At 48.1% G+C, this 134728-nt stretch overlaps 1 pseudogene; it reads left to right on the top strand.

The window, feature by feature from the left end:
* Window positions 1–63684: 63684 nt before the first annotated feature.
* On the top strand, window positions 63685–105139 carry LOC144123829 (stomatin-like; annotated as a pseudogene).
* The last annotated feature ends 29589 nt before the right edge of the window (window positions 105140–134728 follow it).

The following is a 134728-nucleotide window of genomic DNA, read 5'->3' as shown; positions in this document are numbered from 1 at the left end:
GCATCGCATATCGGTTTTTCCGCGCATGTTTGAGCTGGGTACTTTGGCGTCGTACATATGGCTAACTTCTATCTGTGACTGATGGCGCACTTCGCATAAAGTACCTGCCTAATTGCGTATGTGTCCTCACTCTTGAGCGTCTTCAATGACAAAATAAAAAAAGTCCACTGTGTAGGTTCAGCAATAGTCATAGGCCACAATACGAAAACGCATAAAAAAGGAAACTTGTCGCAGGTGTAAGGCAATGGTGGTATACCTAATTGTTTCCTTAATAGGACCATATTTGGCAAAAACTTTCAAATTCATTGCGTTTTTTGCGCCGAGACAGCTTTTTACGAACGCATCGCGCTCGAATGCCCTATATTGAATGCATGTATTCCTGGTTTAATTGCTGGTGTAATTTTTTCCTTACTTCTTTTTAGATCTTTGATATCGGTATACACAAGTTATTTGAAGAATCATATCTACAATAATGAACAGCACAGTTGTCATATCCACCAGTGCACTTTTATTTACGCAGCATATGCTCACTGCATGTCATAGTTAACCATTGTTCAACAGATTCAATACACTTTTATAGTCGGCTTAGTTTTAAATGTTGGTGAAACTTCCTGCGTGGTGCATCCCGGGCCTTATTTAAGCCTTTGATATAAAAGTGCATTCGTGTAACTACATAAAATCCAATCATATTTGCTGTTAGCTTTTTTTTGTGTTCATCGCATTCGATAGCTGCCATATCTTTGGTATGTATGACAGCCAGTATATCCATGATGCTGTCTTGGTGGAGCTTGTTAGAGCTAAAACACACTGTAAATATGTCCTCAAGGTCAGTAACAAACTTGAAAAGTTTCACGGAGGGATACAATAGGCCACCGAAGTCACAGTCACTTGTGAACTGTGCTGCATCCAATTTCCTCCCTTCTGAAGCAGGGAGTAGAAGTTCGTTCGTGCAGTCAAGGCACTTCGACTTTAAAACGAACTTCCTTGCCACATAACCAGCCACATAATAGATGAGTCTTGAGTCACCTGTTTGTAGGTTATAATCGTGGCTTTGTACATGCATATCATTGATTGCAGATTCTGCTCCTGCCAGGTCTCCATTGCTGAGTAGCACATCAACCAACTGCTGTTTATGGAAACCTTCTCGTTGGTCCTGTACCGTCAAGACGGAATTCAATACTTCACTAGCTACATTTGCACCAGGAATGCTCCTGGTCAGATTATAATAGCTCAAGCAGCTAACTGTGGTCAGGAACTGCTGAGGGGTTGGATGCACATTGCAACCTGATGATTGCCTGACGATGCCGAACAAGTTTTAAATTTTGTTTTGTCTAAGACGAGATGTCATGATATAAGTGTATCTTACTTCGGAACTAAGATATTTCAGAAGCTCTAAAGTGCTGTTGATCGAAACCCTCAGGCCTTCCGCTGTTGAGGACCTTAAAAAGTGTTTTGTGTCTGCATGTTTCTCCCGTTGGTTTAAGAAATCTAAAAAAATACTCAAGTTCTCATAATTTCGGTGAATATGGCTTCAGGGCTTAGGCACGGAAGCGTGACGTCATGATTTCGATCACTGACTGCATTCTCTTCCACAAGAAAACAAACAGAAAACATAAATAAAATCAAGAAGAAAACAGTTTCAAGTGAAAATACCATTACAATGAAAACTTAAGGATGGAAATCATAACAATAAATTTAAGTTTCAAAGACACCTTCGAAGCATCAGTTCATATATAGGTATATTTTATAAAAATTCAAAGTACAAACCTGAAAAATTTTTGTATTGCATCAATTTTTCCACAGTTGGTTTCTGCCTTGAAGAGCTGAAGTCCTCTCAATGACTCGGAACTGAATAAATGAAAAGCATAGGCGTGTCTCATTTTTTCTAAGTTGTTTGGCTCAAGGTGTGCCCTAGTTAGCCGAGGCATTGCCTTCATGGTGACATTATTGGAGTCAAGCTTGAAAGCCTTCCGAAGTGGCTCCAGCGATACCTGAAGTAAAAGCATATACTTAGTAGTTATTAAAAAACTTCATATAATATGCAACCGATAAAAATGCACAATGTACTTTTCTCTAATGCAGAAGTATGCATACCATTCCATCTCGTGTGTTGAAGCTTGTTTGTAGCAGTCTATTGCAAATATTTTTCACCAAATGAGGAAAATCGGAGAAAAAATGTAGGAATCTTGTATCGTCCACTGGGTGCGTCCTTTTTCCCGAGATTTGCTGTGAATTTCCTTTTATCCCCATTCTTTTCCACATCTTACGGTTCCAGACGGCCGCGTCACAAGTTATGTAATCAACAAATATTCCTGCTTTGTCTGCTAGCATGACAGCTTCGAGAATGATTTTTGGCAATAAATGTCCTTTCACGTTGATGTCCTTTCACATCCAGGTCCACCTTCCAGTTAGAGGCACAAAAATTACCACGAGGCCATGATCGGAAAGGACATGATTTTCTCCTTTTGGTGTGTAGGGCCCGAGATCGTCGAAACCAGCACCTTTACCCGCTGTGTCAGCAGAGAGATGCTTCGAGAGTTTCATCTCGTCAATTACTAAGCCTCCATGGCACTTGAAGGGGTCCATCCCTGATGTCTTTCGTTTTCATGTTTCAAGCATCTTTTCATTAAATCCAAAGCTACCCATGTAGTTTGACATGTACTCCTGTATTGTCGTCTCTCCTGGAAGTACTCAAATGTTTTGTCTCCGAATGTAATCGTAGAGCTTGGGACTACGCATTTTTAGCAGAATACACTCGAGCATCCATTCCTTGTTGAAATTCATTCCTCGTGTGTTCTTTCGTTTCGCTGCCTCAGAACATTGCCTTACAGCTAGTTGCTGCTTTGGAGACAAGTGTTTTAACCTGTCTTGCAGAATTTTGTTGCTTGTGGCTGCTGTTTCATTTGTCATTCTTGAAATGCTTTCGCTCAAGGTCTCAACTTTGGATTCTAGCCTCTTGATCTTCATATTTGCAGCTCGGAGTCTGCGGGATGTCTTGCAACTAGGCTTGGGAACCTTTTTCTGCAGGCGACATTTTCTTGTTTGCAGAGATTTACGTAGATATTTGCAACGTAAGCAAGGTTGCCCTGGAAAAAGGCAATGCAATTTTTTAGGTAGGAATCAAAACACTTCACAGACATAAATGGCATGTATTACAAGAGCCTAATCGAACACTTTCGGGTCCTGCTCACAATCAACGCACGTGCGCGCGCACACACACACACACACACACACACACACACACACACACACACACACACACACACACACACACACACACACACACACACACACACACACACACACACACACACACACACACACACACACACACACACACACACACACACACACACACACACACACACACACACACACACACACACACACACACACACACACACACACACACACACACGCACGCACGCGCGCACACACACGCACGCACGCACGCACGCGCACACGCGCACACACACACACGCGCGCTCTCTCTCTCTTCTGAAATGGAATACAATAGATGGTGAGTGCTGCCAGCGAGACAGATTTTTTAAAGCTATTCAAGTTAGACGCAACGCGTAATTCTTGTTTGCAATTAGATACCTGACGCATGCACTATAAAAGACGAATTGCCTTAAAATTTCACTGAACCTGTTAAAGGTGCTAATTTGACGGCAAGCTAATTCGTTCATGTTTGAGGGTGGAAAATTTCTAGCGCAATAGAGAACACAATGCCTTCTGTATACAGGTCGAGACAAGCGCTGTATTGCGCTAAAAATAATTTCTCTCCTTCAAATTAAACTTTAGCAGAACAATTGTGTTCAGCTTGTGCTCACCTTCTTTTTGTGCTTTCCCTATGCAATTCAGGCTGAAGTAGATGCCTCCATTAGTTTCCGTTTGTGTAAAAAGAACTTTCGTCAATTTGCCCGATACCGACGACACTTCTGCTCTGCAACAAATCACAATGCTAGCTGCCCTCCTTAGGACATCTTCAGCTTGTTGAAATTACACAATATTACTCTCTTCTACTAGCTTGCCCAACAGATGCACCTTGCAAGTCACGGTGCTTTCGGCCTCAGTGTCAAAAAACACTGACCTTGCGACAGTAATTTCATTCGTCGCAGCATTTAGTGCACAGCACACGTAGCTAGCACACTCCGGTAAATCCAGGGAACTCATGCAGCGCCCAAGATTTCGAAGGAGGTGTGAGTTCACGCAGGTCGGCGACATTAACAACTTTGTCCGTTGCGGCAACACCTTCGCATTCTTCGTTGCCCACTGCAACGTCCGCACCATGATCTCTCTCTTGATCGCGGTCCGAGCGGCGAACTTTACATCTGATATCGCATGGCTCCTCTTGCTGCCGTCTTTTTCTTCGGAGCCTTGGAGTCGGAGTGGTCTTGCTCAAGTAGGCGGGCAAGTTCGGGAGAAGGGTTGGAACTGCATTAGAACGAGCTTTGCGATGCCCCTCGTGTATCTGACTTCCTTTCCATCTATAACGTGGACATAATCCCTCAAAATGAGGTGCGATTCAAAGTGGAGTTCGCAAACTGCACAATCGGGGCCAAGCGGCCTGTGAAGCCTGCGCAGATTTCGCTGCCAAACAAGCCTTTGGGCTTCATCTTCGGGAGCGTTGAAAAGAGATAACTTCCGCTCTTGGACAATTCTTGCGTAGCCAGTTGTGCAGCCTGGCGCGTAACAGTGGTTTAACCGCCGCTTGGGCGGCATCATCAAGACACTGACGCAGAATTAGGCACGAAAGAGGCGAGGTGCCGCGACGAAAGCAATGCGAAGTGATGCGCAGTAGCAAACGAAGAGCGCGCTCGCTTCAAGTACGGGCGACGACAGCGCCGCCGCTACTTTCTCCCGAAGGAGGCACGCAACGGCGAGCCGGGCCTCCGCTCGAGCCACTGTATATGTTCTAGTTCACTGTGGTCGAACCGAAGTATATGAGGGCGAGAAACGAGAGCGGCTGTAAAGTTCCGTATTGACAGCCGCGAACGCCTGTGAACGTCCGTGATGCATTCACTTGCGAACTTTCCAACCGCCAAAGCGCGTCGTGTTCGTACGGCTCTAGATTCACAGATAATGCGACCGTTGTTTTTTTATCGCGCTTGTTGAAATTTTTCCCGCTCTGTGGGAGATACACAGGGACGACTACACTGACAATGCTCTTCGTGCCGCGCTGTGACTCAACATTGCTAAAGAAATGCAGCTGAAGTTCCCGGAATGCGGCCCATTTACTCCAGGTATGTCTTAAAAAGTCCCAAGTTATTTCCTCTCGTTTTCCTTCACGTTGCAGTTTGTTCATGAGTTTGTTGCAAACAGCGGCGCGCTTAAAGGGGCCCCGAAACACATTGTCAGTGCATTGTTTTGCCCGTTGGTTGCATAGAAGGAGTTATAGTGATGCTAGTAGCATCGGTCGTACCCCGTATACTCCTGTTTTAATATTTTAATTAGCTCGCCAACACAAATTCATGGCGCTGACGGTGTCACCATACAGTGCCGGTTTTTAGCATCGGATGTGACATCATGGAGGGCGAGCTTTATGAATGGACAAATAGTAAATATACTGCAAATTGTGTTAATAACTAGAAATGCGCTTTGTTAAGTTTCTGTGTTCTATATTACATTAACAAAACCAACTTGTTTGCCCTAGATAAAAGCACTGTAAAGCAAGTAAAACAAAAATACACCACTACAGGCTCTGGCTACTTTTTGCATCGACGGACTTTGCGCCTCTCTGTAAACATCCTACGACCTAGCACTAACACTTATGGGTACTCTCTATGTAACTGAGAGCGGCTTTGCGGAGTTGATACGATCGAGCCATTGCACTCTACAAGCGTTCGTTTCGGTCCAAAAGAATGATGCGTTCAGTTCACATTTAGCAGACAGTGCGCATCGTCAGCTTGTGGAGGATCACCGGGCGGCGGCGCCGCCACGTTCCCGTGAACAGCGCGCGCTCCTTGCTGGCCGTGACCAAGCAGCACGCTAGGGGCGATGGATGGCGGTAAGCAGTAGCGGTACGCGCTATGCTAAATGTGTCTGATATCTTGCGCAGGCTGTCACACCGTCGCAGTATCTCGCGCTCGAGATGGGATCCATAATTAAGGCAACGTTACTGATCAGTGTTCCCTTCTGCACCGTCGTGGTGACGATGAAGCATCGGTGGGTCAGCTGGGCGTTCACATGGTTGTTGTAACCATGCAAACGGCGCCGCCAGGCTTGGCATGAACGAGTTACAGAGAACAGGCAACCATGGAGTGTAAACTTCCGCCACGTGCTAAGATAGGCTGTTTTGATTGGTCGCACAGTGTGTCGTCATTGGGAGAGTGAAATGAGAATGGGAAGCTGCGCGAAAATAGAGTTGAGGGCAGCATTTTTTTGCTTGTATTGTGAAATTTCTTCATTGAATAACTCCCGTTCCTATGCATCGATTCTCGTAATTCTTTTTGATTTAGCATCTGTGCGACATAAAGAATTCATCTGAAGTGTAACCTGCATCCGTTCAAGCGGTGTTTCGCAGCCCCTTTAATTCGAGCACGTTGTCCTGGGTGTATGTTTCCCGTTACTAGCATTCGCAGAGACGTTGACAGGCTTGTCTTCGCTGCAGCAGTGTGCTGCATGTGAAACGATGCAAAATCTAGGCGCAAGTGCTTTGTTGCAAGCCCTGTGCTTGTTCGTTACTTGCGCGTGCGACTGGGCGGCAGCGCCTGAGCGCGCAAGCCTTACCCGCCGAAATCACTAATGATCTTTAAAATTTCGCTTGCTGCGCCTCGCAAAATACCGCTCGTGGCTCCTACAAGCCTTTTCACGTCTCTGCTTTACAGCATGGTGTATCCACGTGCGTACAGCAAATGCAAGTGAATGTATTGCTTCGAATATATGCTGTCTTGAGAGCGGTCATAAATCAAAATGTTGCGCATTGTTGGAGATCTTGTGCGCACCTCCTTCAACAAAAAAAGGAGGAAGTACAGGCCCGAGAAAAGAAGATAACAAGCACGAAAAGTCAGCAGTCATCCAGCGAGGTGTACACCGGGAAATGAAAATTCTTCCATGCTGTGGCGTTTGTGGACTCAACACAGCCAACTTCATCGTCTAGAACATGCACCGAAGCTTTCGGCGGGGAATCTGAAACAGTAAGATTACTTCTACCTCATGCACTATCCACATATCACAACATATCAGGCTGTGTCGCGCATTAAACAAATTAACCTTTTTGCACCAACTGTCTTCGAAAAAGCCAGCTGCCTGTTTTATTGACCTTGCTCATTGATGTTAAATAAGCTACAAAAGCTGTATTTTTCTTCTGCTAATGCGTACAACTACATATCAAGCCTTGTGGTGCTAGCTCGTTGTCTTGTTTTAAATACTGCGCAATCGATACAGCATACTTACACTGGGTTAAGAACATGCTCCTATCTTTTATTTCATGGTGCTCAGCGTACAAAAACATTGCAGAATTAACACATAATTATTTATGCTGTCATGGCTAGCTAGTGAGAGCATTCTGTGTTTTTCATGTCAGCCTGACGATGGAGATACCTCACTCTCTGACATCGAGAGAGCTGTTGAGCCACCTCCTGCTGCCAGGAATGGACAGCCTGACGCTCCAGCATTCGCACGTAGCAGTAGCCTCAATGCCGGCAAATCGTTCACCATTGCTGGCTGACACGATGCTGAAAAGAACTGCAGCCATTGAGAAAATTGCAGCTGCCATTCAAGAACAAGACGACGCTGCTCTACACTTTACAAAGGGCATAGCAGCAAGATGCGCTCTTTGTCTCCTATTGACCTCATCAGGTGCCAGAAAGGCCTGCTCTCAGTTCTAGAAAAGTATATTCCAAGTAATGACTGACTGCTTTATTTTACCGGCCAGCAGGCATCCTCTGCTTTACGACCCAGTCAAATAAGACTGGAACTGTCTTGGTACAAAGAACCCCGCTCGCTCTTTTTGATCTCCATTTGTCTCCAGTGGCCTTTTTACCGGGCTTTATTGCGATACTAGAGGAACCAAAGTGCAATACCTTATCAAGTGTTGGCTGCAATTGTGTTTAGGCCAGATCTAAGTAATCTTTTTAGCTTGCTTTAATGCGATACTAGAGGAACCAAACTGCAATTCCTAATCAAGTGTTCGTGGCAATATTGTTTTGGCCAGTTCTAAGTAATATTTTCAGAATTGGCTTTAATGTGGTACCAGAGGAACCAAAGTGCTATGATCAAATAACTGTCACAATGTCAGGTTTGCCCACTGATTAAACCTAACTTAGTTTGAACTGACACTTTGGTCCCATCAGATGAAAGGTATTAGAAAGACGCACACTAACTCCACATTGTTAGGTTTTATGGTGTTTAACATCCCAAAGTGACTCACTGTGATATTTCACAGTACACTCGTCTATGCAATTGGAGCAATTTTTATTTCATATAATCCAAACACAGTAAAAAAATAGGTAGTAAGAAAACAGCGGCTAACTCTACATTATTATGAGAAATTGTTGGACCCCTTGAGTTCGAATCACCGAGGGTTGTAATGTGCTGTAGTTGTAATAAGCCATTTCGAACTGGTAGCTTTGTTTTTATCCGTACATAATAAGCAATGCCTTAATTTTGCGGTCACAAGTTAGCCTCGTGTGTACAAGTTAATTTTATTTTTAGTTTTACTTGTATCTTGTTTAACATCCCAAAGTGACTCACTGTGATATTTCACAGTACACTCGTCTATGCAATTGGAGCAATTTTTATTTCATATAACCCAAACACAGTAAAAAAATAGGTAGTAAGAAAACAGCGGCTAACTCTACATTATTATGAGAAATTGTTGGACCCCTTGAGTTCGAATCACCGAGGGTTGTAATGTGCTGTAGTTGTAATAAGCCATTTCGAACTGGTAGCTTTGTTTTTATCCGTACATAATAAGCAATGCCTTAATTTTGCGGTCACAAGTTAGCCTCGTGTGTACAAGTTAATTTTATTTTTAGTTTTACTTGTATCTTGTTTTACATATCAAGTGATAGAGATGCTGTGTCTGTGATGAGTGCTATGGCATGAAAAGTTTCTGGTAATGGTCATGTTAATGCAAAGTGCCCATTGTTATAAAACTATTTTTTAATACTCAAGAACTGCGAAACTATTTACATTTTACTTATGATGCTCAATGTATATTATTTTAATATTCACTTTGTACTCATATTTATTGCACGGATGTGGACTGAGTTCTGATGCAACTTAGTTGACAGCTTTTAAACGATTTATGTGCTCGAAGTGTGCAATTTTTGCAAATGAATAAATATTCTGCAATATTGAGATAATTCATGTTTCAATGGGTGGGCAGCTGGTTACAAATAATGCAGCTGTAACCGGATACAACTTTAGTCTGCAGTGAAGCTCCGCCCACATTCACGACTGGCGCACAGATTTCCTCCACGATAAAAAAGTAGACCGTTGTTGAAAATTTTCTGTTACCTAAAAAAACTAATCAGAAGAAAAAATTATAATGGCTTGAATTTCGATACCTGGATTGTTTAACATAGTCAAACATTGAAAAGTTTATTTCGTTTACTATTGCGATTGGCCAGCCGAGTAATACAGTGCGCCGCAGATTGTGGCCCACTGTTAGCATCTGCTGTTTTTTTAAGTTGTATCCTACAATAGTTGCAACATTAAGATAACATACAAACACAGCACAAGCAGTCACATCGACTACAGTGGCTCTCTTGAGGGTCATATCAGCAGTTTTGCTGACAAGGTGCACAGAGCAAGAGCTAATGTGCTCCTCTGCAAAGTCACTTCAGAGGATGCCTGTGCCTGCTGACCTCTACAAGCACCATATCGTCCTTCCAAGGCACTGCGCCCTGCGCAGTGAAGTAGTCACACAGAGCATCGCGCACTGCACAGGCAGCTGCTCTTGGGCGGCTACCATGAGCAAGCTAATATTTCCTGCGGCACTGAGACAATGGCTTCCGCACCACACAGCATGTCAGTGCCCAAGAAATTGTGCAGGGTACATGCAGCCCAAACATACACACTGACGCGGTCAGGCTTGGCTTCAATAGTTGTGTGAAGGAACCTGAACAGGTTCGAAAGAATCCCAAAGGCATTCTCTGCCACCCGGCATGCTCTTGATAGCCTGCACAAAAAAATTCATCATAGCTTAGTTGTAGTGCATACAGTTCACAGTTTCAAATATATCCCAATAGGAGTAAAAACAAGCCCTAAAATGCAATGCCAAGCAAAAAAGTGGTATGCAGACCAATTCATTACGCAACAAGCTGATTTTGATTACCTGTAGTTGGATTCTGTTCTCTAACGGCAGGTTGTGCCCGGCGTATGGCTTCATCACGTGCTCTGAAAGCGGGAAAGCGTCATCACCAACGATGACTGAAGGCATGTTCAGTATGGGGGAGTTCCCCACTTCTACTGACGGTAGCAGTCCCGCTGTCTTCGTCTCAATCGCTTTCCGCAACGGGGTTGTTTGCCATATCCCCCCAACCCCTTGTGAGCCTGGTGTCACATTCCTGGATTTTTCCAAGGAATTAGACCTTGTTAACCATCGCCTACGTTGTTGCAGCCTTAGCAAATTAAACTTTGATATGAACTAATTAAACACTGAGCATAGTTATTACAAATCACACTCGCTGGACGGGGCCAAGGACCTCCAGATTGAGTTGCAGGAGGACATCTCGTGCAGATCTGTGTTGGCGGAATCCGAACGTGGTGTTCGCAAAGAGATGTTCATGTTCAAGATATGCAGATAACCGGCCCTTCACCATCGTATACATTAGTTTGCCGCCACAGGAGGTGAGAGAGATGAGGCGGAAATTATCTGCGTCACTTGAGTTTTCTGCTTTAGGAATAACGGTCACCAGGGCAGTTTTCCAGTTGATTGCCTGGGGATGTCCCTGCGCCAAATCGCATTTATGTATTCGGGGAGGGACTGGTATGCCAAGTGAGGAGAGGTCGTCTAAAGCTTGAATGTGACCTTATCCGCTGCCGGCGCAGTGCCCCGTTTCATTTTGGCGAGAGCCGCCCGCAGATCAAGGAGCTGGATATGTTGATCCAGTTTCGTGTTCTCCCTGGCCGAATATGAGTGTGCAGATCCACGGGGCTCTTCGGCTGTGCACAGATACTGGTCCTGAAGTTTCTGTGCCAGCTGAGTCGTGCTGCCAGGGGATGCGCGCATGGGTCGCTGCAAATGTTTCTGTATTTCAGTTCATGTTTAGGTTGGGTCGATTAGGGATCGAAAGAGGTGCCATGTGTTGGGGCTAGACATTTGTCGCGCGGCCATGTTGCATCTATACACCTAGGTGGAGTCGGGGAGTTGGGCCGTGCACTCGGCCGCTTTCTGGGTGAGCTTAGCAAATCGAGATTTATGCTTTCTATTGTGTTTCTAAAGTCGCCAACAGCGGACGAGGATGCGACGGGCATGCCAGAGGTGTAGGAGGTGGTCATCAACGTCCGTGACCACCTCTGGCAGCTGGCTTTGAATTTCATGCGAGTGAAGGTGTGCCAGGAGCTGCTGGAATCATGCTGAGTAGCCTTGCTCGTCTTGCACAAAAGGTGCCGTAGTGGAGAGCTCCGAAATAATTTCGGTCACCTGGTGATCTTTAACGTGCACTGACACCGCACAGCACAAGGGTGCCTTTTGCGTTTCGCATCCATCGAAACGCGGCCTCCGCTGTTGGGTTCCAACCCAGGTATCGCCGCGGGCATGTGTCAGACATTTCATGGGTTATTTCTATTCCTCAAAATTATTCACCAACACTGCTTCAGTGTCTACTTAAGAGAGTTAGCTGCAGGAGGTTAAGCTCAAAGTGTTTACATGAGTGTGGTCAGAAAAAATGGATAAAACCAAGTAAAATATCCACGGATGCTTCCTTTCCTGAACTGTTCATTTTAAGACACGAGCCGCGTCATCTACCTTATGAATTTTGCCCTTCTATATCGATCTACAGCCACCTTCGCTATATTCGGTACATTTCCTCGTTGTATCAGTTAATAAATTTTATAAACGTATGCATCACAACAGGACGAATCGTTTGACACTATTCGGAACCCCCTGCAACAAAATTACGAGCTCCGTGTGTACGTAGTTGGGTCGGCAGAGACACCTGCAATGTGCAGGCGTGTGGTCAGCAGCATCACCACAGCTTCGAGCACAAGTGGATCACAAGACCCACGCAATGTCTGTAGACAGTGCTGCCATGCGTTGCGATTATGATAGACTGTTCCAACTTGAAGTTATTGCGACATCCATCATTGCTCAAATGGAATTCTGTTGCACCACCCAAAAAGAATATTATATGATCGCATTAATTGGCGAAAGCTGATTGGTGTTAGCGGCTGAGAGGTCTCGAGTTGCAGGTTCATAGCGACGTTTCACAGGCACCTACACTGTCGGTGTCTCACTGGCCCGTTTTGGCGCCTGTACACTCACGCTCACTCTCGGCCTTTGTCCACTGGTGCTCTTTTGTTCTATGGGGTTCGCGGCGCACTTCAGGGACTCCAGGGCCTGCTTACATTAGGATAGTCTAGCTCCCACTGGTGGCTCTGCCCTCGGTTGGTTTTGAGAAAAGAAAAGGCGCATAACTGGCGCCCTGGGTCAGTGGACACCTTAAAAGCGTTTGTAGCAATGGGGCGGTAGTGTCCACCAATAACAACGGGTCTAAGGTGCAACGACGCGTTACGGTTGCCAATGTTCCTTCATAATTGCATCAGATAAAGTACTTGTAAAAGCTGTTAGGGCTTTCGCTTAAAAAAATATCTGGACTGGAGCCGTCTTTTGATGGAGATGAAAACCTCAATGCGCTTGTGTCCTGTGCAGTCGGTGTGAACTTCGAGGGGCGGCCGAAATAATTCTGGAGGCCTCTACTTCGGTGGTGGTGGTGAAAACATTTATTCAGAACGGACAGGAGGTGTTTGGATCAGCCCGTAAGGGACCGATCCTTACAAACACTAGGTGGAGGTCCCTAGTTTTGGACCCCAGTGGCGGTAGCAGCCGCCCGGGCGCGCCCGACTAAGGCTTGTTGGGCCTGTAAGTCATGGCGGCCGAGCAGGGTCGCCTCCCACTCCTCCCGGGTTGGGTTGGGGATGGGGGAATGGCCGGGTTGGAGGGGCAGGCCCACACCATGTGAGAGGTGTCCGAAGACACCGTGCTACAGTGCGGGCAGTTGCCGCTAAAGGAGGGGTCGAAATTTTTTACGGCTGCCGGGCACAGCAATGTATTGGTGAAGATTCGGAGGAGCCGCTCATCCGCCTTCTTGAGGCCTTTACATGGGCTAGGGTAAAGGCGATGGCTATCTTGATAGTAGGTTGCGATATTTTTGAACGTATAGACCGGATTAACATCGGGTTCCTGATCAGGTGGGGAGGAGAAAACAGCCCGGTGAGAGAGCGCGCGGGCGGCTGCGTCTGCTGCCTCGTTTCCTGCCAATCCCTGATGAGCAGGGGCCCATATGAGGTGACGGTGTGCGGGGTCCGTATCTCGTATGCAATTTTGGTATATTCGATAGGCTAGGAAGGGAGTGCAGCCTTGTTCGACGTTCCGACAGGCCCCTCGCGAGTCGGGATTATGTATTTTGAATTGGAATGTGAGGCCGCGAGAGCAATCGCGACCTCTTCTGCTTGTGTTGCACTGCGGGCTCTGAAAGTGAGGCCGTTAACTGTGTTGCTGTTGTGAACTACCGCGGCCATGTACCATCCCCCGTGGTGAGGGCCGGAGGCGTCCACGTAGTATACACCTGTTTTGTTGCGATAATATCGGGCTAGCGCTTCCGCTCGTGCCAGGCGCCGACCATTAAGGTCTTCATGTGACATATTTGCTGGAAAAGGCCGCACGTGGAGGGCACGTCTCCATAGTTCCGGGATGTGAAACCTGTCTTCCATTGGAGGGGTGTGTTGGATATGGAGTCGAGCAAGAACGCGGCGACCCGACTCCGTTAGCGATAAGTGCTTGTACTGGTTTGTAAGGTGCGCCTCCCGGAGCTGCCGGTAAGTATTCACCACCCCAAGGGCCATAAGCCGGCTGTTTGAAGTAGTGATGGGGAGGTCAAGGGCACGTTTAACAATTTTGCGAAGGATTACCTCAAGGGCGTCCTCCTCTTGTTTCCGTAGGTGGAGATAAGGAGTCGAATAGAGAATTCGACTAGTTACGAAGGCGTTTGCCAGCCGCAAGGCATCTTTACTTCGTAACCCTCCGCGTTTGTTGGAAACCCGGCGGACCATGCGGCCCACCTGGTCCCCCACCTTATGGAGTTTGGCCAATATAGTGTCTGGCCGCCTGTGTTTGTGGATGTAGAGTCCGAGTACCCGTATCTCATCACTTTCACGAATGGGACCACTCTCGAGAGAAAGATATATTTTAGTTGTGCACTTCTGTGAGGGGCGGAGGTGCACAAATTCCGATTTTTGAGGGGAACATTGAAGACCGCAGCGGCGGGCGTAGCGGTCTACTGTCGTCACCGCTGTTTGCAGGCTGGTTTCAATGTCCCCTGTGCTGCCCTCTGTGGCCCACAGAGTGATGTCATCGGCGTACAGGGCGTGCTGCACGCCGGCGACACCACCCAGCTGGGCCGGCAGGTGCATCAGGGCCAGATTGAAGAGCAGCGGGGAATGTACCGCGCCTTGAGGGGTTCCCCGCGTGCCGAGTAGGTAAGGACTATGCTCTATATCTTGAATTCGAATGTAGGAATGACGATCCATTAAAAATTGGCTTATGTATCGGAATGTGTTGAGGCCACAGTCGGTGTGACTTAGGCTAGTGAGTATGATGTCATGTGTTACATTGTCAAATGCCCCTTTAAGATCCAAGGCGAGTACTACCCGGTCATTATGGGGGCATTCGAGGGGGTTCAGGACTTCCGGATTGAGTTGCAGGAGGACATCCTGTGCGGATCTGTGTGGGCGGAATCCGAACATGGTGCTCGCAAAGACATGTTTGTGTTCAAGATATGTAGATAACCGATCCCGCACCATCGTCTCCATTAGTTTGCCCACACATGAGGTGAGAGAGATGGGGCGGAGGTTATCTGTGTCAATTGGTTTGCCAGCTTTAGGAATAAAAGTAACCAAAGCCGTTTTCCATTCGATTGGCAGGGGGGTGTCCCCGCGCCAAATCGCATTGACGTATTCCAGGAGGGACTGGTATGCCAAGTCGGGCAGGTTCGTCAAAAGCTTGACGGTGACCTTATCCCGTCCTGGCGCAGTGCCCCGTTTCATTTTGGCGAGAGCCGCCCGCAGATCATGGAGCTGGAAAGGTTGACCCAGCTCCGTGTTTTCTCTGCCCGCATAAGAGTACGCAGATCCACGGGGGTCTTGGGCTGTACACAGATTCTGGTCTCGTTGTTTCTGTGCCAGTTGAGTCGTGTTGCCGGAAAAAGCGTGCATGGCTCGCTGCAAATGTTTTTGTGTTTCGGTTCGTGTTTGGGTTGGGTCGATTAGGGCTCGAAAGAGACGCCACGTGTTTCGGCTGGACATTTGTCGCGCGGCCGTGTTGCATCTATCTACCCAGTTGGAGTCGGCGAGTTGGGCCGCGTACTCTGCCGCTTTCTGGGTAAGCTCGGCAATTCGAGCTTTAAGCTTTCTATTGTGTTTTTGGCGTCGCCAACGGCGGACGAGGCTGCGATGGGCTTCCCAGAGGTGTAGAAGGTGGTTATCCACGTCCGTGACCGCCTCTGAGAGCTGGATGTGTGTTTCATGCGAGGAAAGGTGTGCCAGCAGCTGTTGGGACCATGCTGTGTAGCCTTGCGCGGAAATGGGTGTATTATCAAGTGAGTTAAAATTTTTCCTGAAGTTCGTCCAATCTGGGATACGGGCTTGTGTTCTGGGACGCTTGAGGGGGCGTGTGCGTAGTGTAGTGTTAACGATGCAGTGGTCGCTACCGTGGGTCTCCTCGGTGTTGAGCCAGTCTGCGTGTCGTATGTTGCGAGTGAAGGTTAAGTCTGGGCACGTATTCCGTGTCACGGAGTTTCCTAGCCGTGTTGGGTGGACGGAGTCCGTGTGGAGGGTGAGGCCCAATGTGGACGCAAGCTCCGCCAGCCTACGTCCGCGCGACTCCTCCTTGCGATACCCCCACAGCTGACTGGGAGCCTTAAAGTCGCCCACAATCAGCAGGGGATCGCGGCCCGCTACTCTTAGCGCGCGGCTAAAGAGGTCCGCAAAAGTCACTCGCTTGAGTTTGGGAGCGCAGTACACGTTAAGTATATGCAACGGGGGGTCCCTGCGGCGGAGTGGTAGGATAGTCACCATTACATAGGAATACCCGAGCTTGAGGTCGAGATCCACTAAGTTGGCTGTGTAGGCTTTGTGAACGAGAAGACATGACGCGAAATCCTGTTGGAACGTCGTGTAATTTGAAAGTGTGGCGCCCAGGCCTGGCTCCTGGAGGGCAACCACGGCTGGTAGGGACTCGAAGGTTTCAAGGTAGAGGCGGAAAGTGGCCCGCTTAGTGCGGTTTTTAAAGCCTCTACAGTTCCATTGTGTTATGGAAGTTGATATGGCCGAATTGGAGATGGCGGAACTCCTTTGATTAAGATGTCTCGCCATGATTTAAAATTCTTGAGGGGGAGGAGGAGGAATTGGCTGCCCCAGAGCCAGCTACTTGCGCCATCAAGGGGGTGATGATGGAAGGAGCGGGGCAGCTGTCCTCATTGTCTGAATCAATAATCAGACGGTTGAATTTTGAAGAACGGGATACGTCCCTAATGGGCCCCGTCCGACGGAGGAGGCGGAGTGCCTCCTTCGGTGCCTTTTTTTTATTCGAGAAGTGTGCCATGAGGCTTAAGTTGAAAAAGGAAAGGGGGAAGGAATGCACGGGATTGAAAGTTAACAACCTCTGCGACTACCTCAGCGCGACAGTTCTTCGGTGCCTCCTTCTCTCTTCCGCCTATCATTCCCTGCGTCGCTTCCCTCAGGGTGCGGTTCAGGCGCCCACTTAAAAGAGTCACGGTTACTATCTTTCCTTACTCCAAAAGGAATTTTTAGAGCGTTAGTTCTACTGGTTATACTCATTTCATTGTAGAACCCAAGATCGCGGCCTCCATAGCAACGACGTTGTATCAGAGCGTTAGGCTTTACTTCTCGCGTTTCGGGTCTCAACGTTATGGGTTTTAAGTCGTAACCCAGTGGCTGCCATGGTGCCGAGGTGGTTACACCAACTCGGAACCCGGGAACTCCGGATCAGTAGCAGAGCGCCCTAACCACTGAGCCACCGCCGCGGTGGGGGTCGTGTACGATTTCCCGTTTTGTGCACCGTAAACTGCCTAGGTAAGTTAGAGTCTAGCTCGCGGCAGGGATTTCTGACCGGCGCGCTAACATAGCTGTGTTAACTCTCTACATTCCATCGCTGCCTCAACGTCGGCTCATTTTTTCGAACTCAATAAATTATTTCAGACTCTAATCCAATCATGAGTTAGGCATTAGTGTACATGGATCATTACGCAGCACTCCCCTAAACGACCGCTAACTAAAATATAGTTGATTTGTTTTTTCATCTCTCATGCTACGTGGTTTCCATACAACCAAACGATGGCTGGACGCACAGGAGGATAGAGATCAGGCATGCAAAATACTGCAATACAATGCTGCTAAAATGTTTAGGGGAAGCGCACCCATACACGGCTACAGAGGAAATGTGCACAGAAACTCTGTAGTTCAAGAAAAAATCCTTGACCAACAGCTGGAAATGAGAAGTGTGTTGTTCCAATGTGACAATGGAGAATGTGACCACATCGCATGAAACCAGAAAATGCAAAGCCTCGAGTGACCGCAAATACGTATCTAGGCGACTACCTGGCTGGTTAGAAAAAAAAGTTGTTTACATATGTAAAGAGGCCAAGATTACCGGATACACTGGTATCCACAAGTAGACATGACACCTGCGGAAAGGATTGCTACAGGGGAATGAAATAACCCTTGCGCGCTGCTAGCACATCTTTGAAGAGAACACCTGCAGCTGCGCTGATTTTGTTGCACGTAAAGACAACACCTTTCCGTTCCTCGTGGCTTCCGCAAAGGTAGGCTTGTGACAGCACATATCACACGGACGCGTTGCGCGAATCCTTTAATTTTTGAAATTAGAGGGGACATAAATACACATTAACGGCGGTGCATCTCGGACGTGGATCGCGCAAGCGGTCGTAATAATAATTGGTTTTTGGGGGAAAGGAAAACGGCGCAGTATCTGTCTCGTATATCGTTGGACACCTGAACCGCGCCGTAAGGGAAGGGATAAGGGAGGGAGCGAAAGAAGAAAGGAAGAAGGAGGTGCCGTAGTGGAGGGCTCCGGAATAATTTCGACCACCTGGGGATCTTTAACGTGCACTGACATCGCACAGCACACGGGCACCTTAGCGTTTTTTCTCCATAAAAACGCAGCCGCCGCGGTCGGGTTCGAACCCAGGAACTCCGGATCAGTAGTCGAGCGCCCTAACCACTCAGCCACCGCGGCGGGTCGTAGCCGTACGAAGTGAGAGGAATCTGCGCGTCGGCATTGACATTGGTTTGGAGGAAAGGTGACTGTCGGTAGACACCTACACTGCGCAGTCTGAAGAAAAGATAATGGAGGGACCGGAGGAAGGAAAATTGGTCATGAGGAAAGTAGAAGCTGAATAGCTGACTTAGCTGCCCTTTATTATTGTGGCTGCAGTTGAGCGGAATGTGCTCACCCCGCCGATGGTGGTGGTAGCGGTTGTTTATTAAAATAATAGTAAAAAGGAAGAAAAAGATTTTTGCTAGCCGCGGCATCTGCCATCGGATGGCAAAAGCACTTTTTTGTGTGTAGCACTTCTGCTTGCAATCACGAATTTCGCCGACGGTAGTGCGAAGCCTGGGCTAGGAAGTCTAAAACCTCCCTGGGTTTTGAAAAAATGAAAGGCGCATAGTTAATTTAGTTTGTCGGTGAACACCTCAAACGCAACACGAGCGCCGTATAAAAGGTTTGTAGCTCAGTGCGTCCACCGACAATGTGAACTAGCTTTGAAAAGCCTTTCCTTTTCTCAAAACCGAGAGAGATTTTACTCCGCTAATAATATTAGACTGGGAATTAGAAACGGGTGACGTAGTGGAGAGCTCCGGTATAATTTCGATGAGCTCGGGATCTTTAACGTGCGAAGTCAGTGCTAACTAAAGATCCTCAGGTGGACGAAATTATTCAGGAGCCCTCCATCACGGCACCTCTTTCTTGCTTTCTTTTTTCACTCCCTCCTTTATCCCTTTCCTTACGGCGCGGTGCAGGTGTCCACCGATATGTGAGACAGATACTGCGCCATTTCCTTTCCCCAAAAACGAATTTCATATTCACTGGGAATAAACTGAAAATGAAAATTGGTTTTTGAGAAAGTCCCGCCGCGGTGGCTCAGTGGTTAGGGCGCTCGACTACTGATCCGGAGTTCCCGGGTTCGAATCCGACCGCGGCGGCTGCGTTTTTATGGAGGAAAAACGCTAAGGCGCCCGTGTGCTGTGCGATGTCAGTGCACGTTAAAGATCCCCAGGTGGTCGAAATTATTCCGGAGCCCTCCACTACGGACCTATTTGTTCCTCTCTTTTTTCACTCCCTCCTTTATCCCTTCCCTTACGGCGCGGTTCAGGTGTCCAACGATATATGAGACATACTGCGCCATTTCCTTTCCACCAAAAACCAATTATTATTATTATTATTGAGAAAGCCCCGCCGCGGTGGCTCAGTGGTTAGGGCGCTCGACTACTGATCCGGAGTTCCCGGGTTCGAACCCGACCGCGGCGGCTGCGTTTTTATGGAGGAAAAATGCTAAGGCGCCCGTGTGCTGTGCGATGTCAGTGCACGTTAAAGATCCCCAGGTGGTCAAAATTATTCCGGAGCCCTCCACTACGGCCTCTCTTCTTCCTTTCTTCTTTCACTCCCTCCTTTATCCCTTCCCTTACGGCGCGGTTCAGGTGTCCAACGATATATGAGACAGATACTGCGCCATTTCCTTTCCCCAAAAACCAATTAATATTATTATTATTATTATTGAGAAAGGAAACTCTCTCACGTCTCGGTGGACACCCGAATCGAGCGGTAAGGGAATGGACAAATGAGGGAGTGAAAAGAGAGAGAGAGAAAAAAAACTTTATTGTTTTAGAGGAAGTCGAGCACGCCCCTGGGTCTCCGCACGACCCCACTGCACTCAATTGTTTATGTCCCTAAGGTCTATAACACTGGCAGCCTGGCCGGTGGCGATTGTCTGCACGGCCGGGTCCTTCGAGCGCAGCAGGGTTTAACAGTCCTCCCAGGTCTTGAGGTCCTCTAGGCCGCGCGGGGAGGGTCCGCCGGGCAGAGGGAGAGGATGTGGAGGGAAGCGGCGAATGGTTCTGGGCACAAGGTGCAGGCAGGAGTGGGGAAGGAGGGGTGATAGTGGGCTGCGGTCAGGGGTGAGGGGAGTGTGTGTGTGTAGTTTGCGCCAGAGTGTTGCGTGTTTGTTATCTAGGGAGGGGTGAGGCGGGGGGTAGAGCTGGTGCGAGGCTCTGTATTCCTGCGTCATCTCGCTGAACGAGTGCATTCGCTCCCTCGCGAATCCCCGATCCGAGGCCACCTGAACCCGGTTTAAAGAACCTATTTCGACCACCTGGAGATCTTTGCACAGCACTTTCCTCGCCTTCCTCGAAACGCGGCCGCCGAGGTTGCTTTGCGATGCTCTGCCACTCTGTATCTCTCCGTGAGCGTATCTCTCCGTGACTTTAGCTCTAGCTAAATTCATGCTGCCAGTTGTATGCCGCAATCTCTTCCCTCTTGCATTATCACATGCATCAAGCCCGAAAGACGCAGGTCGTTTCCCGGCCATTGCGGCTGAATTTCGACGGAGGCAAAATTCTAGAGGCACGTGTACTGTGTGATGTCAGTCCTCGTTAAGGAACATCAGGTGGTCGAAATTTCTGGAGCCCTTCACTACGGCGTTACTCATAGCACAAGTCGGGTTGGGGTGATATAACCCCATAAACCATAAACCAAACATGCATCCAACAGAGATAAGCAGTGCTAAGTGTGATCCCTGAAAGTGTGAAGGGCTGTACGGAGAAAGCAAATGGACCTATACCCCGCCACAGTATCTCAGTGGTTAGGGCGCTCGCCTACTGAGCCGGAGTGCCCGAGTTCGAACCCGATCGGGGCGGCCGCTTTCCGGTGGAGGCGAAACGCTAATGCATCCATGTGCTGTGCGATGTTAGTGCACGTTAAAGATCCCCAGGTGGTCAAAATTATTCCGGAGTCCTTCATTACGGCACCTCTTCTCTTACTGCGTCCTTTACAGTTCTCTTGCGGCGCGGTTCAGCTGCCCGCCGAGATAAGAAACAGATACTGGGGCATTTCCTTTCGAAAAAACTAAACAATAAAAGTTGGGCTGAGGCTTGGATAAAGCGTTAAGCCTGGATATCTCAAAGCGAAAAGCTTCCTGGTGATGCTCGTGGTTTAGCTTCAGGTTTCATACATAAATTGGTTGGTTCTGTGGGGAAAGGAAATGGCGCAGTATCTGTCTCATATATCGTTGGACACCTGAACCGCACCGTAAGGGAAGGGATAAAGGAGGGAGTGAAAGAAGAAAGGATGAAGAGGTGCCGTAGTGGAGGGCTCCGGAATAATTTCGACCACCTGTGGATCTTTAACGTGCACTGACATCGCACAGCACACGGGCGCCTTAGCGTTTTTCCTCCATAAAAACGCAGTCGCCATACATAGGGTTACAATTTGAGTATACCTTTCTAGCTTTTCCAAAACGTGTTGTCTTAGGTATACAAAGCTTGTACAATTGTCTAAGATCCCACAAATGCCATAGTCTTTCACAAACGTCACACAGTCACACACATGGCCGAACTTGTGTTCCACAAAGTCTGTCGTAAAGACCTTGGTCGCGCTGGAACTTTCACCGAGTTTCAACGTGTAGTCTGTGAAGCTGTGAGTCTTTCTCTCTTCTTCCATAGCGTCGTCGTCATCGTCTTCATCTGTTGGCTGCTAACACTGGTAGCAGCGCGGCTAAGAGCCGCTTTTGAGCGTTTTGTCATCGTAGTTGAGCGAGACGCTCCTCTCTTTGCTCGGGTGTTTCGCTTGCTCTTTAGCTCTGGCCTTTTCATTCTTTCTTCGAAACCACTCGAAGTCTCCCAAAGTACAGTCTTCGCTCACCTGGTCACATTCAATTGTCTCAGCCAAACGGCGCAGTTCAGCGTCCTTTTGCCGCCGATTAGCAATGCGTGCTTGTCGTGATTCTGGCGTTTCAGCTGCTAGTCTAGCCTTGCACTTTTCATATCTTCGCTGCTTTTGACCCAACTCCCACGCTACCACTTCTCGGTCTTCTTCTCCTCCTTCCATGGCAAAAGGTCAGGCGACGGAGTCAGCGCGCGGTGGCTACGACAGCTGCGGCAGCAGCGACCACCTGCGCTCCGCGTGACGTCACTCGGTTTCGCGCACGCGCAGCTGTTGCAAATCTGTAGTGTGGCTCACGCGAAGCCGGTGTTGAAAAGCCTGGTGAAGCTTTTCGCTTCAATAGGAATATTTTGAGACTGAGAATGACCGGAGCAGGCTTTATTGCCACCCGCAGCAATTGTGTTCTCAAGAAAGACGACAGGGGAGACCATATAGACAAATGAAAAGTGGGCCGTGCACGATGCTTAGACTAATTGCTCCCTGGACAAAACTCTCAGTTTCATCAGAGCTTGAGGCGTGACACCTTGACGATATCAATGCCACGACAGCGACAATCAGTAACAGGTGTAGCGGGTGCGACTCGATAGTTAACGGGGGACTCTTGTTGAAGTACTGCATAGGGACCTGTATAGCGGCTCTGTATAGCGGCTCAGGAGTTTTTCACATAACATCCGGGGTCAGCCCGGGGCCTATGGGTCTATTAGCGCGTGGCGTCTTTTCTTTCTATCTTTCCTCTCCTATCCTTTAACTCTCCTACTTTCAGTACGCCGCAGCGAGCTTGGCTTGGCTTGAGCCAGTAAACATGCCCGTGCACTTTCCTTTTCCTTCTTCCTCTCAACATCAAGCAGCCAATCACATAACCCTGGTGTGCGCACGGCGTTCCACAGTAAAACCTCATCACCTCAGGAATAAGGAACTGCACGGCGGACAAGATTATACTTTTGTTTCCGGGGGGCCTGACAAGCGCCCATGTTCATTCGCGCAAGTTCGCGGTAGTAGGCAATGCGGGAAGTAAATTGTTCGTAGGAGAGTGCTTAAGAGGGGACGGGGACAGAAAAAAAAGTGCTTTTTAGACGAAAGTACGTGATTGGCCGTAGGCAAAGAAAAATGAAGAGTAACGGGCTCGTCGCCATGAAGGCCAGTGAAAATGGGGGGCGTCGCGCTGGTGCGCGCTGACTGTCCAGCCTGTTGTACGTCAGTGGTGCAGGCAGGGTCTTATTTATTTTTCAATCTGTTTAGGTTGCCCAAACCTAATATTTGTCCAACAGGGGCAGGGACACTTTATTTTATGTTTTTTATTGTCCCACAATAATTTTTGTCCGAGCGGGCTAACCCCGTTATACATCGTGTCACGTGTAGCTGGGTAGGTAGGTAGGCCTCAAACAATGGTGGCACATACCCACTGCGGTGGAGTGGTCAAGGCACAGACGGTTAATTCCTGGATACAGGAGAGTTTTTACGGGAAAAGGAGTGGCAATAGCATGTGGGCTGATAGATTGGAAGACGAAAGGACAGGGGTACTGTTAACTTGCAAATCGAAGACGGGACAATGGCTTAATGTTCATAATAGTATACAATGCCTGTTATGTTTCAATGTCGTACTGACTGAGAGCAGGAAAAAGAAACTAGAATGGGAGTCGGTGCGTTTCATGAAGGACTTTTTGCGCAGCAGAGCGCACTCTACTGTCGCTTCGTCCAATCAAAAAAGCGCCAATGAAAAGAACAACCGCAGAGGACATAGGCAAACCCTGTTGATGAAATGGAATTTGCAATAAACGCTTCCTCAACTGAGAGAAGCGGTGGCACAACAGCAGGAAGTGATCTATTGTCTCAAGTTGGCACAAAAAGGGCACAATGGGGAAACCGCAAGGCCAGATCTGTGAAGTTAGAAATTTAGAAGGGAAACCCGGCAACGCAAACTCGTGAAAGATATGTCTAGTCTACACGAGCACCAGGCATTGCTACTCTAAGGGCACAGAAGTTTTTGATATTCGGGAGATGATAAGAGCCGAGGCAGCAAATTCCTAAAATATTTTGTAGCTGCGAAACTTAACCGCAGCTGTACATGCACAGGTTGGCAGGACAGCAATAATTGGGCCGCAGAAAGAGGCCCTTGCTAAGGAATCTGCAACCTCATTTAGGTGAAAGCCAATGTGACCTGGTACTCCAAGCAACCTTACCGAATTTAGATGGAGCGGAATCAGTGAAAAAAGAAAGGAAGAAAGAGGTGCCGTGATGGAGGGCTCCTGAATAATTTCGTCCACCTGAGGATCTTTAGTTAGCACTGACATCGCACGTTAAAGATCCCCACCTCGTCGAAATTATACCGGAGCTCTCCACTACGTCACCTGTTTCTAATTCCCAGTCTAATCTTATTAGGGGAGTAAAATCTCTCTCGGTTTTGAGAAAAGGAAAGGCTCTTCAAAGCTAGTTCACATTGTCGTTGGACGCACTGAGCTACAAACCTTTTATACGGCGCTCGTGTTGCGTTTGAGGTGTTCACCGACAAACTAAACTATGCGCCTTTCATTTTTTCAAAACTAAGGGAGGTTTTAGACTTCCTGGCCCAGGCTTCGCACTACCGTCGGTGAAATCCGTGATTGCAACCAGAAGTGCTACACACAAAAAAGTGCTTTTGCCATCCCATGGCAGATGCCGCGGCTAGCAAAAATCTTTCCCTTCCTTTTTACTATAATTTTAATAAACAGCCACTACCACCACCATCGGCGGGGTGAGCACCTTCCGCTCAACTGCAGCCACAATAATAAAGGACAGCTAATTCAGCTATTCAGCTCCTACTTTCCTCATGACCAATTTTCCTTCCTCCGGTCCCTCCATTATCTATTCTTCGGACTGCGCAGTGTAGGTGTCTACTGACAGTGACCTTTCCTCCAAACCAATTTCAATGCCGACGCGCAGATTCCTCTCACTTCGTACGGCTACGACCCGCCGCGGTGGCTGAGTGGTTAGGGCGCTCGACTACTGATCCGGAGTTCCCGGGTTCGAACCCGACCACGGCAGCTGCGTTTTTATGGAGGAAAAACGCTAAGGCGCCCGTGAGCTGTGCGATGTCAGTGCACGTTAAAGATCCCCAGGTGGTCGAAATTATTCCGGAGCCCTCCACTACGGCACCTCTTCTTCCTTTCTTCTTTCACTCCCTCCTTTATCCCTTCCCTTACTGCGCGGTTCAGGTTTTCCAACGATATATGAGACAGATACTGCTCCATTCCCGTTCCCCCAAAAACCAATTATTATTACGACCGCTTGCGCGATCCACGTCCGAGATGCACTGCCATTAATGTGTATTTATGTTCCCTCTAATTTCAAAAATAAAGGATTCGCGCAACGCGTCCGTGTGATATGTGCTGTCACAAGCCTACCTTTGCGCAAGCCGCGAGGAACGGAAAGGTGTTGTCTTTACGTGCAACAAAATCAGCGCGGCTGCAGGTGTTCTCTTCAAAGATGTGCTAGCAGCGCGCAAGGGTTATTTCATTCTCTTGTAGCAATTCTTTCTGCAGGTATCATGTCTACTTGTGAATACCAGTGTATCCGGTAATCTTGTCATCTTTACATATGTAAACAACTTTTTTTTCTAACCAGCCAGGTAGTCGCCTAGATACGTATTTGCGGTCACTCGAGGCTTTGCATTTTCTGGTTTCATGCGATGTGGTCACATTCTCCACTGTCACATTGGAACAACGCTCTTCTCACTTCCATCTGTTGGTCAACGATTTTTTCTTGAACTACAGAGTTTCTGTGCACTTTTCCTTTGTAGCCGTGTATGGGTGCGCTTCCCCTAAACATTTTAACAGCATTGTATTGCAGTATTTTGCATGCCTGATCTCTATCCTCCTGTGCGTCCAGCTATCGTTCGGTTGTATGGAAACCACATTTATTGAGCTCGAAAAAATGAGCCGACGCTGAGGCAGCGATAGATTGTAGAGCGTTAACACAGCTAGGTTAGCGCGCCGGTCAGAATTCCCTGCCGGGAGCTTGACTCTAACTTAACTAGGCAGTTTACGGTGCACAAAACGGGAAATCGTACACGACCCCCACCGGCTGCGGTGGCTCAGTGGTTAGGGCGCTCTCCTACTGATCCGGAGTTCCCGGGTTCCGAGGTGGTGTAACCACCTCGGCACCATGGCAGCCACTGCGTTACGACTTAAAACTCATAACGTTGAGACCCGAAACGCGGGAAGTAGAGCCTAACGCCCTGATACAACGTCGTTGCAATGGAGGCCGCGATCTTGGGTTCTACTATGAAATGAGTATAACCAGTAGAACTAACGCTCTAAAAATTTCTTTTGGAGTAAGGAAAGAAGTAACCGTGACTCTTTTAAGTGGTCGCCTGAACCGCACCCTGAGGGAAGCGAAGCAGGCAGTGATAGGTGGAAGACAGAAGGAGGCACCGAATAGAGGCCTCCAGAATTATTTCGGCCGCCCCTCGAAGTTCACACCGACTGCACAGGACACAAGCGCATTGAGGTTTTCATCTCCATCAAAAGACGGCTCCAGTCCAGATATTTTTTAAGCGAAAGCCCTAACAGCTTTTTACAAGTAATTTATCTGATGCAGTTATGGAGGTACATTGGCAACCGTAACGCGTCGTTGCACCTTAGACCCGTTGTTATTGGTGGACACCCGCGCCCCATTGCTGCAAACGCTTTTAAGGTGTCCACTGACCCAGGGCGCCAGTTATGCGCCTTTCCTTTTCTCAAAACCAACCGAGGGCATAGCCACCAGTGGGAGCTAGACTATCCTAATGTAAGCAGGCCCTGGAGTCCCTGAAGTGCGCCGCGAACCCCATAGAACAAAAGAGCACCAGTGGACAAAGGCCGAGAGTGAGCGTGAGTGTACAGGCGCCAAAACGGGCCAGTGAGACACCCAACAGTGTAGGTGCCTGTGAAACGTCGCTATGAACCTGCCACTCGAGACCTCTCAGCCGCTAACTCCAATCAGCTTTCTCCAATTAATGCGATCATATAATATTCTTTTTGGGTGGTGCAACAGAATTCCATTTGAGCAATGATGGATGTCGCAGTAACTTCAAGTTGGAACAGTCTATCATAATCTCAACGCTTGGCAGCACTGTCTACAGACATTACGTGAGTCTTGTGATCGTCTTGTGCTCGAAGTTGTGGTGATGCTGCTGACCATACGCCTGCACATTGCATGTGTCTCTGCCGACCCAACCACATACACACGGAGCTCGTAATTTTGTTGCAGGGGGTTCCGAATAGCGTCAAACGATTCGTCCTGTTGTGATGCATACGTTTATAAAATTTATTAACTGATACAACGAGGAAATGTACCGAATGTAGCGAAGGTGGCTGTAGATCGATATAGTAGGGCAAAATTCATAAGGTAGATGACGCGGCTCGTGTCTTAGAATGAACAGTTCAGGAAAGGAAGGAGAGCGGACGCCGGCGTCGAGGAGAGTGGACATATCCTATGTGCGCTCCGCAAATTTTCGATGTTTTCGTCGGTTTTGTCGTTTGTGCTCGCAAACTACTGAGCTATTTCAACGCCGTAAGTCTTCGCGACCACTGGGATACCACTCTTTCGGCAAGTGCAGCCCTCTTTTGCAATTTCTACAGACTTTTGGACTCACGCCACCCGGCCAGGCTGCTAAGCCCAACCTGGTGAGCGGCTCTTCGAGCCGCCCGCCGAGCGGACGCACAGGCTGGCTTGTCGCGGTGTAACTCAGCTGCGCCATGTCTCGCATGGAAGTAACTGTGGAAGGAGAGAATATCCAGCCTGAAGAGCTCCACTCTCAAGTAGGTTGGTTTAAGGTTAATTATTCCAAAGTCAAGGCCCTCTCGAAGACAGGGGAGGGAGAGCAAGCTGGCGACCCGACCCGAGATGGGAGGCAAGACAAAGCTTCAGCGCACATCATGACGATAAAGAGAGAGGGAAGGAAGCTGGCCAGGCATTCTGTTGGCACGCAGCAGACGCGCCTCTCCCCCGAGCTTCATAAAATAGTGCTCAGACCGAAAGGGGGTCTCAAACTGCTCATGGAACGCACTGACGCAACAGTGGCGGACGCGGTGAAGATAGCGGCAGGTTTTAAACCGGCGGAAGTTAAGGAAGATATCGTGCTCGTCAACCACAAGCAAAACTCGATTCTCATAGGCACTGACAGCCAGGAGAGGATGCAAAAGTACCTGAAAATCGGCTCCATTCCAACGCCAAAGGGACGCGTTGACGCGCTCGTCTACCTGGCTACTCCGGACGGCTGTGGGAAAGGAGTTATACATGGAATTCCGGTCTCGCACACCGTGGAATTCATTCAAGATATGTTGAAGTGCTCGCGTAACCCGGAGGTGATGGGAGTCAGGAGACTTGGGCGTGAGTCTCGCAGCGTGTTGTTACTCTTTGAAGATGAGACAGTGCCGCACTGGATTTATTATGGAGGTATGCCGCTACGCTGCCATCTCTACAAGAAAAAATATGAGGTCTGTGTGACATGTGGCCAACTCGGACATCGAGCCGACGTATGCCCGAACCCAGACAACATTAAGTGCCGAGGATGTGGTATGAGCAACCCCCTCGGGAACATACTTGTGACCCAAAGTGTGCCCTATGTGGGAAAGGGCACATACTCGGAGACAGGTAGTGCCGGGAACAGTACAGAACCCCGAACATAATTAAGAAGCGACAGTGGAAGGAACGAACGCAAGAGAATGAGAGCAAGACAACAGACAGCGAGAACAACGCATCTGGACGACAGAGCAGACAAAGAACCAGGGCAGAAGGGGGATTTCACATGCGACAGGACTCCTTCCCGCGCCTGGTGTCGGGGACAGGCTCTGGTGGTCACGGCCAGTCCACGGGACGCTCAAACTCCCGAGGTCGCTCGGGCTCCCGGGACCGCCTCAGCTGCAAGGGCCCTTCCAGCTCCCAGGGTCGTTCCAGTTCCCGGGGTCGTTCCGGCTCCCGGGGTCGTTCCAGCTCCAGGGGCCACTCCAGCTCTCGCAAGCGCTCCGCTTCCAGGGGGCGGGACAACACTGGCAACAAATGGAACATCGGAGCCCGGCCCAAAATCGAGGGACGCTCTGAGTGTCATCACCAAGGGTCAACGCCGCCCACGGACAAGACCAACGTGCCGGATCACCACAAGAGGGTGAGCTTTGTAGATAAGGTCTGCCATACTCATCCACCCGGTGGGTCTGAGGACATCTTACAACTTAAACGCATGGTGGAAAAATTATCCGGGGCGGTTACGGCCCTTCAAAATGAAAACGCGGAACTTAGGAAGCAGCTGCCGCTTAAGATCCAGATAGATAGGAAACGACAGGTAGCCGAAAAACCTCCACATAATACCCAGGAGAGTACGATGGTGGTGGAGAAATCCCTACCATCACCCAGAAAGAGAAAATCGTTGGAGGGCGCACAACCCGAACTTACGCTGGAGGAAGTCTGCCATAAACTGGAGACCAACATTCAGACCCAGATTCTGGCCCTGGATACCAAAATACAAGCGCAATTTCAGGCATTGGAAACTAACATGCAAAACCAAATTCAGTCGATTCTCTCCGCAATACAGGGACTCACAGACGTAACACAAGGACACAGGAATGAGCTCTTAGCCATCAATATATGGCAGCAAACTGTGGAACATACCATTCAGCAAATTCAACATGACCATAAACACAAAGAATAACAACTACTTGCTGTGGCAATGGAACTGCCGGGGGTATCGGCGGAAAAGGCCGATCCTCCAGCAGCTCCTTGCGTCTCTGAAGGTCCACCCAGAGGTTATCGCCCTCCAGGAGACTGGAGGCGCGTCAAAATTAATTGGTTATCAAGCTTTTAACGCCACAGGCGACAAACCTAATGTTACCACATTCGTTAGAAGGAACATTACGGCCATTGAACATGACACGAGCATCCGCCACATAGAGCACGTCCTCGTCGAACTTATTCCGGCCACAAAGATTCAACGCAGTCTTTTCATTCTGAATATTTTTAGCACTCCAAGTCAAAAGAAAGTTAAATTCGACTCCCTCTTCAGGAAAGTGATGCGTATCGGCAACAAGCACGCACTGGTTATTCTAGGTGACTTCAATGCCCACCACCCTGCGTGGGGCTACCCGCGGCCCTGTACGAAGGGGAGAGAGCTATGGCTAGACATACAGCAAATGGGCTTCACCCTGCTCATGGATTCTCTTACCCCCACAAGAATGGGTAACAGCGTGTGCGCTGACACGTCCCCAGACCTCACCCTGGTGAAGAATGCGGGTACAGCTAATTGGTCCAACTCCTTGCTAAACCTAGGCAGTGACCATTACATACTTGTCACGGAAACTGACGTTGGCCCTGCCAAGCGCCAAACGCGCTCCCCGCATATTATCGAATGGGACGCTTCCCGCGACGCTCGTAACCAGGACGGGAGAAAGGCAGAAATCACAAACATAGAACAATGGGCGGAGGAACTCCGCAGGGACGCCAAGAATGCGACTAAAACGCTCGACGACAACGCGGAACTTGAAGTACTAGACAGCCGCCTTCTTCATATGTGGGAGGCCAAAGCTAGTATGGAAAAGCGATTAAAGAGACAAAAGTGGAATCGCAATCTCAGAAGACGCCTAGCGCGCCACAACAAAGAGATTGAGGCATATGCACTTAGACTCTGCGATCAGAACTGGGAAACAATGTGCGACCAGCTCGAGGGCAATATCGGCCTCGCTAAAACATGGAACCTCCTTCGGCACTTCCTCGATCCAGAAGGTAGCAAATTAACACAGCGACAAAATTTACAGAAATTAGGTTATAAATTTGAAGGTTCGGAGCAGGAACTCCTCGATGCAATTCGTTGTCGATATATAGGCTCCGCCACCAAAACTACCTTACCGCGCTATGAGGGTAAATCCAACAGCGAACTAGACGCCCCTATTCACGAATTCGAGGTTCGAGCAGAAATACTAAAACTGAAAACCAAATCAGCCCCCGGACCCGATGGTGTAACCAACAAAATGCTTAGAAACCTAGATGACAAATCTATAACGGCGCTGACCAATTTCATGCAAGAATGCTGGGAGAAGGGTGAGATTCCCCAACAATGGAAAACCGCTAAGGTAATTTTCATAGCTAAGCCAGGGAAACCGCTCAATCTAGAAAATCTAAAGCCTATATCCCTCACCTCCTGCGTTTGAAAACTGATGGAAGATGTCATACAAACGCGACTAACCAATTTCATGGAAGACAACGACTTATACCCCCATTCGATGATAGGTTTTAGATCGCATTTGTCCACGCAAGATATCATGATACAGCTCACACATGACATATTAGACACTAAGTCGCTGGATGCGAAAGTAATAGTGGGACTTGATCTCACTAAAGCTTTCGATAATGTAAAACACGAGGCGATACTAGAAAATCTGGCTCTTTTAAACGTCGGGGAGCGCACATACAACTACATTGCCAATTTTCTTTCGGACAGGATAGCGTGCATCCACTTTGGTGAAAGTCAGTCTCAGGACATACACTTGGGCAGCATAGGCACCCCTTAGGGTTCGGTACTTTCCCCTATTCTCTTCAACGTGGCCATGATACGGCTCCCGAAGAGACTGGAGGGGATAGATGGCTTGAATTTCTGCATGTATGCGGACGATATCACCATGTGGATGACCCGTGGCCACGACGCGCACATCGAAAGTACGCTACAGAAGGCCATAAATGAGGTCAAAAACTATGTTAGCCGTAGGGGCTTGCAATGCTCGCCGCAGAAGTCTGAACTTCTTTTTTATAGACCTCTGCATCAAAGACAAACTAGAACCATCCCTAACATCAAATTACAAACTCAAGGGGCGGAGATTCCTCATGTTGAAAAAATCAAAATTTTAGGAATGATTATACAAAGCAACGGGTATAACGGTGATGCAATAACTAAGATGGAAAACTGCGCGCAACAAACTATGCGGCTCATACAGCGGATTGCCAACAGAAGACACGGCATGAAAGAGCATAATCTCTTACGGCTGGTACAGGCGTTCGTAGTAAGCCGTATCTCGTATGCTGCCCCCTTCCTTGATCTTAAAGTTTCGGAAAAGAAAAAGATAAATGGAATTATCAGGCGATGCACGAAACAAGCTCTAGGATTGCCCATCCGTACATCCACTCACCGCCTCCTAGAGCTGGGAATGCATAATACCCTGGAAGAAATTACGGAAGCAGTGAGAACGTCCCAAATCGAACGCTTAGCCGGGACCACAACCGGCAGGGCCATTCTAGAAAAACTCAATCTTAGCCGAGATAACAGAACAACCGCCAAAGTTGACATGCTCGGAAAAATTCGAGACAATATAGTTGTACCCCCATTACCCAGGAATATGCATCCTATTCATCACTCAGTGCGCCGGGCCAAGCGGGCAGAGGCGCTAGAAAAACGCTTCCGATCCTACAAAGACGAGGACGTGGTCTACGTGGATGCCGCTGAGTATGGTAAGAACACGATGACCGTCGCGGTCGTCAATAATAAACAACTCCTCAAAATAAGTGCCTCCATACTCTCGGGTAACCCAGAGACTGCAGAGGAAGCTGCCATAGCACTGGCTTGTGTAGGCACAAAAGCGAGATACATCATGAGTGACTCCAAAGTTGCCATACTAAATTTCAGCAGGGGCCGGGTCTCCCCTCTAACGAATACAATTCTAAGCCGTCATGTAATAGACCGGAAAATTACGCTAGTCTGGACACCAGCACATGCATCCCTGCCTGGTAATGAGACGGCCCACGAGTTCGCCCGAGGCTTTTCTTTCCGGGCGGACCCGAGCGAGGTGGTCTTTACAGACAGGGATCGCATGGTGACCTACAGAGAAATTACACAACACTATCGTTTGCAACGAGCTAGACTTCCTCCAGCGGATAGATCCTTGTCCAGATACCAAGCCATACACTGGCGCCGGTTACAAACTTACACATTTCCAAACCCGGCCCTCTGGAGTCTTATGTACCCAGGGCAATTTTCAGAAAAATGCGCGAACTGCGAACTTAGGGCCACCTTGGACCACATACTATGGGAATGTCCTCATGCTCCCCGGGAGGGACGAGGTATTAACACAAAAGATCAATGGGAGACCTTACTACTGAGCTCTGACCCGGCGACTCAGTTACAACTCGTCCGACTGGCCGAAGCCGCCGCCGAGAGTCAAGACCTTTCGGCCGTCGTCTAGAAGGGTAGCCCTCTGGCTACCCTCTTTCTGTTGGATATTAAAAGTTTTCCTATCCTATCCTATCAGGAAAGGAAGCATCCGTGGATATTTTACTTGGTTTTATCCATTTTTTGTGACCACACTCATGTAAACACTTTGAGCTTAACTTCCTGTAGGTAATGCTCTAAGTAGACATTGAAGCAGTTCCAATACACTGTAGCGCAGCAAAATACGAGGACACAAGAGACGAGAGACGAACACCACGAGCGCTAACTTCCAACAAATTTTATTCTCCTGAAGCATCACATTTATACACCAGAAAACAGTAATCACTCGTGCGAACAGTATCGATTTCTTAGAAAAACGAGCTCTTTATCTGAGAGGAGAATGGAACGTGTGCTTACGCACGAGCATCCTGACCTATTTATCTTTTCGGCTTCAATGATTTCGCGCGTTAACCTTTCTCTACTTTTTCCTATTACAAGACTTTTATCAAAGAAAGGCTTACAGGGTTTTGACTTGCATGCGAGAATGTGGTCAACCAGCGATCCGCCTTGCCCGTTTCTGACGTTGCGAGCGTGTTCCATTAGGCGCTCGTTCAGACATCTCCCCGTCTGGCCGATATAGTGTTTCCCGCATGACAAGGGAATTTGATATACAACACCTTCATCGCACGTGACGTAGGGCTTCTGGTGCCTAGTTGCGCATCCGCGCGCTTTGTTGGTGTTGGTTTTTCCCAGTTTGCACAACGTTGCAAGTTTTTTCGGCGCCGAGAACACGACGGTCGCATTCGCTCGTCTACCAATTCTTTTTAAATTGTGGGAAATCTTGTGTAGATAAGGTAATACAACAAGGTTTTGCCGTTCACGAGGAACTGGGTTTGGATTACATTGATTTTTTGGTTTCATTCTCTTAACAAGTTTTTCTGCAACAGAAACTTGAACATGGGAGGGGTATCCGGCATTAGTAAGCCTCTTGGACTGCTCTTGAAAAGAATTGGTCAACGAGCGAATGCGCCCGTCGTGTTCTCGGCGCCGAAAAAACTTGCAACGTTGTGCAAACTGGGAAAAACCAACACCAACAAAGCGCGCGGATGCGCAACTAGGCACCAGAAGCCCTACGTCACGTGCGATGAAGGTGTTGTATATCAAATTCCCTTGTCATGCGGGAAACACTATATCGGCCAGACGGGGAGATGTCTGAACGAGCGCCTAATGGAACACGCTCGCAACGTCAGAAACGGGCAAGGCGGATCGCTGGTTGACCACATTCTCGCATGCAAGTCAAAACCCTGTAAGCCTTTCTTTGATAAAAGTCTTGTAATAGGAAAACGTAGAGAAAGGTTAACGCGCGAAATCATTGAAGCCGGAAAGATAAATAGGTCAGGATGCTCGTGTGTAAGCACACCTTCCATTCTCCTCTCAGATAAAGAGCTCGTTTTTCTAAGAAATGGATACTGTTCGCACGTGTGATTACTGTTTTCTGGTGTATAAATGTGATGCTTCAGGAGAATAAAATTTGTTGGAAGTTAGCGCTCGTGGTGTTCCTCTCTCGTCTCTTGTGTCCTCGTCTTTTGCTGCGCTACAGTGTATTGGAACTATGTACGAACAAGCCCAAAAAGCCACGCTACTGAAGCAGTGTTGGTGAAGAATTTTCAGGAAAGGAAATAACCCATGAAATGTCTGACACATGCCCGCGGCGATACCTGGTTTGGAACCCAACCGCGGCGGCCGCGTTTCGATGGATGCGAAACGCAAAAGGCACCCTTGTACTGTGCGGTGTCGGTGCACGTTAAAGATCACCAGGTGACCGAAATTATTTCGGAGCTCTCTACAACGGCACGAGCAAGGCTACTCAGCATGATTCCAGCAGCTCCTGGCACATCTGCACTGGCATGAAACTCAAAGCCAGCTGCCAGAGGTGGTCACGGACGTTGATGACCACCTACTACACCTCTGGCATGCCTGTCGCATCCTCGTCCGCAGTTGGCGACGTTAGAAACACAATAGAAAGCATAAACCTCGATTTGCTAAGCTCACCCAGAAAGCGGCCGAGTGCACGGCCCAACTCCCCGACTCCATCTAGGTGTATAGATGCAACATGGCCGCGCGACAAATGTCTAGCCCCAACAATTGGCGCCTCTTTCGATCTCTAATCGACCCAACCTAAACATGAACTGAAACACAAAAACATTTGCAGCGACCCATGCGCGCATCCCCTGGCAGCACGACTCAGCTGGCACAGAAACTTCAGGACCAGTATCCGTGCACAGCCGAAGAGACCCGTGGATCTGCACACTCATATTCGGCCAGAGAGAACACGAAACTGGATCAACATATCCAGCTCTTTGATCTGCGGGCGGCTCTCGCCAAAATGAAACGGGGCACTGCGCCGGCAGCGGATAAGGCCACATTAAAGCTTTTGACGACCTCTCCTCACTTGGCATACTAGTCCCTCCCCGAATACATAAATGCGATTTGGCGCAGGGACATCCCCAGGCAATCAACTGGAAAACTGGCCTGGTGACCGTTATTCCTAAAGCAGGAAAATCAAGCGACGCAGATAATTTCCGCCTCATCTCTCTCACCTCCTGTGGCGGCAAACTAATGTATACGATGGTGAGGGGCCGGTTATCTGCATATCTTGAACATGAGCATCTCTTTGCGAACACCACGTTCGGATTCCGCCAACACAGATCTGCACGAGATGTCCTCCTGCAACTCAATCTGGAGGTCCTTGGCCCCGTCCAACGAGTGTGATTTGTATGAACTATGCTCAGTGTTTAATTAGACAATATCAATGTTTAATTTGCTAAGGTTGCAACAAAGTAGGCGATGGTTAACAAGGTCTAATTCCTTGGAAAAATCTAGGAATGTGCGGTGGATGTTGGATCTCGCGTCTATAGCTTCAAAGCGACCATTAGTTACAGAGATCAACTGTGTCCGAAAACCATTCTGATGTATTGTAAAAAATGAGTTCTTTTCGAGAAAATTAACAAGATTAAAATAAACGCTCATAAATTTTGCATGAAAAGCTAGTTAAAGGAATTGGTCTATAATTATCAGGAGAAACTGCGTCACCGTACTTACACACCGGCCCCACCTTGCCCACCTTCCAATCGTTTGGTAGCACTGAAGAATGTAAGGTCTGTGAAAATAGTTTTGATGGAATTATAGAAGAATACACACTGGTACTTTTTAAAAACTTTGAATCATTATTATGGCAGTCGGAAAAAGATGCTTACATGCTTTGCTAAAAACGCCATTACATTATTGTCAAGAAATAACAATGCCATTCGCATGAAATAAGGTTATCACGTTGAATTTAGAGACACTGACAAAGTTCCAGAACATTTTGTATTAGTAATCAGTAATTACGGAAGAATTTCGTGAAAAATAAACGTGTCTGGCACTCTTCAATGCACTTTTGTACATAAAATTTGCTACCTGAAAAACCAATTATTATTATTATTATTATTAAGACACTCAGTGATCGATCCTACCGGTAAGCTTTACTTTACGAAACAGCCACTTCCCTGTTATTCCTGAGTCTTTTCGTTGCATAAGCGCACGGGTAAAAAAGCCCACGCACCTTCACACTCTGTTTTGATTGAACGTCTCGAGCGGCATCTACTCGCGCATGGAGTTTCGTTGCAACTTGACATCGCAGTCCATGAATCAAAACGAATAAATGCGCGCTCCGCAGCGATGTACCCTGCTTTGCTTTCAAAACTGAACGCTCCCTGCATTAAGAGCGTAATAAATACAAATAAGAGAAGGCCGATAGCAAAAGAATGCAAAACATAAGAGAAAGCTTGCTTACACAAAGCGATGGGGACCAGATAAGCAACATATGATCGCATCACTTTATGTTGTCGGACCCCTATTCCTAGTAATCCCTACGTCCGACTCAGTGACAAAGCACATCAGTCTTGCCTTACTCGCTTCACATTTGTTTCGTGTTATGAAATAAAAAATTGTTATTCTTGAGACCCTGCGCACTCGCTTCGGAGACTAGACGCTATCAGCCGGGCCATGGTGCTTCCAAAAACAGCGATGGATGGGAAGAATCAAAATTCAAAGTCACCAAATATATTTCCAGTGACGCTCGAACGGTGTAACTTCGCAGCTATGTTAGCAACGTGCCCTGAGTAGCGGATGTTACGTAATTTATTTTAAGAGAAAACTTAAACAGGGGCCTATATTTCCCAACCTAAGGCGGGAAGACGATGTGTCTCGGCTCTGTATAGCTTTGGCTGTTTGTAGAATAACTGATGATTAGAATCTTATGACTTTATGAAGATTGAAGCGACATTGAGCACAAGAAGACTTTTTTATTTAAAAATAAGCCAGAGAAGCTATTATACTCTCGAGGATTGAGTTACGCAAAGAGTAGTTAGACAAATTGCACTACACAAGCATCCTTATTTGCTGTCTGTACGTGGGGAGGAGACCCGGCCGTTTCTCGCGGACTCTACGAAACTTAGCCTGCTGGCGCCGCTGACGAACCCCAATCTCGGGTTAGCCCCAGTGCGCAGAGCGGCAAGTCTCTTCGCACTGTTCCGCTCCCTCTATAAAACATTCACACACAGATAATCACACAGCGGGGCGCAAAAGCGACGAGAGGACGAAGAAATGAGTAGTGCTCACGCAAGTATGAGCTGTTCGACGAAGACGCACTTTTGCAGCACGCGTGGTGATTGATTCAGATTATGAGCGCTAGCTATAAGACACAATCACGTTTCAGTTCTATTATTAATCACCGATGCCACTTATGCAGGCTGCTCCGGTCTTCCAAATTTCACGTCCACGAAGCGTCCTAGTTCCGCGAAATCTAGCGGGAGGGGCGGAAGAGTGGTAGATGATGCGATATTTTACTTTCAACCCCCCCCCCCCCCCCTAGTAGCCCCCGCACAAATACCTGGCCACGTGTGCTGCTACACGTCCACACGGTCAAAGGTAATACGCATGGACACCCACTAGAAGTCGCAAGGCGGCGGCTGATTCGAAGAGCAGAACGTGTCAAAGTCACGCGGCTCGCTGCTGGGTCGGTGGTCATTGGGAGGGTCGTCTATTCTAAGGCTTCGTTCACCAAGTGCGCCGACTGTTTTATGGCATTCGGTGCTGCTTCTTCGCCGTTTCTTGCGTTTTTCCTTTCCTTTCGAAGCCTAGTTGTGGCTGTTCGTGCGCGAGACCTTTTTTGTTTTATTTTAACATGGGCGCGGCGGCGGAGAAGGCGTGCGGCTCCCCGCTTTTCGTGTTCCGTGTACCTCACTGCGGAAACCACGTCTTCCCCGGAAACCGTCGTCCTAAGAACTAGCGGGAATTCATAGCGGGCTGCACAGACAGGAAACCTTAGCCCAGAGTACTGTTCGCCCCCCTCGCCCTCAGAACGTGCCTCTTGCCCTCCCTCGCCCTCACGTCATCATGTCTTCCTTCCCTCGCCCTCGTCCACACAAATTTTCATTCGCCGATCCTCCCGCATCTCACCGCTCGCCCTTGTAAGGATGCTCAGGTATGGTCCTGACTCTATTAGCGATTTCTTTAGTAAACATCTTATAGGCAACCTACAGCAATCAGATCGGCCTGTAATTTTTCAAGTTCTTGAGGTCTCCTTTCTCATGGATTAAGATCATTTTTGTGTTCTTCTAAGCTTCTGCTACGCTCGAGGTCATATGGCACTGCGTATACAGGGGGCTAGTTTTTCTGGCACAACCCTCCACCCTCCATCTTTCAACAGATATTGTGTTCTCTGATCCTCACGAGCTGCTTTCCCCCTTCAGAATGGTCCTAAGGCGTTCTTTACTTCCTCTTTCTTTACTGCCGGTATGTCGCATTGCCATGTGATACTGCTTATCTGATTTACGTCCCGATTATATTGGCTGCTGTGTAGATTTGTGCAGAAATGGGCTAATTTAACTATATTATCCATATTGCTAAAGAAATTGCCCTCTTTCTCTTTTAACGCATACATCTGATGTCTGCCTATGCCTTCTTCCCACTTTAGAGGTTTTAGGCTACCTCTGTTATTTAATGCATGCTCTATCCTGTCCATAACAAAATTCCCAATGTCAATTCAACTGCGCTTATTGATTACTTTTACAGCGCTTCCAATTTTATTCTATCTCAGGGGTTTGATGCTGCCACGCTTCGGAGTTTTTCAATAAGATCTTTCGTCTCCTGCGAGCGCTTGCCGGTACAATGTCGAACCACCCTACTGGCTACCTGTGGTGCACACTCCGTAATGATAGCTGTGAAAATATCTTTCATAGCTCGAAGATTAAGGTCGCCGTTCTTAGCTAAAGCCAAATTATCTGTAATGAAGTGATACCTTGAATTCATTTCCTTTTCCTATCACGGCTAACTCATTAATAAGCTTTCCCTTCAGTATTCTTAAGGTCAGGCTAATTAGGGTCAGCTCTTTTTCTGTGGTCGCTACAGAGAGTCTTTCCCACGACACATCCTGCCCGATGCCACGGTGGACGCATAATATGAAGTATGTTTCGTTTTTAGTCTCATATTTGGGTCTCCTTCAAGTACACTTTCGGTTCCGTTGTTTACCCAAGAAGGCTTTTATGATCCTTAAATTAATTCTTTCTGCGAGGTGTACTTATAACTCCCCCTGCTATTCCTAGAGCGCATTACATAGCCACCTACTTCCCGATCTTCAGCTTGCTTGGCATTGAGGTAACCGATCAGTACATTGTACTGTGATATTACTTAGCTCATTGCCGGTGATTCCACGTCTTAAATGAAGCTTTTCATGATCTGGTCTTCATGGCGGGGTGTAGACGCGCAAGTCTATACCATATTCAGTTTGTCCTTTTTATTAAACCTAATTACCATTACTGCCACCTTGTCGTTCCGACTATGTAATTCCTGTATGCTGCAAAGTATGTCACGACTGATGAAGAATTTCACATTTACTTCTTGTGCGTCCGCTAATCCGCTAATTGCTTTAATAGCGACAGTCAGGCCCAAGATTTTGGCCCGTGGCGCTTCCTGGACTCTTGTTCCGTCAAGGCTCACTTCGATGGGGTTGATTTGGGTCCCTTTCCTGAATATTAGGAAATATCCCTTACAAAGATTTAACCCAACAAGATGCACTGCATAGAGAGCTTCAAACTCATACCCCTCACCTCGTGCTTAGGCAAACTTATGAAGCACGTGATCCTGAGCAGAATGAAAGGCTGTTATCAGAATAAGTATTAATGCCAGGTACGGTTCTCGGCTTTAGGAGGCAACTATCAACTCAAGACGTGATGCTTCAGTTCCGTGAGGACGTCATAGAACCCCCGGATAAAATCAGCACCAAAGCCATTTTTGGACTAGACGTCGAAAATGCCTTCGACTACGCCGCGCACGGGGTAATCCTAGGGAACATTTCAAGCATAAATGTAGGTGCCAGAATATACAAGTACGTCTGCTCTTTCATATCGGGTGGAGCAGCAGAGCCCTTGATTGGAGGAATCAAGCCTTACAGGATCCAAGAAGATAGAGACGCCCCGCATGTCTTGTTCTGTCACCCTTTCTCTTCAACCTGTTAGCAATAGCGCTGCCTGCAAGCTGAAGGCTATAGAGGACTTACAATATACACTCTACGCGAACTATGTTACCCTACGGGTGCCTAAAGGATCCGACGCTCAAAAGAAGAAACACATCAGAAAACGGCAGTAGTAGTCCAAACGCACGCGAGCACCGGAGGACTCGAGTGTTCTGAACCCAGGCCTGAACTCCTACTAGTTAGACAGAAGAAAGAGAGAGAAAACACCTTACAGGTGAAACTCCAAAACCGCCGATACAGGAGGTCGAATAATTGGGGCACTAAGCCTGTTTATTTAAAATAATCTTTATACCAAGGTTAGCTTAAGACCAACGGTTAATCAGATAGCCAGGATTATACGAAGAATCACTCCGAAAATAGAGGCATGAAGGAGGACGACGCGTGTCTGCTTATATATGCATTGTTCCTTAGCAGATTCACCTACTCTTCTTGATACCTCAAACCATTTAATGTGGGCACCGAGAACCTTATAAACCGTGTATTGGGCTTCCCAAAAATACTCCGACGGACATATTTTAACCTTGGACATACACAACACTCTAGAAGAACTCACCACCGTGCACAAGGCGATGCAAATCGAAAGATTCGTCAACACTAAGACGAGAAGAGAGATTTTATACCGCATAGGCATAAACACGACACCCATGTATACCCGACGAGGCACCGTACCACGTGCAGAGCGCGAAAGTAGTAATCAAACTCCCTCCCAAAATTATGGAAACCGGCTTCCACGAAGGCAGAAGGAAAGCCACAGCACGGCCCCTGTATAAAAAGTACATCAATCATCCTGGAATAGTGGATGCCGAAGCAAAGGATTATAATTTCAACGCAGGGGCCTTGGCCCTCTGCGCATACACATTGATTGGAGGAAGGAGCGAGTGCATCTCAGCGGCCTCCGTTGAGGTCAAATACTCAGATCAAGCCGAAGAAGCGGCGATAGCCTTAGGTATAGCGAATAACGACGTTTACACCATCGTCAGTGTTTTAAAGTCTGCCATACCAAATTTCTTGCGAGCTACAAATATGTCACCGAAGAATGGTTGCCGTACGCAGGGCTGGTTTACTTATACGCCCAAGGCTCTGTTGGAACGCGTTAGGCAGCAGGCAGCTCGAGAGATGAAGGCGATTAAATATCTAGCCCCGAGATGGCTCAAGGCTTGCCAACTGCAAGGTAACACAGTTTCGCCGCGATACGGCGCCACTAAAGACTTAGTAGTGTGGAATTACTCCCCCTCTCTGAAGGACACCGACTCGGTGCGGCAGCAATGGGAGGCAGGACAACAAAGGTAGCCGCGTGTGTCTGGCGTACAGTGTAGCCACGCGCGAGAGACTAGCGAGCGCGGTACGGCTTCATCCGGGCGAAGCGAACAACTTCGGAGGTCGGCCGTCTAAAAGAGCGAACGGTTCCCTGTGGAAGAACTTCGTAGTTGACTTCACTGAGCTGGCGGTGCACCTCGTAGGGGCCAAAGTATCGGCGTAGAAGCTTCTCAGAGCGCCCTCGCATGCGGCTTGGGCTCCACACCCAGACTTGTTCGCCGGGCTGGTAAAGCACCTCTCGGTGGCGGAGGTTATAGCGCCGAGCGTCGAAAACTTGCTAGTGCCGGATGCGCTCTTGAGCGAGTTGCGGGGACCTCAGCGTAACGAACGAATTGGGCAGCACCCATAACAGAGGAGGTAGTGCCAGCTGGAAGCAGCATTGCATCGATCATGGTTGTGGCTTCGCGACCATGTACTAAACGAAATGGAGTGAAGCGTGTCGTTTCCTGGACTGCAGTATTATAAGCAAAGGTAACGTAAGGGAGTATGGCGTCCCAGTTCCGATGGTCCGCGTCGACATACATAAAAATCATGCCGGCGATCGTCTTGTTCAGCCGTTAGGTGAGGCCGTTCGTTTGAGGGTGGTAAGCGGTTGTCTTGCGGTGACTGGTGCCGCTCAGGCGCATAACCTCCTGCATAAGTGCCGAGGTTAACGCTGCTCTCCTGTCAGTTAAAACGGTGGTGGGTGCACCGTGACGAAGCACAATGTTTTGAATGAAAAAGTTCGCAATTTCGTCAACTGTACCACGGGGAAGAGGTTTAGTCTCACAGTATCGGCTGAGGTAGTCGGTGGCGACCACAACGTAGCGGTTACCCAGCGAGGACACCGGAAATGGGCCGAGTATGTCCATGCCAACTTGGTGTAAAGGGACCTGAGGCGGATCAATAGGCTGGAGTAGGCTGGCTGGCTTAGTCGGCGGCGTCATGCGACGCTGGCACTCGCGGCAAGTTCTTACGTAACGCTTCACAACTGCAGCAACCCTGGGCCAGTAGTGTTTTACTGGTATTCGTGCCAAAGTTCGACAATAATCCACGTGACCAGAAGATGGGTCATCATGGCACGCTTGCAGGTCTTCGTCGCGAAGAGCCGTAGGCACGACTAGTAGAAAACAGCTTCCGTCGGGCTGTAGTTTTTATTATACAGGATGCCGTCACGGAAACAGAACGACGACAGCCCGCGCGAAAAGATTCGCGGAGGAGACTGAGCGCTCCCTTCTAAATACTCAATGAGGGGCCGTAGTTCGCTCTCGTCTCTTTGATGTTGAATGAGAATGGACGTAAAGATAGACGCCAAGAAAGACAGAATCGTCGTCGGGGTCAGCTCGGTTGTCCTCGATAGGAGCACGAGACAAAAAGTCGGTATCACTGTGCTTCCTACCAGACTTATAGACAATGGTGGCATCGAAGTCCTGAAGTCGAAGGCTCCAGCGTGCAAGCCGTCCCGAGTGATCTTTGAGGTTCGGCAGCCAATAAAGCGAGTGGTGGTCACTGACGACCCTGAAAGGGCGGCCATATAAGTACGGGTGAAATTTGGTCACTGCCCACACAATGGTCAGGCATTCTTTTTTGGTGGTGGAATAGTTTGCCTCAGATCGTGACGAGGTGCGGCTTGCGTATGCGATTACGCGTTCGAGACCATCGTGCCACTGCACAAGGACCGAACCGAGGCCGATGCTGCTGGCGTCTGTGTGCAGTTCAGTGGCGGCTGACTCGTCGAAGTGTCCAAGGATGGGCGTACTATGAAGACGAGTTCGGAGTTCTTCAAAGGCCTTCTATTGCTCCAGGCCACAGAAGAACGGTTCGAAATCTTTCGTGAGGCGGGTGAGGGGCTCAGCGATCTGGGAGTTCTGCCCAAAACGCCGATAATAGGCCCAGATACCCAGAAAGCGGCGCACGCTTTGCTTATCGCAGCCGTGGCGGCAGTCTTATCGGGGTCGGGGCTAACCCCTTTAGCACTCACGATGTGGCCCAGAAACTTCAACTCTTCGAAAGCGAAGTGACACTTTTCGGTCTTAAGGGAAAGACCGGCCGACCGAATTGCTTCGAACACAGCGCGCAGGTGTCTCAGTTGCTCTTCGAACGTGTCAGAGAAGATGACAACGTCATCCGAGTACACGAGACAGGACTGCCATGTCAGATCGGCAAGAACGGTGTCCATCATCCGTTGGAAGGTTGCAGAAGCCGAGCACAAGCCGAAAGGAAGCACCCGGAATTTTTACAGACCGTCCGGTGTAATAAAAGCAGTCTTTTCCCGGTCGCGTTCGTCCACCTGGATTTGCCAATAGCCGCTGCGTAAATCTAGCGATGAGAATTACTTGGCGTGGCGCAGCCGATCCAGGGAGTCCTCAATGCGCGGCAGAGGATAAACATCCTTTTTTTTGTCAATTTGTTTAAACGTCTGTAATCAACGCAGAACCGCAGGGTTCCATCTTTCTTTGCTACTAGAACAACAGGCGACGCCCACGGGCTCGTCGACGGCTGTATGACGTCGTCCCGGAGCATTTCTTGAACTTGGCGGCGAATGGCATTACGCGACTTCGAAGAGATTCGTTAAGGTGGCTGACATAACGGCCGTTCGTTGGCGTCGACTAAAATTCGGTGCTTTGTGAGCGGTGTCTGCCTAAGCATAGAGGTCGAAGCAAAACAGTTACAGAAAGACTGGATAACGCTTTCGAAGCAGCATTTCTGATTAGACGGGAGGTTCGGGTTCACGTCACATTTTGTGAGAGTAGTCGGTGGCTGCACTAATGCCGAGGCTTCGAACAAAGCGTGCTGGCGCGCGAATTAGCTGAGTTCTTCGAAATACGCAATACCTGTTCTGCCAGGCAAACACTGAGGTTCACAGCCACAATTAGTCACCAAGAGTTCAGTTCGGCCATTGTTCAGCTCAACAATTTCGCGAGCAACACAGACTTGCCAACCAAGGAGCAGCGACATGTGGGTTTCAACTATGCCACGAGTTCCGGTGATGTTGCAATCTACGGCAACAAATACGCTAGCTCTTGACGGGATCAATACGTGGTCGTCGAAGACGCGTAACTTAGTCCAGCGTGGCTCGGAATCGCCTCCAACAAGGGGTTGAGTGGAAAATCACACGGCCAGCCCGTCACAACCTTTCAAGAAACTTGTTCCTGCTCTTATTGTAGCATTGAGCAAGCATCAAATCGCTAAATCAGATACACTTTGATCTAGCCAAAAGGCTTAGAAGCGTAGACAGAGAGATAGAACTGTTGTAGACTCCCGCCAATTCGGGAAACCCAGATGTCAAAGCAGCCACCAACATCCACAAGTGCGGTCACATCATGATTATTAGCGATTACTGGGTTTCGGCAGACACCACTCGGTCACAGCACGTCGTTGTCGTTGAGGTCGTCGGGTGAGGTCGTCGTCAGTCGGATCGTAGCCGCGGATCGTCGGGTGGAGGCTCTTGACTTGATCCAATAGCGGCGGCCCTACCCCCGAATGACGCCGTATTCAGTTTTCCAGATGCGGGGACGCGCCTCTGAACTGGATAGAAGACGGGCGGCTTGGCGAAGTAAACCGCCTTGGGGATGGCGACTGGGACTGGCGTCGCTGCGAGGTCGTTGGCTGCACGTTACCGAACAGATACTTCTCGCTGTCCCGCGGCCGTTCTTCGTAGCGTGGTCGAGGTGCGTCAGGTGAAAACCCCCTTAAGCCCATTCTGGGTAGGGGCAGTGGCGGATGATGTGGCCGGGCTCCCCACGGTCGTAGAAGAGCGGCCTAGTGTATGGCGTACGCCAAACGGGCGCTTTGCTCATGGTGGACCAGGGCTCCTGCGGTACGACGGGTACAGCTGCAGTTGGGTACCGCAGTGAAAGCATTGGAGTGATGGAGAAAATGCTTGTCTCACTAACTCGGGACGGCTTTTTAGTGCTTGACTGTATGTCATCACATAGGGCGCCGGCTGCGGAGCTGGTGGCGACTGAACAGCTCGCCGGACTTCATCTCGGACCACGTGCGGTATGGCAGCGACGCTGGCCTGTAGAGCTTCGAAGCGAAGTTTCTCGATTTCTTCGCGCACCAGGCTCCTCACAAGCTCTCGAATCTCCTCAGTGGGTAGCGACGTGGGCGCACAGTGGTGATCGGCGGCTATACTAGCCTGACGGACGTAGTGCGCGCCCCCTTCTTGCAGAGAGCGCTCCATGCTTGTTGCCTCCTTGGCAAAGTCGGTCACCGTTCTTGGTGTGCCACGTACCAGTCCAAGAAAGAATTGCTCTTTTACGCCGCGCATTAAGTGGCGTACCTTCTTGGCCTCGGCCATAGCAGGATCGGCGCGATTGAAGAGTCGCGTCATGTTCTCGATGAACATGGCGACGCTGTCGTTCGGCTGCTGCGACCTAGATTTCAAGGCAATTTCAGCCTTCTTTCGTTCGCTGGTGTTGGACGTGGCCAAAAGCTCTAGGCGAATTATCTCCCGGTTAGTGAATGAAGCTTCGTGGTTCTCATACCACGTCTTGGCCGAGCCCTGTAGTGCGAAGTACAGGTTCCGTAACCTGCGCTCGCCGTCCCACTCGTTGAAGCTCGCCACACGGTCAAAGCTGGCCAACCAGTCTTCGACGTCCTCCAATCTCTCACCGTGGAATGATGGGGGCGACCGAGGAGTGTGAAGGACGAACGGCGAGGCATTCTCGGAATGCTGACTTGTCTGGCTAGCCGCAGCGGACATCATGGCCCTTACTGATCTTGTGAGCTGGCCGAACTCTGGTTGTAGGCCTCGCAGGCGGCTGCTCGCCTTGTTGACTGGTGTTGTAGCCACGTGTTGAGAACTGACGTGAAGAGTGTCCTCGACGTCAGCATACATGAACCATTACCCAGGGGTTCCACCAAACATGTCACCGAGGAACGGTCGACGTACGCAGGGCTGGTTTACTTATACACCCAAGACTTTTTGGAAGGCGCAAGGCAGCAGTCAGCTCGAGAGATGAAGACGAGGAAACATCTAGCCCCGAGATGGCTCAAGTCTTGCCAATTGCGAACTGCAACTGCCGTTTTAGTCGCGATACGGCGCCACTATAGATGTTAGTATCTAGAAAGAAGCTCCTAGAAACTATCTAAAAATATTCGAGTAGACATTAAGTTGATATGAACAGATGGTTTTTCATGAAATGTTTTGGGAGATTCGGGGTGTAAAGGGGCGGCCGAAAAAATGTGGAGGTGAACTGCCTATAGTTGGCAGCCCACATTTTAGAACCACCGTGTGCCCGGGCGGTTCGCTTTGCAGCAGCATGATCCAACACACGGCCGTCCCCCGCACAGCGCCTACGGTCCGAAGCATCACGCCAGCCGCTGCATTTTTTGCATAGCTAGGAGAACTGATGTGTCCAGGCGGATCGCTGTGCGGAGCGCGCCTATTCCTAGGGTCGAGACGCCGCAGAGTGCGTGCACCCCGGGACGTGCCAGTGGCTCGAGGAATGGAGTGTTAAGGCGTGGCGAACGGCAAGGGAACGTCTAGCGTGCAGACACCGGCCACTCAGGCAAACATCGCGCTCTCAGCCGCTCCCAGTATTCCTAAACAGATAGCAGAAGTCCATCAGGGGACCTCCTGCAGAGGGCAGACCGCAAGGATCTACCTTCTTACCCGATAAACGGGTAACATGGCCCGTCCCAACCTTTCAAGAAACTTGTTCCTGCTCTTATTGTAGCATTGAGCAAGCATCAAAGCGCAGAGTCAAATACACTTTGATCTTAGCGTAAAGGCTGAGAAGCGTAGACAGAGAGATAGAACTGATATGAACTCCCGCCAATTTGGGGAACCAAGGGAACGAAGCAGTCCATCAACATGCCCGAGGTTTTGTCGGCCGAGCGGTGGGCTCTTGTCTAGGGAACCCGAGATGCAGCTAATGATTTTGTACAATGAATTTACAGTATCATAAGACTCTAGAAGAATCTATCCTCCCCCGCAGAAGTCAGTCTCCAAACCCCGAGAGGTGTCTTGAAAAAGATTCCAAACCCATCCTTACCTGAGGCCGCACATTTACGCCCACATCTGCTCCGACCTCATTGATCTCACGTGCATTGACTTCAGTGGCACTGCCATTCTCGATAATCAGCTATGGGATGGCCGGCAGGGTGCCCGGAGGATCCTTCTCCGGAAGCTCTCGCAGACGCTCTCCCGCCAGAAGCATGGGAGAGAGAGAGAGAGAAGTTTTATTTGGGTGCTTTCAAGGGCTTGGCGTCTCGAGGCCTCCATCGTCTGCACTGCGCTGGCGATTTGAGGTCTCTTCTTAAGCAAGGTTGGGCCCCTATTCCAGGGCTCCACTGAGCCTAGCTACCTCACTTGCGTGTGGCACTAAAGCCCTTTGGGCCGTGAGCTCGCAGCTGGTGAGCCGACTCTCCCATTGCTCCGCCCTCGGGTTATTGTGTTGGTGCAATGTTTGGTTGCGTTTACATTCCAATGTGATGTGGTAGAGTGTGGGTGTGGCCCCGCACCAGGGGCAGGTATCTCTGTACTGCGTCGGGTAAATTTTGTTTGGAAGCATGGAAAGAAGTGCTGCGCCCCACCGTCCAGATGGGAGCAATCGAAACTGCCCAAGAAGTCGCCGCCGGCAATCGGCTAACGGCCGCCTGGCCCTTCTGATAAGAAGAGCCCCGAAACCCCTTGCTGACGATAGTTTTCTTTCGCTCACTAATTCTGATTTGATCAGGGCGAACGTTAGTCCGTATTCTTCTGCATACGCTTATACTGTGATTCAAGCTTCCTGCAGTCTCTGTTTTATTTCTCATTCATTGCTGTGGTTCCTACATATTCGCTGTCATCGTCGTAGATGGCATGCTTGATGCCCTCTGTGGCATGGAGTTTCTGTGAGAGCCACAGCATGGCTATGTTAAATTGCAGTGCGGATAATAGTACGTTAAGACAGGAAGTCTAGTATCTCTGCACGTCATTTGACCCCAGTTCGCGTTTTTTACGTTTTGTACGGTCCTGCGGATAACATTGACAAATGTGCCCTTGAGGTATAATTCTAGTGTAGCTTCGGTTTTGCTGCTTCAGGTCTTATAACTTTAATTTCCAGCTGTAGGAGTAAGTCAGAGTTTAGCAAGTTTGTTCTAAAAACAGGCACGATGTTTGGGATTCTGTCTTCTTTTTCTTGATTTTGTAAAGGCTTTTAGAGTTATTTCCTTCAAAAGTTCCCCAGACGCGATGCGAGCGACATCGTTCTTAGGTTCCCTGTGTTGGGTTCTTTTCCTGTATTGGCATGAAGTCTACCTTTGCACTCTTCTAACCCTATAATATTTTTCTTCCGCCCAGCAGTTGCTGAAGGATTCTATTTAATCTTGTAAGGCTTGTTACTGCGGTTTCATTGAGATTGGCCGGCATATTGATATCGCCCGCACTCGCATTTCTTCGCATTTTCAGCATGGCAGCTTTGTTCAATGTCTGGAACTTCAGTTAGAATTGGGAAATGTAAAGATTCATAAGTAACTCACTTTGCTGATGGACACCTTAACCACGCCGTTTGAGAGAAGCATGAACGTCGGCTATAATCTGGTTTCCGTCTAGCGTTCGTGTTTTTCGCTCCCAGAGAAGTGTTTATACCATGGATAAAATTCCCAGTCTAGACTTGTTCGATTTCTGGACATTCGCTAGATTTAAGGAAAGAGCCATAAGTAACTCAATTTTCGGATGGAAACCTTCACCACGCAATTTGAAACACGTACGACGGCTAAAAGATTGTTTCCAGCTAGCGTTCGTGTTTTTTCTTTCCAGAGAATGTTTATACCGCGAATAAGACTCCCAGTTTAGCCTTCTTCAATGTCTGGAACCCCCGCTGGAGTTGAGAAAAGGAAAGATCCACAAGTAACTATATTTGCCGATATACACATCGACCACGCCATTTGAGAGAAACACGAATGTCGTCTAAAAGCTTGTTTCCAGCTAGCGTTCGTGCTTTCCTCACACGACGCAGTTGAGGTGTCCACCGGCGAAGTGAATCAGTTATGCGCCTTTCCCGTCCTAAAATCCGGTGGCGAGTCCAACCACTTCTTGCAACGTGGTGAAAACTGCGAATAAGGCTGGGCTGGGAACAAGATTGTGTAATCTGCTTGAAGCAAGCGGGCTCTGAGCAATGCCGGGAAGGCTTGTAAGTGGTATACCATGATGCAGAACAATGCTCTTTATCGTTCATGTGTCTGTGGTCGTGCCGAGCACTTTCTAGTCTCGTCCTGTACTCCAACCTCAAGCATTGCTATTTCAGTCTCGGCCGCGGCAGCTGCGTTTCAAGCTTCTCGTAATTCTTAGTCACTGCGGATCAGGTGTCCACCGACAAAATGAGGAAAGTATGCGCCTTTACACAACTCCAGCGAAGGGTCTCAATTCCGAATAAGGTTAGTCTGGCAAGTGGACAGTGTTCTTTGCTTCTTGCAATCCGGATCTCGAGACCTTGAAGTACGCAAGCATGTATGCAGGAAATGCGATCGAACCGAGACCGCACGCGGAAGAAGGCCGAATATTCACGTGAGCTTAGCGACGCCCAACCGGGCAGTAACCTCAGAAACGTCAAAATCGGCCTGCAGCTCCAGACAGCTCTGCCGCTAATGCCAGTCAGCTTTCGCTCATTAATGCGCTAAACCGGTAAGCATTGGTCCGCAAATTTTTGTTCAAGTTATCTGTTCTCTGATGTGACAGCATCGGATGTCTCTCAGGATATTATGTTACTTTCCAATCTTCTTCCTAGCTTAGAAGCTACCCCGACAAATGCAAAGAAATAGCCACGACCCACCTGCTGGGGTATCGAACCTGAGTGCGCGCAAGCCGTTTGCTGAGATGGAACCTAACATTTTCTTTATTACAAGCCTCGCGATTCAAAATCAGATGTTACATATAGACACGTTAATTATGCCGCCGCAACAAAAGTAATGAAGAGTGGGGCTTCAGTGGTCGTCCAAGCTTTGTGCCTGTCGTTGGTAACTCTAAAAAATCGTGTTCAGTTTTTGAGCTAGAGCGGCCAACCTCAACCAAATGATAGGGTGTCGCGTGACAACGATTGCCACATTCGCAAAAGCACCCAGTCTCTCTGGCACATATAGCGCATATAGCACAGGCTGCAAGGAGAACATTATCGCAAGATAGCTGAAAAATGTGCTGGTGGGCATTGTGAACCGGTGTAGGTGAGTACCGGTAAAATGCAGGTGTTCCAAACTTTTCTCTTCAGGGATATTAGTAAAATGCCATTCATGATTTTAGAGAACCTCCCATATGCGCTCCACCCCATTCTTATTCTTGTAGTTGTTTCCATCTCATGATCCAGATCAGCAGTCTCTGCCTGCCTTAAGTAGACATATTCATTACCAACTTCCAGCACCTCGCTAACAATTGTGAACTCCAGTTCCCTTGCTAGACTGTTGAACATTACTTTGGTTTTCTGCATGTTAATTTTAAGACCCACCATTCTGCTCTGTATGTCTAACTCATTGATCATACATTGCAATTCATCTCCCTAGTGAATCATCACCGTGAGTGACTCTTATCACCACGTAATCGGAGATTATTTAGGAATTCGCCATTAACTTTTATCCCTAAGTATTCCAAAATCAGGCTTCGCAATACCTCCTGTAAACAGGTGGTCAATACCATTGGCGAGATCGTGTCTCCCTGCCTGACACCTTTCCTTATTGGAACTTTTTTGTTAACTTCACGGAGGACTATGATAGCTGTGCAGTTGCTAGTGACATCTTCCAGTACATTCACAGGCACGAAATGCCTAACACATAAGAGCAGATTGGAGTATTTCAGTGCGAAGTGCCTGCAGGGCTTCCTGCCTTACTGTATGCGTCGCCAAAAAAGCAAACATTTTGCATAAATTTTACGTAAAGACACAAGTACAGCATATTTTAACGCATGCGCTAGCAGTACGTTGCAAGCGAGTTTTATTTTTTCTTTGCCCACTTCCATGCCTACCATCACAGGTTTGACGTCTCGAAAACACAAACCTTGGCTTCGAGACTACTGCCACTGACCAGAATGGTGCCCATAGCTCGAGCGCTGAAACGTACCAGGGAATAGGTTAGAGCCAAGCTAAAGCCAGGGCATAGGTTTCACCAACCCGATGGCATATTGAGCTAAGTTGCAGTGTGTAATTGTGGCTGGGAGTGAAGCTTCACACGAACGTGTAGCTGTCGCCGAATGTCGCAAAGTGTGTGGAACCAGTATCAAGTTCTCTTGCCAAGGCTCAAAGGTCAGCACATTGACACAGCTGCACTTCACCTCCACTCATGACTTCTACGCGCGGCAGGTGTGTTGCGCCTGCCGAGCTGTGGCTTGGGAGAGCTGCACTTAATTTCGTAAGTACTTAACATTTGTGAACAAAAGCATTTTTGAACGTTAAATATTTTATGAACGCAACGTTTTTCTCCTATATTGTATGATTTCACTATTAGAATCAATATGTCCACAGAGCTGCCGTCGTCAGGCCCGCATTTTTTTCCTATTTGCTATTAACGTTTTTGCTATCAACAGCGTTCCCCATTGGTTTTCATTGGCAGTCTGAACTGCTCAATGCGGGCGATAAAAAACGCTAAAAGAAAACTTTTCCTACACATCCTAAGAATAGACCATCACATTCAATATTTTCCTAACAGTACCATAGTATTTTTCAGTACGCTAATTTTTTCCCAAGATTGTTGCACACGACCTCGGCTGTAGCACAATACGGAATCACGCATGAATCGTCGTGGGATTTCTCTGACTGAAGAAGTTTGAAGCGCTACGCCTAATTTCTGGCCCAAAACCGCTCTGGCGGCCATGGTGAAGGGGTTTAAACGAGACGAAAAGCGTGTTTGTGCAATGAGTCCATTAAGCATGTTACATATTTTTTTTTATGGTGGTGGAAAGTAGTCACCCATCGCACATACAGGCGGGAGCACTCAAGAGACACCCGCGTACGTTTTGTTCCCCAGACATCAGATCCATGAAAATGATTGTCGAATAGAAACACGCGACCGTTGCGCTCATACCCAAGCTAGGCAGGCCGCTGTCCATCAACGATCTACGACCAATTCCACTATCATTGTGAGTCGGCTGCACTTGTAACGAGTAATTGAGAAACTCATGACGCAAGTCCTGCGCTAGCATTACAAGACACAGTACGAATTAAGGCAGCTCTCGGTCTATGACATCCTGCTACACATTAAACACCAGAAGCTGCACAACCATAGCCGAGTGTAGTCACGTGCCACTATCGCCCTAAACCTAGAAGGCGAATTTTACAACGTAGGTGACGAAGCGAGCCTCGACGACCTCGCGGTGACATGCGGCGGGGAGTGAGTATGGGGTACGCAAGATCCTTCCTGTGTGACGCATTCCTACGATTTAGTTTGCCATCGCTCGCGCAGACTTGATTGAACTACATGGTAGTGGCACGCCTGAGCGAGTGGTTCTCTCGTCCTTGCTCTTTATCGTGCTTTATTTTGGCAGCCCTCGCGCAGACGTGGTCGAATTACATGACAGTGGCACGCTTGAGCAAGCGGATCTCTCGTCCTTGCTCTTTATCGTGCCTCTTCGGCGTCCCCACTACTACATGGTACCTATTCGCCGCGAGAAGGACCTATTGTGGCGACAGCATCGTTCCAGTAGTGTGGTTAGGCAGACGACGCAATGGGTGCGCGGCTGTGTTGTGTAGTGGACTGTCGTGCAAAAACGCTACGTCAAATATGCTGCGATCGTGTTGGTGCTTTTGTTCAGTGCCGCAGTGTGCTGCATATTGTACGGAGCCAGGCACAAGCTTTCATTACTATCCAGACGATCCAGCGATCCGCAAATATTGGATGGTAATGCTCTAAAATGGAGAGGCTCGTCCCAAGCACAGTGTGCAGCAAACATTTCCCCGAAAAAGAGTTCAAGCGTTTGAAATGATACACCGAAGGTGAGTGTCTTGATAATTATCCATCGTTTTTGTGTATGCCGGAGAGAGAGAGAGAGAGAGATGTACCATCATGGGGGTGTCCTGTGTTTCGATAGTACGGAGCGTCGCTATGGGCTTTTCTGCTGCCACATGCCGCTGCGTTACTTTATCCTAGCCCATGTGTGCTCCTGAATGGTTTTTCTTTTCCTTCGCTCCTTGCCTTCAGCTTGCGGTCTTTACGATTCTTGTGCGCCTCAACTGTGCGCCGGGCTCGTGGGCTGGTGTGAAGCGTATGCTGTTACTGTTCGATGCTACACAGCTTCAAGGCACGCGTTTTTTATATTTTTGTGAACTTTGAATTGTTTCTGCGAACCGTTTCGCGTCATGAAGGGTTTGCTCAGCCCCTAAACGTTCTGATAATGTGCTTGGTATTGACGTGCCGCTCAGTGGCTTTCGAGTTCGCTCCCGGCGGCATTTCGATGGAGGCGATATACAAAAACGCCCGTGTGTTGTGCTATGTCGGCGTACGTTAAAAAGCCTCATGCGGCGTAAATTAATCCAGAGCCCTTCACTACGGCGTCTCTCACAGCCACTGTGTCTGTGCGGAGCATAAAATGTCAAAATTTACAAATTATTTTGTGTTGATTTAGGTCGCTTCGCGTGAACTCGGAAGAGAATGCCTTGATGCTTTCTTTTTGTCTTTTGTACTATACCGGTGAAGAAAAATGAAAGAAGAATGCTGTGCCTACCCGAAATTTGCCCCAACGGCAATTCGACGTCGTAAAACTTCCTCGGAAGGCGCCAGGTGCGTGTTTCCTTTTAAATGCTGCTGTAATAATTTCGCCTCCTCTTATATTTACTTATTTTTACAGCAAGCAGAACAGTCCCTTAAATCAGATGAAGCTGCAGGAAGATAAGACGAGCAGTGCAGTAAGCAAGATCTCGTTGTAAAACCATTGTTTCATTAGTTCAAACTTGGGATGTTGTTTCAAGCACCTGTTTTGATAATCTTAATTCACCTATAAATGTGGGCAAGGTTGTTGAATGTATTCAATGCTTAGCATTGTTCAGGTAGTTCTGGTGTGAACGACGGCCACGCGTGAAAGCTTTTGAAGCCATTGCAGAAAGTAATGTTGTAATATCAACTGCAGGAAGGGAACCATCAGGCCAAGTACGCACTTCACACATATTGAGAGATGGTAGTGCAGCAGTTGTGTGCGATGCACTAAGCTGCTAATTCAGTTAATTGTTTTTTTTATTCGAGGTGGCTTACTGAAGGTCTTTTGAACAGAAGTATTGGAACAAGGGAAAGACTTCTGCGTCAGTGTAGCAGTCAATAACCTAAATCTTGTCTCTGCAGGTAACATATGTACTGGTGAAGGCTCCACGAGATTCAATGGCTAAGAAATGTTGATAGAAGGTATGTTTCCAATATAAAGTGCTGGTATTGAGATAGAAGACTGACATCTCATACACATGACAAACCGGCATTCCAAGCTACTATGTCATTAAGCAAGTTGTTGCTTATTGGCGTATACAGTTGTATGACTGAAGGGCTTTGTAACCAAAATTTCGTCATTGTGCAGGTGACGAGTGTCCTTGTGAAGAACCGTTCGACGACAACTTTGAACAGGGGATGATTGAACATATGTTGCATATGAACGATGTTCAGCTAGCAGAGAGATCAGCACGCAATTGAGGTTATGTGATGATTTTGAGAAGTTGTACTTCAACTAACAATTATGTTATCAGGCCTACTTTAGACTCCTACTGTTCAAGCTTGGAATTTGCTTTAACAGATTCACAAAGACAACTTGGTTGAACCAGAATTGGTCATTTAAACCGGGTGCTTTTTACATATGAAGTAGGGACACAGTGAAAACTTGAAGGGTTTTTTGAATATTCAGTTTTCCCTTGCTGACGATTGCACTGGACATGAAATAAGTTGTTGAGGCAAATAGCCACCTGACACCAATATTCTACTTTTCTGATGCTAAAATTTGAATCATCAGTTCTAATCAGACAAGTTAATTAAATAAGGAGATTTTATTTCACCTGCCTCACTAACAATTATATTGATATATTGCTTTTTTTAAATAACATGTTTGGCTATGTTTAAATGAGTTGTAGTTTATTCTAAATAGATTTATTTTTACTCCTTCGTGCTTTTTATAGCTAGGTACAGTACCAAGAGACCGGTACAGAAATGGGAACGTAACGCAGCATGGTGTGTTGTCAGTTCACTTTGACCTTTTTGTTCGAGCTTTTAATATCAGAAATAGTCCACTTGTCTTAAATCTTCTTGAACAAAAGTTTGCTTCGATAATAAGTGCCTTTAATGCAGGAAAGGTAACTGTCTGAAATGTGCTTCTTTTTTTTAAGCAGTGCCTCCAGAAAGCATTCTTAAGCAGTTCGCCACGATTATATGCACGCATGCTGGGACACTGAGGGACGCCTGTGTACAGGCCACCCCGCCATTTCAACCAAGCCGGCAGAAGCCCCTGCTGTGCTTATCTTTATTACAGGATAAGCAAAAAATTCAAGTATTGATAGGGGTCGGCTGTATGCAACTGACAAAAATATTATAGCTGAATTTTCAACTCACCCCAAACATTGTGTGCCAAGACGGTTTTCTTTGTGTGATGAAGATCCGGCGTTAATGAGTGAAGTTATACCACAACGAGAATTTTATCATGTCTGTTTTTTAATACACCGAACAACTGTTAGAAATATTATAAAGAAGGCTGTCTGCATTCTCTCTCGAGTGCTTAGTGAAGCGATAATCTCAGAAGAACCAGCGCAAAAAAGAACAATGGACAAGAAAGAAGGAAGACGACACGGACAGAAACGTTGAACTTTCAACCTTATTTCGGAAAAAAATATCGCAACGTATTTCTAGTTTCCTGTCATAGGCAATGAAGCACAAGCAGAGTTGGACCATTTTTTTAGAGGACAATGAGTCTGAATCTAAATAAAGTGGCAACAGGCATACAACAACGTACAATGCTCTTTTCTATAAGGTATCATGGAAAGAAATAAATATGATGGTGAACGGACAACAAGGAACAGGCCATAAACCGAAGGTGATAAAAACATGGTCTTGAAAGATAAAAACGACCAAAGGTATAATAAGTATGGAGAGTTGAAAGGCTGAAAAGAAATACGGCAACAAGGTAAAAGGAATCATAATGATTAAGATTAAGTGATCCATATATATTCGCTAAAGGATGTGCTCAATGGTAATGAAAGTGCTAAGAAAGACTGCCACCGTCTGCAAGATGTTGAAGTAAGGAGCGTTACCTTTATTGAACATGCATAAAACGAAAATCTTTCTCCATCTAGCGGGGACAGTAAAGAACACCCTGAGCGGTTCGGAAAAGTAATATCACTTTTCCACCTAGCGGAGCGATCGACGCCTAGCGCAATCTACCAGACAAATTACAATGCACGTCTACCCATTGTCGACTTACACCCTATGAAGATACGTCCCAAGCGAAATTTGCTCTGTCTGGGGGCCAAGGTGGGCATTGTTACGTTTCGCCTACGACGCGCGGTATAGCCGGCGCGGATGCAACGGACGCCGGAGCTTCGTTCAAAGTGGCGGTCATTTTGGGCCCGTTCAGTGCTGCCGTAACGCCTCCCGCCAAGCGCGTCCAGGCAGGTTTCAATGCCACGTGTCGTCGTGTGTGCGTGTGTGTGCGTGTGCATGTTGGTGCGCACGCTTGTCAAAGCGCGGCAGCCGGGGAGAGGAGCTCCCCAACTGGGAGGCGAGGAGGTCTGACCGGCGCCGGCCCGGCGGACGCGTCACTTCACGTCTCAACATGTCCGTGCGTCGCCGTCTCGTGCGACTCATCCCGAGCCGTTCCTTCTTGCCCTCGACTCCGAGGGTATAAAAGCAGCTGCCCCGGACGCCAAAGAGAGACTTCGATTTCTTCCTTCGAGTAACGTGGTCGCCCTGACCGGCTGCTCTTTTGCGATGCCAGAATAAACAAGTTGTTCTGTTGCCAGTCGACTCATCCTTTGCCGGGACCTTCGGATGTTTCCAGCTGTGCCCCAGGCCGCCAGGCCAACGCTACCCTTGGGGCTTGCAACCCATTTGCAAGAACTGGTTGCCAGCGGTGAGATCGCGACAACGGAGGCCAGCAGCGAAGATATGCGGTCAACTGTATGCTGACAGCACAACGACCATCCGGGAGCAGTCAACGAGCCTTGTGTGATGACAGCTTTCCTGCAGCGGAACGACTGCGCTGAATTCTTGGCTGCTAGGTTTGGTGAGTGCGGGACTTTCTTCTTCTGAGTTTTGCCAGGCTTTTGTTAGTGTCAGAAACAGAGCTGGTAATTGTGGTTGTCGTTGCTGCCGGGTTAGTTTGCGGCAAGACAATAGTAGGCAGTAGAGAAAGCAGCATTCGGAGCAGCCATGGATTTGAAGTCGTTGCGCAAACCGAAATTGCTGGAGCTTGCAAGAGAGTTGGGTCTGGATGTCTCAGACAAACTCAGAAAACCAGAACTGCTAAGGGCTATTCTTGAGTTGGAGGCTGAGGATGACGAGCTGTCGGAATGCCTTGAGACCATTGGGGAGAGGGAGCAAAAAGAGAAAGACGAGCGCGAACGTAAAGAACAAAAAGAAAAAGAGAAAGACGAGCGCGAACGTAAAGAGCAAAAAGAGGAGCGCGAACGTAAAGAGCGAAAAGAGAAAGACGAGCGCGAACGTAAAGAACAAAAAGGTAAAGAGAAAGAAGAGCGCGACCGTCAACACGCTTTGGAAATGAAGCGTCTCGAGGTAGAGATGGAACGCGCTCGTAATGGAAGTCAGGCACACGGTGCAGGAGAACGGGTATTGTTCAAAATGACTGACCTGATGCGGCCGTTTAAGCTTGGAGAGGACATTGGTTTGTTCCTGGTTAACTTTGAGCGAACGTGCGAAAAGCAGGGGTTCTCTCGGGAAACGTGGCCACAGCGCTTGCTCACTTTGTTACCCGGCGAGGCGGCCGATGTAGTCGCTCGCTTGAAGAGAGAGGAGGCAGAGGATTTCGACCAAGTGAAATCGAGTCTGCTAAAAAGTACAGGCTGTCAGCGGAGGCGTTCCGTCGGAAGTTTCGGGAAAATGAAAAAGGCAGAAGTGAGTCATATACAGAGTTTGACTACTGGCTTATGTCAAACATGCAGGAGTGGCTCAAAGAAGAGAAAGCGTTTGGTGACCACGAGAAAATTCTGCAGTGTTTCGGGCTAGAACAGTTTTATAGTCGGTTACCTGAGAACGTGCGGTACTGGGTCTTTGATAGGCCAGACGTTAGTACAGTGGCTAAAGCCGCCGAGCTAGCCGAGGAGTTTGTGACGAGTCGGGCTCGCGGAGCTAAGGACGGTCAAAAGGGTGAATTTGGCTCCAAGTCTGAGAGGCCGAAGTTCACACCCATGAGAGCAAGGGGGGACACACGCAGTGCGGATGCGAGTGAAAGCAGTCCGACCGAACGTAAGGAGACGGCGGCAGCCGAAGCCGAACGCAGAAAGAGGTTCGAGAGGAGGCAAGCGCGCGTTTGTTATACGTGCCAGAAGCCGGGTCACTTTTCGGCGCAGTGTCCAGAAACAAAAAGAGAAGTCGTGTGTTTGTCATTATGTAGCACTGACGAGAACATGAAGCTTCTCGAGCCTTACATGCGAGACTTCCTCGTGAATGGGAAAGAGTGCCGAGTGCTTCGTGATTCCGCAGCTACAATGGATGTAGTTCACCCCTCTTACGTAGAACCCGATATGTTCACGGGCGAGTGCGCATGGATCAAGCAAGCCGTAGAAGCTCATAGCGTGTGTCTGCCCGTAGCAAAAGTGCTTATTGAAGGACCTTTCGGAGCACTTGAGACGGAGGCCGTAGTGTCATCTATGCTGCCCCCCCCCCCCCCCCCCCAGTACCCGTACCTATTTTTGAACAGGTACGATCACCTCCTGCGCGAGAAGGGGCTTTTGTTTGGTGAGGCTAGCGTTCAGGCCTTAACCAGATCGAGAGTTCGGGAGCTCGCTGCAAAGGCGGTAGTTGCGGGTCCGACGTTGTCGAACAATGAGAAAGGGTCGGAGGCGCAGCAAGCTGGTATTCAGAGCACGTCCGAACTGAATAAAATTGAGCCTGTAGCGTTGAAGGCACCAGGTACTGAAGAGGAAATGCCCGACACGGGAAAGTTAGAAGAGCTTCCGGTCGAGCTTCCGGGAATAGGCTCAGTGACGAACAGGGAAGCCACTGATCAGGTCATTAGTGACTTAATCATTAAAGCACCGCTGTCGGCTGAGCAGAAAACCGAACTACACCAACTCTTAAAAGAGTTTCAAGGTCAGTTCTCTGAGAGGCCTGGTAGGACTTCTGTCCTTACTCATGATATAGAACTTACCTCCCCAGAGCCAGTACGATCCAAGGCGTAGCGGGTGTCACCCCGCCAGCGCGATATTATGGAGGCTGAGGTAAAGAAAATGCTACAGCTCGGTGTTATTGAGGCGGGTGAGAGTGATTATACCTCCCCTTTGATTTTAGTTGAGGTACCGGGCAAGGAACCTCGTCCTTGCGTCGACTTCCGCAGGCTTAATTCCATCACTAAGGATCAAATTTATCCGATCCCTAACATCGAGGAGCGCCTTGAGAAAATTAGTAGCGCTCAGTTTATTTCCACCCTAGATCTTGTCAGGGGTTATTGGCAGGTTCCACTTACAGACGAGGCTAGTAGGTATGCGGCGTTCATTTCACCAACGGGAACATTCCGTCCTAAAGTTTTGAGTTTTGGTTTGAAGAACGCGCCATACTGCTTTTCAAGCCTCATGGACAAAGTGTTGCGGGGACAGGAAGAATTCGCTTTACCGTATTTAGACGACGTAGCGATATTCTCCGCATCCTGGTCTGAGCATATGGCACACTTGCGGGCAGTGCTAACCCGCCTGCGCGAAGCTGGCTTGACAGTCAAGGCTCCCAAGTGCCAATTAGCACAGGCCGAGGTTGTCTACCTCGGTCACGTTATTGGACAGGGTCGTCGCCGCCCCTCTGAAATAAAGGTGGCCGCTGTGCGAGACTTCCCGCAACCGCGCACGAAGACCGATATTCGGTCGTTCTTAGGTGTCGCCGGCTACTATCAGAGGTACATCCCCAGGTACTCCGATATCGCGGCTCCCCTGACGGATGCTCTAAGAAAAACAGAGCCCCAAACAGTCGTCTGGGGCGAGACAAAGGAAAGAGCTTTTAGCTCCCTAAAGAGCGCCCCAACAAGCCAGCCTGTGCTACGATCGCCAGACTACACAAAAGGGTTCGTTGTTCAGTGCGATGCTAGTGAGCGAGGCATGGGCGTTGTACTGTGCCAATGGGAAATGGAGAAGTGGAACACCCCGTCCTGTATGCTAGTCGTAAGCTGACCTGTCGTGAGCAGGCGTACAGCGCCATCAAGAAAGAGTGTGCGTGTCTCGTGTGGGCCGTTCAGAAATTGTCATGCTACCTAGCCGGCTCGAGGTTTATCATTGAGACGGATCACTGCCCTCTCCAATGGTTGCAGACCATCTCTCCCAAAAATGGCCGCCTCCTGCGCTGGAGCCTCGCTTTGCAACAATATTCCTTTGAGGTGCGTTACAAAAAGGGGAGTCTCAACGGTAACGCCGAAGGCTTAAGTCGAGGCCCCTAACGTGGGAATCCGCCTCAAAGTTGTTTGTTACTGATGTTTTCTTCCTGAGGCAGGATTTTTAACATATTGCTTTTGTTTAGTGTTTCAAAGTGATTATGTGCTTTCTAGTGCAATTTTCCAATTTGTGGACGCGTTCTGAGTGCTGCTTGACTACTGTAAGGAACTAGGCAGTAGTATAAAAGGGGAAAGAGCCTGGCAGAGCTTAGTGAGGGTTGTCTCGTGCTTGCTGACTGAGCGGTTGCGTTTCGGCGTAGTTCTAACGCTTGCTGGGAACGAGCACAAAAATGGCAACTCTCCCGAAGTCACTTTGCAGTGTCCTGTGTGATCCTGAACCTGAGAACGAGGCGTTCTCTGTGCGCCGCGCTCAAGCAACGTCGAGGGACGACAGGTTTCGATTACGAGCATCATCGAGCGACATCCCTCCGGACAGCGGATGCAGTCCCCTGACCATCGGGATCTCCTTCTCCCGGCGGGGCGGTCTGTTACGTTTCGCCTACGACGCGCGGTATAGCCGGCGCGGATGCAACGGACGCCGGGGCTTCGTTCAAAGTGGCGGTCATTTTGGGCCCGTTCAGTGCTGCCGTAACGCCTCCCGCCAAGCGCGTCCAGGCAGGTTTCAATGCCACGTGTCGTCGTGTGTGCGTGTGTGTGTGTGTGCATGTTGGTGCCCACGCTTGTCAAAGCGCGGCAGCCGGGGAGAGGAGCTCCCCAACTGGGAGGCGAGGAGGTCTGACCGGCGCCGGCCCGGTGGACGCGTCACTTCACGTCTCAACATGTCCGTGCGTCGCCGTCTCGTGCGACTCATCCCGAGCCGTTCCTTCTTGCCCTCGACTCCGAGGGTATAAAAGCAGCTGCCCCGGACGCCAAAGAGAGACTTCGATTTCTTCCTTCGAGTAACGTGGTCGCCTTGACCGGCTGCTCTTTTGCGATGCCAGAATAAACAAGTTGTTCTGTTGCCAGTCGACTCATCCTTTGCCGGGACCTTCGGATGTTTCCAGCTGTGCCCCAGGCCGCCAGGCCAACGCTATCCTTGGGGCTTGCAACCCATTTGCAACAGCATAGAATTTTGCTTGCGGTGCGATATGGCAACGCATCAATTAGTAACTGCTTGTATACAATGTTTACCTATTATTCATTGCGGTTTTATTTCTATACCACAAGCCATAGGGTTTTATTTGCCTCCCAGATTCAGTTCACAGCTGTCTCCGGATCGTGGCCTCTTGTTGTCGGAGAGTATATAGCGGAACAAATGTATACATACATATCGTTCGGGTTATGGGACAGGCCGCCTGTCTTCGCAGAAGTAACGCACCAGCCTGAAGCGCAGCGGACCCCTGGACCCCGCCACCCCGCCCCCAGCAGGCGCCGCCACCCTGCAGGATCATCGCCCCGGCGCCGTGCCTCAGTCAGGCTGGCCGGGGATACCTCGGATCCTGGTGGCAGTGCTGCCCGCGGGCCCTCACCCCCTTCCAGGGTCCCACCTGCTGTCCTCGCTCCCCGACCCGGCTCCAGCATGGCATCGAATGGTCCCCTCCCGGAGGACCTACGTTCCGTGCGCCTCCTCCGAAGGCGCACTGTTTCAACTTCTCTTCGAGAAAAGTGAAGCCTCAGCTGACGACATCATCGACGGCCTCGAGGCGGTCGTTAGCCCTAAGGGGCTGGAGACATTACAGCACTAGGGCGGCTTCAATATTCGAATCCACGTAGCCTTGGCTGCTGTGGCAGAGAAGCTGTTAGCGGAGGATGCCTTCGTTGTGTATGGCGCTTCCGTACCCGTCACCTGCGTGGGCGCTGCTGCCGTCATCATCACCGTGTTTCGGCTGCCCCCTACGTAGGCGACGCTTCGGTGACCTCAGCGCTGAGCCCTTACGGCGAGGTGCTCTAGGTTACCCCACCATCCCCGAAAAGCCGCCGGCGCGTCGACAACGCGCAGCGGCTGGTGCGCATGGAAATGCGAAACGCGGTGCCCAATTTTGTCACCGGACTGGGCTTCCCGGATGTCCGATTACCGCGGGGTGCGTAAGGTTTCCACAGGCTGCGCGCAGGCGGCCCACGTTGGTGCAACGTACCGCACGCTGCGCTGCTCGCGCTGCGAGGCCTTCGGCCACGAGACAATGGGGTGTCAAGCGGCATGCAGACGATGCGGGGGACCACGCGTGGCGGCTGATTGGCTGCGGCTGCGTTCATATGCGGATGCGGCTGCCACAAGGAAGCCGGAGACGTCCGAGCCGCCCAAACCACCTGCAGCCCCAGTCAAGCACCGCCGGGCCGACAACCCACACAGGAGGAGCAGGTCGTGAAGCCCCCGGTCGACACCCCCCGAGAAGACCTGGCCGAGAACCGCCGGGCCGACTGATCCCGGGCGGACCAGGCCGGAATACCTGCTGCAGGCAGCCTCACCAACGTGGCCTCTGACGCGCTGCCGTAGAGCTCCTCGGAGGTCTTCGCCTTCGGTGCCTCCACGTCCCGGCCGTCTCCCACACAACGGTAGCCTTCTAACCCGATCCACTACCACCCTTTGGATCGGCGGTCGAGGCGAGTCAGGACTATGAGTTCACCTCATCCCTGACGGAGGACGGTGGGCGTACCTGGTGGCGAAATTGGCTCCGTGCTGCGGCTGACGGGGATCCTGACCTGCGCGCAGTGCAAGGCCCTCACCCCTTCGGACTACCACGGCCTGACCCGCCGTGCGCCCCTCTGCCGGGAGGACGACGAGCAACCTGTCAGCTCCTCAGCGACGCTACAGAGGCGGTGCCCGGTGCAGCGCATCACCAGGAATCGGGGAGCCAGCCGCTGGACTGGTGACCGCAGTCCGGCGAAGAAATGGACATAGGCAGACTCGCGAAGAAGAACGCGCGGTAGGAGTCAAAGGACAGCTGAGACGGCAATGCCCGTACTCAGGCTAAAAAGTCGGCCCGAAGCCGCACTCATGGAGGCAAAACTTCAGTATGTAACTGTCATGTCGATGTCCCGTCTTTCCATCATGGCGTTAGTGCATCGCCTCAGCCTGAATGTTCAGGGATTTAGCTCACTGGACAAGCAGAGAGGTGATGCGGTTCTCTCGAGCACAGAGCGTTGACATCCTGTTCCTATTGGCAACGAATTTATGCTGCACCGTAAAAAATTTATTTATTTATTTATTTACTTATTTATAAAAAAAAAGTGTTTTCAGCTGTCTATAATTCCCACTCTTGCACCGGCCCAGTAAGGAGTCTTGGTTTTTTCATACACCTTTCACGAGGGGTGTTTCACGAATGAACCAGCCCAAAAATTACAAGTGATCGAAATGAGTTGGGGCGACTGGAACGCTATTACAGCCGAGCCATTGGCGTTTTAGCGCTTCTAACACCCCTACACCCCTCCGAAGAATGCATGCAATGGGTTCATAAATTGTTTCCACTTATATTGCTTTCAATTGCTTTCTTAAGTGTTCCTTAAATTTACAATTATAATGCTTACATAATGTAATATACCTGTATTACTGGAGATCTTTATAGCAATAGACAGGCTGTGCAACAACAAAACACATTTATTGATTCGCAAATCACAATACTGTAGAAATGTGGAAAATTTTTATTGTCAGAACAAAGACATCCACAAACAAAGCGGAAGAACATTCGGCAATGAATTATTTACTGACATCTAAGGAGCGACTGCACCACGCCTGCTCTATTGGTGTTATCGTGCTGCAAAAATGAGATTCAATTGCAGTTACATCTATCTCCTAATTTTTTCAGAGGAAACAATAAAAATTCTTGCCTGTGCATCATTATAAACCAGCCTCAGGAAGGCTTGACAGTGTGGCAGTTGTAGAGTGAACCGCAGTGGTGAGCCTGCCGAGTAGTTATCCTCCCTCGACCAACAGGTCCTCAGCCACATCAAGATTTCCTTTGCAGAACGGCATGCATGGTGCGAGTCTGCATTTACCACATAAACAGTACAACATTTCATATCAGTTTACATTGCTCAATGATTCTTATAAAATGCCAACGTACTTCTCATTGTTCATCTAAGATATCATGCATGCAAACGCTAATGAACAGAATAAAATCTGCCCATATGGCGAGCAAGCGCCAGCTGTTATTCCTTAAACCAATCAAAGAAGGCCACTGTGGTTCCAGAAAAAAATTGCTCTAAACGGCATTATAAAAGCAATGGTTGAGCCAGAAAGCTATCTATTAGGAAATGGAGGGACGGTGGTCAGGCGATGCAGTTAATTCCGCATTAATTGCTACAAGCTAGTGCAAACCACTTGCCTTGCTGAGAGTGAACTTACTATAAAAGGCCCCAAACAATAAGACAACAGACGAAAAATATAGAGCACTTCATAATGCTTTGCAATCAAACGAACGACAAGTCAGGTGTAACATCCACTGTGACATAAGAAAATATAGTATCTGTGTCAAAGTCAGCGATGCAACCCCTCCCATGACAATGGTCAGCTTCAACTCAACACAAACTATGCATTGAAGAATATATGAAGTATGTGACATCTTGAAAGGCAGGCATCATACTAAGTTAACTTATCTTGCGTGTCTGCAGCCACTAAACTCAAACGCCCTTAAGAAAAATTTGCACGAGGTCACTAAACTACTTCACAGAAAGCCGCCGGGCCATAATTCTTTGCAAAACCGCGCAGGGTAACAGGACACCGACAAGATGACACATATACAGCGCTGACTAACTGAGGAATTTAACTTTGCTCGCAATAAATGCAGGAAGCGTCATCCAAAATACCGACAATGAAGGTCATGGAGTCATCATTTTGTGACAACTCGTGATTATTTATATAGATATAATCGCGTATTATATCCGTTGCTGGATTATATATCCATTCAATTTCTTTTTCCATTAACATTAGGAATGATGTGCTTACGCAGGTTGAAGAATTCGTATATTAGATGTACATCGCATATATCTCGCGCACGAGTTATTAATTATATTTCCTAAGAATTTTACAACGTCGAAAGCACGGAATGCCTTCACTGTACAACACGTGCCTTGCTTGCCTGCTGCCATATCCTGTCTGTGTAGGCAAAATTCTCATTAGACGAATGTGGACACGCCAGCCTTTTTTCCCAACATATGATGTTCTGCATGACCAAGGAGTTTTGTAAACCAAGTCACTGTCGCCTGCTGTGAATTTGTCTCTGCTTCGTGTTACACCGGGTGGTCTTTGAAGAACCTTTGCTGGGCGCGTTGCATACTAAGTTCAGAGCAGCCCACCCAACCACTTTCTTTAGTGCGTGCCTGACACAGTGCACATAAGGCATGACAGCTAACTTCCATTCTTCTTTTTGAAGCCTCGTTGGGGTAGATCGGCAAATTTCTTTCATTACCTTCAATCCAAGGCTGCAGATGAGGTCATCTGGGAAACTAGCTTCACATAACGATATAAGTCGAGCCTCGACATTTTCCTGCTGACGGACAATACACAATCTGATTATGGCATATTTCAGAGTGTAGAGCATTTTTCCTACTGCGGAAGATAACACAACCATATATGGGCCTCTCCGATGTACAGTCATAGATAAACTGAAACTGTACCTCCACTGGCATATCTTTGGTCAGCTCAAAGTTGGGAGAAACTTCAAAGTTCTTAAAAAATGTCAACAATGTCCTTGTGTTACCCTTGGTTAACTTGTTTATTAATAGGAAGTTGAACGCAAATCAGAAGGTCGTTATTATATTCTTGCCACGAAAAGCTTCTATTAGTTGGCGATCTTGACAGGCAGGTCAGCAGAGTGTCATTGAGAATTGTTGCAACGCAGGAAACTGTGCATACTCCTAGCCACTGATTGTACAGATCATCATTAAACTTTACACAGGTATAACGCAAATAGTTGGTTAACACTTCTAGGAATTCAGCGGCATTGGTTCTGGAATCGTACTGCTGACATGGAATCAACGCCTTCTCTTACGATCTCAAACAAGTCGGTATGTGGGAGCGTGTAATGCAACTCATTGATTACAATGAAGTAGACATTTCTGGACAACTTTTCAAGAGGAATGCAGACATTTCTTACTTCTCTACCAGGAAATATCTTCTACGGTGAGCAAGGAGAGCAATTCTTGCAGACACCACCTGAATGGTCGCTGCCTCGATCCTTATTCAGATACAATTACACTAAAAGGCCAATTATCCTTGTGCGTTTCTGCCGTAAAGAGGGCATAGACCCTCACCCTTCTTCACAACCAGCCCTAATTTCGTGAAGTTGTTAGCTTCACACAGGTTTTTGGGCTTCGTTCTTCAATGTTTGTCACTTGACCTTCTTTTGCATCTTGTAGAATTTCTTTCAATGGCTTCTCTTGTTTTCACAGAAAGATGCTGAAATTAGTATGCAAGATTCCCAGCAAAGGTGCTTCAAAGACAGCCCCGTGTAAGTCGAAGCACAGAGAAAAATTCACAGTATGCGACAGTGGCTTAGTGTACAAGATCCCTCTGCCATGAGGAGTGTCATATCTTTGGAAATAAGGTCGGTGTGTCAACATACATCTACTGGAACATGTGAACAACACAGACGGGACATGACAGCATGGTAGGAAGGCACTTTTCAGATTATGAGTGCATTCCACAATTTTGAGAATGCAAAACTCTAAGGAAATATAATCAATAGCTCATGCGCAAGATATACCAGACGTACATCATATATAAGAATTGTTCAACCTGAGTAAGCACATCGTCAGTAAAGACGCGGGTTCGATCCCGGCCGCAGCGTTCGAGTTTTGATGGAGGCAAAATTGTAGGTCATAGAATGTTGTGGCTAAGTACTACACCAGGGTGGTCAAATCCTGCTCTGGTGAGAGAGTGCGTTGTCGGTTATGGTCACCGAGATCAGGCCGCACGCCAGGCCTGGCTGTGCAATTCCATCGACACGCGGATTTTTTTTTTGAAACCCGGTGGAGAATTGCGCGGCACCAGGATTCGAACCCCGGTCCTCTTGCACGCGAGGCGGATGATCTACCTCTACGCCATCGCTGCTAATGCTATCGGCATTACAGAGGAAAGGAAGGGAGGCAGAACCCAGCAAAAGTAAAAATAACATGCAGACACAATGCAAAACATGTTAGGAATTTACCTTATTTTACACCTTGCTTGTAATGCAAAAGACAACACAGATCTTGTCAAGCCGGACAGGCCGCCATTGAATCTGAACCTGGCAACGTTTAACGCTAGAACTTTATCTAGTGAGGCTAGCCTAGCATTGCTGTTCGAGGAACTAGCGGAAATTAAATGGGATGTGATAGGGCTTAGCGAAGTTAGGAGGACAGGTGAGGCGTATACAGTACTGAAGGACGGACACATACTGTGCTATCGCGGGTTAGAGGATAGATGAGAACTAGGTGTGGGATTCTTCATTAATAAGGATATAGCTGGCAACGTAGAGGAGTTCTACAGTATTAACGAGAGGGTAGCAGCTATAGTAATTAGGTTGAATAGGAGGTACAAGCTGAAAGTGGTGCCGGCCTACGCACCCACATCCATCCATGATGACCAGACCGTTGAAAGTTTATATGAGGACGTTGAATCGGCAATGAATGAAGTAAAATCACAGTACACTCTACTGATGTGCGACTTCAATGCGAAGGTGGGCAAGAAGCAGGCTGATGACCACGCGGTAGATGACTATGGGAGAGACTCTAGAAATAGCAGGGGAGAGTTAATAGTCGAATTCGCGGATAGAAATAATTTACGGATCATGAATACCTTCTTCCGCAAACGAGAAAACTGGAAGTGGACCTAGAAGAGCCCCAATGGCGAAACTAAAAACGAAACCGACTTCATACTATGCGCTAAACCTGGCATCGGTCAGGATGTGGCCGTCCTCGGGAAGGTGCGTTGTAGCGACCACAGAATGGTAAAGTCTCGAATTAGCTTAGACTTGAAGAGGGAACGAAAGAAACTAGTGAAGAGGGAGACCATTAACGAGTTAGCCGTAAGAGGGAAAGCACAGGAGTTTAGGATAGCGCTGTAAAACACATATTCGGCTTTAACTGAGGAAGACGATCTTGATGTTCATACAATGCACGATAATCTGACATCAATAATTACGGAGTGCGCAGTATAAGTAGGCGGTAGGACAGTTCGACAGGATACCGGAAAGCTATCTCAGGTGACGAAAGGTCTGATTAAGAAGCGGCAATGCATGAGGGCGTCTAAACCTACCGACAGAATAGAACTAAAAGAGCTATCAAAGTTAATAAATAAGCGCAAGGTAGCCGACATAAGGAAGTTTAATATGGAGAGAATAGAGCATGCTCTAAAGAACGGAGATAACCTAAAAGCAGTGAAGAGGAAACTAGGCATAGGTAAAAACGAGATGTAAGCATTCAGAGACAAGCAGGACAATGTCATTAGCAATATGGACAAGATAGTTAACGTAGCCGAAGAGTTCTGCGCAGACCTGTACAGTAGCCTATGTAATCGGAGCGTTAATGAGAAAGACAGCGGTGCACAGCAATGCGTCATCTCGCCAGTAACGAAAGATGAAGTAAAGAAAGCCTTAGAAGCAATGAAAAGGGGAAAAGCAGCTGGGGAGGATCAGGTAACAGCAGATCTGTTGAAGGATGGAGAGGACATCCTGCTAGAAAAACTAGCCACCCTGTATACGTAATGACTTTTGACCTCGACTGTAACAGAAGCTTGGAAGAATGCACACAATGTCTTAATTCATAAGAAGGGAGACGCCAAGAACTTGAAAAATTACAGGCTGATCAGCTTACTATCCGTTGCCTACAAAGTATTTTCTAAGGTCATCGCTAATAGAGTCAAGGTAACATTAGACTTTAATCAACCAAATAATCAGGCAGGCTTTCGTAAAGGACATTCCACAACAGATCATATTCACACTATCAATCAGGTGATAGAGGATTGCGCAGAATATAAGCAACCCCTATATATAGCTTTCATTGATTACGAGAATACATTCACCTCAGTGGAAACCTCAGCAGTCATACAGGCATTGCGTAATCAGGGGGTTGAAGTGCCTTATATCAAAATACTAGAAGATATATATATATATATCAACTGCACAGCTACTATAGTCCTCCATAAAGTCAGCAATAAAATTCCAGTAAGGAAGGACGTCATGCAAGGAGACACGACCTCGCCGAGGCTGTTCCCCGCATGTTTACGGGAGGTATTCTGAGGTCTGAATTGGGAACAGTTGGGAATAAGAATAAATGGAGAATACCTAAATAATGTGCGATTCGCTGATGACATTGCCTTGCTGAGTCAGTCAGGAGGTGAACTGCAAATAATGATCAATGAGTTAGACAGGCAGAGCAGAATGATGAGTCTAAAAATTAACATGCAGAAAACCAAGGTAATGTTCAACAGCCTAGAAAGGGGACAACAATTAACAATTGGCAGCGAGAGCTTGGAAGTTGTGACGGAATATGTCTACTTAGTGCAGGTAGTGACAGCTGATCTGGACATGAGAGGGAGATAACTAGAAGGATAGAAATGGGGTGGAGCGCATATGGAAAGTTCTCGGAGATCATGAGTGGCTGTTTACCAATTTCTCTCAAGAGAAAAGTGTACAACAGCTTTATCTTACCGGTACTCACCTACGGGGCAGAAACGTGGAGGCTAACGAAAAAGGTTCAGCTTAAGTTAAGGACAATGCAGCGAGCCATGGAAAGAAAAATGATAGGTGTAACGTTAAGAGACCGTAAGCGGGCAGAGTGGGTGAGGGAACAAACACGGGTTAATGACATCCTAGTCGAAATCAAGAGAAGGAAATGGGCTTGGGCAGGGCGTGTAATGCGAAGGCAAGATAACCGCTGGTCCTTAAGGGTAACGGATTGGATTCCAAGAGAAAGTAAGCGTAGCAGGGGGCGGCAGAACGTTAGGTGGGCGGATGAGATTAAGAAGTTTGTAGGCAAAGGGTGGATGCAGCTGGCAAAGGACAGAGTTAATTGGAGAGACATGGGAGAGGCCTTTGCCCTGCAGTGGGTGTAGTAAGGCTGATGATGATGATGAAATTGTAGAGGCGCGTGTACAGTGCGCAGTCTGTGGACGTTAAAGAACCCCCGGTGATCTAAATTTCTGGAACCCTCCACAATGGCGTGCCTGATAGCCTCAGTTGCTTTGGGACGTTAAACCCCCATAAACCACAATCCAGTGACTTGGACGAGAGATTAAATTGACTATCTTGATAAATAACTACAACAGATGTGAAAAAAACAACTATTCCATGAATTTTCTCCTCTGCATTTTGGATGACGCTTCGTTTTTTTATTTTGAGCAAAGCAATAAATTCCTCACCTGTTAGTCAGCAGTGTATCTGTGTCATGCCTGTGTTCTGTTACCCAGCGTGCGGTTTTACCAAGACTAAAATGCTGTCACATATTCTTATGAGATGAAGTTTAGATCTGAAAAACGATCACAACGGGTTCCAAGCAGATGTTTCATTTCTGCACCCACTCTCGAAGAAATACATACACATAAACGTGTGAATTTGGAGTTCACAAATACTATCTGTAGCATCACAATGTTCACAACAAAAAAGTCAGGCAAATTTTTTTACTCCAGGAGTTCTGGTTCCCTTTATTTAAGGCATACTTGCAGCATGTTGTGAGAGAAAGTACAAACTAGATAAATAGAATAAATCATTTCGCAAACATTGCTACTGTAAAATGGTGTTAACAAATGGCCAAATTTATCTTTAGGACAGGCCTGCATTTCATTTGCCATCACATATGAAACATGAAAATACCAAGCAGCAAGATGAATAAATAAAATTTTCTCGAAAATTTAGCAAAGGTAGATACAGTCATACCACTCCACTGGTCCAGCTGAGTACACTGCTCAGAAGCAGCAGTATCCATAAGGGTCGAATGCCTGCATTAAAAGTTCGTTACAAAGCAATACAAACTTGCACACAAGAGGCAAAGTAAACGGCATGGTATGGAACCATTACAATTGTGGAAGCAGAAAAAATTGCATTCTACCTACACTCCATTATTAATAGAGCTACAAAAATATCATAAAGGCTCCTTCAAACCAGCACACAGTTGGCATTTATATGTCATTGGGTCATTCCACGCGAACTGATTCAGACTTAGTACTCAACCATCTTCGATTTCTTAAAAAAATAATGCCTTATTGAAGTATTATGACAAACATTAGCCCAGCTTCTTTTTGGCAGAATAATGTTTTTTGTTTCGTCACCGCCATCTCACATTTTGAACTGGTAGCCAAACCTAGCCTTGCAAAAATTTGTAAAAAAAACTTTCTTACGCAGGACTATGAAACTTTTTTGTATGAATAAAAAAGTATTGGACTTCCATATGCAGTAAATTGAACTTATTTTGTTTCAAACAAAACATGGAAGAAGGTACCAAATATGAAAATTTTAAATGGTATATCAAATTTTATGCTCTCGCAGGAGTTATTCCAAACATTTTTCTAAGCAGTCCAGAAAGTAAAGAAGGCGATAAAAAAGTTTCACAGAGCAAAAAGTGTGAGGCATGTCAGCAAAAGAATTCTACAGTTGGGAAAATTTGCTTTTTGAGACAATCAGCAGTCTATTTCATAATAAGGTGATCTTAATTAAATTATGAACGTTAGGAAGTTGCACAATTCCATTTAATGGCATTTATTTCTTGAAGTTTAATCAGAGCATTTGTGCTTTAAGTGAGAAAAGAATCTTGCAAGTTGAGTGCGCTGGAGTGCGTCGGATGGGCAGATTTCCACTATTATTATAACCTTTCTGGAAGCTGACGTTCCAAGGTTTGTCAGGATTGAAGGCATGCTCATGCCCTGCTGGTTGTTCAAAAAGAGATATGAAGTCTGCTTCAGGTGTGGAGAACTTGGTCATCGCTCCGATGTGTGCGACAGTGAAAACCTAAAGTGTTGTGGCTGTGCGGTGGTGTCGCCGCCCGAAGATCATCAGTGCGTTCCCAAGTGTCGCCTTTGTGGAAAAGGCCATCGGACGGGTGACAAGCATTGCAAGGAACTCTTCCGTACGACATACATAATCAAGAAGAAGCAGTGGGAAGCAAAGTTAGCTGCCGAGGAGGAGGCCTAAAAGCCCCAGCAAGTCCGTTTCAGTAGTAGAGATGGCCGCAGTGCGTCCCACGAGCGACCCTCGAGCCATCCGAGGTACCGTTCCACTTCGCTTCCTCGCTGCAGCTGCCTTCGTCCAAGACGACAACGGAGGGCTCTCGATTGCTGCTGCTGCTGCTGCTGCTGCTGCTGCTGCTGCTGCTGCTGCTGCTGCTGCTGCTGCTGCTGCTGCTGCTGCTGCTGCTGCTGCTGCTGCTGCTGCTGCTGCTGCTGCTGCTGCTGCTGCTGCTGCTGCTGCTGCTGCTGCTGCTGCTGCTGCTGCTGCTGCTGCTGCTGCTGCTGCTGCTGCTGCTGCTGCTGCTGCTGCTGCTGCTGCTGCTGCTGCTGCTGCTGCTGCTGCTGCTGCTGCTGCTGCTGCTGCTGCTGCTGCTGCTGCTGCTGCTGCTGCTGCTGCTGCTGCTGCTGCTGCTGCTGCTGCTGCTGCTGCTGCTGCTGCTGCTGCTGCTGCTGCTGCTGCTGCTGCTGCTGCTGCTGCTGCTGCTGCTGCTGCTGCTGCTGCTGCTGCTGCTGCTGCTGCTGCTGCTGCTGCTGCTGCTGCTGCTGCTGCTGCTGCTGCTGCTGCTGCTGCTGCTGCTGCTGCTGCTGCTGCTGCTGCTGCTGCTGCTGCTGCTGCTGCTGCTGCTGCTGCTGCTGCTGCTGCTGCTGCTGCTGCTGCTGCTGCTGCTGCTGCTGCTGCTGCTGCTGCTGCTGCTGCTGCTGCTGCTGCTGCTGCTGCTGCTGCTGCTGCTGCTGCTGCTGCTGCTGCTGCTGCTGCTGCTGCTGCTGCTGCTGCTGCTGCTGCTGCTGCTGCTGCTGCTGCTGCTGCTGCTGCTGCTGCTGCTGCTGCTGCTGCTGCTGCTGCTGCTGCTGCTGCTGCTGCTGCTGCTGCTGCTGCTGCTGCTGCTGCTGCTGCTGCTGCTGCTGCTGCTGCTGCTGCTGCTGCTGCTGCTGCTGCTGCTGCTGCTGCTGCTGCTGCTGCTGCTGCTGCTGCTGCTGCTGCTGCTGCTGCTGCTGCTGCTGCTGCTGCTGCTGCTGCTGCTGCTGCTGCTGCTGCTGCTGCTGCTGCTGCTGCTGCTGCTGCTGCTGCTGCTGCTGCTGCTGCTGCTGCTGCTGCTGCTGCTGCTGCTGCTGCTGCTGCTGCTGCTGCTGCTGCTGCTGCTGCTGCTGCTGCTGCTGCTGCTGCTGCTGCTGCTGCTGCTGCTGCTGCTGCTGCTGCTGCTGCTGCTGCTGCTGCTGCTGCTGCTGCTGCTGCTGCTGCTGCTGCTGCTGCTGCTGCTGCTGCTGCTGCTGCTGCTGCTGCTGCTGCTGCTGCTGCTGCTGCTGCTGCTGCTGCTGCTGCTGCTGCTGCTGCTGCTGCTGCTGCTGCTGCTGCTGCTGCTGCTGCTGCTGCTGCTGCTGCTGCTGCTGCTGCTGCTGCTGCTGCTGCTGCTGCTGCTGCTGCTGCTGCTGCTGCTGCTGCTGCTGCTGCTGCTGCTGCTGCTGCTGCTGCTGCTGCTGCTGCTGCTGCTGCTGCTGCTGCTGCTGCTGCTGCTGCTGCTGCTGCTGCTGCTGCTGCTGCTGCTGCTGCTGCTGCTGCTGCTGCTGCTGCTGCTGCTGCTGCTGCTGCTGCTGCTGCTGCTGCTGCTGCTGCTGCTGCTGCTGCTGCTGCTGCTGCTGCTGCTGCTGCTGCTGCTGCTGCTGCTGCTGCTGCTGCTGCTGCTGCTGCTGCTGCTGCTGCTGCTGCTGCTGCTGCTGCTGCTGCTGCTGCTGCTGCTGCTGCTGCTGCTGCTGCTGCTGCTGCTGCTGCTGCTGCTGCTGCTGCTGCTGCTGCTGCTGCTGCTGCTGCTGCTGCTGCTGCTGCTGCTGCTGCTGCTGCTGCTGCTGCTGCTGCTGCTGCTGCTGCTGCTGCTGCTGCTGCTGCTGCTGCTGCTGCTGCTGCTGCTGCTGCTGCTGCTGCTGCTGCTGCTGCTGCTGCTGCTGCTGCTGCTGCTGCTGCTGCTGCTGCTGCTGCTGCTGCTGCTGCTGCTGCTGCTGCTGCTGCTGCTGCTGCTGCTGCTGCTGCTGCTGCTGCTGCTGCTGCTGCTGCTGCTGCTGCTGCTGCTGCTGCTGCTGCTGCTGCTGCTGCTGCTGCTGCTGCTGCTGCTGCTGCTGCTGCTGCTGCTGCTGCTGCTGCTGCTGCTGCTGCTGCTGCTGCTGCTGCTGCTGCTGCTGCTGCTGCTGCTGCTGCTGCTGCTGCTGCTGCTGCTGCTGCTGCTGCTGCTGCTGCTGCTGCTGCTGCTGCTGCTGCTGCTGCTGCTGCTGCTGCTGCTGCTGCTGCTGCTGCTGCTGCTGCTGCTGCTGCTGCTGCTGCTGCTGCTGCTGCTGCTGCTGCTGCTGCTGCTGCTGCTGCTGCTGCTGCTGCTGCTGCTGCTGCTGCTGCTGCTGCTGCTGCTGCTGCTGCTGCTGCTGCTGCTGCTGCTGCTGCTGCTGCTGCTGCTGCTGCTGCTGCTGCTGCTGCTGCTGCTGCTGCTGCTGCTGCTGCTGCTGCTGCTGCTGCTGCTGCTGCTGCTGCTGCTGCTGCTGCTGCTGCTGCTGCTGCTGCTGCTGCTGCTGCTGCTGCTGCTGCTGCTGCTGCTGCTGCTGCTGCTGCTGCTGCTGCTGCTGCTGCTGCTGCTGCTGCTGCTGCTGCTGCTGCTGCTGCTGCTGCTGCTGCTGCTGCTGCTGCTGCTGCTGCTGCTGCTGCTGCTGCTGCTGCTGCTGCTGCTGCTGCTGCTGCTGCTGCTGCTGCTGCTGCTGCTGCTGCTGCTGCTGCTGCTGCTGCTGCTGCTGCTGCTGCTGCTGCTGCTGCTGCTGCTGCTGCTGCTGCTGCTGCTGCTGCTGCTGCTGCTGCTGCTGCTGCTGCTGCTGCTGCTGCTGCTGCTGCTGCTGCTGCTGCTGCTGCTGCTGCTGCTGCTGCTGCTGCTGCTGCTGCTGCTGCTGCTGCTGCTGCTGCTGCTGCTGCTGCTGCTGCTGCTGCTGCTGCTGCTGCTGCTGCTGCTGCTGCTGCTGCTGCTGCTGCTGCTGCTGCTGCTGCTGCTGCTGCTGCTGCTGCTGCTGCTGCTGCTGCTGCTGCTGCTGCTGCTGCTGCTGCTGCTGCTGCTGCTGCTGCTGCTGCTGCTGCTGCTGCTGCTGCTGCTGCTGCTGCTGCTGCTGCTGCTGCTGCTGCTGCTGCTGCTGCTGCTGCTGCTGCTGCTGCTGCTGCTGCTGCTGCTGCTGCTGCTGCTGCTGCTGCTGCTGCTGCTGCTGCTGCTGCTGCTGCTGCTGCTGCTGCTGCTGCTGCTGCTGCTGCTGCTGCTGCTGCTGCTGCTGCTGCTGCTGCTGCTGCTGCTGCTGCTGCTGCTGCTGCTGCTGCTGCTGCTGCTGCTGCTGCTGCTGCTGCTGCTGCTGCTGCTGCTGCTGCTGCTGCTGCTGCTGCTGCTGCTGCTGCTGCTGCTGCTGCTGCTGCTGCTGCTGCTGCTGCTGCTGCTGCTGCTGCTGCTGCTGCTGCTGCTGCTGCTGCTGCTGCTGCTGCTGCTGCTGCTGCTGCTGCTGCTGCTGCTGCTGCTGCTGCTGCTGCTGCTGCTGCTGCTGCTGCTGCTGCTGCTGCTGCTGCTGCTGCTGCTGCTGCTGCTGCTGCTGCTGCTGCTGCTGCTGCTGCTGCTGCTGCTGCTGCTGCTGCTGCTGCTGCTGCTGCTGCTGCTGCTGCTGCTGCTGCTGCTGCTGCTGCTGCTGCTGCTGCTGCTGCTGCTGCTGCTGCTGCTGCTGCTGCTGCTGCTGCTGCTGCTGCTGCTGCTGCTGCTGCTGCTGCTGCTGCTGCTGCTGCTGCTGCTGCTGCTGCTGCTGCTGCTGCTGCTGCTGCTGCTGCTGCTGCTGCTGCTGCTGCTGCTGCTGCTGCTGCTGCTGCTGCTGCTGCTGCTGCTGCTGCTGCTGCTGCTGCTGCTGCTGCTGCTGCTGCTGCTGCTGCTGCTGCTGCTGCTGCTGCTGCTGCTGCTGCTGCTGCTGCTGCTGCTGCTGCTGCTGCTGCTGCTGCTGCTGCTGCTGCTGCTGCTGCTGCTGCTGCTGCTGCTGCTGCTGCTGCTGCTGCTGCTGCTGCTGCTGCTGCTGCTGCTGCTGCTGCTGCTGCTGCTGCTGCTGCTGCTGCTGCTGCTGCTGCTGCTGCTGCTGCTGCTGCTGCTGCTGCTGCTGCTGCTGCTGCTGCTGCTGCTGCTGCTGCTGCTGCTGCTGCTGCTGCTGCTGCTGCTGCTGCTGCTGCTGCTGCTGCTGCTGCTGCTGCTGCTGCTGCTGCTGCTGCTGCTGCTGCTGCTGCTGCTGCTGCTGCTGCTGCTGCTGCTGCTGCTGCTGCTGCTGCTGCTGCTGCTGCTGCTGCTGCTGCTGCTGCTGCTGCTGCTGCTGCTGCTGCTGCTGCTGCTGCTGCTGCTGCTGCTGCTGCTGCTGCTGCTGCTGCTGCTGCTGCTGCTGCTGCTGCTGCTGCTGCTGCTTACGCTTTCGTACGCGTCGTCTTTGCGTATTATTTGTTGGATGGCAATCATGCGTCAGTTATTTGCAAGGCAAAGCGAGTGGCCCTAACCTCAAGCTTTATGCAGGCAAACCTCGTCTTAGAGGAGACAAAAAAAACAAAGTACGCAAACAGCACGCGATGTAAAAAAAAATTAGAGCGATTGTTGCTTTTTCAGAACGTGGAGGATTAAGGGCGCAAAGTGGGAACTCATTTTGTTCACCAAACACTTTTTGCATGCTCTCGTGGCAGAACCGGCGAAATACTAAGTAGGCGCGAGAGGAATTTTGCGAAATGCCAGAGAAAATGCTATATTCGGTTTCATCTCGCCGTCGTAATCGTGCAGCCAGACCACCGAACCCCTCACCCATCGGGAATGCACACAGCGACGGCCAGCTGCGAAAACTACAGTGCTCAAGCATAAAAAAGACAAACAGACATTTAGAAGCTTCCAAAAATATTCAACTTTCACGCGTTTACTTATCTCAGGAACATCGAGGCGGTTACGAGAGGAAGCTACAGAAATGCCCATACATCACGCTGGTCCTCGTCGAGTTCAGTTCGGCAGGGTACGGCCTAGACAGTCATCAGGGCGCATATCCGGGCACGTAAAACATTCTCGAAAGCACCCAAGTTGTACTGCGAATCAAGGCGGCAGCTAGCTCATGATGTACACTTATGGGAGATGCTTTCATAAGACGTTTTTCGTATCATTTTCATACCGCTGCATCACTGCACCTCGCCTTATATGCGCGTCACGCTCTCCATTGCCGGTTCTCGTGCGGTGCGCGAACCTTGCATAGGCTGAGCCTGCTTGGTTTACAACTGGGCTGAGTGGACCCCGCCGCACCTCCGAGCGGCAAACGCGGCTGCAGCGCTGGGTGAGAGGGGGCAAGAGAGTGTCTTCTTATCCTTCTCCTAACAACCTCCTCCCCATAACAATATAGGAGGAGGTTCTACTCATTTTGTGTGCACGAATCGTGGACACCGCTTCTTCCCGGAACATCGCTGCAACAAATACCGCTGTAAAAATTCGCCGTAATGCAAAAGAAAAGCGCAATTACTGGATCGGGTGCAACGTACGCAAACTATTTTAAGCAGGAAATGAGTCAATGCAAACGCAGATGCATCGATGGATACAGAAAAAACAGCGCAAAAAAAAACAGCGACACTTCAGTTGACTCTAAGAGTATGACACGACAGCTTTAATTGTTTATTTATTTGAGTGTTCAAGGGTCCCATGTTGAAACATTACATCAGGTAGTGGGCGTTAAGAGGCGTTACAAAGGGCCCCTCGGTCTCTTGCGGGTTGTCATCGCCGCACACGTTGACATTACACACTGCTTTATTTCAGATCAAATTCTATATTTATCGGTGGCGACAATTAGTTACCCAAATTAATGAAGTGTTTCTGTAATGTAATTCGCCTAATCTGTTTTGCAAGGTGCTCGTATAAGGCCTCCATTTATCCCATTGAACGAATTAACGTTCCTCTTTCTGTGCTCTTTCCTGTGATTGCGCCCTTCGTGCCGCTCACATTTGCCGCCCTCGAGCAAGCACTGCTGTTCCTCAGTGGTGCAGATGTATACCTTGTCCGGCTCCTGAGCCAAAGGAGAGCGATTCAATTACGCTAGACGACCTTTTTTTTACTTTCTACGTCGCTACCCTCTCGGCCAATCAGGATTTTTTTCTGTCACGAGGACGCCAGGTTTTCCGTCGTGCGGGACCTTTAAAGGCATCGCATTAAAATGGCACAGTAGTCTATGCGCTCACCTTGCGAACCCATTATAAACCGAACGCTAAGCGTAAAGCTGTTTTCTGCCATCCTCCTTCGCTTTCTCTTCTTGTTATTTTTGTCATGGGAGCATTCACTGCATTTTTGTTTGTTTTTTCTAGGGAGCGCTATCCTGCGCTAAAGCATGACTTTTTTTTTTGTCCTGCCAAAGCTCATATAACTTCATTCTTTCATTTTCTTTTGGCCTAACGCAAATAGTTTTTGAAGTGCTGTTCCTGTTCATCAATCAAAATGTGGTTCGAAGAACACGAGGTGCTTGCCTGCATGAGCTGAGCGAGCGCTTGTCGTGGGTTGTTAAACATGGATGACTCAGATTCGGCTGTTAATTGTTGGTCGGAAGTTAGACGCTGCAACCAGGTATCATGACTATTCGGGGGCCTGGGAAGGGGGATGTAGGCGGAAGGAAGTTGAGGAATCGCGGGTGCCCGTTCAACCTTTGGCAACGTGGCGAAGACACATAAAAGGGTAACTTTGGGACTATCGCTGCCCGGCCTCACTGTAGACATAATCAACCTTACGCCTTTGCTACGTAAACACTTCGGACAGAAAGAACTCCCGGTGCAAGTGGCCTGCAATCGCTGCGACAATGGCGCCCAAGGACGCCTCACATCAGCGGCGATTTGCCTTTGCTGTTCTTGCTATATCCGTGCAACAACCCAGAAAGGGAACAGTATTGTCCCCAAGGGCAAAAAAATACGGCGATTAAAGCGAGGCAGGAGGCTTCTATTTTTCAACCAGACCAGCCTCATAACCCACATTTTTAATCAATCCTTGTGTCACTCTTCCTAACACCCTTTCACTGCGACTATTCGCTTACAATCACATCATACAGTTGAGGTGGTCATTTTAGGCGAGTCTCGCATTGTTTATTTCGTTTCATAATATAAGCACACGCATTTGCACACAAACACGAGCTGGTACGCGAGTGGAAGGTTGACTTAAAATACTGCATTTTCAGCGCTGGATCTCAAAGCATTGAGAGCTGGCCGCAGAATGCTTTGTGCCAGGACATGGCTGACGTTGCCAGGGTGCACAGAACGCAAGCACTTAGCAGCTGAGCGCGCGAACGCCTTACGGAAGTCTCGAATTACGCACTCTAATGCAAAGCGGCAGAAATGGGGAGTTACTGCATGGTTCATGTCTGGAAATACGTCGTCAGCGCAGTCTGTTTTGTGCACGTGTACAGGAGCATGGTTAATAGGAGGACGCACGCATATCCTTTAATCCCCCGACTAATTTGGTGCTGTTGGTCACTTTTTCTCATGTGCGTCCACTGCGCGAAGCAACGGCGACAACGCTCGTCTTCGGCTACGTTTTTCAACGCACAGCAGAACGACCCGGAGGCGTCGCTGTAATTATTCAGAGAACATTATTTTTCTTCAAATTGAGACGGAGCTTTCGCAAGAATCTGCTCGTGAGTGGCAACTTGGCGCAGCGGCGTCCCCGACAACAGGGTGCACCACACCAAAATCAATATTACCACGCCTGTGCGGATATATACACGCACTGAGGAAAATAACTCAGTGTAAATAAACAAGCAGCTGGTTTCTTGAGGACACAGATCAAACGGAAGTTGTCGTTTTACATTGACAGTGTAATCAAAAATTTGACGAAAGTTCTCGGAGAACAATCACGAGAACAATATTAAAAGCAGGAATACATATATTATACAGGCAGAGTAATACAAAGGCAATAACTTAGGCGAGTTTTCTTGACTGAGTGGCGGTTGCTTTTCAGCAACCGCCCCAAGCAAGGGAACTCAATTGATTTATTTATATTTATTTATTTATACAAATACCTCACAGGTTCCACACTTGGAGCATTGTGTGAGGGGAGGGGTTACAATATTTAGCAGACAAAAGATGGTACAAAGTGGAAAAAAACAAAAAATAAACAATATTAAATGCATTGGACTGCAAACAATGATTACACCGTACATGAAAAAAAAACCGTAATATATTGACAGAGGAAAAACAGCAAACAAATAGTGGCACTGCATGGATTTGACAACACATACGAAAACAATTTATGTATAATATCATAGATGCATGAAGGTGGTCAATTCGTTTTTGAGATTAATGGGTCACGTATGGTAGCAATGCAATCCGGAAGGCCATTCCAACACTTGATAGCACGTGGCAAAGCAGAAGAATTAAACGCGAGTGTTCCGCCGAATAGACGTTGGAAGCTAAGATTATTATGTAGGCGACGTGAAGTGCGCATTGGGCGTGTAAGTGGCAGTGTGGACGCGTGACGACTGTATATTAGTTTCTGTAGTAAGCAAAGGAGTGCGATATTCCTACGTGTCTGTAAACTTGTTAGCGATAAAGATAACTTGATGCTTGTTACGCTGGAATGACGGTTGTAGTCGTGTGAAATAAAACGCGCTGCACGGTTCTGAATTGCTTCGAGTGAATGAATTAAATAAGCCTGATGTGGTGACCAGATGGCTGATGCATATTCGAGTTGGGGACGGACAAATGTTAAGTATGCTAGCTTGCGGGTAGAAACAGGTGCGCTATGAAGATTTCTTAACAGGTAGCCAAGCGTGCGCGATGCTTTAGCAGTTATGCATTGAATATGTTCCGCCCAAGAAAGATTGAAGTCAGATAAACGTCAAGGTATTTATAGGAAGACGTGCGGGATAGTGTGACACTGTTAAGGGAATAAGTGAATAGCGAGTTTGAATGCTTCCGGCTAACTGTCATGATTTTACATTTGTCAGTATTAAGTGTCATTTGCCATGATGTGCACCAGTTAGTTACACATTCAAGGTCCTGCTGAAGAAATTGCATGGTCAGTGGTTGAGCGGATTTGGCGATAAATTATGCAGTCATCGGCGAACAGTCGGACGGATTATGTAAGATGCGATGGCAGGTCATTTATGAAAATTGAAAATAATAAGGGACCGAGAGCACTTCCCTGAGGGACGCCAGAAGTGACGTCACTAAGGGGTGATGAAAAGTTGTTTGTTACCGTGAACTGCTTACGAAAAGATATGAAGTTCCGGATCCAGGAGACAGTTAGCGAGTCTAAATTAAGCGACGATATTTTAGACATAAGGCGACAATGGGCACCACGGTCAAACGCTCTGGAAAAGTCAATGAATATGCAGTCAGTCTGGTAGTTTTCATCCATGTTCTTGAATAAATCACTGGTAAGTTCAATTAGTTGTGTATCACAGGAAAACCCTTTTCTGAATCCGTGCTGGCGTGGGAAAAAGAAATCATTGTTCTCGAGATGGCGCGCGACGTTAGATGCAATGATGTGTTCAAGTAACTTACATGGAATACTCGTTAGTGATATGGGGCGGTAGTTACTAACTGTGTTTTTGTCGCCAGATTTGTAAACAGGGATTATTTTGCCAATCTTCCAGTCATAAGGAATTTCGCCGGTTGCTAAAGATTGCCTGAAAATATGACACAGAATGATACTAGAGGGATGTATGGTGTGTTTGAGAATTTTTGTGTATTTATTCCGTCTACCCCTGAGGAAGTTGATACTTTAAGACTGTTAATTAGAGACGCTACGCCTTCTGCTGTTATATCTATTGTAGTCATGAATGGGTAATTGAGTTCTTGGGGTTGAGGTAGGTTGGAATAGTCTTCGGTAGTGAATACTGATGTGAAGTAGTCATTAAACGTGACTGGACAGTTCTCTTGGGGTATTGGACGTTTGTTTTCATCAAGCAATGAAATGGTGTCCGACGTGCGTGACGGGGAAATTGTTTTCCAAAATTTTGCGGGGTTATTTTTTATGAGCGATTGAAGGTCCTGTGATAAAAATTTATGTTTGGCCTTCCGGATGGCATGGCAGTATGATGCTTCACACAGTCTGTGCTCAGCATGCGCAGAATCAGTGCGCAATCGTTTCGCGGCTCTGAAAAGACGTTTTTTCTTGTTTTTCAATGCTCGTAAGGAATTGTTATACCAAGGTTTAGATATGTTGATCCGTAATGTTATTCTCGGAATGTGTTTGCGCACCAGTTTCGCTATTTTTTCTTTGAACAAAGTCCAGTTTTCGTTAACAGACCGGGATGAAAAATCACGCACAAAAATTTCGGAGAAATGCTCGAGACAACGATTAATAGCGTCAAAGTCAGCCTTCCTGTAATTTAGAATCTGTTTTTGTTGGGTGCGGCGTGAGTAATAAGGGGCATTAATCGATAACTGAAGAAGCTGATGATCACTGAACCCGTCATTATAAGATATATCACTAACCCTCTCGGGAGCAGATGATAAAATAAGGTCTAAAATATTAGCATCGCGTGTTGGAGCATTGACTAGTTGAACAAAAGAAAAGTCGAGTGTTAGCTGCATGAACTCATTAGAGGCAGATGAATGTGAACATAGGTTCAGCCAATCAATGTCTGGGTAATTAAAATCCCCGAACAAGAAAATGTCAGATTTAGGAAATCTGGTTCGAATAGCCGTGATATTGTCATGTAGGTCAGCGACAAACGTGGCAGGGGAGTCCGGGGGCCTGTAGCAGATGCCTAAGACAGTGTTACAGAGACGGGATGCTATTGCTACCCATATGATTTCCAGTTCACATGGAATATCCACAAGGAAAGACAAAATGTTATTATTAACTGCAATTAATACTCCGCCGCCCCTTTTGCTTATTCTATCTTTTCGGTAAATTTGAAATCCGTTGCTATCAGGCAGAAGTTCCTCGTCAGCGATATCTGGACGCAACCACGTTTCCGTTAGAAGTAGTATATTACAGTTGCTATTATCAAGATATGAGCAGAGTTCGGTGCGTTTAGGAAGAAGGCTGCGTATGTTAGTGAATGTCAAATGGAGAGGTGGGCTTGGAATGCTATCTATAGGCGACTGGATCGGGTTTTTGGTAACACGTGCATTGCTTCGGCATCTTAGCTATCGTGAGACTTCTATTACTTGGTCAGTGTCAGAGTCGTACATGTATACTGAATCACCCATGCGCAGTTTGTCTACGCTGAGCTTGTAGGCCGTTTTTTTAGATTTGGCAAATTCCAAGAGCTTTTTCCTGGCGAGCCGCGTTTGTAGTGAAAAGTCCTCACGCACTGCATAATCGGTGTCTTTAAACTTCTTTCCGTTTTCGAGAATAAGTTGCAGATGCAGCATACTTTCATTCCGGCATCGTCAACCTTGTTTACCACCGATGGAAGGTCACGTGCTCGTATGTGGTACGTGGGGCATAACGTCCCAGAAGGACGCAGGGGCCACGAGGGACGCCGTAGTGGAGGACTACGCTCCAATTCAGACGACGTTGGGTTTTTTTAACATGCGCTTACATCGCACAACACACGGGCGCCTTTCGCGCTTCGCTTCCATCGAAATGCGACCGCTGCGGCCGGTTTTTAGATCCCGCGGTCTGAAGTTTACGTGCTAGTGATTGTTAGGCTTAATGGTTATTCTGTGATAACGGCCGAAGAATTGCAAGTGGCCATGATGGACTCCCTCCCCTTTTGATCGCCAGTGCAACCCGGATGAGCACACGCCCTTTTTCCGCGCCGGCGTCGAGCGGGAGCGGCATAATCTTCCGTAAGTTTAGTTGAAACAACGCCTTGCTGAGAAAAAGAAAGATAGACCTCGTTTCTTTTCGTTACGACGTGATCGGAGAGTCGCACGAACGTATTGCAAGAAAAGCGGTCATCGACGAGCGGTACACTGAAGTTTCGCGAAGCTGTAGTTTTAAAGCATTCGTCCATTCCAGCTGCCTTTCAGCAAGAAAAAAAAAATACATGAAGGAACTTATACGTCGCATTACACATTCCAAGAAATGGCACCGGAAATACTCTGGTGGACATTTCTGGACGCAGCATCAGATATGCTTTTCCATAACACCAGTGCCAGCGTCGGCATTGGTTCGCATGTGGCAGGCATCAAGTAGAGCCTGCCAACGCGTTAGTTTTCCTGTGTCAAACGACACCTTTTACGTCGTCTAATTTATTTTATGATCGGTGGCAACCCAACTCAGGAGCTATTTTTAAGCACCTCGTCGTGCCTTCCACAAATCACCTCTAGTTGCAAAATATGAAACTTGCTGCCAGGAACAAAACGACCTGCATATTACTGTCCGTTTGGGTCTCCGGCGCTGTGGGCTTGTGAGTTAAGTGTGGTGTGTGTGTATGCGTGCATGTGGGCTCCAGTAAAACACTGAAAAAGTCTACCATTGCTTTTTGATTGACCAACAGGAAAAAAAAAGCATAAGTCGTTCTCCTCGCATTTGCAGAAAAACGTAGACAAATTGTTCGGGAACAGCAGTTAGGCCCAAAGGTTGTTTAGTCGCCTCAACCTGAACCGTTGTTTAATCATCTGCCGCCGTAGTACGCGATGTAGGGAGCCTACATGCTGCGCCGCCGGGCAGCTCTTCTTATTTCTTATGCAATTTATTTATTGGAAAATACCTAAAACCTTTTATTAGGCGCTAAATGTATAAAGCACGAGTGTTCTTCTTTTGTTGCAACCAAGTGAATTTTTCCTAGCCTTTTTTTTTTTCAAATCGTTTCGTTTCGCTTGCAACATCCGCTATCATATCCAACATTCCTGGATAAAAATTTGAATACTGAAAAAGTGCAAGGTTTTATAATTGAAATGTTTAAGGTAATTGTCTATTCTTCCGACTTGCAGCAGAATCTTTTTTTAAAGATTTTCCATCGTTCTCATGATGCAGTTAAGATTGCCATAGAAAACTAATGGGGAGCGTTTTTGACAATCACAAAAATGTTCACAGCAAAAAAAAAATGCAAGCCTGCTGGCGGGAGATCTGCAGACATATTGACTGTTACAGATAAATCTTAAAATGTTTGAATAACTTGCATCGATAAACTCTTTCTCGCTCAGAAATGATTTTATCCAGGAGTGTTGGGTATATGATCCCTCGGAACAGCGTGCGCTCCTCGTGTAGCCCACGATGGGCTACACGAGGAGCGCACTTGAAATCAGCGTCGTTAGAAGCTGATCACGAGATGTTCAAATATTGAATGCACCGCTGCATTGCCTGCGCCGAGTGCGATCATACGGGTCGCACCAAGAGGCACGCGCGCCATCTCGTCGCTACGGAGCCTTCTTGGGGCGTTCTTCTACCCAAACTGTTGTGTATGAATGCAAGCATTTAACGGGTGGAGAGCGACCCTATGACGCCACCTGCGCAAATACAACGCGCCGTCATAATAGATAACGTCACTTTCCACTCCCTATCTTATCACCGCCGGCGGGTCCGTCGAAACAGAGAAGTTAGGGAGATTATGGAGGCACTGATCACGTTACGCAATTTAAAACATAATCGCTCTCACAGTGGCGCTGCCCGCTTAGATATCGCGACCTCCGTAGGCTAAGGACCTTTAACTGCGCATGTTATCTGGCGCCCTTCGAGCCAAGACCATTTGCAAAAGCGCCCGTTGTCTCCCGCACCTGACCTGCTCAACAGAGCGAGAGCGCCTGGAGAATCGAAATGACACCATCAATCTTCTCTGGTTATCACTCCTCCTCGCTTCTCTCCCTCATTCGCCTTATTGTTCCCTCTGTTCTTGTGAATGAAAAAAAAATAATATTTAGTTTCGAGATAAGCCTTTAGTTCGAAATGCGATTAGGTACCACCGGTTCGGTTCCTTAATTTTTTAGCAGCCAGAGTGCTCGGCCTTTTTTTTCGATTGCCGGTCCTTTGCAGGGCCTTCAGTTGTGAGGATCGAAAAAGTCATCAATCACTGACACTGTGCTCTGTCCACTCTTATTTTGTGGATTGTTCTTCATCGGTCCTTTCTGGATGGCCGGGAAAAGGGGGGGGGGGGTATTTTTCCTTTGACGCAATATATCCTCAGATTATTTTGCTTGTCTAACGCACACCGGCCACAAATAGAGATTTAACGCGTCTTGGGTAAATATTTCTTTCATCCTGGATGCGATCACATTGACATTTTAGGATTAAAGTATTCCGCATCGAAATTCAACGCAGAACGGCACCCGTCGCCATGAATGTCATCCCGAATGGGCTTTCACCAGAATCACTCCCTTCCATCTGGCTCATTTTAATCCATGTTCTGTGCTATATCAGTGCACATTAGAGATCCGCAGATGGTCAAAATTAGTTCGGAGCCTTCTTTTACGACAGCTCTTACAGCCCATATGTAGCTTCGGGACTGTGAACCTCACGTCCCATACCATATACCATACCGTACTGTACCGTGCCGTACCATACCGTACCGTACCATACCATACCATACCATACCATAACATACCATACCGTACCGTACCGTACCATACCATACCATACCATAGTATACCATACCATACTATAACTTTTTCTCTGAAAGAAATATGAATTTACTGTTGAACTTTCTGATCAAATTTTTAGAGGCGAGTGCTGATGCCTGTCTTAATTGCAAGTCAGTTCATTTGCGTCTTACTGAAGATAATTTTTCAGCCTTGTGCGTTCTTAATTATGGGAAAACTGCCGTCATTTTGAACTTTCGCGAAGGTGCTACCAGTATCAGCCTAAATATATATGGGCATTTAAAAAAAACGCGTCTTGGAATGGGTCAGTTATTTTGTCATGATGTCCTCAGACTGGCCGCCACCGATGAAAACGGCAATATAGTGTCCCATGGGAAGCGACATCGTAACGCGCAACTGTTAACTGTGTAGCAGGCCCGACGTTTGTGCGAGCTAGGCCGATTCATGACGACAAATGCAGCGCACACTTTGACAGAACACAAAGCACAAGAAGAGAGACGCCATCAACGCCGGATGTCTCTCCCTTCTTGTTTCTGTGTTCTGTCAAAGTGTGCGCTGCTTTGGCCGTCATGAGTTAACATTGATTGCATTATTGAATTTTTCCCTCGAAAAAAAAAACCAATACACTTGCACCTGAACCTGTGTGCTTGTGACCACCGCTAGCAGCGATTTTCTTAGACGCCCATCCAAGGTGTCTGGGAATGTGATGTGTATTTAAGGCAGTTGTGTTTATGTACAGAATACTGTCGCTTGGAGTGTCTGTACTTTATGTACATGTACTTAATGTTGAGACAGCGTATTAATTCCACGCACCCTGCCTTCGCACTCGCTGGACCAGTGCTCAGTGCGTGCTTGTCGGTGAACGCAGATCCTGTCCAAGGCCTCAGTGACAGTGGCCGTGGACGCGGTGGTGTACTACCGCATTAGCAACGCGACCATCGTCATCACCAACGTGGAGGACTATGGCCACTTCACCAGGCTGTTGGCCCCCACCACGCTCCGTAATGTGCTCGGCACCAAGAACCTGTCGGAGATCCTGTCTGAGCGGGAGTCCATCTCGCACGTCATGCAGGTCTGTCCCCGTCTCTTGGGAAACGCGTCCCTGTCAGCGCCAAAAGTTCCACGTGCGCGTCGCCGAACGCGAAAGGCGCGTAAAAAAGGGCCTTAAAGTCCGCATTCGCGCGTCATTGTTGAACTCGATAGGCACTGCGCGCAAGTACTTTCTACACAGGACTGAGACTGCTTGTCCCATCATTAGGCAACGTCGCAAAACATCTAGGCTTCCTTCAAGCTTGAGACTAGATGAGGCGTTCATTTGATTGTGTATATCGTGTGCACAAACACCTCGTGTGCCGCATTCAAGGGCTGAGCGTGCAAGACAGAGCATCAAGCGATTCTTGCTTTTTTTTTTTACTGGAAGGCGCTTACAAAATATTTCGTGCACAGCGTACGTTCTTTTCGGAAGGAGCGTATACCTATCCCGGGCCACATTTGAATAAAAGTTCTTTTCTGCGATTCTATTCCATTCTTACCGTTCTCCAAGCCAACTGGCTGCCTTCGGAGAGAAATAAGGCCACAGAAGCGCTTGAGCCAACAACCAAGGACTACTAACAAGCGCGCTGCTTTACTTTATTTCCTTCTGTGCACTAAGTTTGGAATGGGATCCTTGGAACTGTACGTGAAGTATTTCGACATACATAGCGGCTGAAGTCGCGTGAACTTGTAGCGAGGCAGACCTTGCAGTGAAAGTTTTCTTGTTTATTTTACACCTCACCACTAAATGCTTGAAGCAAAACCATGCGCCACTTGTTTTCCAGAAAGTCCACGTTGTTTCTAGCCATAAGCTGTGGGGTAAGCAGTAACATACCAAAAAGTGCAAACGGTCAACTCTCTCGTAGCTTGTATGATCCTGGCCCAACAAAAAAAATAACAACTAGGAAGTCGTCGGTGATGTGAGAAATGGTTTACCTCGCGCCTACGAAGGAGCAATGCAAACAAACGATTCTTTTAAAAAATGCGAAAGGGGAGGTCTGGGCGACGCAGTTGAATCTCATCCCTTTTTAGGCGCATCAGGATTAATTTCGATTTTACAGTCGAATCCGGATATATCTAGCTCGAAGGTGTTTGCGGAATAGTTCGATATGTCCAAATTTCTATACCTACATACAAGAGTATATTGCGCCCACGCTAGTGACGTGGTTCTTGCATCAACGTGCCACCTACCAACGTGCTGGCAGCGCACCGGTCGCTAGGCGTTGCTATGCCTATAACCTTCTTCGCATCGAAGCCGGAGCGGAAGGTTCTTTTATACTATACATCCCCTGTTATAAGATGTCTAACACTGTTACCAGTAGACTATAAAAAGAACAATCGCCCATTGAAATTAAGGTACAGTCGGTTTCTGCAACACTTGCTCAGCGGCGGTGGCGGAAGCAACTTCGGCAAAGAATAACTGAAAATCCTTCGCTTTGCAGTTCTTGGCCAGGCCTACAGCGATACACCTGGTGAACTAAAGTGGCAAGAGCGACGACGATCGGCCCCGCAAGATAACGACACAAGCAGCGCCAGCCAGGAGCATATAAAAGGACGAGGCTCACCTGTGCCCACATGTGCCCCCACAGTTGGTTCGGCTGCGCGCCTACCCTTTCCTTTCAATCTTTTTTCTCCTCCCCTCCTCTTTCTACGACACGCCGGCAGTGGGCGTGGAGGCTAGTCCTCCAGTAGACAAGCCCGTGTCTCCCTCCTTTTCATCCTTCCCAACAATCACTGAAGAAGAAGAAGAAGCCCCCCCCACTTGCTCAGAGGCGGTGGCGGAAGCAACATCGGCAAAGAATAACTGAAAATCCTTCGCTTTGCAGTTCTTGGCCAGGCCTACAGCGATACACCTGGTGAACTAAAGTGGCAAGAGCGACGACGATCGGCCCCGCAAGATAACGACACAAGCAGCGCCAGCCAGGAGCATATAAAAGGACGAGGCTCACCTGTGCCCCCCACACTTGCTCAGCGGCGGTGGCGGAAGCAACATCGGCAAAGAATAACTGAAAATCCTTCGCTTTGCAGGTTTGTGTGTTTGCACTTATTGAAGTCATAAGAAACCTTTTGCCAAACGCCGCCGCCGCTTGAGTCTGTGCTGTTGCTGTAGTTGTTTTCTATTGTGCCGCATGCTTTTCCATCGCGAGTGCTATGGGTGATCCTGTTTGTGATATATGCCTGCTTTGTAATCAGTCACTTCCAGCAGAGGGCTCGTCCCTTACCTGCTCAGAATGCCGATACGGTTACCACTTAGGCGCTTGTTCTAATACGACGAAAACTGCCCAGAAAGCAATGACAGATATCGATAAAAAAAATTGGAAGTGTCAAACATGCGTAGTTTCAGCTGCTCGAGGCTCAAAAATTGTAACAAGGGTACAGAATGAGCAGTCTCTGACAGAAAGGATGCTAATGGAAATCAACAAAAAGCTCTGTGAACTACCGGAAATCAAACAGAAGTTAGATATCCTTTTCCAGGTCAAAGAGACAGTGGAAAGTATGAAAAAGTCTGTTCAGCATCTTTCAGATCAGTATGATGAAGTGCTGGCCAAAATGCAGCTTCAGTCGACTGAGATTGTCACTTTATCAAAAAGGGTTGAAAATATTGAGGCACAGATTCAGTCAGAGAACACTAACCCGGAAATCTGCGAACTACGACAGCAAATAAACAGTCTGGAACAATACAGCAGGCTGAATAACTTGGAAGTACATGGACTTGCACAAACCAAAAATGAAAACTTGTTCCAAAAAATCAATGCTATAGCCCAGGACCTAGAGCTTCCTCAGTTGACTGAGCACGACGTTGAAGGCCTTCATAGACTGCCCGCTAAACGTGGCAAAACCCCGGCAGTTCTGGTTCGCTTTTCCTCACGTGTAACGAAGGACCAATAGATGGCAAAGAAGCAAAGTATGCGGGAAGCTGAATCCACAGTGTACTTTCTTGACAATTTAACAGCGCAGAACAAAAGGCTCATGTGGATGATGAAGACAAGGGCCACAGAAAAGCAGTACGAATATGCTTGGCACAGTAATGGAAAGCGTTTTGTGCGCAAGTGCCAGGGTGAAACGGCAATACGGATCGCGTGTGTTGCTGACCTGGAAAATATCATTTAAGCAGGCATCGCCTCTACTTCGTCTTACTGATCAGTTTTTTTATCATTTTTCTTTTATGGCATCACAAACAAAGCCTCTTTACTACGATGCTTTATCTTTTAACTCTACGGTGCGCAGTTGTCTGGTTCACGAAAATGACAGGATGTCAGTCTTTCATGTGAATATTAGAAGTCTAAAAAATAAGCTCTTTGAAATGCAATCAGCTTTGGATTCCCAGAATCATAGATTTGATATACTAGCGTACACTGAAACATGGTTCACAAATCAAAATGATGTTATTTTCTTTCGTGGCTACAAGTTTGAAGGCGTGTTCAGAGAAAACCGTAGAGGAGGTGGCGTCGCATTGTATGTTAAAGAAAACCTTGACTATGAAGTTTTATCAGATTTTTCTTTTGTCGATATCAACTACGAATCGGTTGCTATAAAATGTCATGGAACACTGAGCGCTTGTATTTATCGACCCCCATCTAGTGAAAGTGCCGAATTTATCAAATTTGTGCGTGATCTTCTTGAATATGCTTATATCATAAATATCCCTGTTGTTTTGGTTGGAGACTTTAACATTGATCTTTTGACAAATAGCTCCTCGCGACGTCTCTTTTGTGAAGCCATTGATGCATTTCTCTGCACCAATGTTATTCAGTCACCAACAAGAATAACCTTAGAGAGGGACTAATTATTAGATTTATGTGTTACAAATCATGAGTTATCAAGTGTGCTATCAGGTGTGCTTACATTTGATTTGAGCGACCATCTGCCTATATTCTGTTTTTTCCTCGAGCGATAAGAAAAAGGAAGCAAGTAGCAAGTAGCACCTCCCCAGATAGTATATCGCAGTTTCAATCAAGAAAACTTAGCTAGGTTTAGACCCATGATGGAAAGCACTCCCTGGAGCGAAGTTTACAATGAGTTAAATCCTAGTATAGCGTACAATATCTTTCTTCAGTTAGTAAAAAGCAAATATGACACCGCATTTCCTTTGACAGTGGGAAAAACTCACAAAAAGTCTCGAAAGCCGTGGGTTACGAGAGAGTTATATCGACGAATTCAAACCCGTGACAGGCTTTTTGACAAATTCATCCAATCAAAAGATCCAGTCATACTTAAGGAATATAAAAAACTTAGAAATAAGTTAGGCTCTGATATTAAAAAAGCTAAGAAACAGTATTATCAGAATAAATTTTCAGCAGTCTCCAATTGCCCTAAGAAAATATGGGATTGTTTGAGCGACCTCATGGGAAGGGCGACGACCCATATTCCCAGCACATTAACATTCAATGGTGTTGAATACAGTGGCGCTGCTTTGGCAGACAAGTTTAATGCTCATTTCCAATCCCCTGGCGAATCATCTCAGAAGCAGGATAGAAATCATGAAATTGCTCAGTATATTGCCTCTCCAATTGGTAGTTCCATATTCTTGAATCCTTGCAGTGAACATGAAGTATTCACATTCCTTAGAAGCCTAGAGAAATCCACTGCAGCAGGCGCAGATGAAATTAAGGCCGAGCCTATTACTGCTGTTGCCGATCTAATTAGCTTGCCCTTGCAGCATATATGTAACAACGCGTTAGTTCAAGGTATTTTTCCAGATGGTATGAAAATTGCCAGAGTGGGTTGTTTTGCACAAAGGTGGCCCTTATTACAATATAAACAACTACAGACCTATATCTGTACTCCCTTTGTTTTCTAAACTACTGGAATATTTGATCAAAATCAGACTGTGTAAGTTCTTTGACGACAGACAAATTTTTGTTAACGAACAGTTTGGATTTCGTGAGAAGAAGAAAACAGAAATGGCATTGCTTAGTATAAAGGAAAAAATATGTTCTAATATGGATGACAAACAGTTCACAGTTAGACTTTTTTTAGATTTCAGGAAGGCATTTGATTCAGTTAAATATGACAATTTATTTTTTAAGCTGCCGTTTTATGGCATTCGAGGAGTTGCCTTAAATCTGATCCGTACTTATCTTTCCGGTCGCGTGCAGTATACATGTTTGAATGGTCACCAATCACAACCTGGCCAATTAATATACGGTGTTCCACAAGGGTCTATTTTGGGTCCAATATTTTTCATTCTTTATATCAATGATATAATAGCCATCCCTCGAACTCCCACAATAATTTTATATGCAGATGATACCAGTGTATTTTTTTCTGGCATGCGTCTTAGTAATATTCAGGCTGAGGCAAATGCATGGTTACAAGAATTGTCTTTATGGTTGAATATAAATAAACTAGAGTTAAATGTTAATAAAACAAAGCTTATTTTATTTAAGGCACGTAACAAGCCTGATAACAGTGAAATTAAGCTTACATTCAAAAGTAGCGTAATTGAGCGTGTTTCTTCCTACAAATTTTTAGGCATAATCTTTGAAGAACACTTGAGTTGGACCCTGCATATTGATAAGATTCATGCCAGCATATCAAGGTCATTATGTGTATTGCATAAACTTCGAGACCTTGTTCCGAAATGGCTGAAGTGGCAATTATATTATACCCTAATTCAATCACATCTTCATTATTGTTTACTTGTTTGGGGATCTACAACGAAAACTAACCTCACGAGGCTGATAACATTACAGAAGAAAGCAATACGATACGTAAAAACCTTGCATACAATGATCATACAGGTTTGTACTTCTCTAAGCATTCTATTCTAAAAGTCAATGAATTATTTGAGTTGAAACTGCTTTCTTATGTGTATAACGATTTCAAACATCATCCCACTAAATATGTTCAATTAAACTCTAGTAGTGACGTTCCTTATAAACTAAGACACGTCAGTTACAAAGTACCATTCGTAAGGACTAACTATGGAACCGAAATGCTTTCATATTTAATTCCCAGTCTTCTAAATAAACACACACAGGCCATAGAAATTATTCAGAAATCTGTTTCCCAAAAGTCTTTCAATAGAAATGCTAAAGCTTACCTCCTTTCTCGTCCGAATAATTAAAGGGTTGTTCACGCAGAAATTCTTAATGTCCCTGTTTTCTGTCAACTCTGTGAATTTTTATGTTTTTCTTATTGTGATGTGCCTTGTAAATATTTACTTTATAATTATGTCATTGCAAGAGTATGCACCTTCCTCCTAGTTTTACCTTGTATAATTATGTTTTTTTGCCGCTTGTCCTGAGCATTGTATCGGGTGCTTGGGCCTTGTCAGGCAGAGTGCATCTGCCTTTTGCCCCTGTATCCGAGACCTTGTTGTCTGAAATAAAGATCCATCCATCCATCCATCCATCCATCCATCCATCCATCCATCCATCCATCCATCCATCCATCCATCCATCCATCCATCCATCCATCCATCCATCCATCCATCCATCCATCCATCCATCTATCTATCTATCTATCTATCTATCTATCTATCTATCTATCTATCTATCTATCTATCTATCTATCTATCTATCTATCTATCTATCTATCTATCTATCTATCTATCTATCTATCTATCTATCTATCTATCTATCTATCTATCTATCTATCCATCCATCCATCCATCCATCCATCCATCCATCCATCCATCCATCCATCCATCCATCCATCCATCCATCCATCCATCCATCCATCCATCCATCCATCCATCCATCCATCCATCCATCCATCCATCCATCCATCCATCCATCCATCCATCCATCCATCCATCCATCCATCCATCCATCCATCCATCCATCCATCCATCCATCCATCCATCCATCCATCCATCCATCCATCCATCCATCCATCCATCCATCCATCCATCCATCCATCCATCCATCCATCCATCCATCCATCCATCCATCCATCCATCCATCCATCCATCCATCCATCCATCCATCCATCCATCCATCCATCCATCCATCCATCCATCCATCCATCCATCCATCCATCCATCCATCCATCCATCCATCCATCCATCCATCCATCCATCCATCCATCCATCCATCCATCCATCCATCCATCCATCCATCCATCCATCCATCCATCTATCCATCCATCCATCCATCCATCCATCCATCCATCCATCCATCCATCCATCCATCCATCCATCCATCCATCTATCTATCTATCTATCTATCTATCTATCTATCTATCTATCTATCTATCTATCTATCTATCTATCTATCTATCTATCTATCTATCTATCTATCTATCTATCTATCTATCTATCTATCTATCTATCTATCTATCTATCTATCTATCTATCTATCTATCTATCTATCTATCTATCTATCTATCTATCTATCTATCTATCTATCTATCTATCTATCTATCTATCTATCTATCTATCTATCTATCTATCTATCTATCTATCTATCTATCTATCTATCTATCTATCTATCTATCTATCTATCTATCTATCTATCTATCTATCTATCTATCTATCTATCTATCTATCTATCTATCTATCTATCTATCTATCTATCTATCTATCTATCTATCTATCTATCTATCTATCTATCTATCTATCTATCTATCTATCTATCTATCTATCTATCTATCTATCTATCTATCTATCTATCTATCTATCTATCTATCTATCTATCTATCTATCTATCTATCTATCTATCTATCTATCTATCTATCTATCTATCTATCTATCTATCTATCTATCTATCTATCTATCTATCTATCTATCTATCTATCTATCTATCTATCTATCTATCTATCTATCTATCTATCTATCTATCTATCTATCTATCTATCTATCTATCTATCTATCTAAACAGCGAAACACGCCAGGCGAGTGCCACCCCAATGTGTTAGTTTGGTTGGCTTCAACGCATGACAGTAATGTGGTGTGGAGAATAAGAGATCGAAAACCACCTTAAAGTGCACATCACGTAACGTGGCTTCATAGCGCTAGCAGCTGCCCAAGGCCGCGCACCCGACCCGTGTCCGTGGGCGAATAGTGTACGAAGAGCGCAGTTAGGAAAAGCACCACTTGCAGTTGCGCGGCGCGCAGGTAGTTATATCGAACGACTGGCGAAATTAGAGTTCGGTGTACAGCACGAATTTCCTATACTTTTGCACAGTATTTTCAAGGGGATAACCTGTGTGTTCGATATAGCCAATAATTAGAAATATCCAGGTTGGATATGTCCGGGCTCGACTGTACAAGGAAACCGCTTTGCGAGCTCGTCACTTAGCAAGCATGTGTGGAAGGCCAGTGTGTGGTTCTTGTGGTGGTGTTAGCTTCACGACTCGCGCGCCAGAAAGAAGCTTGACTGCACGTGTCATGTGCATTGAAGCCATGGGTGGGTTCAAGAGAAGACGAGATAACGAAGAGTGGGCCGGTTTTCGTGCGTTGACAACATTTTTGGCTTGTTTTACGTATATTTATGTATTTTATTTATTACATATTATTGGCCTCACTCTGAGGCCGTAACAGTATCTGGTATATGAAAAAGTATATGAAAAAGTGCAAAAAAAGAAATACAGCAGAGAAGGAACTTTTTAACTTTACACAAAAGTACATGTAAAGCGCACATGGTGACAGTGCTGTTAATATTATTCAAAAAGGTTTGTTAGCTTTGATACAAATGCTTCAGGGCACGTCTGGTACACAATTTCGGGGGCAACATATTCCACTCACGAATCACATGCGGGAAAAATGAAAATTTGAATGCATCAATGCGGTATCTGTATTCGGACAGATGTTTTTCATGCTTTGTTCTTGTGACACGCGTGTTAAGCTCAAGCAGATATCTAGACTTATTAAGTTTTGTGCCATCATTCAAATGTAGGAACAGAAACTTAAGTCGCAAAAGTCTGGCTCGTGCGTGGATTGTAGAGAGGCCGGCTTTTTGCAGAAGCAGTGTGGGGGATTCATGACGACTGTATTTGTTGAAAATATATCGGATAGCTTTTCGCTCAACACTTTCTAATCTATCAATATATTGTTTAGTGTAGGGCAGCCAGGTAATAATACTGTATTTTAACACCGAACGAACGAGTGAAATGTATGCCAAAGTATTGTTTCCGGTGAAGCACGTCGAAGGGAACGTCTATCATGTAAAGAGCAGAAAGCGCCTTTGTGGTAATGTGTGTCACGTGCTCGTTTCATCCTAGGTCCGAGGCAATAATAACGCCAAGATACTTGAACTGCTCTACCTTTGTGAGTGTCTTCTGTGCGATTTCATAATTGTAATTTAATGGCTGTTTCTTTATAGTGACTGTCATGCAGACAGTTTTTTTTCCAGGTTGAGGGCCATCTGCCAGTTTTCAAACTATTTCGATACGTACTGCAGTGAGTTGTTGAGGGCTATTTGGTCCGCAGGGCTATTGATTTCTTTGTAGATGACGCAGTCATCCGCGAACGTACGTACTGTTGCGTCGATATTCTTTCTCAAATCATTAATACAAAAAAGAAAAAGAATTGGTGCTTGCACTGACCCCTGTGGCACGCCAGATAGTACTTTTGCCAAGTCCGACTCGCTGTTTTAAAAGTAGGCACACTGGTGCCTACCATTTAAATAGGCTTTTAACCAATAAGTTATTGACCCGTTACCAAGAAAGTGGACTAGCTTTAGTGAAGTTTAGAATGAGATACCCGGTCGAAGGCTTTTGACAAATCAAGGAATGTCATATGTGTTTGCCCCCTTAATCGAATGTCATAGCTAAGTCATGGACCGTTTCTACTAATTGTAATTGTTTAATAGTTATTGTTTCTAGTAATAGTATGCCTTCGTATATCCCATGTAAACAAGCATGCCTATAAAATGTACTTACCATTATTTAACGGATTGAGAGGTAACGCTCCATTTGGTGCGTTGCGTGGGAAAAGTCAGCGTTTCCTGTTGTTTAGCCGTGACCGCACACGTCCGATCACGCGCAGGACCACTGAATCCGAGTGTTTTTTTTTATTTCTGGCTTCTTTCGTTAAAGAGCGATTAATTCATGAAAGAACAAAAAGCTGCGTTAAATTTTCTAATAAAGCGGTATTTCTAAAGCGTTACATTGGTCCCACTGCAGTGCTCAACTTTAGGAGCTTTTTCTGTATCCTTCACTGAACGTGTAACCCATGAATGTATTGTTGAATAAACTCTAAATCTCTAGTTACGAAATCTTGAGCTTAAGAAGGCGATGTTCTTTGAAGGTAGGAAAACATCCGTCGTCGGCGGATTAAAAAGGTACTGAAGACCGTTCGTTCAATGTACCTACCTGCTGAAGTGAACCCCGCGAAATAATGCTTAGCCCCGCCACCGTTCCAACCAATCACCAACATTCGGAATGTTCTACAGCTTTTCAGTTCTTTTTTGAAACTTTTTCGTTTCAACCGCCGAAATAGAGAACAAAAACCTGGTGACGTCATTGTTGTTAGTATGAGCGACTCCCGTGGCGATAGCAGATCACCTATCGTTTAGAGTTGGCAGCAGGAATTCCCGCACATCGCTTTCGGGATTGATTCTGACCTTTTTCGCTCCTTCGTTTCTTCCGCGGTCACCGCAACATGGTTTATTTCTTTCCAGGACACGTGTACAAAAATAGGCGTTACTGGCGTTTTCTGGGACTATATTTTTCTCATAGAAGCACAATTGGAAACCGCGGCTCATGCGTTTTCAACCAACGATAATAATTACAAACTGCTCACAATGCGATGCCACTCGCTGTGGAACCAGGATGCACTGTAAGGACACTGATATCTTAATTTCATGCACGCATCTCAGCTGAAAAAAAAAATGTGTACAGACTGCCGATTTTTCACTACCGTGCTGCCTGCCAGGTGTTGTACTGAAGTCCGGTCGCAATATCGGCTTCCGGGTAAGTCGGTAAGAAGGGGAGGGCGAAGCATGCTTGAGACGCATGCGCACAAGAAATATTCCCCTAAGTAATCATGAAACGCAATTAACCTGGTCTGATGACCCTGAATCTCACTTCCCGGATGAAAATGGACGCTATGTGAAGTAGTTTTAGTGCTTCTCTAAGTAATTCGGTTATCATGTGTGCGACTGAAAGCCTTTGTCAAATGTGCATCTTTCTGAAAGTATATTTTTTATATTGTTGATGTATGGCTCTTCTAGCAATTGTAACGGAACCATTCTGCTTTAATTTTGTTAATGTTCCTCACATCGCTTTGCTGCAACGCCTATCACCTTTCGCGATGGTTGAATTAAGAAGGGATGCGGTTGCCACCAGCCGAAGGCTGCCATGAGCTCAACGCAGCCATGTATAAAGACGTGCGTGTGCTGGTGTTTCGATGCTTGTTTAGAGGTGTGCTGAGTGACTACAAGCTGGCCAATGCTAGTAACTCACCACCACTATGCGCTTCTGCCCCTCACTAGCTAATAAAATCCCTTTTATGATTGTTACACATATTTATATATCCTGTGCACCTAACAAAGAGCTTTTGCGGCTATTGGTGCAAAAACACGGGAGGTAGAGAGACAAAGTCGTTTCACGTGTTCATGATCGGTCGCTCTTTAACACCAAACGTGAGTTACTAAACCATTTGCAAAAAAAGCATCGAACAGGATGTAGTGTCAAGAGAAGGGAAAAAATAAAACATGGTGATAATCCTATGTAATAGGAAAGAAGTGCCGAGCAGAGGTTGTGGTTAATACAAACCAAGAGTGATCAAGGATTCCGTATGGAAGCCGAAACGTCTTCGTAATAACAACAATCTTTGGTCGGCGCACCTTTCTTGTTAGATGAATCTTCTACCCCACCAGACGAGTTTTCTTCAAAAGTTAGATTTCATGATAATCTTATATGGCGCTGAAATAAATATATACAGCAGGCACGTAGCCAAGGGGGGCACCCAGGTTGCCCCCCCCCCCCCCCCCCCATGATGCCTGCCGATGAAGTCACGGCCAGCCTCTAGCATATCGGGCAAGTTCCCTCCGGCCGTTGTTCGAAGCGGGCCGTGCCTAACTTTGCATCGTACGATCCATACGTTTAATAGAATATCTCTACGGGGGCTTCGCCGGGCCCGCGCTAATTTGTCGTAAAATGTGGGCCGTGGCATGAATGGGTCACGGAAAATCAGGGTTTCACTTTTAACTGATTCTGGAACAATACCTTCTAGCTTTTTGCACGACGGTTAAGCCGACGCCGGCATTTCCTGCCTTATGTCCGACTTGCGATACAGAAGAGCAATAAAACAGACTCTTGGACTGAAATGGCCTCGGCACAAATCAGTGAACCCTAATGCAATTACGCATGTAATATCAAGAGCAGATGATAACCCTGCCGTTCCTCCAGATTTTGAGATTTCTAGAAAGCTTAAAGTTTGAGAATGTATTGAGTGGTGAGCTAAACATGATTCATATCGTGGTTGTTTGCAATGCAATGCCAGAAAATGCAGAATGAAGTTCATTTAGCGGGCGGGAAATAATGACCTTCTGTGTACGAATATCCTTGTCTCAAAATGTGGTACACTTTAATTTCTTTCCATGTGTGTTCAACAGGCGAGCCTGGACGAAGCCACCGACTCTTCCGGCGTAAAAGTCGAACGTGTCGAAATGTAAGTGACATCGACTCACGCGGTCGAAGCACAGCGTATTCCATGTTTTATGTCTTTTATTGTTTTATTAAATATTTAAAGATGGAATTTTTTTCCAAAGTAATGGGAACTGCTTTTATTTTCGTCGCAATCCAATAAGATAAAAATTCTCAATATGATTCCAGCAACCTCAAATACCTTTGCGCTAACCACAATATATTTTAAATCTATGAAAGCAGTAACAGTTAAGGTGAAGTGTGCAAATGGAGCAAGTTAAGCAAATATTACTTTTGCGTTTCTTTTCTCCACTCATATGCTAACTTGATTGCATACAGCCGGGCCCGCGGCCCAACAACTTGTCACTCTAAGTGTGCTTCTCCGTCTCAATCTGAAATGCAACGTAATTGTGCATGGCAGCCAGTTTCGAATTTGATCAGTTTACTAGTTTCGTCATCAAGCGCTGCAAAAGGGACTGTTCCATTGCGGAACACTTTTGACAGAACACAATATCGGATATACATCGGGCTGATGGATAAACCATGGACCGCCGTGGTGGCGCGCATATTTTAAACCTCACCAGGAACACGTCTTCGACCTTTGTTGAACTCTACCTATATTTACTGTGCATACCAGTTACGTTCGCTTCGCATCTTGCTCCATTGAATTTGTATTCGGAGATTTCAGTCAACTCCCTGCCGACTAGATGCGGCAAAACTGAAGTTAGATGTCACTTCCCCTATGCGACTTCCTCCAAACAAACTTTTTCTGCACACCCTTGTGTTTCGAATTTGATTGAAATTGTCGGACTCGTGCTTCGCAGCAAGGACGTCCGGCTCCCAGTGCAGCTGCAAAGAGCCATGGCCGCTGAAGCAGAGGCGGCTCGCGAGGCCAGAGCGAAGGTAAGCTGCACACCGCTTCGTCGCAAGCGACGGGGTCAGGCAGATACTCGGAGCATGCGATTCTCTGGCCAGAGTCTGCATATCGGTGCATTTACGCATGTTTGCCACATTTTTTAACGGTATTTCTTTCTTTAATTGCTCTTTTGGAAATACCGGCACTGTGTCGAGTTTGACAGCCATGGAAATCTTTTAGGCGGGCCGTGGGATCTTTTAATGCTATTGGGGCGTAGAAGACAAGATGACGTTTGCAAAAGCAACGAAACAAACGAACCCTTATCGTTGATTTAGTTTCAGCGGGCTTCGGGGATGTAACCCCCCCCCCCCCCCCCCCCCACCCCGCAAACGTTGATAGCCACGTGCTGGAGCACGAGAGCTGTTGAGTCGTAATGAGTAAGGAAAGATTACCGAAACGGCGTTAGCAAAGGAAGAGCGAGTTCCTATAAGCTGACTGTCGCAAGGCAGCTAACTTCGGACGTTAAAGAGATATTCTATGGGCAGTGGAGAGTTTTCACGGACTGCTGCACATGGCATCAATGAAGTATGGATGTTTCGGCTCGGCGCAAGTCGAACTGTAAGGTTAAGTACACTGTCACCTCAATTAAAGTTATCTTTACGGGCAAATCTGGGCTTCCTGTCTCACGAACATTGCCCGCTTCTCGCTCCCCGGTCAGCGCTTGCTCAACAAAAACACCCGCGCACGTTTTCCGACAATTAAAGCATTTGATGAACGCATCGTCGCGTACTGTTGCTATTTCGGGCGCTGAAAACGCGCGAAGGTTTTGTCTGGTAACGCTTTTGTCGTAATCGATACGTCACGCGAAGCGCCACCTTCAGAGTCGGAAAGCCCCGCCATGGTGTTGGTTACCTTTTTTCTTTTTATTTTTTGTGGGGTTTAAAAACGAGTTTACTGAACAAAAATAACCATATGCTAACGATCAGAGCGAGGTGCGAGAAACGTCACACGATAATCATCTCAGAAAGCTGGAAACACCCGTAGCAACCGCTTATGCGATTACAAATCCATCACAACACCCTGCACGCATGCAGAAGTGAGTTTTCTTACGGGCAGTCGACAGCTTCCAGCGCTGTGTGGCACGTTGATGGGGTAACGTGTGCACTATTTTTCCTTCTAGGCCTCCTCACAAGCTGTGAAACGTGATTAAATTCGCTCTTGGGTAGAACGTCAGGTGGACTCCGTGTGGCCAAGCTCGCCACCTAATCAGCATGAACCACGAAAGCAGCTGGCATTGATGTTGACGAGTGGCTGCAAGTTTCAATGGGTTTAGAAAGTAAAGTACCGGGCCTTTAGACACGGCAGAAAGTAGTCCGGAGGTTTAGCTTTTGAACATGCTTCGAGCGAGGAATTGTTCCACCCCAAGGGACAGCAGCTGAATGCCGACACCCGTGACTTTTTACAGTAGTGGACAAAAGTTTACGGGATGCAGGTTTGCGGAAAAAATTTTACTACGACGTTCCCTCGATACCCACTCAGCTATTGTTCTTTGCCGCAGATGGAGCATGCAGATTCCATTATGATTTTAGGCATTTCGTGTAAGTGCTTGGCCTGACCACCCATAAATAAATTATTTTCCATGAACCCGCATCCCGTAAACTTTCGTTCATGACTGCACACGGATTGCTTTGTATCCTTGGGACAAAGCATCCTTTGTATCCTTGCACCAGCATTGTGATCCAATTATCACGAGGACGAAGCAGTTGGTTTCGCCATCTACTTGCTATGGCAGTGCGCATGCGTCAGCAAACTTGCTTATTAACGGGAAACCAGAGCTCATCTACATTTTTCCCAACGCTTCAGGAACGCCATGAACTTATGGGTGTCGTACGAGGAAACCAAATATTCCAGTAAATGTTTCCCTCAGTCAGACGTGCGTCTCCGTTATAATCGCAACCTCAAAAAGCCCCCTCCCTTCCAAAAAAAAAGAAAAAAAGAAGGTGTCGTTCCTCCTGCAAAGAGGTCATTTCTCTGCATACTTGCGACATGCTTCTGCTGGCTTCTTCGCAATCTTATCGCGATCGAACTGTAAATTCTCTGTAGCTGGGCACGACGCCACCACTCTTACAGCCCGCGAATTGCAGTAGGCAATTTTTTTTTCGGTGTATCGTGCTAATGAGAGCTTTTCTCGCAAGTAACTGTTAAGACATGCGTTATGACCACTTCGCTCGACGAGTGCTGCCATCTCTCGGCCGAGCTGTGAGCCTCACAGCCGCTCTCTCTCCGCGCAGGTGATCGCCGCCGAAGGAGAGCAGCGTGCGCCAGCGCTCTCTGAAGGAGGCGGTCGAAGTCATCGCCGAATCCCCGTCGGCGCTGCAACTGCGCTACCTGCAAACGCTCACCTCCTTCGCGGCGAACTCCACCACTGTATTCCCGCTGCCGCTGGAACTGGTGCGCGGCCTCCTCGCCAGAGACAACGATGACGACTGAGGAGGCGCCGGACACCCTGATGGAAGCGATGGCGTCGCTTCCGGCGTCCCCTGCCTACTTCTGTCCCCGCAGAACGAAAGGATGCGCGTCTTCCTCCGCGTCCCCCGTCTCTCTGTTTTCGCATGGAGAACGACCATCATGAGGCCTGCACTCGAATCGCTGCGGGCTGAGACGCGCATAATGTGCCGACCGTTTTCTCCAAGTCATGTTGCCTCACGCGTTCGTTTTCTGGCGCAATTCGCCGGCTATGTCTTACGAACCGTAATTGGAGGGCAAGTGGGGCCTCGTCGCGCGCTGCGTGACAATGTACAACGCGCTCTCGAAGAAACGGAGCGTCTGCCACCTACACCCGTGCTCAGTCCTAGGGACATGCGGGTTTTTGATGTTTTTCCCTGTGCCGAGGTGGCGCACTGTGTCCGGCTTGCATAAAACCCCTTGATAATATGAAAGTACCGCCAACCATTGAACTTTGCCGCCGCCGCGCGACCCCCATGCCTTCTCCTCGCCCCTTGCTCGCCCCTTCCCTGAGGGTCGGCTCTCCGCCCGATTTCCTGAGCGACAATTGGTCTCCCTGCCGTTGCCCTTGGAAACGCGCGGGTCCGACGTATTGCTTGTGTTTTAATTTTTGCTCCGCTCCATTTTTCTCCCACGCTCGGCGAGCGAATATTACAGCGCCGTGCTTTTATTGCAACGTGCAAGCGCTATGTCGTGCTGTTGCGCGTACAACAGCAGCAAGCGGCCTGATGATGGTTATGCGGTATGAATGGCAGCATATATATTCTCGTTGGGGGATTTTCACGTTGTTGAGGTCGGTGCTTTGTGGTGTCCCCCCTCGTGTCCGTGTTCGTCTTTGCGCTGTGAATGTAAGCATGGAATACCAACCCGCCCGGCAACTCATTTTAAATAAGGATTAACCACGACGCCTAAAAAATGGTTGACACCGTTTGTTGGAAGGCATCATTCGAAGGTTGTTTGCTGCTTCGTTTTTAGGTTATTTTGCATGCGAGGCCAGAACGGAACGAATCTCCAAAGCATCCGCGCTTTGCATCTTCTCTGGAAATAGCGACCGTGCTCAAAGCGTGCTAGTTCTTGCACCTGTAGCGTCGTCTTTATAACAACAAATAGGCAATTTTTAACAGACAGTCTTTTATCCTAAGATCCCATTGTCCATTAACTTTCGCCTGCATGAAACTGCTGCATAGATGTACAAAGTGATGTTGATTTGGGCTATGACATAGACCACTGTTGTATTTCCTTGAGCATGTTTTTCTCAACTGTCATCAATACTGGATAGCACATATATCTACACTAGCGCGGATGCTGAATATTATGTGATACTGCCGCCTGTTACGTGTATCTTGTCAATCAAGGTTCTTTTGCGTGCGCGAATATAAATCATCCTGCAGACCATGCTCTCATTTTCTTTAATGATACATTTTAGGTGATGCCTAATCAAAATATCAGCTTTAGATCCCCTACTACATACTGAAACGAATTTTCAGTGTCAAGTATAATATTACATTATCGAGAGGCGTTCATCTTGCCTAGAGATAACAATGCGTGCTCTCATAGGTATACCGAGTATATTCTTGCGCTTCCTTGGCACCAGTGCCTAATAATGTTCGATGAATGGTTGTCCGCGCTTCTTGATCGCATTGAAAGTGCGCAATAAATGCAAAAGCAAATAAAAACATTTCAAAGCAGTTCGTGTTAAGTCTAGTTAGAATGTTAGGTCTGTTTTTGTGATGTTTTTCTTTAAGTTTGGCCAGCTACCATAACGCGTTTACGCTTGCCATTAGTTTTCTATCTATAGTGCAAATTTAGGATTTAACTGCAGTTAAATATTCATCATCATCATCATCAGCCTTACTACACCCACTGCAGGGCAAACGCCTCTCCCATGTCTCTCCAATTAACCCTATCCTTTGCCAGCTGCATCCACCCTTTGCCTGCAAACTTCTTAATCTCATTCGCCCACCTAACCTTCTGCCGCCCCCGCTACGCTTACTTTCTCTTGGAATCCACTCGGTTACCTTTAAGGACCAGCGGTTATCTTGCCTTCGCATTACATGCCCTGCCCAAGCCCATTTCTTTCTCTTGATTTCGACTAGGATGTCATTAACCCGTGTTTGTTCCCTCACCCACTCTGCCCGCTTCCGATCTCTTAATGTTACACCTATCAGTTTTCTTTCCATATTCAGCACTAATTAATTCTGGCCGATAACTAGCACACCTCATTTGCACTGAACCTAAGCTTTCGAAAGGTATATGACTCGATACTACAATGCAAAGGGTGGTTATGATTGCATATACCTCAATAACGCTAATTAATAGGTATCGTAAAGTAATTTAGACCATTTGCATTCATCCTAAGCTTTTCAACGGTATATGACTTTAGCAAGGTGGAAAGTTGGGCTGGTTGTTGCATGATTTTGCGGCAGGAACAGCGCAGCATGAGATAAAGCGTCGTGTCTCTCCTGTCCCATCTTTGTCTCATGCTGCGCTGTTCCTGTCGCAAGGTATACGACTTCATCGTCTAGCTCATTGTTTGGTTTTGTAGCAAATTAACTAATTAACGCAGATTATTGTGGATCGCTGACTAGCACGGTTCCATTACAGTTGGCCTAAGTTTTCCAACATCATACGACTCGATGCTGCAGCGCAAATTTTGGTTTTAATTGCAATTTACTAAATATTGTAAGGCTAAAGAAGAAGATGCGTCTGATGATTTGAAAAGACGAAGACGAGGTGACAGTGCTCTCGAGAGTTTTTGCCAGCGCTACGCTTGTGTGTCTTTTGCCGATCTGATCCCAGACTGCGGCCGTTGCCGTTCCCGTCGCCCCAGTACCTCGTAACAAACCCCCCGTTACATTTGGTGGAGGAGCCGGGTAAAAACATCGGCCCTGGGGCTCCGTAGTCGTGCTCTCCCGGCGCGCACGATGCCTGAGGACGTCCAACACCAGGCCGTACAAGTGGGCCAGGCTGTCATCTGTGCCGGCTCTCTTCGTCAACGGGACCCGACCATTTTCAGTGGGACTGACGAGAACGATGTGGAAGATTGGCTCACATCGTACGAGCGGGTGAGCGTATACAACAAATGGGACGATGTGACGAAGCTAAACAACGTCATCTTTTATCTCGCCGGTGTGGCTAACCTCTGGTATCGCAACCATGAGGCAGATATTCAAACCTGGTCCATTTTTAAGACTAAATTTGCAGACGTATTTGGTCGACCGGCTGTCAGGCAACTCCGAGCCGAACAGCGATTGCGTGAACGATCTCAGCAGGCTAGTGAAAGCTTCACTAGCTACATTGAAGATGTCGTCGACTTGTGCAAGCGGGTCAACGCTCGTATGTCGGAAGCCGACAAGATCCAACACATCTTGAAAGGCATCGATGACGACGCTTTTCAGATGCTTCTAGCTCGCGACTTGCGTACCGTTGCTGAAGTCGTCACGCTGTGTCAAAACTTTGAGCAGTTGCGCAAGCAGCGGATTCTGACACGCCAGCGGCCACAGCAGGTTGAGTCGCTCGCTGGGCTCACGCCTGCTCCTGACCCCTCGCTGCTACAGCAGATTAAAGACTTCGTGCGGGAAGAAGTGGCACGTCAACTTTCCTTTCTGCCGAGCGCTCCCGACCGACCATCATATCTGACTCCAGCGCTCCGACATACAATTCAAGAGCAAGTTGCTGAGGCTCTTCCACCGGCTCATCCGCCACCACCTGTCACGGTTCCGCTGACATACGCTGACGTTGTCGCCAGACCACAACCTGTGGCGGCTCCGCTCACATATGCCGAAGCCGTCGCGAGACCGCCTCCTGTCGCGGCTCCAGTGACATATGCCGATGTCGTAGCAAGACCGCAGCCGCCAATCTATAGTGCGCCTCCGGCGCATTTGCGAGGGCCAGTGGCTTACCGACGACCTACTCCAAGGGTCAGCGATTCCTGGCGCACAACGGACAATCGGCCGATTTGCTTCTTTTGTGGTCTCCCAGGTCATGTAGCTCGGCATTGCCGCCGTCGTCGCCCGGACGCGGAAATTCCTCCCTAAGCTCCTGGGTACTGGCCCCCACCGAGTCAGTACTCTGTACCAGCTGCGCCGCCGCAAAGTCGTACTTCCTCGCCGGACCGTTCTACCCTCTCCAGCCGCCGGCCCTCTTCTCCACGACACCGGTCTATTTCGCCTATGCGACGTCGCCCCACCGCTAACCAGGAGGAAAACTAGGCGCCGCAGTTCCTGAGGCGAGAACTGCGTCCACAACGAACTTCGAAAGGCCTCATCCGTCAGCCGCTAACCTCATTGAAATTTCCGTCGACGGCGTTTCTGTCATGGCGCTTGTCGACACTGGTGCTGCCGTTTCCGTCATGGACGCAAAGCTGTGTAGTTCTTTAAGAAAATTAAGGACGCCAATTGCTGGACTCTCACTGCGCACCGCCAGCGCTCAGAACATCCAGCCGTCAGCAGCGTGTACCGCTCGCGTTGTAATCCAGGGGACCATTTATGCCGTCGAATTCGTCGTACTGCCCTGCTGTTCTCATGCTGTTATCCTGGGCTGGGATTTCCTATCGCGCCATGCTGCTATCATCGATTGTGCTCGAGCTGAAGTCGAGTTCTCTCACCTGCCCGAAGCTGTCTTGGACACTGCCCCTCCTGGTGCCTGTGTTAAGGCCCTAGTTGCCGAAGACATTGACCTGCCTCCCTGCTCTTCAGTCCTCGTACCCCTCTCTTGCGGCCCTCTTCGCGACGACACTGTCCTCTTCACTCCGTCCCCTATCTTTCTGCACCGCAAGTGTCTGCCTCTGCCATACGCTGTACTGACTATATCCGCTGGCCTCTCCGTACTGTTCGTGTCTAACCCATTCTCGTTCCCCAACGCCTTGCGCCTAGGTGAATGTCTCGGCACGGTACAACCATTCGCGTCTCTGCTCATCCGCGAAGAGACGGACGACGCGCCGCACCTCTCCATAGCCGCACTCAGCCCACCTACTGCTGCGCCCGATCCCTCCTCAACCGAAGCATTCCTTCGCTCCATCGACGACAACCTTCCAGCGCCGCAAAGGGCACAGCTTCTCACTTTACTTAATCAGTTTCGCTCATCATTTGACTCACATCAAAGTTCCTTGGGCCAAACTTCCACTGTCACCCATGCCATCGACACAGGTGACCACGCACCGCTGCGACAACGTCCCTATCGTGTGTCTGTCGCCGAGCGCCAAGTTATTGAAGACCAAGTCGACAAGATGCTCCAGAGCGGCGTCATTCAGCCCTCAAGCAGCCCATGGGCGTCGCCTGTGGTGCTCGTCAAAAAGAAGGATGGCTCCATACGCTTCTGTGTAGATTACCGCCGCCTTAATAAGATTACGCGCAAAGATGTCTATCCCCTCCCGCGCATAGACGACGCTCTGGACTCTTTGCAAGGGGCCGAACTCTTTTCATCTCTTGATTTGCGTTCCGGGTACTGGCAAGTTCCTATGAAAGAAGCCGATCGCCCCAAAACCGCCTTTGTGACACCGGATGGCTTGTATGAATTTACGGTGATGCCCTTCGGGCTTTGTAACGCCCCCGCGACTTTTGAGAGGATGATGGACACCATTTTGCGCGGACTTAAGTGGAAGACATGCCTTTGCTACCTCGACGACATTGTGGTCTTTTCCCCGGACTTTGACACCCACCTCTCCCGTTTGAAGCACGTCTTGACCTGCCTCTCTGACGCCGGCCTGCAGCTGAACTTAAAAAAATGCCGTTTTGCCGCTCGTCAATTAACCATCTTAGGTCATGTTGTCTCTAAGCAGGGCGTCAGTCCCGACCCAGCGAAACTTCGTGCTGTGGTTGACTTTCCCAAACCTACCTCCATCAAAGACGTGCGCAGCTTCCTGGGTTTGTGCTCATATTTCCGCCGGTTTATTCGCAACTTTGCGTCCATTGCTGCGCCTTTGACTCAACTGCTGTCTGGAAGTGCGGATTTATCACTGTGGTCTCCAGCGTGCGACGACGCATACACCACCTTGCGCCGTCTCCTCACGGCGCCGCCCATTCTGCGCCATTTCGACTCGGGCGCTCCTACCGAAGTTCACACGGACGCCAGCGGTGTTGGCCTCGGCGCTGTCCTCGCCCAACGAAAACCTGGCTTTGACGAATACGTCGTTGCTTATGCTAGCCGCACACTCACACCAGCAGAACGCAACTACTCCGTAACTGAAAAAGAGTGTTTGGCGATTGTATCGGCCCTCGCGAAGTTTCGACCGTACATTTATGGGCGCCCTTTTGACGTTGTGACCGACCACCATGCGCTCTGTTGGCTTTGCAACCTGAAAGACCCCTCCGGCCGCCTCGCTAGGTGGGCCCTTCGCTTGCAAGAATATGATATCCGCGTCGTGTATCGCACCGGCCGCAAGCATCAAGACGCCGATGCACTGTCACGCTGCCCCCTCCCAGCCGAGATCGCCAGCCTTTCCACCTCCGACGCTTCTCTGCCCTTGCTTCGCCTCAGCGACATGCCTTCAGCGCTACGCATGGATCCCTGGATCGCTTCCCTTCTCGACTTTCTCGCCAACCCGACGGCTGCTTCACCGTCACGTGCGCTCCGCCGCCAAGCTGCCCATTTTGCGATCCGTGACACCCTACTTTATCGCCGTAACTACAACTCCGAAGGTCGCAAGTGGCTGCTCGTTATTCCACGTCACTTACGCTCGGAGATATGCGCATACTTCCATGCTGCCCCCCACAGCGGTCACGCGGGCGTTTTCAAGACCTACACCCGCATACGGCTGCGCTACTACTGGCGCGGAATGTACACCTTTATCATGAAGTACGTGCGCGCATGCATTCCCTGCCAACGTCGCAAGACACCTCCCCATCGTTCTGCTGCTGAGCTGCAGCCGTTACCATGCCCTCCACGCCCGTTCGACCGCGTTGGCATTGATTTATACGGTCCGCTTCCATACACTGCAGACGGCAACCGTTGGGCTATAGTAGCGGTGGATCACCTTACACGATATGCCGAAACTGCTGCCCTTCCGGCTGCCACAGCGACGGACGTCGCCTCCTTCATTTTGCACCGATTCATCCTTCGCCACGGTGCACCTCGTGAACTGCTCAGTGACCGAGGCCGCGTGTTCTTATCTGAGGTGGTGAAGGCGCTTCTCAAAGAGTGCAACACGATTCACCGAACTACCACCGCCTATCATCCGCAGACCAATGGCCTCACTGAGCGATTTAACCGCACACTCGGAGACATGCTCTCCAAGTACGTCGCTTCTGACCACACGAATTGGGATCTCGTCCTTCCGTACGTTACTTATGCGTACAATACCGCTACGCAGTCTACCACCGGATTCTCTCCTTTCTTCTTACTTTACGGCCGCCAACCCTCGGCTACTATCGACACTATCCTCCCTTACCGCCCTGATGAATCCGAATATCGGCCTGTTTCCGCCGCCGCGCAACACGCCGAAGCCTGCCGCCAAATTGCCCGGTCACTCACCACTGACACCCAGCATCGCCAGCGCTCCCGCCTCGACCAAGACCAAACCCCACCGAACTACACTTCTGGTGCACTTGTGTGGCTCTGGATCCCTTCAGGAACTCCCGGTCTCTCCTCAAAATTTCTTGCGAAGTACCATGGTCCCTACCGTGTGCTGGAGCGCACCTCTCCGGTTAATTATATCGTGGAACCCCTCACGCCGTCTCCTGATCTCCGCCGCCGAGGACGGGAGACCGTTCATGTCCAGCGCCTCAAGCCCTACTACGACCCCGCCGTCTTGCCATCATCCTAAGTCGCCAGGATGGCTCCTCTTGTCCCCGGGGTGATTGTAAGGCTAAAGAAGAAGATGCGTCTGATGATTTGAAAAGACGAAGACAAGGTGACAGTGCTCTCGAGAGTTTTTGCCAGCGCTACGCTTGTGTGTCTTTTGCCGATCTGATCCCAGACTGCTGCCGTTGCCGTTCCCGTCGCCCCAGTACCTCGTAACAAACCCCCCGTTACAATATTAATTATTTTGGCTTCCAGTAATTAGTCATAAGTATATAATTAACCAGTGATTCAAACTCACGGTTTACCACGTGACATATACTATGGCTAGACTCATAGCTTGACAGTAGCGAAACAGACTAAGTTCCGCTTTGACCTTCTCTGATCTTAAAGTTCAGTGCACCAGCCCGGGTCGTTTTCCAAAGTTTTACTGCGGCGACAGAGTTCACGCTCTAAAAAAACAAACACAGACAAAGTCAGAGGCAGTACTAAATCAGGAGCACAAACTAAAACACCTTATCATGTGACTTAAATGTCTGCAGTACCGAGCTCGCCTGAAGGCTTTGTTTACGTCAGTATTCCCCATTCACACAGTTCTAAGAAGAAACCATTCTCTTCATGAACCTTACTTTCGGCATTCTCAATGTTTTTCTTGCAATTTTTCAAAAATTTTGTGCACTCCTGGAGCACAGAGCTGGCCCAAAAACACGCGCTTCGCTCACTGCTGCGGTCGGCCGGCGGGCGCCAAGGAGAAAAAGCGTGTCGTGCGCAGAGCTCACAGCCGCCGCGCGAGGAGAATCGAGGAGGAAAGCGCGGCGCGGTGGAGAGTGTCGCTACTTTCAAATTATCAAGGGGCTTTAGGCTTTCAGCTCGGTGCGCCGTTCGCGAGCCTCTACGTTCGATGTAGAGGTAGCTAGGATCGGCTGACAGCTTTGCCGCAAGAACGCGCGCGCACGAAGAGGTCGCAGAGGATGCCGCCGAGCGGCACACGAGTGAAATCACGTTTGCTCCATATTCACAGTCGTCTGTAGTCTGACTGAGTGGTGTTTGATCCTTTCTTGTGGCGTTTCCAGGATTTCGCCTTGCCTGTTGAAGGATAGCCAGTTGTTTTAGAGCAGCGTAATGCGATGAAGGGAGTCCGTCCATCGTCCACGATGAGTAGGCCCGCATGAACTGCGCCTGATGTGTTCCCGAAAGGCTGACACGCCCAGATACGGAAAGATCCAGGTCGATCTAAAGCCGCAGAGTACGCACCACGTCGATTTGTTCGCGGCAGTGTAAGGCAGGCAGGATATCTTTGTAACGCATTATGGGGACGTCGGAATTGTTATTGGGCGCGTGATGCTGGGGTGATGAGTGTTAAAGCCGCGCTTGATTCTGCGCACTGCGGATTTCCACCGCGCCAGATAGAAAATTTTGCACCTTGTCATTATCTTGTCACGTTCTTAGTGTTTGGTGAATTGTGAATAGCAGCCACATTTAGAGGGTGATTTCCTGTTGGGAGTGCACTGTCTTTGCTTTTCCAGGTAGTATGCTACTGGATAAAGTGGTTCAGGGAGTTCTTGGCACTGAAATGCGCGACAACCATTTTCCCACGTGTCTTCGTTTTGTTTTAAGGCTTCGGCGACGAACTAAAGATGCGGTTCGCAGCGGTCGTCAACACATTTCTGCACACTGCTTTGTACAAGCAGACAAAAGTGTTTCTCGTAATCCACGTATTTTTTAAGTGGTGGGAAGCGAATCACTTTCTTTCACCGCCTATGGGGGAGTGAGCGACAAAATCGCGTTTTACCGCGGCTGAAAGCATGCGCATTTTAATGGATGTTGCGCATTCTGCTGTCGTTGCAAGAACTAAAGCAAACCAGTAAATAACGAAACAGAGAAGAAATACATACTAGAGATGGAAAAAAAATTTAGCCGCCGAATGCGTCTACGCAACCCGGATCGAGGAAGCAAGAACTTATGAAGGTTTCCGCCTAATTAAGGGTAAGCTGCGCAGGACAAAAAGAACAATAACAAAAAAAAAGCCATAGCCATAATTTCTGGAGAAAATTACTGTTGTTCAGTGAAGTGGAGTCTGCACGCAGGTGAATGCGAATTGTATTGATATTGTAAACCCAATTTAAGAGCTGACAACTGGCTGGTAGCCCTGGTCGTGGACAGTTTGCCCATGTTTGTTGCGAAACGAGTATTCGTGAGTAAGAAAAAGATATAATACCAAAAACAGCACGGTTGTAACAGCCTTTCTGTTTCTGTTATACCCGAACAAAGCGGTGGATATTGTTTTCTTTGTTCTCCGCAGTTTTCAACAAATTATTTTAAAATTGAGCGCGCATTGTCACTACGTGCCGACGTCTCCCATGACGTCGGCCCAAACTAGCATGCAAACTAGTAAAACTTAAACAAAACAGCCTCTTCTTTCAAGAGCAAGAATAAGCAATTCTGAGAAAATAGTAAGAGCAATCAGGTTAAAATCTTCCTCCTCCCGTGAATTAGCCATTCGAAGTTCAGTACCGGCCGAGCAGCCGTATTTGAAAGACGAAGGAACGGAAGAGGAGGAGGCCCACTGCGGCCAATGCGAGTCGCGAGACAAATTCTCATTTGGATTATTACAAACGAGGTAAACAGTCGAGCAGTAGCATGCAAACTACCAAACTCTACGCTTTGGAATTGGCCGCACAATCTAGCGGGGCAACGTATTCGCATCTAAATCGGCAGAGAAACCGACGCTGCCATTAAAAGGACATTCGCTGCACATAAAATGAGGCGTAGTTGAAGCCCCGCAGCTGAAACGATGCGGATTGCAAAAAAAAAAATCTCTAAAATACCAGCTTTTTTTTTTTAGTGCAAGAAGAAGCCCGCATGTTTCATTTCTAATCGAGAAAAAAAACGTATCCGAAAGGCATGGTCATCCTACGCGCATGACGGCAGTCTCATTAGACGCGCAAAACCCGAGCTATTAACCTTTATCGATAAACGCGTTCTGCTAGGAAAACACGAACAAGATTTGCTACCGCGCGATATGTGGACAAGTTGAAATTGGAGTTTTTCAGCCGAGCAGGTCAAGAATCAGTGCCGGCAACGTTCTAATACTTCTCAAGGGAAAGTAAAATGTAGCCAGCGGAACCAAGCACATTCACACCGACTCACGCTCACAAACACCGACGAAAAAGGTACGCCCGGCAGTTTATAGGCCCCGGGCCCCTATTTAATTTTTGAAAGCGCAAACAGGCAGCAAGAGAGCAAACACGGCCGGAATTAAATTGATATAGCCACCGCCGCGCGATTCTAGCGCGCTGACTGCGTCGCGCTGTGTTCCTTCGGCAGACCCCGCTTCCATTTTAATTTTCAGCGTGAAAGGTATTATTTCCGAGCTAGCCTGCTCTTATGTTGGATGGAACGGGCCACGGGCTAGCGAACAGGAGTAAAAAGTAGTAACACCCCACCGTTCACGCAAGTGGGGAAAATTCAAACACCCCTAAGGGGGGGAAACCGAAAAGTGAGCGTGCGGTACTGTCTACATAACAACAAGCGGCTAGCTCTGTTCAACTAAACAAAACGTAAAAAGCCCGGGTTTGATTTGCTCTCGGCTTTCCACGACGCGGTGCAACGCGGTTTTTGTGCGAGGGCGTAAAAATGCGAAATGCAGGCCGGGATACTTTTCTCCGCTTGCGGTATAATCTTTCCCCTGCTTTATTATTTTGTTGTTGTTGTTGTTTTTCGCGCTTTCCAATCTGCGGCTATGGCGGGGTGGAGCCGAAGTGAGTCCTGAGTATGCACGTGCGTTTTGTATATCCTGCGCAGTATGAACGGAAGAACACGAAGGCGGGCCAGCCATAAATACACTTGCCTCTTGCGTCTTCTCGTCGAAAGGGACGTTGGTAAAACAAGGGGCGCCTTGTGAGATCCGCGCAGCCCGCTTGGTCGGCGTGATAAAGAGCCAGGAGCTATAAATTAGATTAGCGGACCCACATCGATGAGACGATGCAGGAAATGCAGGTGCTTGGTAAACACTCGTACAGCAGAGGCCAGTATTTGTTCCTCGTGGTCTCCCTCCGGTTCCTGCTAGCTGAACCGGACCTCTGTGTCTATGCTCTTTTTTTGTTGCTAAAGCAACAATACGCCAGACAGCGAGCCATTTCGGCTCGTCGCGCACTTCAGCCATATGCCGTGGCCGACGAACGATCTTGAGCCGCCGTCGCCTAGCAACGCCGCAGCCGCGCTCCACCAGATGTGCTCCGCTGGGGTAGAGGGAGAGGAGGTGTCGCCTCGCGGAGGGTATATATATGTGCGCTTCGCCTCGGTGTGTTGTCTTTATGGAGAGCGCGAAAGAGACGCAGCAACGACAGAACGAAGCGAGGAGGAGACAACGCGCACAAGAGACGCCAGAAGAACGCGCCGCCCGACTCGAGAAGCGTCGTAACGAAGATGCGGCTAGAAGAAGTCGTGCCACGTCCCGGAGTGAATCTTAACTGCGGAAGAGACCGGTTTCAGTTCTAGAGAGAGTCGGAACGAGAAGCTGCATAGACGACGTGCCGAGGAAATGAAGCTTTCGCAATAAAACCAGGGTTAACCAGAGCTAAACCATAGCCAATTTTCTTGCATCTTTTGTTTTAATTGGAACCACCTTTACGCGCTTTCTTCGCCACGTCTTTATTTCCGGCGCATACACAGGGTTATGGCAGTCAAAGGAGGCCATAATTGCTCTCGTGTATACCATGCGCTATGCTCTGCTAGTTTTGTTCGCGATTCATTTTTATTTCTCTTCCAGGTGTCATTTTGTCTAATAACAACAGCGCGTAAACTGCTTAGACTTCGCTACATATTCTCGTCGTGTCTCGCAACCTTTTGCCAAAACCTGTTCGATCGCGCCGAAAGCTTCATTCGAGGAATTGTCGCATTTCTTGGAGTTTCACAACCGACGTAACAGTGCTCGTGCTTCGCGCTTTTCTTTATTTTTCAGGGAGGCTTCGGTACGTCCGTTATGGTTTAGTATTCCGCGTTCTTGCTCAAGATCTGTGCTTCTAGCATAGAATCAAACCTGGGTATATCCGAACGCAACTAGCCGCCAAAGCCGTCAACGGGAAATGTTTGCATTTATTTGCTCCGCAAAAGCGAAATTGGACAAACACATGAATATCAGTGTCTGGCCTGAGAACAAGATGAGCATGGAAATAACAAATAGGCTGCCAGTTAGCAGCTTGTGTGGGCTGAAAAAGTGTGTCGCCAAAGGCACCGCATCCGCATCGTATTTTGCCCACGAGAGGATGGCGAGAGGTTGATTACACTCATTGCGTTCATCAAGAAAGTTTCTGAGGCCATACTGAAAGGGTAAGTGGCTGCGGGGAGGACTAGCAGGCCAGTGACGCAGTGCTTTAGCTAGTCGTTAACCTTCACTTACGCCAGTGCTCGCTGTAATCCGCTTCCTTTTGTTGTAATAATGGCATGGATTCTAGCCTCAATTATTTTTTTTTCCACACGAGTACAAAGAAAAGCCCATGCAGCATTATATCCGTAACGCAACTTTTGTCTCATTAAAAATATCGCATCCGCGCATGAACTTACGCATAGGCGCGTCACATGAAAGCCAAGTTTTTTGAGATGCCCTTCACAGGAAGCCTGAATAAGCCTGCACGTCGTGCTGTGTTTTTTAAACACTATTTGGCGCTCAGACAGTCATTGCCCCACCCCCTTTTCCTTTTTTCAGGACACATAAACCTAGGCCATAGCAGTAGCACGGACCATTGAAAAATGACAGACGGGGCAGGCGTGCGCCTCTTACTTAACGGCTTTCAATTATGAATTTGCTCGCCGAGGGTCCTTGGTCGCAAAACCCCTCTTCCCTTCCTCGGATTCCACGGTTCAGAGCCGCGGAGTCCCATTATGCCCTCTTTTTTCTGTTTGTTTGTTCCCTTATCTGCGCTCGGGTTTTAAACGAATTCGATATGCATGCGGACATTTTAGTATGCAGAAACCGTGTATACCACTCTGAGATCACCATTAGGGGCGCGAGCAATTTGCCTGTGTTATTTTGAGCTGTGTCATGAGAAGCCCCGCTCTTTCTCGCTTCCGTATTCTCGTTGCCCAGGCTTTCTTTTTTGTTGGTGCTTTTGTCTTTGGCGACCACTTTTAACCAAGGGATCTGCCTGATAGACATGCCAAGGTTGCACAAAATTGAGTTACCCGTCTTCAACACTAGGTCCCGATCTGGTAGCCTCCCCTGAATTTATTTTAATGGCGGGCATGCTGCTTTCCAAGTCAGTCGAGTCAGGCAGAGTTATGTAAAACGGGCAAGCTTTGAATTATGAGCATGATGCTTTAAAAAAATGAGTAAGAATGTCTCCGCATCAGTAAAGCCGATTTCTTAAATGTGGCGTTTTTCCTATTTTTTTCTTTCTGCCACAAACCGCACGTGCCGTCAGCCTTAACGCGTATTATGCAAATTACCCTCTGCGTGAACATCACGTCTTTTAATGCGCTTGCTTTGCTACAGCCAAACGCTACAAAAAGCAACGAACGACAAAATTCTTCTGCGAAATGTTAATGTTATTTTCTGTCGGAAGGAAAAAAGAGGTAACGTGATTGGTAGTGCCTGCTCTAATGCGCTCATAGGTGAACTCTTCTGCAAAGAGCGTGACTTCAGACGTCCGCGCGGTGCGTTAATATTTGACGACAAAAGGTATGGTCTTTCCGTTAAAAGATTTGCGCTCTGAAATTCTGGAAGAAGTAACTGCGCCTCCTGTTTTAGCCGCTATAGCTGCCTAAAAACATTTTGGTCTTGATATTTGATTGTCTTATCGGGACCGAAAAACCCTCAATCTGTATGTTGTAAGAAACAATGGCTTCCTTTGCTTTACCATGTTGAAACTTTTTTTTCCTTCTCACCGCTGTATGCCGCAGCCTCATATTCGTGTGCACTCTTGTTTTCTCGATAAAAAAAAATTATGACACTGCCATCTTGGTCGGAAACAAATCTCTTACAGTTTCTCTTTCTTGGTTCAAATTCAAGAACTAATGCCTCTACAATGCTTCAGGTTTGACTCATTTGGTGCGTCCTTCAGGGCCTCACGCTTTTCGCCTACCAGAGTGGCAGTCACTTTCGTACTGCGATCCTCTCTAGGTACTAGGCACGAAGCATTAGACGTTGAATTATTGTAAGTCATTGTGTAGACTGTCTCGTCTCTCAAACGGAGCAATTATAGCACCAAAAGCAAGAACGGTTTCTTCTGCTCTAACCTCGAAGGCCTGAGTGCCAAAAGTGTTGAGGGCTACTTCTCATTGCATGGGCGTAAAACGCAGACTCCAGGGCCGGTACAAAGCGCCCATCACAACACCGTTGTCGAACCCACCAGCACACTTGCTCCCAACTTGGAGCTTGGCATCCCAACTTGGCATAGGCGCTAAATTTACGTCCTTTACTGTATGTGTCGCTGAGCACTTCTTGAGCTTAGTATCTGATCGGATCCCGTCTGTGTGCATTGCTGTTCACTCTCAGATTGTACAAGCTAAAATTTCCCTGGGATATTCTAAGCAGTTCTTCGACAGCTACCTGCAAAATGGACTACAGCGTCTTCAATTAGCGTCTCTATCTCGAGAGGGCATCAGTTGAGATCCCCTTCCAATGGCGATGAGAGGAAACTACTTGATGATGAAATCGGGGTTTCTTGATGACCCGGTGGTTCTACTCGCAAACATTCACATTACTCAAGAAAAGGAGAAGGTTAACTATTTATTTACAACATAGGTAAAAAAACGAGGAGAAACAAAGCAAGGAGAAAACTATTTACATGACTAAATCGTGGATCAGACGAATTCAGCCCCCGCTCAACCCAGAGCGCTTGGTTTTATACCCTCTGTCTCCGCCCTTAGCGGGGACAGCAGCCAATAAGATAACAAACGACCCATCTCGCCAATCAGTGGTTAGGGAAAGGAAAAAAAGGTCCGCCCACTGATCATAGATTGGGGAAAAGTACTGATTAAACATTTGGGAAAGGAGAAGTTGCAATCAAATAACTACACAAACAACACAAATGCGACTTCCGTTCCCCACGCCACCCACGGCACCACAGACGCTAGAAACATGTGCCGACGAGGCGATGACTCAGGTTGTTGACAGCAACAAAGAGAAGACAGTCGTTAAGGGAAGTAGACAGTCGTTACAGGAATAGTGGGTTTCCGGTCACTCGGCTAGTATCTCGTGCGCCCCCGAAACCTCGTCAACCCCTTAACAACCACATGTAGTCAGCTGTACTTGGTTCGCGTTTTTCCCGGTGGGTCATCCCCGTGACGGCGCGGCGTAAACGAGGACGTCCGCTGCACAAAGGGGAGGCAGGGACGGGACGGGCCCCTTTGTTGGGGACTTCCGACCCTGCTGGAGCGGCCTTCCTTGCGAACACAAGACCAACGAGTTCGCGGAATGGTCAGCGAACTCTACACCTCCCAACCAAGAATGTCACGCGGACACTTGCTGTCAGTGTGACATTAAAGTCCGGCCACAAGGTTCCAAGCAGCACTGCGCACACACATACACAGCCTCAATTCGTTCCGTGCACACAAGGTTAGGACACCAATCTGCACATTCCAGAATTCACAATGTCAGATCGGTGCACTAAATTGGCAGAAAGGATTTCTAGCCGCCTACATCTCGAAAAAGAAGTTCATGTTTCTTTTTAGCTCTGTCAACAAGAGTGGACCAATATTTCAAATTATCCGGCACATCGCCGGTTGTAAAGGCTGCCGCCGCTTTCGGATTTGCATTGTCAGCTTGCTCAAAATCGACAGAGCTCACCAGCTCCCTGAACTCTACAAAGATTGCTGCTGTCATCGCGTCTGCATTCTCCCGTTCTCTGAATCTCGCACTAAAGTTAGTTCTCAGATCTGCTACTTCGCATGCAGCTTCACATCGGGTTTCAGGTGAGGCTAGCTCTTTGCAGAGCTTGCAGCCGATGTTCTCATGAAGAAAAACCATCTCCTCAAGCATTATTGCCCCACAGTTACCTTGACCAGCTTGGTTCCGCACTTCTGGTAATGAGGTATCATGCTTCATGTTTAGACTTACAGGGATGAATGCAGTATCCGGATCTCCGAGTTCCCTACCTGCTGTGAAACTCTTTGCAGCTGTCGCTGTTAACTCCCAATCTGCTGCAGAGACATTTGCAGCTTCCGAATCTGCTTGAAGCTCTACTGAAGCCTCAGGTTTGTCACTAACGGATTCGCGCGGAATTTTTAAATGCTCTTTGACATCAGCTTTCTCATTTTCTTCCTGCAGCTGCACCTTTTCTGGCTGCTCTAGCAGCGCGGGCGTCTCAAGTGTTATCAACTTCCCTACACCTGCAGCTACATCTGCTGTCACTGCGCACAGTGTCAGCTCCAGCTTGCTAACCAACTCATTTTTGGCAGCTAGCTTGCCATCACCTGCAAGGAGTGTGCCCGCTATCAGATCCTGATTTACATCTTCCTCGCGCGTTCCCGCCGCCTCAGAGCAAGCGCCGACCTGCTCCTGGGCAACGCTGAACGCTTGTTCACGAGAAGTACACTCCTGCCCCTCTTTGGTCTGCTCTATATGTGCTCGCTCTGACAGCGAATGCTTCACAGGTGTGACTAACGCCCCTATGCCTACAGTACAGTCTTTTTTCTCCGCACACAACGTTAGATCACTCTCCTGTTTTGTTGTTTCGGCCCCTGAATCCACACAGGCTTCAGAACTCTAGCCTTCGGTTTGCAAGTCGCCGCATGCCGGTGCCAGTATCTCTACCTGAGTTACTAGCTAGCACACATCTCCCCTCACCGCGGGAACGTCTTGTTTTTGCTTTGAATTCGGGCAGTCAATCATCGTGTGTCCAAATTTCATGCAGGTATAACATTGAACTGCTGCGAATAAGACCTCGCTATCAACTTTCGTCCCCTGCCTTAACTTCAATCGCATCTGTGCAAGTTTTTTCTTTTCTAGTTCAATTTGGAGTTTCAAATTTTCAATTTCACTCAGCTGTTCAGCCTCCTCCTGCTCAATGCATCGCATCCTGCCCTCCTGATCATACCGTACGGCAGCCATCTCCGTTTTCCGTGCTATCGTTTCTAGCTCTAAACACTACACCGACATGGTGAATTCGGAGAAAGTAGAAAGGTCTCCTACCTTCCTGGTTGCTCTCTGCCCCGGTGATCTCGTCGTCCTCAGTGTTGACGACAGGCTCCTCGATGCGGACGACTTGAGCTCTGGATCTCTCAGCAGCTCGCTGACTTCTGCCTCGTTTGACAGGCTTGACTTGGTCGCCTGGTTACTTTTCAGCAGCTCGCTGACTCGAACCCGTTCGGTGTGGACGCCTGGTTCTTTTCAGCAGCTCGCTGACTCGAACCCTCGATGGCTTGTTGTTGCCCGGCTCCTTCAGCTCCTAGCTGACTTGAGCCTAAGACGTCCTCTCGAACTCGACCCGTGATCCCGAAGCTTTCGACGTCAGTCTTGCGACGCAGCTTCACGTTTTCTCCTTTAGGACAACAGCTTGTCCACCGACTTGTTCTTCTCACCTTCCGTCCAATGCCTTGAGTAGAAAGAAGTGGCGATCCTGTGTCGACTTCGCCAGTTGAGATCCTGTGTCGACTGCGCCAGTTGAGTTTCCCCTGTGCTGCGCCAGTTGAGATTCTGTGTCGACTGCGCCAGTTGCGATCCTGTCTTGACTGTGCCAGTTGAATTTCCGCCTTCAGGTGGCGATGAGAGGAAACTACTTGATTATGAAATCGGGGTTTCTTGATGACCCGGTGGTTCTACTCGCAAACATTCACATTACTCAAGGAAAGGAGAAGGTTAACTATTTATTTACAACATAGGTAAAAAAACGAGAAGAAACAAAGCAAGGAGAAAACTATTTACATGACTAAATCGTGGATCAGACGAATTCAGCCCCCGCTCAACCCAGAGCGCTTGGTTTTATACCCTCTGTCTCCGCCCTTAGCGGGGACAGCAACCAATAAGATAACAAACGACCCATCTCGCCAATCAGTGGTTAGGGAAAGGAAAACAAGGTCCGCCCACTGATCATAGATTGGGGAGAAGTACTGATTAAACATTTGGGAAAGGAGAAGTTGCAATCAAATAACTACACAAACAACACAAATGCGACTTCCGTTCCCCACGCCACCCACGGCACCACAGACGCTAGAAACATGTGCCGACGAGGCGATGACTCAGGTTGTTGACAGCAACAAAGAGAAGACAGTCGTTAAGGGAAGTAGACAGTCGTTACAGGAATAGTGGGTTTCCGGTCACTCGGCTAATATCTCGTGCGCCCCCGAAACCTCGTCAACCCCTTAACAACCACACGTCGTCAGCTGTACTTGGTTCACGTTTTTCCCGGTGGGTCATCCCCGTGACGGCGCGGCGTAAACGAGGACGTCCGCTGCACAAAGGGGAGGCAGGGACGGGACGGGCCCCTTTGTTGGGGACTTCCGACCCTGCTGGAGCGGCCTTCCTTGCGAACACAAGACTAACGAGTTCGCGGAATGGTCAGCGAACTCCACACCTCCCAGCCAAGAATGTCACGCGGACACTTGCTGTCAGTGTGACATTAAAGTCCGGCCACAAGGTTCCAAGCAGCACTGCGCACACACATACACAGCCTCAATTCGTTCCGTGCACACAAGGTTAGGACACCAATCTGCACATTCCAGAATTCACCATGTCAGATCGGTGCACTAAATTGGCAGAAAGGATTTCTAGCCGCCTACATCTCGAAAAAGAAGTTCATGTTTCTTTTTAGCTCTGTCAACAAGAGTGGACCAATATTTCAAATTATCCGGCACATCGCCGGTTGTAAAGGCTGCCGCCGCTTTCGGATTTGCATTGTCAGCTTGCTCAAAATCGACAGAGCTCACCAGCTCCCTGAACTATACAAAGATTGCTGCTGTCATCGCGTCTGCATTCTCCCGTTCTCTGAATCTCGCACTAAAGTTAGTTCTCAGATCTGCTACTTCGCATGCAGCTTCACATCGGGTTTCAGGTGAGGCTAGCTCTTTGCAGAGCTTGCAGCCGATGTTCTCATGAAGAAAAACCATCTCCTCAAGCATTATTGCCCCACAGTTACCTTGACCAGCTTGGTTCCGCACTTCTGGTAATGAGGTATCATGCTTCATGTTTAGACTTACAGGGATGAATGCAGTATCCGGATCTCCGAGTTCCCTACCTGCTGTGAAACTCTTTGCAGCTGTCGCTGTTAACTCCCAATCTGCTGCAGAGACATTTGCAGCTTCCGAATCTGCTTGAAGCTCTACTGAAGCCTCAGGTTTGTCACTAACGGATTCGCGCGGAATTTTTAAATGCTCTTTGACATCAGCTTTCTCATTTTCTTCCTGCAGCTGCACCTTTTCTGGCTGCTCTAGCAGCGCGGGCGTCTCAAGTGTTATCAACTTCCCTACACCTGCAGCTACATCTGCTGTCACTGCGCACAGTGTCAGCTCCAGCTTGCTAACCAACTCATTTTTGGCAGCTAGCTTACCATCACCTGCAAGGAGTGTGCCCGCTATCAGATCCTGATTTACATCTTCCTCGCGCGTTCCCGCTGCCTCAGAGAAAGCGCCGACCTGCTCCTGGGCAACGCTGAACGCTTGTTCACGAGAAGTACACTCCTGCCCCTCTTTGGTCTGCTCTATATGTGCTCGCTCTGACAGCGAATGCTTCACAGGTGTGACTAACGCCCCTATGCCTACAGTACAGTCTTTTTTCTCCGCACACAACGTTAGATCACTCTCCTGTTTTGTTGTTTCGGCCCCTGAATCCACACAGGCTTCAGAACTCTAGCCTTCGGTTTGCAAGTCGCCGCATGCCGGTGCCAGTATCTCTACCTGAGTTACTAGCTAGCACACATCTCCCCTCACCGCGGGAACGTCTTGTTTTTGCTTTGAATTCGGGCAGTCAATCATCGAGTGTCCAAATTTCATGCAGGTATAACATTGAACTGCTGCGAATAAGACCTCGCTATCAACTTTCGTCCCCTGCCTTAACTTCAATTGCATCTGTGCAAGTTTTTTCTTTTCTAGTTCAATTTGGAGTTTCAAATTTTCAATTTCACTCAGCTGTTCAGCCTCCTCCTGCTCAATGCATCGCATCCTGCCCTCCTGATCATACCGTACGGCAGCCATCTCCGTTTTCCGTGCTATCGTTTCTAGCACTAAACACTACACCGACATGGTGAATTCGGAGAAAGTAGAAAGGTCTCCTACCTTCCTGGTTGCTCTCTGCCCCGGTGATCTCGTCGTCCTCAGTGATGACGACAGGCTCCTCGATGCGGACGACTTGAGCTCTGGATCTCTCAGCAGCTCGCTGACTTCTGCCTCGTTTGACAGGCTTGACTTGGTCGCCTGGTTACTTTTCAGCAGCTCGCTGACTCGAACCCGTTCGGTGTGGACGCCTGGTTCTTTTCAGCAGCTCGCTGACTCGAACCCTCGATGGCTTGTTGTTGCCCGGCTCCTTCAGCTCCTAGCTGACTTGAGCCTAAGACGTCCTCTCGAACTCGACCCGTGATCCCGAAGCTTTCGACGTCAGTCTTGCGACGCAGCTTCACGTTTTCTCCTTTAGGACAACAGCTTGTCCACCGACTTGTTCTTCTCACCTTCCGTCCAATGCCTTGAGTAGAAAGAAGTGGCGATCCTGTGTCGACTTCGCCAGTTGAGATCCTGTGTCGACTGCGCCAGTTGAGTTTCCCCTGTGCTGCGCCAGTTGAGATTCTGTGTCGACTGCGCCAGTTGCGATCCTGTCTTGACTGTGCCAGTTGAATTTCCGCCTTCAGGTGGCGATGAGAGGAAACTACTTGATGATGAAATCGGGGTTTCTTGATGACCCGGTGGTTCTACTCGCAAACATTCACATTACTCAAGGAAAGGAGAAGGTTAACTATTTATTTACAACATAGGTAAAAAAACGAGAAGAAACAAAGCAAGGAGAAAACTATTTACATGACTAAATCGTGAATCAGACGAATTCAGCCCCCGCTCAACCCAGAGCGCTTGGTTTTATACCCTCTGTCTCCGCCCTTAGCGGGGACAGCAACCAATAAGATAACAAACGACCCATCTCGCCAATCAGTGGTTAGGAAAAGGAAAACAAGGTCCGCCCACTGATCATAGATTGGGGAAAAGTACTGATTAAACATTTGGGAAAGGAGAAGTTGCAATCAAATAACTACACAAACAACACAAATGCGACTTCCGTTCCCCACGCCACCCACGGCACCACAGACGCTAGAAACATGTGCCGACGAGGCGATGACTCAGGTTGTTGACAGCAACAAAGAGAAGACAGTCGTTAAGGGAATTAGACAGTCGTTACAGGAATAGTGGGTTTCCGGTCACTCGGCTAATATCTCGTGCGCCCCCGAAACCTCGTCAACCCCTTAACAACCACACGTCGTCAGCTGTACTTGGTTCGCGTTTTTCCCGGTGGGTCATCCCCGTGACGGCGCGGCGTAAACGAGGACGTCCGCTGCACAAAGGGGAGGCAGGGACGGGACGGGCCCCTTTGTTGGGGACTTCCGACCCTGCTGGAGCGGCCTTCCTTGCGAACACAAGACCAACGAGTTCGCGGAATGGTCAGCGAACTCCACAGCATCGTGAAACGTACTGGCATCAAATACCTTGTTGTATAGGTGTTGTTTATGTATGAGACCTTTCACTGAGAGGCTTCAGTTTTTGCGCTTGAAGTTGCCATCACAAAGTGCAGATCTGGTTGCGAACTCAAAAGTGAAAAACTGGCATCTATTTATGCAGTTTTAAGCGCTCGATCCCTCGGACCTCGGTCACCTGACGAAGCCGGCTTGCCCCGGAGGACTGAGTAGGCATGTAAGTGAACACGTGGTAAAACATTGTTATCAGCTTATGGTCTCCGCGAAGTATTCAAATATTTTTTCACGGCTTAAGTGGGCACGACAAGGCACGTTATGGCTCTACCAGAAATGTTCGGATGGAAACTTCCATCAAACTGGAACAGAGACGAGTTTTAAACACGAGGGTACCTAGTTTACTGAAGAAGTTGGCGCGAAAAAACGAGGACAAGCGAGACAAACAAAGACTTTGTTTGTCTCGCTTGTCCTCGTTTTTCCGCGCCAACTTCTTCAGTATGCATTTCAACCAACTCGCCCAACTTTCTGCTCTCCTAAGTGGTACCTAGTTTACCTGCAAAAGCTCACACCTGTCAGAATATTGACTGATTTTACTTTGATTCAATTTCACTTGTCCTATTCCGCGCCGAATGATCCTTTGTGGTGGTATTACCGGTGCGTCAATGCGTAAGCCGGGCAAGGCGGAAAAATTGATTGCGTGTTTGGTAGAGTCAATATAGCATCATTTTAATATCACTACCCTGCTGGTGTTCATCATGGTCTGTCGGCACTGCCACGTATCCTTCTAGCTTATGCGGACGATAAGCGCACTGTATAAAGGTGTTCCGTTCGTAAAGACGACTCTTGAGCGTAACCCCTCACGAAATTTCAGCTGCACCCGGCCGAACGATGTAAGTTGTCAAAAAACCAGTCACAAAAGACAAGGGACAAGAGAAGGACACGCCGCACCAGTCGTTGTGGCGTGTACACTCCTTCTCTTGTCCCTTGTCTTTTGTGACTGGTTTTTTTCAAGTTACTATGAACCAACTGGAACAATGTAAAGCGGGATCGCTGAGCTTGCCTCTATTTGTGTGACTACGCACTGCATGGACGCATCTGCCCCGCATAGAGAAGCTATTACTTGTGACAGGTACCAGTACGTGCGGTGTGTGAAGTGTGCAGCAGTAAAATCAGGCCACAGTCAGTCGCGAACCCTGCCTATGAATAGAGCACAATCGTCGCCTATATATGCGCAGCTGTGGCAAGTAACCGGGATGATTCGTGCTTCTCCGTAAACAGTGCTGCCAGCTGCCTCTTCGACTGTGTCGATTACGCGCCTGAAGGCAAGGGGACTAACGCATATGAGTGTTCGTGTCTGATACCGGCCCGGTAATATGCTGCTGCATCGTGTACACACCATGGCCTTGGAGCAGTTAGAAGGGGAGCACCATGTGTGCTGCGTGGGGGTTTCGATGAAGACATCATCTGTCTGTTGTACAGGCACTGGATCACGACTGCAAGCACCACAGAGGCCACGTTTCGGACGGGCACCACAGATATGAAATTTGACCCCAAACTGGCCTCGGGGTAACAAAATTGTGCGGCAGTCATGTTCATTTGCATTCGGCATTTGCATTCGGCAGTAGCAGCAGTAGCACATCGCCGACGCTTGTCTTGGAAGGCGCTTGACGCTTTTCTTCCACTTCGCAGTTTTACGGCTGGGCCTCCGTTCAAGTTCAACCTTTGGCGCATGGCTCCACTGCGGCTGCGCTGCATCTGAAGAATTTCCTGCTGACAACGACGCACGGTTTCGAAGATTGCGGACCGTATCTCCTCGTATCATCCGGGAAACCTAGCCTGCTCCCATTGGCCCCAGCAACCACGTTCGAACTACCGAGGTTTCTTCGGCGATACTGGGAATCATTGCTCTGCATTTGCATTCGGCAGTAGCAGCAGTAGCACATCGCCGACGCTTGTCTTGGAAGGCGCTTGACGCTTTTCTTCCACTTCGCAGGTTGGTGGCTTTGCTTCCTTTATTTTTTTTCTATTGCATCGTCTGCTGCTGCTGCTGCTGCCGGGTGCTGTTGCTTAGTGATAGCCATGCCTAATCATACGGCTCAAGAAGAGCCTGACCCTTGTCTTTCCTGCCATGCTGTTATCCCACCCGATGCCCCATTTGTAACCTGTGTAGCGTGCGAATTCAACTACCATGTTGGAAAAGCATGTTCAGGTCTAACAGCCAGAAGCTACAAAAGCAAAAAGGCCGATAGCAGCATTGCGCAGTGGAAATGTCGGACATGTGTAGTGGCGTCAGAGCGCACTTCTCGACCGTCCAGCGATCAATGCCGCTCACGTGGCTCCTCCTCTACGCATAGCTGTTCAAATAACGAACAGCAGCATCTCTCTCAACAGGCACTAATGGGCATCGTGACAGATATGCAAAAAAAGCTATGCCTTCTGATGCCTTTAGTTGAGGCGATGAATGCACTTCCCGAGTTAAAGCAAATAGTGACTGATGTACAAGTGTCTGTCCAACACATGTCGGATAAGTATGATGAAGTGCTACAGCGCCTAATCAAGCAGGACCGTGAACTAACAGACATTAAGGAGCGTATTACAGCAGTGGAAGACTCCGTCAGTGCGAAGGAGATTTCTGATTTAAAGATCAAGTTAACGAACTTGAACAGTATGGTAGACGGCAGAATCTTGAGATTCATGGGGTCAAATGGGAAGAAAATGAAAACCTTTTACCTAAAATCAATGAGTTGGCTGCTTCCCTTGGCCTTTGTTCGCTTGTTGAAGACGACATTGATGGCATTCGCCGTCTTTCCACAAGAAAAGGTCGAAAGGCTCCCATTCTAGTGCGGTTCGTTTCTCGAAAAACAAAAGAGAACTGGAAGAGCAAGAATAAGCAACTGGTTGACAGTGAATCAGAAGTCCGCTTCTACGATAACCTTACCAGTCGAAACAAGCATCTTTTGTGGCTGGCACGCACAAGGGCACAGCAGATGGGTTACTGCTTCACGTGGCAAAAGAATGGAAAGGTGATGGTCCGCAAGGGCCCAGGTGAACCAATTTTGCGGATTTCGTGTGAGGCAGATCTGTGTAATATCAAGGAAACTAAGCAGGCTGAAAGTGATGATTCGGAGGCGTGAGCGTCCATCAACTTAGTTTTTTTTTCTCTTTTTCTGTATCTTTTCTAGCAGTATGGATTACGAAGCATCTTCACAAAACCGCAGTTACTACGCGATACATGAATTTAACGATACAGTAATCGGATTGCCTTCTCATTCAAATAAGCCTCTTTCTATGTTTTGTTTAAACTCACAAAGTCTTCGAAACAAAGGAGATGCCGTTGGCGCTTATCTGAACTTACTTCACCAAAAATTTGATGTTCTAGCATTTACAGAAACCTGGTTCACTGATTCCTCTGACGTTGCTCAATTTGAAGACTATTCGCATGTGTCTTTGTTCAGAGACAACAAAAAAGGGGGCCGTGTCTCTCTGTATTTTCGTGATGGCGTATCACACGCCTCCCTAGAGTCGTTTTCCGTTGTTGATTGTGATTTTGAGGTACTTGTTGCCGAATCTTGTGGTGTTATTATAATTCTTGTTTATAGACCCCCGTCTGGTAAAGTTGAACGCTTTTTTTCCTACCTTGACAGTGTACTTCACTCGTTTACAGGACATAGCCAATCTGTTGTCGTGCTGGGTGATTTTAACATAGATATATTGACTGAGAATACAGTTTCTAAGAGTTTTATTGGTATGATGTCTTCCTACAGCTGTGCAAATGTTATGAACCTGCCAACAAGAGTTACCACAAGTACCAGAACTGCTCTCGATTTATGTTTCACTGATTTCTTACCGAATGATGTACAGTCGGGTGTGATGGCCTGCGATGTTAGCGACCACCTTCCATTTTTTGTCTTTTTGCTCCATTCGAGGAAAACTTTTTCTAATAGCGCAGCTAACACTTTCTATCGGAAAGTTAATGACGAAACTATAAATTGCTTTCGACGCATGATTTCAGAGGTGGACTGGTCACTCGTTTTTAATGAAGAAGATCGTAGTCGCTGTTACGATGTCTTTGAAAAAAAATTTCAAGATGCCTATTATGAAGCCTTTCCTCTAGTCCGCCGCTCTAGGTACAAAAAGTCTAAGAAACCGTGGGTTACGAAAGAGCTGCACAAAAGAATAAGGCAAAAACACAATCTCTTTGCTGATTTTTTGAAGCACAAGGACATCAATATACTAAACTTGCATAAAGCTGTAAGGAATAAGCTCAACACTGATCTAAAAACCGCAAAACAGGAATATTACGCAAAAGCGTTCGCTAATAAACTTGCCCCTAATCAGATATGGAGGTCATACAAGAATTCAGTATCAAAACGAACCGAGCCAACTCCAGTAGAGATTGTGGTAGATGGCGTTCCACTCAGAGGTCGTCCCTTATCAGACATGTTTAACGAACACTTCCTGACGGTTGGTGAAAATCAGTCTGCGCAAACAACATGCACTGATCCAATGTCATATCTTAAAGGCATACCAAAGCCTTCGATATTTCTTTCCCCAACAACTACAGCCGAAATCTCTTCGTATATAATACGTCTAAAAAATAACTGCTCCGTTGGAGCTGATAACATCAAGGGTGAGGTAGTGAAAGCCGTATCTGATATTATCGCGCCTTTGTTGTCCCATATATGCAACCAAATGCTCAAGGAAGGCAGGTTTCCAGATAAATTAAAGATAGCAAGAGTTTGTGTGGTACATAAGACAGGAAGCTATAATGATCCTAACAATTATCGCCCAATATCCGTTTTACCGGTCTTTTCAAAAATTGCTGAACAAGTCATCAATACCCGCCTTACTTCGTACTTCATTAAGACCGGAGCTATTGCGAAAGAACAATATGGCTTTCAGAAAGGGAAATCTACGGAAAAAGCTTTACTTCACATAAAGGATAAAATATTTAACAATATAGAAAACAGAATTTTTACACTTGGACTATTCTTAGACTTTAGAAAAGCCTTCGGCTCGGTCTGTCACAAAATTTTATTGCGCAAATTACAATTCTATGGGATACGAGGTTCCGCACTTAATCTTATTCAGAGCTACTTATCATCCAGAGTACAATTCACAATGATTAACGACATACCTTCAAGCCACGGCCTTATACGCACTGGTGTGCCACAGGGCTCAATACTGGGTCCTATTCTATTCCTAGTTCACATAAATGACATTGTTAATATTCTTCGTTCCTCCGAAACAGTTTTATACGCTGACGACACAAATATTTTCTTTCATGACGCGAGTTTACAAGCAATAGAATGTAGAGCTAATCTCTGGTTAGAAAACCTTACATTATGGTTGAGGGCCAATAGGTTAGAACTAAACATCACGAAGTCGAAGTATGTAATATTCAGAGCTAAAAATAAAGTCATAGATAATGAGCCAATCATATTATACAATTCGAATGTTTTACGAGTACAGTCAATAAAATTCCTTGGAGTTATATTTAATGAACACCTGCTGTGAACTGACCATATTAATCAAGTAAGAAAAAAAAATTTCGCGATCGGTGGGCCTTCTAAATACACTTAGACTTCTATTCCCAGTATGGCTCAAAAAGCAACTTTATTTCAGTTTAATTCATTCACATCTTCACTATTGTTTACTGATATGGGGAGACTCAACACAGACTAATTTAAATGCTTTGTTTTTACTACAGAAAAAGGCCATACGAGCAATTGCTAATCTAGGCTACTTGGATAGCACTAACTCGTGGTGGAACAGCTTGGGGTTACTGACAATTTTTCAATTAAAAACTCTTCGGCTAGCACTTGAAACATATAACAGATTCCATCTTGAAACTAATTTTTGTGCAACACCAGAACTACCGCAAAACCCATATCCCCTTCGACACATGACAATAAGAGCACGAAAATCAAGAACAAATTACGGATTCCAAACGATTAGATATCAGATGACTACCTTTTTGAATGAAAACAGAAATTTTCATGACCTCCTCCATCAATGCAGAACTAAAAAAATATACAAGAGAAAAGTGATTGCACTGTTGACTACATGACTAACCGGTACATCCTGTGACATATTATAAATTGATAACAGTCAACATGATTGTATATATAATTTTTTCTTTTTATAATTCCCTGTAACCCAAAAGCACGCATATTAACAACTTCGAAGATACCTTAACATTGTTGTACAATTTTTCCTTTGTATTTCTTTTAACATGCCAGCAAGTGTAATGGCGACCGCTACATTTATTGTATTTGTTTATTTTGTGTGTGTATGTGCTGAGTGCAGTTTGCTTACCCCCAGGGAGGAAGGCCCTCGTCAGGCACCACGCCTTTTGTCCTCCTTCCTGCAGTGTATGAAACACACTTCAAATAAATACTTTTCAAACTTTTCAAACTATATCCTCATCCACGAAGCTTAAACACGCGTGTTTCCGCAACTTGGGGGTATGTTTCGGCCGTCGCTTCCATGAACACGGGGAAGGCACAGCGAATGGTCGAACGCATCGTTGCCGTTCCAACGACCCGCCGAGTCTTCGCTGTGGCTCCTCTGCATGCATCCCGCGATCGCTTCGCATGGAACTCATCGTACAGTAAGTTCTTGGCATCCGCCCCGTGATTGGCTGAAGGAGGGGAGTTGTTGATTCTTAGCCTGACACAGCCACGTCGCCTGGTCTACTCACGGACCCGTTAAAAAGCCGTCTCGAAAGTTTCCAGAGTTACGGAAACCACATGCCCTCATGCCACATGCGTCTCTTTCAATAGCGCTTAGGATATGGCGCAGTGGCGTTCTCAGGGACGGGATTGTCGCACTCTGTGAGAAAAGTAAGCAAAGGCCATGAGCTGTGACCTCATTCGAAATTACCCTTTAGAACAGTGGGCCTGGTTTGCGCGTGGAGCATATTATGGCCTTGGTCAAGATCTTCGTCACAAAATCTGCGACTTCATAAATGTTGTAGATGATCGAAGAGTGTGGTGACTGTTCCGCAGAAGTACAGTATTTCCACTCGAGTGCGGCTCACACCGCCAGATCAGAGCCCGTTCAGCTTCACTGCTCCACAAGAAACGAAACCTCCCCGATATGTGTGTTGTAGTGCACCAAAGCACGTGCAACACTTAGTTGGTGTCATCGCAAGTGAAACGAATTCAATACCACGTCCACCGCTGCTTAATTTTGTTGTTAGTGAAACGCGTGCGGCTTCAATCCAAAGACA

Source organism: Amblyomma americanum, chromosome 1, assembly GCF_052857255.1.
Source record: "Amblyomma americanum isolate KBUSLIRL-KWMA chromosome 1, ASM5285725v1, whole genome shotgun sequence".
In the NCBI taxonomy this organism is placed as follows: Eukaryota; Metazoa; Arthropoda; class Arachnida; order Ixodida; family Ixodidae; genus Amblyomma; species Amblyomma americanum.
This window is presented reverse-complemented; position numbering and strand designations above follow the sequence as displayed.